Raw genomic sequence first — 144,179 nt, forward strand, 5'->3', positions numbered from 1 at the left:
CTGCACATTCTCAATGATGTTAGAAAAGTTGGTCAGGAAACCAACAGTCAAATCAATATCAGTAGCATAACTATAAAAGGAAATTGTGTGGTGACACCACAAACTATTCTCCTAAGGCCATTAAATTGTTCAGAAACACTCTTTTATGGTACATGGTTTACAGGCAAATGTACCCAAATGAGCTCCAGAGCGCTTTCATATCTCAGAACTTTTACTTTCATCTATCTACCAGTGAATGTGAAAGGGACTTTTCTCTGTTAAATTTCTTCTTTGGAATCCTAAAGCATTTCCCTAAAGTGCTTTTGATCCTCAAATGCTTCTTTGAAATTTATTTTTTTCCTTTTTAACTAGATGTTTCCTTTTAACTACTTATAAAAAACATTTATTTAAAAATACGCAGTATTATGGTTTCCAGAGTATTGGAGCATTGATGGTTCCAGAAAGAAGATGATATTACATGTCATTACGGCAAAATGGATAAAACACTAAAGTAAAAGCCCAGAGACCCAGGGTCCAGTCTGGTCCATCCGCTAAAAACATGCACGTGAATCCTGAGTCTCAGTTTGGTGCGGTGCCTGGTGCATTGTTGCGTGTTATATGAAGACACAAGGGATGAATCTGCAAAATGAATGTAGTCTTAAACCTGAGAAATTCTAAGTAACAATTTGCTGGTAAGAATCTCTCTTTAGACTGTACCTTAGCCTCTTTCTAAGAGTTTTCATCATTAAAATCTTATTCATTAGGGCCTTTTCTAGATAATGAGTAAACTATTAGTCTTCTGCAAAACTGATTGGAAGAGGAGCAAATCTATTCCATACATTTTCACATCTATTTTATAGGTATAAAAACAGAAGTAAATAATTTTTTTTTATAATAGCACCAAATTTCACTAATTAGGTATCTCCAAGAAGTTCATGCTTTAAAGTAGGAAAGAAAATTCAGAATAATTCACTTACACAGAGTAATTAATGTGAGTGACATCTCTCTGCTTTTAGTGTCAAACATTTGACATTTTGTCTTTCTTAGATATATTGAAATTCTTTTAGTCATGTTCATTTTAGAATGCTTTATTGATCATGCATAGACCTTAAACACAGAATTAGACCTGAAAAATGTAAAATTTCTGGTGCTTTTCCATTATTAAGAAATTGATTACTCAATTTCACATGTAAATTATACCTTTAATTGTGAAGAAACATATTTATAGAACAGCATTTAAAATCCCACTGGAGGAAACTTAATGACTTAAAAGTTAATATATGTCCAAATTGAGATAAATTATTTTCTTTATACTGGCAGCTTTCATTCTTAGGAAGACTACCTTAAATTATCAGCTTGAATCTTGGGTAACACATTGTCTTAATCACTTGTGCGTGGAGTTACTTAATTTCATATCGCAGAAATTTGGTGAAATCTGCAGGCCTGTATTTATTACATATGGCATCCATGACTTTAAATTCATTTTGGAAATTCATAAATTTCTTCTGAAATATAAAGGGTGGAAATCACTGTAACTGTTCCAGTTCATTGTTTTGTTTATTTGTTTATAGGAATGGCTATCTGAATATGTGTCTAGTCTCTACCCTAAGTGTCAAGTTAGGAGATTGTCGATGAGATATAATTTGGAATAGATGAACAACTGTGTCTCCTGTATTAGGGAGGTTATCACTAATAATCTCATAAACAAATTTTAGGAAAATTCTCATCTAGTCTTCAAATCATTTATTTATAAATTTTCCTAGTGACAAGACCTTACTCCATCTTTCTTTCTTTCTTTCTTTTTTTACTCCTCACCCGAGGATATTTTTTCCATTTATCTTCAGATAGAGTAGAAAAGGGAGAGAGAGAGAGAGAGAGAGAGAGAGAGAGAGAGAGAGAGAGAGAAACAATGATATGAGAGAGACATATTGACTGGTTGCCTCCCACATGACCCCGACCAGGGCCAGGGACCAAACTGCAACCAAGGTACACACCCCTGTCCGGAATCAAACCCAAGACTCTTTGGTCTCAGGGCCAAGGCTCTAACTGCTGAGCCACACTAGCCAGGGCTCCATCTTTCTTTTTTTGGAGCAACTTTGAACAAAGATGTAAATATTGTTTCCACTAAAATTGAGTATACAAAGAAATATAAAAGTTTCCATTCACACATTTAAACTATGTTTAGCACACATCTGCTGTATCCCAGACACCATGCCAGCAGGTGGGAAAATAATGATGAAGAAACTCAAACTGGCTCTGGCCTCATGGAGCTTACCTGAACAACCAACATGAATTATTCACAAAAATTATAATGGCACTAAAATTTTTATAAAGATGCTCAACGGAAGACTTTCCTATGGACGGGCAAGATCTAAAGGAAAAGAAGGAAGAGATGATCAGTTAGAATGTGCAAAGACTCTTTGGTGGAAGAAAACTTGGAAGATTTTGGGAACCAAAAAAGTTTCCTCCAGAGAGGAGCAAATTATTGAGAGTGTTATATTATGAGAACAGACAGCCAGATAAGGAGTCAAGAAACCATGTAGGGCCTTACTGGCTAAGTAGGAATTTTAGCTTTACCCTGACAGCAAGGGAAAACTAAGAATTTTAAGGTGGGGGCATTGTATTTACATTTTGGGAAAAAACAGTCCATATTCAATGCAAAGTATGGATTTAAGAACATTAAAAGTGGATAAGGAGGACCCAGTTAGGCTATTGTTTAATTCCAGACAAGGACTGTGGGCAGAAGTGACCATGAACATGGAGAGAGGACTATGGGATCAGCTATGTTTAGGAGGTAAACCTGACAGGGGCTGGTAACACCTATTTCCTGGCAGATGTGGATGAATGTGGCCATGTGTGCAGTTTAGGCTGTGAGCAAAAGGAATGTGTGCTGATTCTGGGCACACTCTATAATTACCTATGTGAAATTTATCAGACTCTCTACCAGGACAACAGGCAATGTTCCGAATAGAGGTTTACCTGAAGGCCCAAACCCTTAGTGATTAAGATGAGCAAATCTCTCCTGCTAGCCCTCAATGGACAAGCAGAGAGAGCTGGACAAGCATAATGAGCAAGAAAGAAACCTTCGTTATGGTGAGCCTGAGGTTTTGGAGTTGTTGTTTCTGTTGTTGTTGTTCTTTATACAGCATAATCTAGGCCATTCAGACTGGATTTAAGTGTTAAAATCTGCTGAGAAATCAAGAAAGATGAAGATTGAAAAAAATCCATTGGTGATAAGAAGAGCTTGATGGAAGCAGAAGTCAAAGTACAGAGGACTAAGGACTGAGAAGAAGATAAGGAAACCGACAGCAGGTGTATATAGTCTGTCAAAAGCTTATCGATGATGGGGAGCAAAGATTATCATGACCACTTAAGAAGGATGTGAAAGTTTGTTGTTTTTACAAAATGGAGGAGACTTGAGGGATGTGAGAGAGTAAAGGGATTCCAGTGAGAGAAGAGGCTAGGCTAGAAAAGAAGATAAGAAATGATTGATGTTGAGTGTTTCTTCTTTTTTATTATTTCTTGAATTTTTGAGAGAGAGAGAGGGAGAGAGATTGATTTGTTGTTCCACTTTTTTATGCATTCATTGATTGATTCTTATATGTGCCCTGACGGGAGATCGAACCCACAACCTTGGCCTATTGGATGACAGTCTAACCAGCTGTGCTACCCAGGGGATGTTGAGTGTTTTCTTGAAAAGGCAGAAGGGATGTGCCATGAGAACTGCTAACAGAGTTAGGCAGATTTCGACTAACAGATAATTCTTGGTTCCTTTGAAACAGAATCATTTATTGGAACAAAAATAAATTACTTAAAAATATAAATGAATAAATAAATTAGTATCCTATAAATGAGTAAACCAGAAACCATTATGAAACATTTATCATATTTAATTTACCTCATTCTCTGTTTTTGTGCCCAAAGCTGTCTGCAAGAAGGGACATCACCTGTTCATCCCTTCAGAATGAGTGTTTTGTGCATTTGGAACCAGCCCTAGGTAAAACTTTAAGTCATCATCTTTTAATTTGGGCCACATTAATTAGTCTCTTTCATGTTGCAAGAAATACAACGATGAGGGTGTTGAAAGGACAGAGAACAAAGTAAGGGAGCACAGGAAATCACTATGACATTTACACAATCAGAAAGAACTCCAGCATAGTTTAGAGTATACCTCAGTAGAATACAGACACTGTGAAGGCATGGATTTGAGGGTTTTCTTCAGCACAGTGTTCCCAGCTCTTAGAACAGTCTCTGGTGCATAGTGAGCACTCAGTAAGTGTTTGTTGAGCACGAGAATGACTAACAGCTCACCTTGCCTTGCCTGTATATATGGGTGTGTAATACTTCTGAGCTCTGTGCTTCTGCCATTTCTGTGACTAGCCTTTCTCCTACTCTGCTGCTTTCTGTCTATTTCTACTGTCACCAGCAATCACCAGCCCTCCATCCTGCTGCTCTCTCCTCCCACGGGCTCTGCATATTACTCAGGTTTTTTACTAGTTTGTGGTTTCTATTTTCCGTCTTGTCAAGGCGTTTATCTTGGTTTTGCAGCACTCCAGAGCCTGTAACTCTATTTGAAGTTTTTCATTTGCCTGTCATAAGAGAGATGATTTGATTAGTTAGTTAGTTACTATTCAATATTAAAAAATAAATAAAAAACGCCTGATAGCACATAGCTCTCATGCCAGAATACTGCATAAGACCCTCATTTAGCTCTGTAGCTTTCAAATTTGCCCAGAAACAAAAACATTTTGTAGTTGAATTTTGTACTCAAAATTTGAATTTTGTACAGACACAAACGTACAGGCACACACACACACACACTCACATACACACTGAAATAAACACTTCATGAAACAACACTGACCCTTTTTATTCAAACACACTCAGATTTATTCTAATGTATTTTACTCATTTTGTTCCATTTGTCCCTTCTATTCCATTTTCATATATTCTGTTTCACCTAGAAATTCTGACAAACTGATTCATGAACAACAAACAGGTCCAACATATGGTTTTAAAAAATTCTGGTCTAGATTGCATTTGGCCAACTTTGGTTTGGACCTTAATTTTTTATCCAGGCACCTGTGATTAGTCATATTGTGTCATTCAGGTCAGTAGAGTCCTGTTTAAGGCATGAGAAATTATATCTGCTGCAGTTTCATGAGATGGGAAGACACTCCTTTCTCATGGAGGTGTGAGAGGCACTTCATACGGTCTTTCTGATACCAGCAAATTCCTACTCCTCGATTTAATGCTGCCTTTATCCTCCCCGACTCTGTCCATTTCACAAACACCCCTGAAATGCTGGTTGATGAATCCTTGCAATGAGAACCCTTCTACGGTGTATTTCTGTTTTAATATCATCTTATCTAATTAATTTTATTGACTTGCTCTTGAGAGCACATCACTTTTAGAACTGAATGACGGGCTTCTCATAATGAAATCATGGGAGACAGTGCAGAAGCAGGTGATGTTGGGAGGGCCCAGGGCCGTTCCTGGGTCTCTTCAGTTATATATATTCTCCTAATACGGGTTCTGTGTGCAAGTGGAAGTATATTCTTTCAACTCCAATGGTAAGTTTGTTCAGGACCCAACTCCACCCCTAGAATACTATGTAGAGAATTTCCGGAGGTAGAAACTCAGTGTGGTCGACAGGACAATGGCCCTTCAAAGATATCCACATCCTAGTCCCTGGAACCTGTGAACACGTTACCTGGCATGGCAGAAAAGGACTTTGCAGATGTGACTGAAGGTCTGTATCTTTTGTTGCTATTAATCCTCACCTGAGGATATTTTTTCTATTGCTTTTTTTTTTTTTTCTTTTTTAAGGAGAGTAGAAGGGAGGGAAGGGGAGAGAGAGAGAGAGAAGTATTGACGGGAGAGAGACACATTGATTGGTTGCCTTCGGCACACACCCTGACTAGGGCCAGGGATGGGACCTGCATCCGAGGTCTGTGCCCCTGACCAGGAATCAAACCCAAAACCCTTCTGCGAGGGCCGACACTCTAAGCACTGAGCCACACTGGCCGAGTCTAAAGTTCTGTATTTTAAGATGGGTCGGCAGTATCCTGGGTTGCCAGGTGGTCCCAATAGAGTCAGTGAGTCCTTTGCATAGCAGCTCTTTCCGCTGTTGTTAGGGAAGGAAGAGGGAGAAAGAGTCAGAGGAGAGAGAGGTGGGGAGACAGTTGACTGGAGGACAGGCTCAGAATGTGACTTGAGAGGTCTCAACCTACTGCTGCTGGAGGAAGGGATTCAAGGTGAGGAGTGTGGGCAACCTAAGCAAAAACTGCACAGAGGGTGCTCTGTTGTTGGTTAGTAGCAAAAGTGCAGCTTGGAAACATCTATGATCATGCAGAGTTGGCACATATTTCCTTGTGTTATTCTGAAAGCAACGAATGAAAAAAAAAACCAGCCATGAACTTATAAACTACAACTTGGTAGAGGTCAGTTAATGGATGACTCATCTTATGGTTGAGTAAAGAGCCAGAAAGATGTAATGAAGGAAAAGGTGAAATTATAAAAACGACTTGGCTCACTTCCTTAATCTAGGGAAACAAGATCAATCTGACCCAAATTAACTTTGGCCCTAACATTTTACTACGATTTGAGCTATTCGCTGGTAAATGGCACAGCTATTAACTATTTTTGGAAAGTTGCAGTGTGATCATGACTCAGAGACAAAGTGAACCAGAAAACGGATGTCATAGACAGACAGCCCAGGGGTCTGGGAGTCAATACATACCGAAACAGGACAGAGAAAAACTCCAGGGGAACTTTCTTATAAGCTTGCAATGTGGCCTTTCTCTTTCCAAGATAACCTCATAGTGGGAAAAGTCTGAGCATATGGGGAATATGGCTGTTTCCTATTACTCTTTCTGGTATATTTGTCCTACGGGGACTGAACACGAGTGATATTTAACATAGGTCATTGAAGGATACCAGGAAAATCCCCTTTTGATTATTAATACCCTGGGCATATTTAAAACACTTTTTGTGTGTTTGATTTCCCTTTTGGGTGCAAATAGTCACATGCTCTGCTCCCTGCTTGATGCAGATAGGGGGTAAAGTCTAAATTTTCAACACAGCTGTGGCATTAAGAGAAAAAAATTACCTCTGCATTAATAAGCAACTGAGAGCTTCCGTGTGGTCAGAGAATTTTTACGCTAGAAGGAACTTTATGCAAGACTTCCTCATTTTACTAGTCATTCCAGTTTAGATCAACAAATATGTGCCATGGCCAGGTACTGTGGAGCTTTTGTGTAGAGATTAAATAAGATCCAGTCCTCGATCGGATAGTGTCTAAAATAGGGGGGAGGTTGAGGTGATACCCATTACAATGAGGCAAGAGCTGCGTTAGATGTATCAGAGTTTTTAACTCCAGGAAATAGTAAGAGACTTTGGTTAATATAAATTGAAGAACAACATACCAAACTCCAGTTCCACAGTTGCTAGGAAGGCTGGAGAATCAGGCACTAGGTTCTTAAAGCCAGAGCAGCTGCAAAAATACAGTAGTGCTGCTGGATAAATGAGCTGTTTCTGCTAAGCCTAGAAACCACGGTTTGTATGGCCATCCCCAAGAGCCTTGGGCTGTGCTCTCCTTGGCCGGTGTGTATGGTCATCCCCGAGAGCCTTGGGCTGTGCTCTCCATGGCCGGTGTGTGTGGCCATCCCCGAAAGCCTTGGGCTGTGCTCTCCATGGCCGGTGTGTATGGCTATCCCCGAAAGCCTTGGGCTGTGCTCTCTATGGCTGGTGTGTGTGGCCATCCCCAAAAGCCTTGGGCTGTGCTCTCCTTGGCTGGTGTGTGTGGCCATCCCCAAAAGCCTTGGGCTGTGCTCTCCATTGCTGGTGTGTATGGCCATCCCCGAAAGCCTTGGGCTGTGCTCTCCTTGGCTGGTGTGTATGGCCATCCCCGAGAGCCTTGGGCTGTGCTCTCCTTGGCCGGTGTGTATGGCCATCCCCGAGAGCCTTGGGCTGTGCTCTCCTTGGCCTGTGTGTGTGGCCATCCCCGAGAGCCTTGGGCTGTGCTCTCCTTGGCCGGTGTGTATGGCCATCCCCGAGAGCCTTGGGCTGTGCTCTCCTTGGCCGGTGTGTATGGCCATCCCCGAGAGCCTTGGGCTGTGCTCTCCTTGGCCGGTGTGTATGGCCATCCCCGAGAGCCTTGGGCTGTGCTCTCCATTGCCGGTGTGTGTGGCCATCCCCAAGAGCCTTGGGCTGTGCTCTCCATGGCCGGTGTGTATGGCCATCCCCGAAAGCCTTGGGCTGTGCTCTCCTTGGCTGGTGTGTATGGCCATCCCCGAGAGCCTTGGGCTGTGCTCTCCTTGGCCGGTGTGTATGGCCATCCCCGAAAGCCTTGGGCTGTGCTCTCCTTGGCCGGTGTGTATGGCCATCCCCGAGAGCCTTGGGCTGTGCTCTCCTTGGCCGGTGTGTGTGGCCATCCCCGAAAGCCTTGGGCTGTGCTCTCCTTGGCCATGGCAGCACGTCAGAGGAGGGTATGGTTCGCACAGCTGCCTCTGTTCACTGCGACAGTGGATTCTGTTCTGTCTCTGCTGCTTTGTGTCACCAGTTCCTAATTGCAGGTCCCAGATAGCTGTGTCTGATTAGCCATTCTAAGTGCTTTGCTTCTCCCTTATCTATCAGGCTGGCCTGACAGCGAGTCACTGGCATTTCAGCTTCATGCTGATTGTCAACATTAGAGTGAGTTTGGATGAAGCAGATTTCAAACTCACAACTGTTAGTCTCCTTTACCTTACATGGTTTTTGGGTGACTCCTTTATAATTCTCATTCTTTCAGTTCCTCTCCTCCTTATCTGGTTTCTCTCCAAGATGGTACCTGAGTGTATGGTAAGAGCATAGACATAACATTATGTGCGTGGAAAAGAAGGGGGTCTGAGCCCACATGATGCCATCTGGGTCCTGGCTGGTCACCTGCTGTGGAGGAATCTGGTTTGATTCAGGTGCTTGACCAACAGGCCTTTTTGGAACATGGTGCAAGCATGCCCTCCGCTGATGGGTGATTCTTACCACTTTTCTGGAGCCTTGAAGGCAGAGTGTAGCTCTTCGTCCTGACCATTGACATCTGCAGGTCCACTGGGCCGCATGGCCCCTTCACATTCCCACACTGGTTGGGGTGGAACTAGTCCCTGATCAGCTCTCCCAGCCGGGCAAAGAATACAATGGTGTAGTCTGTGTTGCTGAACACAGAGGCCCTACTCCCAATATATTTCACTCCAGAACCTATAGTGTGTTTCTAATGAAGCCCCCTTAGAGCTCCACTCAGCCCCTGGCTTTCTTCTTTCCAAGTACTGGGGTAGATGGGGCCGGCTCTCCATACCCTCTTCCTACCTGTCAGGAAATAACCGATGTTTATATTTTAGTTATTATTTAGGTACAATTATTCTCATGGCTGTAAATGATCATGCTTTCACAGGAGAAATGAACAGGGTGCATCAACCTAGTCAGACAACTGTATAAATCAGTACAAGAAACAAGTAAGGGGCAAGGAAAGGGTAAGGGGTCAAAGAAGACTTTCTTAAGGAAGCCACCCTGAACTCTGTTGAGGATAAATCCTGGCCCAATTGTAGATCACTGAGCTTATACTCACACGGGCAGGGTAAGGGGCCAGCTGTCCTTATGCCCTAATAAAGGGCTGGGATGACTTGCCAGACAACAGTCGCCTACCCCAGCCTGTCTTTGAGTCTGATGGTCCACAGAAATCTCATTGTGTGTCAGCAGTATCTAGAAGGTTCTCTTCTTCCCAAGTGGCTGACAGCTAAAAGGCAGAGCTGAGTGTGCGAGGACCCGGAGAATCCCACAGAAGCAGAGGTGATCACATCAGTGATTAAGAACTATTTAAAGGAGCACATAGGGCAGAGTTTCTACGTCAGAGACAGATTAGATTAAAGGGGAAGGAAACCAGAAATGCTGGAGCCGATGATCAGAAAATCATAGATGGAGGCAAGGCCAGCTCTCCGAGATGCAGTGATGGTACCGAGGGCGTCATTGGGAAGCTCTTAGAAAGCGAAGTGCACAGCAGGAGGCAGAGCTGGTGAACCAGTTAGCGCTGGTCCACGAGAGCCTTCATTTCCGGGGCTGTCTGGGGTGAGTGGATAGATGCAGTACCTTACCTACATGCAAATAAGGTTGTGGAGGCTGCCCCAGAGGACACCACAGGGGAATTCTGATAACAGTATGTAGAGTTTTTAAAGTGCAAATGTTCTCTGCGATAAAGATGGCATTAGGTATTCAAATCCAGCTCAGAATTAATATCTCAGTTATTTCATTCATTGATTGCTTATCAGAAACATCTACATGTAAATTACTGACTATGGGAATAAAATAAGGCCTTGCCTTCAAATAGGAAGGTAACATTGCCTGTGTGTACACACATATACATACAACAATGAAACAAGGTATGAGATCTGTTATGAGAGGACTAGGTAAAATATGGAATTTATTAAGAGGGAGAGAGTAATTCAGATTAAGGAAGACAGAGGAGGGCTTCTTAGAGAAGAGTGTTTTGTTTGTTTGTTTGTTTTTTCACTAAGCTTTGAAAGAAAGGAAAGATCTGAATATTTAAAGGTGGGCAAAATATTTCGGGGAGAAACAGCATGGAGAACAAAATCTGTAGGATTTGTGGAAATAGGGAACCATTTGTTTTGAAAGGAATATCAGTGACATAAGGAAGCATTAGGTTCTAGTCAGGAGATTGAGGGACCTGTGACAACGGAAAATAGAATGGTTCAGTTTGGATTGTGGGGTGACCCAAGGGCAAACATTCCCAGAGCTCTGGGTGGATCAAGTAGGTTGGGCAGCAGGAAGCCCCCGTGTTCCTGAGGGAGGTGGCACGTAGATAGGTAGCAGAGAAAGTTCTGGTATCTCCTTACTTTAGCTGAATCCTCCCATTATATTTTTGGGCCCAGCCCAAGCCAAGACCTTGTCTGTATCCATTTTCTGGTCTGTGTATAACAGAAAATAAAGGCTGAGACAGATCCTGTACGAAGAAATGGAGGAAAGATTTTGTTAGTTTTTGTTTGTTTTACACACTCTGTGTTCCTGATGTTGCAAAGAAGTGAAACAATTATTGCAACTTTAATTTTATCTCCCCCCGCCCCCGGAGTTTTAAAATTTGTTTTTGCCTCCAAATTTCTTGTTCCTGAATTTTGAACAATCAGAAATAATGCTGGATTACACAGAAGGAAAACACAAAATGAGGAAATGGAAAGGAAAATGGAAGGGAATGTCACCAAGAGTTCTATTTTGTTCACATTTTTAATAATCAGGGGCATTTTGGAGGATGAAGGTAAAAGGTCTTCATTATGTCTGTAGCTCCTCTGAGGGACAGTAACAGTGCTGACGCAGGAGACCTTCAGTCCTCACCTGGGAAGCCCTCATTCACCTGCTCCATGGGCTGGGAGGCCTCCTTAGCTCTGAATCACTGAAGGAGAATCTGGTGGGGCCGGTTTCACAGCTGCATGAGGATTTGTTGGCATGACATGCTTTAGTTCTTGCCAACACTGAGGGCGCCTTCTTACTTCTTGGCAAACATCAGTCTATTTCTGTTTTCTTTTATAGGAATAGGTCCATATTTATAAGTTGTACTTAGAGATACCCACCCAATATATATATTTACTTATTGCTTTGCGTTTCCATCTGTGTACTCTTTCTTCCTAGGGTGAAACTGTAGCCATCCACCCTCTTCTCCCGGTTTCAGGTGAGGAGTGTGAATTGTGGGTGTTGTAGTTCTTCTGCCTTTTAGGGTTTCTGGTTGGGCAGCCTGGAGCCACAGTGGGAGGACTTCTAGTCCCAGGTGGCTCTGTAAGCTACAGTTCAGGTGCCGCACACAGAGAAGGACACGTTTGAAGAGAGCCCTTGGTTTCCATAGAGTGACCTCCATCACTAACATAATGTTCCTGAACTGAAGAGGCTTGGTTCATTCCTACAACTGTAAGTGTTGTTTTCCAAATTTAATATTCTTTTACTATTGATATATAGTACACATAAGAAACTGTGTTTTTTCCAGCACAATTAAAGAAACTAAATGCTTTTTCCTTCTCAAGCCCTGCTTGGAAAGGAAAAGGGAAGGTAATTGATGTTGTGTGAGTTTATGGGACATGGCTTAGGATAAACTTTGGCACATGGAATAGAATAATACCTTGAGACCTGATATAAAGTAAAATAATTTATAAAAAGAGGAGGAAGACATGCAACATTCAAAATCAAATGTAAAAACATACCACTTTGATATGCTTCAAATATATGGATGGTTGAAATTCTCTGAAAATTTTAAATATTTCAAAAGACAGCCAGGTGTGTTGTAAAGACTGTGGGCATTGAAGTCAGAGAAAGTTGGGTTCAGTAACCCCACTGCTTTAATTAAGCGACCTTTGACAAGGCGTTTCACCTGTTGAGCCTCCGTTTACTCATTTGTAAAGTTGATATAAAACCTGCTTCATTGGGTTACTAAGTGGAATTAGCATAATGCATTGTACGAAGTGGATGGTTAGACAATAACTGATGGAAGATAAACTTGGCTTCTTCCTCATTAAGTTTCAATTGAACTTTAAAAGCAGATTAAAGAGAAACAATATGATTTGACTATGTGAGCTATCTAGAGTAGTCAAATTCATAGAAACTCAAAGTAGAATGATGGTTGCCAGTGAGTGGGGGAGAGGAGAAAATAGAAAATGTTTAATGGGTGTAGTTTCAGTTTTGCAATTTAAAAACACTTTGGAGATTATAAATATACTTAACGCTATTGAACTCTACACTTATAAATGGTTGAGATGGTAAATTTTATGTTATGTATTTTTCACTACAATTTTTAAAAAGAAGACAAAAAGAGTGCTGTGAAAATTCTGGTGCCTCCCATTCATTAAGGTGTTCCTGTCTACTTAAAAATTGTCCACGTCCATTTTCAGTGGGTCTACTTTTAGGGTTGATATTCGATCACATATGTCCATGTCTAGTTTTTACATAACAATAATTAGTAGTGATTATAATGTGTTTCTGATATATTCTTAAAGTTGTCTTGACCTTTGTGTGATCCTTTTTATACCTTCCTTATCTTAATTATCTCTAATTCATAATAGTTATTTTTAATATGATTTCATGGGTACTATACAGATATAGCAATTATGAAGTCATAATTATTAGTTACAACTTACTTGAAAACTTTAGATACAACCAAATGTATTATTTATTGCAGTTTTCTCATATTCCCTGTAGCTTATTTATAAACAGATTATTTTTGTCTGTGTCTTCAAGATAATAAAGACTATTGGACAGGATCTGTTAAACACCATCTTATCTCAAAAAGTATTAGCTAATTTGGAGGACAAAAGACAATTTAGTGTTTTATTTATTTTAAACATTTAAGCATGTCATTATTGACCTTTGGAAAACCTTTACTTGAAAAGCCACTCATATGCCTAACTGTCTACTAAAACTAAGTACCCTCTATGGTATTTGGTGACAGCAACCAGTATTTGTGATGAGTGTGCAAAGTTTTGCATGTGATATATTTAAATGAAAACTCTCAGAGGAGCTATGTCAGCAAGTCCAGGGTAGCATTGAATGAAAAACAAAGGAGAAGGCAAGCTGCAGAGGCACTTGATAAATATAGTATACTATCTAAAGGGCAACACTGGTTTTCTGTTGAATGCCCTGAATGGTCTACTCTTTCTAGGAAATGTCACTTATTCATATAACAATTACTTTTAGCAATCCTAAAATGTTCTTCCACTGGACTTGGGGTTAAGGAGTGACTGAGGCATGGTCCTTAAGGGGAGTCTGGTCCATTAGAGGAGATATGTACTTATAAAAAAACATAGAGAGAGGAAGTGTTAATCCATCAATCACTCATGCCATTAGGTATCACTGTTGTTTAATTCCCACTCCTTAAAAGATATGATGCTCAGTATCATGGGATTAAAAAGAAGCCTTCATAAATCTTTGCTTGAACTGTAATCATTGGACACCAGAAAAAAACAAATTTGAAAAGTTGTGTATGAGTCACTCAACAGCAGAGTGGAGTGACTTCCCAAAACATGGAAGAATGTATACCCAGCATGCCTGATGAATGGGGGTCATGATGTATAAAAACTGTGAGGATGCTCTGAGAAGTGGTAGATCTTAGACCAGGCCTGGAAGAGTGTGCAGAGTTGAAATCAGCAGAAAAGATGTAGAGAATTTCTCATCGAAAGCAGTGCTTCCCCAAGTTTTTACAGATGAAATGACTTTAGGCAGTATCAATAACAGTTAATGACTTTGAGTTACATCTAAGTTCTCAACGTTATTAAATTACTTTTAATTCTTCAAGGGCATAGTTTTTTGTTGCTGTTGTTGTTGTTATGACTTTAAGATTCTTTAACACTTGTTTAATCCTCCTTTTTTTAAAAAAAGTATCTTCATTGTTGAAAGTATTACAGATGTCCCTCCTTTATTCCCCCATTGACCTCCTCCTCCCCACGCCCACACCTCCTGCCTTCACCACACTACTGTCTGTGTCCATTGGTTATGCCTATAAGTCTTTGGTTTATCTCTTCCCGCTCTGTTCCCCTCCTTCCCTCTGCAGTTTGTCAATCTCTTCCCTACACCATGTCTCTGGATCAGTTGTGTTCGTCAGTTTATTTTGTTCACCCTCCTTTTAACAACAATAGAGTAATAGCAGGCTCAGTGATTTTAGAAGGCAAAATGTATTTAATTACAACACATTTTTTAAAAAGACATTTGTTTTTATAGTTATAGACTATTTATTTCAGTAGATACTGGTTTTTTCATTTATGTTATGGATAGAAATTTGCAATTAAAAGATTTATCTGAGCTAAAATGAGAGTGGGTTTTATAGAAAATAGTAAATGAAAAATAGTTTAGATGGTACTTGGTAATGGAAATATCATGAAGAGGTACCAGAAGGCTTGAAGTTTGGGAAACATTGAAGTGGAGGCAATGTGAAGGGCAGAAATTAGGAAGTGAAACTGAATAGGCTGTTTTTATGTATGATTGGAAAGGAAGGACATTGGGTATTCTATGGAGGGTATCCTGGGGGCTTTGGGTGATGATGCTGGAATAAGGTTAAAGTTTGTGGAAGTTTAAAGGGATTTGGACTTCAGCTTCCACATGGTGGAGTTTCAAAAGGGTCCTGACCCCAGGACAGCCTGTGGAAAGCTGTGCTTTAAAGATCATCCAAGGAATGCCATATAGGTGGGTTGTATAGCACTAGGAAAATGAATGTAGAAAGAGCACTTTGGAAATAGGTTTTAATGCTCTGAGCATGAATAAATGGGTGCTGGGGATGAAAATGGAAGAGAGGAATGAGGAAGATATTCCATACGAATAAAAATTAGCCCTGGACAATGTGGCTTACTTGTTGGCTCATGCACTGAAGGGTCATGGGTCCAATTCCCAGTCAAGGGCATGTACCTGGGTTGCAGGTTTGATCCCAGGCCCTGTCTGGGCACATGTAGGAGGCAACCAATCAATATGTCTCTCTCACATCGGTGTTTCTCTCTCTTCTCCTCCTCCTCCTCCCTCCCTTCTACCCTCTCTAAAAATCAATGGAAAAAATATCCTTCAGGGAGGATTAACAAGAAAGAAAGAAAGAAAGAAAGAAAGAAAGAAAGAAAGAAAGAAAGAAAGAAAGAAAGAAAGAAAGAAAGAAAGAAAGAAAGGAAGGGAGGGAGGGAGGGAGGGAGGGAGGGAGGGAGGGAGGGAGGGAGGGAAAGAAGGGAGGGAGGGAGGGAAAGAAGGGAGGGAGGGAGGGAGGGAGGGAAAGAAAGAAAGAAAGAAAGAAAGAAAGAAAGAAAGAAAGAAAGAAAGAAAGAAAGAAAGAAAGAAAGAAAGAGATGGGGAGAAAGGGATGGGGAGAAAGAGAAAAAGAAAGAGAGAGAAAAGGAAGGAAGGAAGGAAGGAAGGAAGGAAGGAAGGAAGGAAGGAAGGAAGGAAGGAAGGAAGGAAGGAAGGAAATTATAATAATGATGATGATGATGAAAAAAAGCAGCAATCAAGATGATGAAAAAAAAAGCAACAGGCAAGATGCTCTTGAGTTTCTAATCTTAGTGGGCTGGCCGAATGACAATGATACTGAAGCAAAAGAGAGGGAGCTAGTTCTTGTGGGGGAAGTGTTCCTTTTACGCCAAGCAACTCCAGATTGCCTGATGGGTTGACCTTCCCATCAGTGGAAAGGGGAACTGCATTGTTAATCGGGAGGGGTGGGAATTCTAGAGGGCCACCAGAGTTAGCCAGAGAAATGGAGATAGCAAGCACCTCCCCCGTTAGAATGCTACTAGTTCTGCTCGTGCTCTGCCCTCTTCTGGGAGGGATGCTGAAGAAAGAGAGTCTCCAGGCATCCAGGGATAGGAAGGGGAAGGAAGAAAGGCTGACTGTTCCTCTCAAGATGTTACTTGTTCTTGGGGGTTCTCTCTTGATTACTGTAGCTACCACCTTGCTCAGGGATGAGACTTTGTTACAGTGTCCTTCTTCAGAGGGGGAATTTGTGTGCCTTCTATTTTCATTGGGAAAGCACTGAATTTAGATGTTTTCCTAAAAAATACAGTATGTAGTAGGTAGATATTTAAAGATAGACAGACATCACAAAGACTGTCTCACCTTCCAACTTGAAAAGTAAAATATTAGAAGATTCAAATGAAGGGCTCCCCTAATCTTATTCTTCTCTTTCGACTTCAGTGGTTACTGCTCTCCTGTCTTTGCAGATTTCCCTCCATTGTGTGGTTTTATTCTCTTATCTGTTTTTATTTTTATGTTTTAGTCTCTCCACTGCTGTGTGAATATATTCGTAAATAGTATATAACATTGTTTTGAATGTTGAAAATATTATATAAACATTACCGTGTACATTATCCATCTGCCACTTGCTCTTTCTCTCTCAATATTGTACTTTTGAAATTAATTCATGTTGATTCTCGTAGCATAAGTTATTCATATTTATATCTGTATGATATTTTGCTATTATATGTAACACTAATAAATATTTTAATGCATGCCATTTGTGTACAGATGTAAGGATTATTCCAGTGACTATTTCTAGGAATAGATTTGCTGAGCCACGAGCATAAGCATCTCAACTCTATGTGATACTGATAAATTTCTCTTCAAAATATTTACACAAGGTTATATTTCTAGCCTAGATGAATAAGAGTTTCTGTTTCTTTCCCATTCTAACACATTTATTTATGTTCTAGTTAAATAATCTTTATAGATGTAATTGAAAACCAGATGCTTGTGGCATCTGGGAGACTCAGATATGTTTGGAACACTGCAATTTCTAAAATATAGTACAAAATTTTATCTCAAATCAACTTCCTTGTCTCTCAACCTATGATGTGAGAGATTTACTGACATGTCCATTTAACAAACATTTACTTTGTAATTATATTAATAATAATAATAATATGGAAAACAGCTGTAACATCATTTGAATGCTTACCATATGTAAAGAACTGTTCTGACCACTTTAATTACATTATCTTATTTAGTTAACTTTTGGGGGAATATAATTATATCCAAACCTTTGGAGATGAAGAAACCGATTCACAGAAATATTATGTCCATAGTTAGTAAGTAGGGGTGGTAGATTTCATATCTATTCAATCTATTATAATTTAGATAGGTAAGAAAGGATAGGTGGGAATAGACTGGGGAGAGAGACATCAAAGTATCATAGTCCTTAACTTTCAAAAGGTTAGACTCTAGTTAATATTTAAATAACATCAAAAGAGCATAATTAAGTAATGAGAAGTGTCGAGTAAGTGCTATATTTGTACTGGGGATAATTTAATTTCTCTAGGAAGATTGAAAAATGATTCTTACAGGTGATCAAACTTTATTGAGCCTTAGAGATAAGAGAAGGAAGATAAAGAGGCAAAAAATGAAGAGAGTAGTTTTAAAGAAAATATGGGAAATTGAAAAAGTACAAGATATATTTGGTAAAGGTAATGTATCCAATCATTAACTCAACAGCTACTTTCTGAACATCTGCTGAGTGAGATGCTGAGCTAAGTTGTGGGGTACAACGTGAACGACAGAGACACCATCCCCACAGATGGGTGTGCTGGAACATGCAGATTTTAGGAAATGGGAAAATATGAAGGGAAAAATAGGATGTCTGTAATTACAAAGGATTTTCAAATAGCAGCTTAAGGAGTATGCACTTTATTCTGAAGGCAGTGAGGAATCAGTGTGTCACTGTGAGGTGAGTGGCAATATTAATTTGTTTATTTAGTAAACATTTATTTTACCTGTGCTTTGCTTAGTGCTGCCAATATAGGGATGGAGGAGCTCATATACAGAGGAAGTGAAAATATCTATACAAATTGATGATACCACTTGAGAAATAGGCAGGGGTTGCACAGGATAGAGATGCCTAACACAGGCTGGACAAGTGTGGTGAGAAGAGGGATGATCATGGTGGGAGATACTTCAAGATTTTGGGGGGATAAAAAAAATTGCTTGAAGCAATTTGACAACTGAGTTTAGTCTTTTATAAAATAGCAATTATTTGTTATTTATTTATGTATTTATTTTTCTTTATTGATTTTAGAGAGAGAGAGGAAGGGAGAGGAACAGAGAGATAGAAACATCTATGAGAGAGAATATCAATTGGCCGCCTCCTGCATGCCCCCCACTGGGATCTGGCCCACAACCTGGGCATGTGCCCTGACCAGGAATCAAACTGGTGACCACTTGGTGCATGGGTCGACGCTCAACCACTGAGCCACACCAACCAGATGCAATTATTTGTTTTTTTATTCTGGGTTCAAAAATGTTGCATGTTCACTCTAGAAAACTTGGGAACCACAATCAGAATTACAAAGGATGTGTATCTTTATGTTTTGTGTGTATATCCTGATAGTCTTTTTATATCTATAGTAGATGTTAATAATGAATAATTTATAGAAAATATTATGTGCCCAGCTGGTGTGGCTCAGTGGATTGAGCGTCATCCCAGGGACTGAGAGGTCCTGGTTCCATTCCCAGTCAGGGCACATGCCCGGGTTGCTGGCTTGATCCCCAGTAGCACTCAAGAGGCAGCTGATCGATGTTGATGCTTCTCTCTCATTGATGTTTTTATCTCTCTCTCCCTTCCTTTCTCTCTAAAAAATCAATAGAAACATATTTTTTAAATCACATTATGTGATAATTGATTTACAAATTATTATATAGTCTTCTATAACATAATTTTAAATTGCTCATTGTATATGATATCATACCAATTATTTAACCAATCCTCCACTGTTAATCCTTTCCTGATACTAGTGTTTGCTATTGTGAATAGTGCCACACTGACCATTATTGTACAAACATCTTAGACATATCTAATTACTTTTAAAGGTAAGTTTCTAGAATTTGAATTATATGCCATATTACCCACTAAAACACCTGATCATATCATACAAGAGAAGGAAAGCCCTTTTGGAATATTAGTAAGAGACTGAGTTGATGAAACCTGCATTTTAAAAATACCATCCTTAATATATTGTGAAGGGAGAATAGAACACATGGAGGCAGCAAGCTAGGTAGGATTTATTATTGAAATCTAGGTGAGATAAAATAGAACCTGCGCAAACAAAGTCACATTATTGATGGAATGTTGTCGAAGATTTTAGAGAAAATTCTGTAGAAATTGGTGGATTAGAGACAGTGACTCAGGGGCAAGATGAGGGTAAATTGTGCATTACCTCTCAGTTTCTGACATAGGGAACTAACTAGGTGATGGCAGTGACCTTGCTCCCTTAGGGAAGATAGGAGAAACAGGATCAGTTCAAATGAATGGACTTTGACATACCTATGACCATCCACATGGAGAAATTGCTTAAGCAATTAGACAAGTCTGTGAGTCAGGAGTGCATATGGGCTAGAAATAGATGGAGTCAGCAGCACCCAGGCATAGCTACAGTCATGGGTGTGGATGGGATCTCCCAGAAGTATTAAGAAGTGCTTCATGAGAAGAGTAGAGAGCTCATGACAGTGCCTCATGACATAATAACATTAAAGTTTGATCGATTTAAGAAATAGCCATGCTGGAGACTGAGAAGGATTGGCCAGAGACATAGGAGTACAGCCAATGAAATCTAGTGCGAAGGAAGACAAAAGAGTACTTTCCAAGATGGGAGAAGTTAACAATGCCCCATGTCACAGAGAGACCTAATAAGAATGAAAGGTGTCTTTTAAATTTCACTGGAGGTCTTGTCCAGAACAGTTTCAGTAGTGTCAGGGACAGACAGCAGAAGGCCATGGCTACAGCTGTGTTCCAACATGATGACCTGGGAGGCAGTGGGTAAATCAGTAGTGAAGGAGGAGATGAGAAAGTGGAAAACTTTGGGACAAACGGGGACTGGGGCTCCAGAGGAGATAATAAGGACTAACCCAGGGCACTGCATGGCATGAGATACAAAGGCCGACATGGCAGTAGGCTTATCAAGTAGAGAGATATAAAGTGTGAGGGGGAGGATGAAGTTCAAGAGGGATCCAAGACTTTAATCTGATATACCTGAGAAGATTGTAAAACCATCAGCAAAGGCAGATGTGAAGAAAAGAAATAGGCATTTTTGTTGATAGAGAAAAGGAAGGAGAGATGAGTTCTACCTTGGAGATGCTGACTTGAGGTGTATATGGATACGTATAGGATATGACAGCATTCACATGGAGACATTCTGAAGGGGGCTGTTACGGTCTTGTAGCTCAGGGCAGAGATCTAGTTAGAGACCAAGACCACTGAGCCTTTCCCATAAAATATGGGGTTTGGAATCTTGGGGAAGGCTGCAATAGCTCAAAAAGATCGCTGAAAGTGAGAACAATAAAACCATAGGGGATGTTTAAATAAACAGAGGTGGAACCACTGAAGAAAACAGGGAAGAAATGATCAAAGCAATAGCAGGAAAACCACTGGGACAATTCAAAAAGCAGAGGAGGGGCAGTTCTAGGAGGCGGAGATCTTGGCCAATTCAGCTGCGGCAGGACAAGCAGGAAGATCACCAAGGAAGACCCTTGGCATCTGGGTTAATTTCAGCTCTTGCTTTGTCCTGAAAATACACTTTTAAGATATTTATCGTAATACTGTAATTTATATTCTATTTTTTTTCCTTCTCGGTTTCTTCTTCCTTCTGTATGGAACAAAATAACTTTAAAAATTTTTATAACATAGCTTTAAATTTCTATTTCTGACTGAATTTACAAGAAATATTTTATGACCAAACTTACACTTCTAAGGAAACTAGCCAGATTTGACCTCATGAAAATTTATCAGAGGTACAAGTTGATGCAGGTTTTTCTTCCCTTTCTTGCCATTCTAAAGAAAATAAATTGTGTTAACCTACATATCAAGCTTTTTGATTCCTAAAATACCTGTATAAACTTAATTCTAGACCTTCACACTGAGGTACTAGGAGGAACCTTTTTATCTTTTACTAATTAAAAAAATAGCCAGTCTCCAACAAAGTGAGCATTCTCTTCATGGGTGATTTTGATAAACTGAAAATTCAGTGAAAAAAATATTACTTGTTTTTGAATATCAAGAATCAGGCATCATTTTTCAGATGTAAAGGGTATAAATGTAATTTTATGTTATATCTGTAATCCAACCTATATTTCTGTATTCTCCTAGGAAATGTATGTTACAGCTCACCTGTTTACTGAAAAATTTAGACACATGTATTCTGTGTTTGGTGTTTCATTCAAGTTTCCGAAGGTTGATGTAATAAATGAGGTAGATAATGATTTGAAAAGTGCATTTCACTTGGACTAGGATTTAGACACACCTGTGTCAGAATGTTAGGGCTGAAAAAAAGATGTTGGAGACTGTACCCAATAAAAAGACTTGAAAATAATATGTTTAAAAATTGAACTGTAACTGGAGGTAGTTAGATACATACTTAAATATGTATCTAAATATATTTACAAAGATATTAAATAGAACACTTAAAGTAATTCTTACATTTAATTTTAAAAATCCAAATAATATAAAAGCATATAGAATGAGTCTGGCCAGTGTGGCTCAATGGTTGAGCATCGACCCAGGCACCAAGAGGTTGCCAGTTCCAGTCCCAGTCAGGGCACATGCCCAAGTTGTGGGCCCGATCCCCAGTGAGGGGCATGCAGGAGGCTGCCAATTGATGTTCTCTCTCATCCATGTTTCTATCTCTCTCTCCCTTGCTCGCTCTCTAAAACCAATAAAGGAAAAAAAAAATTTCTTAAAGTATATAGAATGAAGAGTGAGCTGAAATGCCAGGCTTCAGATTCCCATCTGTGAGTCCTCGCCTCGGGAGCACAGCATGGCAGCGGTCCAAGTGTTTGGAATGCTTCCGGTAGTACATATTATAAGCCTATGGAGTATCTAGTGCCTTTTCCTTATTTTCTTCTTTTGGTAATTAACCCATGGCATTGCATATACAGAGACTACATTATTCTTTACCACCTGGTTATGGATGTGCCCGAGTTTATTTATTGGTCTCATGGTGATGCTTTCTAAGTATAATTTCTGGTCTTTAGCTGCTATTAACACAGTTGCAGTGATCAAAGATGTTAAATTAGAAAACTTGGCTAGGATTCTAAGCCAATAGCTTTCAGATACCAAAAAAATATCTGACTAAAATCCCAACTGGGGATATTAGCACCCCTGGAAAGTTTGGTATGTTTTCTGATAGAAAACCAGAGCTGAGGGAGGCATGGCTGGCAGAAGGATTAGATGCACTGCCTAGTCCACAGGCAGTTGTAAGCTTCTGAGGATACCCCAAAGCACACTCACTCATGTACATGTGCACACGCACACACAGGCACATACCCTACATGCATTATCAGCAGTAAACATTGCAGAGGCAAAGCCAGCTTACAATCAGAGCAGTAGATTAAAAACGTTCTGTTTTATTTCTTCCTTTTTTTCCTCATTCTCCAGCTTTAGAGGCTTCAGTAACAGAAGCTTGCAAGTTGGATGATGGAGGAGGTGAGGAAGAAAAAGATGTGCTGTACCCTCCCGAGAGCTGTAGACTCTTAGGACATGGGGGCATGGGAATCTGTCTTACACTGGAAGATTGCTATGCAGATGAAAATATTGGATGGGGCATTCTGATTTATGAATCAAAACTGCATTTTGCAACTTAAAGCAACCACAGGATTTTCTTTAAATCTAAGGGTGACCAGAAGCTACATGAGGCCAACTGGGGAATTTTCATCAGTGGTATTGGAGAAAACTTCCCCCAGTGAGTACATTTTTAAAAGGAAAGTGGTACAGACTGACAAACCTCAGAAGAGGAGTGGGGGGGAGGGAAGAGATAAACCACAGAGCTTATGAGCATGTATGCGTAACCAATGGACATAGACAACAATGCTGGGGACGGGGGGGGGGGGGGGGGGGCGGGGCAGGGCATGGATTGGGAGGAGGGTGTCAGTGGGGGGAAAAGGAGAAACATCTGTAACAAAATAAAATTAATAAAAAATAATTTTAAAATATGAAAGGAAAGTAGTGGCTGAAAATATAGTTGCATTCTGATTTGTCTCATGAATTGTGTTTAAAATGGTTACATGCCTAGCCCTGGCCGGTTTGGTTCAGCGGTTAGAGCGTCAGCCTGCGGTCCAGAGAGACCCGGGTTCGGTTCCCGCTAAGGGCACGTACCTTGGCTGCAGTTTGTCCCCGGCCCTGGTTGGGTCGTGTGGGTGGCGGCCACTTGATGTGTCCCTTTCACATCAATGTTTCTCTCTCTTCCTCTCTCTCCTTCCCACTCTATCTGAGTAAAAAATGGAAAAATGTCCTCGGATGAGGATAAAAAATAAAATAAAATGGTTACATGCCTATCTTTGCCCACATATCAGGGAAGTACTCATTCTTAAACAAGGACAATATGATAATCAAAGGATTTCCAGAGCAGCATAAAGTTGATTAACTTGGAGTAGGAATAATTTTAACCCAAACCATACTCTAGGGCTGCATTTGCAGTTTGGTAATCAGTAGCTACATGTGTCTTTTACAATTTATATTAATTTAAAGTACCTAATAAAAATTCAGTTCCATATTTCAGTTGTTCAGTAGCTACATGTAGCTACTGATTATGTGATTTGACAAAGCAAATATAGAATACTCCCCAAACCACAGAACTTTGGGTTCCTATCACAGACATTAAACCATTTAATTCTCACAAAACATGGTGGAAAAGGTATAATTATTATTCCCACTTAATAGATGTCAAAATCAAAGTCCAGAGAGGTTTAGAAACTTGATCAAGTTCTCTGATTCCAGGTCCCATGTTCTTTATTCCAAACCACATTGGTTGACCCTCAAGACAAGTATAAATATAAAACTGACTTTACTTTCAAAATATATCAAGGACTATTCTGAATTCTAGAAATCCCCAAGGAAGAAGGTTTTGCTCATCTCTATAACATTACTGGGTTGGTGGGAAACACAATCTCGTGTCTAGTTTCTAACACCTCCTGTTTTACAATCCATAAAATTTATTCACTGACGTAGATTCAACTAAGACTTTTAGTGAGTGTGAAAGGTTTAGTAGTGACAGTGAAGTACTAAATAACATCATTTATCTATAGTATCCCTTCACTTTGGTCTATGGTTCTCTCAGAAAGTAATCACTGACTTGGTTATGCAGAGATTGTTTTGAGACCAGATTTACTTTCTGATGTCATTTACAAATGAAGAGAAATGAAATTCACAATAAAACTATCGTTTCACACTAAACATCTAGTAGTGTATGGGGATAACTCTTTTATTGGACAGAGAAAATACAGGAGGAATTGAAAAAAGTGAAGATGATTAGTAGTCAATGAGTTATGAACACCTTCCTTAATAGGAGGTCAGAGAGATCCAACTGGTGCATGGACTAAGGGTGTTACCTCCAAGTTGTGTGTCCCTAGAGGCTGAAGCTCAAAAATGGAATCATACAAGACCTCAAGGGATGACTTGTGATCCTTAGGAAGCTCAGGAGTGGAAGATGAGGAATGAGTTGGGCTCTGACTCCATTCTCACCACCCTAGTTCAGGCCAATGCCACCTCTCCTTGTCTCTTGTTCTGCTCCACATTTTGCTTTCCATATTTCTAAAAGGTAAATCATAGGATCATATTATTCCTTTAATAAAAACTCCTCTGTGTCTTCTTTTTTAGAGACTAAAGTTCAAGCTCCTGGGGATATCTCACAAGGGCATTCAGGACCAGTCCCTGCTGGCCTCTGCACTTGTTCCCCTTGCCACTTCCCCAGGCCTCCTACCTCTGTTCCTACCCTGCTGCTATGGCCCAGCCTTCCTCAACTACTTCCTGTTTCCTGAATGAGTCATGTCCACTCTTGCTTCCATGTCCTGTGTATCACATTGCTTTTGCTTGAAGCACTCTTTACCCATCTTCTCCCTACAAACCCCAGTGTGGAGCTGGCACTTGAACCCAGAGAGCTTACCCTCCAGAACCCATTATATAAATACTACACAATACCATGTGGCAGACAGGCTGAAGGGCCTCTCCTATCCTCTTGTATGCCATGGTCCCACCTGCTACTTTTATCTCTATTTTTTGTTATAACTGCAGGTTGTGTCCACCTTCCTCTAGGTATGACCAGCACCCATCGAGGTCATCTTTATATTTGATTTATCAATTTAGATGACATAGTGCCACTTCTCTCCCTTTACAATATATATGTCTAATAAAGAAATATAAAAATAGAAATTCATCCTAACAAATAATACCCAGTCATTTCTGAAGACTTTAAAAAAGACAGATGAGCCCGGCCGGTGTGGCTCAGTGACTGAACATCAACCCATGCACCAAGAGGTCAGCAGTTCGATTCCTGGTCAGGGCACATGCCCAGGTTGTGGGCCAAATTGGCATGCAGGAGGCGGCCAATCGATGTTCTCTCTCATCGATATTTATATCTCTCTCTCCCTTCTCCTTCCTCTCTCCCTAAAAATTAATAAAGAAAAAATAATTTTAAAAAATAAAAAAGACATGAACAACTTAGGTTGACAGTTTCCTGGTTGTAAAGTGAAATTTCAAATATTAAGAAATGGATATAGCACAGCCACTGACCTATCAGAATGGAAGCTGGCCAGTTTATGGTACCTGGGTATTCCCCCTGAATATCCACTCTGCCTGGAAGCAGGGGATAGGCATGAAAACGTGAGCTAGACCCATGTTTCTAGCCTAGCATGATGAGGGATGTCTTTTAACTATGCACCAATGGGAATTTCTCCTGGCTCAAGCAAAGAGGAAATGGGACAGATTGTTGAGTGCATTGCTTTGCTCCCCTTTTATGTAATTGCTTGATCTCTCCCATCTTGAGTTAAGCTAGGCCATTTCCTTGAGTTGAAATTCCCTGTAATTAACCTATGCACTTTTGCCTGTTGCAATTTGACAAAATTTACTTTCTCTTCCAGGATTTGTTATGATCAGTAAATTGATTGAGAATGTTGATACCAGAGGTCTCTCGGTAACCTCTTTTTTCTTCTTGAATGTCATCATATTTCTTCAATTTTTATTATTATTATAATTTTAAAATATAACTTAATGTTTGTTAGCAAGAGAGATAGTTTTGTTTATCTGTAGCTCTCCATTTCTAGTAATCTTTTAAATGAGTGTAGGAGTGTGAATGCATGTATGAGTGTGTGCATGTATGTACATGCAAAATGGTATAGTCACTTGTTTTTCCTTCATTCTCTATCTTGCTAATAATTGCATAAGATGTAGTTAAATGAAAACTGGTTCAGACAACTCTGTTTGAAAAGCCCTTTTCCTTTATGAGAATATGTATAATTCACAACCTTTTTATTGATTCATTTTATAGAACATTTAGTTTTATTTCTAAATTTATTTTAAACATTGTCTTAATAAATAAGAATTATTTATTTTAAAACAAAGTCTATTTTATTATTAAAAGATGGTGGTAAGGATTGAAAGTAGATTCTGTAGCAGTATTTTTGAGTGGCATTTCATGTGCTCTTGACTCACCTCTGTGAGTTCCTCTTCATTCATTTTGTTGTTTAATTCTCGTGTTAATAAATGCTCTGTTGTTGCTGTGTGCTTCCTATTTAATTTGAGCAATTTCATTTATCCCTCATTCCAATCCTCATTTCAGAGCATAATTCTGAAGTGATTGCTTCCTGATGATCTCCTAGTGTTGGAGGGTGTGGTGGGAGAGCAAGAGGTTGTCTTTAAGCCAAGAAGATGCCAGAAGGCCCATTATGCTGAGCAAGGCAAGCCAAGGCCTTCACCTGCATATTTACTGGTATCTCCTGCCTTGAGCTGCTGCCTCCAACACTGCACACTCTTGGGTCCCTTCACTGTGTAATCCACATATGCCTCAGGTATCTTTAGCTGGGGTGGTGCCTACTTTCTTCACGAGTCTGAACAGGAGAAGGTCAAATCTGCCAACTCTTTATCTGCGGGCCCCATTCCCACCCTCATAGCTAACGATTTTTCCTTCTCCTGGTTTCCTTGCGCAAGCCTTGTATGAGCTATGTAATCTGTCTGTGTCAGTTTCTTAACTGCAAAAGGAGTGAACAACGTTGGCTTCTTTTCTCGTAAGATAGTCCTAAAGATTGATAAGCCGGCATTCAAAAGCACGAGTGTCTAAGATGATAGGCCGTCCATAAATTCAGATTACTATTATTACCATCCTCCCTTTTTACTGCTAGCAGAATAATAACTCACATAGGATCTAGTATCTATAGAGGGATTTGCATTTTTAAAAGTATTTTATAATGCTTAATAATTTAGAAAAGCTTCTCTCTGCATAGTCTCATAGAACTTGCATAGAAGTTGAGCATCATACTTCTATGGACAAAGGATTCACTAAGAGTTCTCTGTAGATCTGTCTTTTTCAAGAGCTCTTTGTTGTTTTGCCAATTCAGATTATTATTTTTATTCCTAGTTTGTCTCTCATTTGAAGGATTTGTTCTATATTAAGACTGCTTAGGGTGTATGGGATGAATTGGATTTATTCTGATTGAATTAGTTGGATAATCTATATGTAATTTGACTTCTCAGTGGGTGATCCTTATAAAAATCGTGCTTCATTAGAGGGAACTGTGGTGCTTAAAGATGAAGCTGAGATTGGAATGGAGATCTCCAGAATAGAGGCTAGGACCAGGGGCAGACTTCTGGAGCTTATCAAGACATGATTGCATAATCAAAGGGTGGAGCCTGGCCAACATATTTACTTGTCTGGAGAGGCCTGAGGTGTTTACATTGGCTGATTGATCCTTTTCATCCCCTCCTATCCACTAGGAGACCAACATCCAATAAACTTGAATCCTTGGCAGTCCTGCTTTGCTCATTGTTTATACCCTGAACTAGTCTGATAGTCTTGGGTTCTTTATTCCTTTTGATCTCCCATCCAACACCTAATAGTGATTCAGAAAAGCCCCTGGGACTTTACCCAGGCACTAGGCTAACGAGTGCCAGGTTTTTCCCAGCACTCGTGAAAGGGGACCAGACATTGCTTCGATCAATATATTTTTGGCAATGGTTTGCTTCTTTCCCCACCTCTCTCCTCCATGCCACAGGTATCCTGTGCTCTCGGGGACATCCATGAACATGTAGTCTTCTTGAGGTTTCTTTGCTGATATCCAGCTTCAGACCTTCTTATTTCTTCCTCTACCTGGATGAGTCAGTGTGGTAACTGGAAGGCAGTCTGTCCTGATGACTTCGCTATTTCAGGGTTTTACCGCTAGAGAGTGGTGTTATCTTCTTTTGATACTTGAAATTTTTAATGTTGAAATTATTTTTATTATATAAATATTTTTATAAATGGAATCACCTATATATTCTAGTGGACAAAATAAGCCTATATATTGTAAGATATAAAAAAGAAAATAAACAATAAATAGATTTGCAAACATTTCTCCTAAAAGCCATGATATTAAGTCTACAAAATTTGATTCTAATTTTTCTGTACTTTTACATTTCATCTGAAACATTGAGTGTGAAGAATTTTGACTTTGAAATTTACAGCTCAAATGTGGTTTTTAAAATTATATATGACATATCCAAAGTTTAGTCTGAAATCTTTGTGCATCATATAATTAATTATATTCTACTTTTCTAGTTTTTATCTGGAGATATTTGTAAAATAAACCATGCTCTCGAGTTTATTCAGTCCTCAGTTGGTTGATAGTTGGTACACAAGGATATGTACAGCTTTTACTCACAGACAAAAGAATTTGGTATGTATAATGTTAAAACATCAAAGTCAGGTCAACATTTTAAAATGGCCAAGGAAGCCTGGCCTATGTGGCTCAGGGTTGAGCCCATGCATCAAGAGGTCACCAGTTCCATTCCCAGTCAGGGCACATGTCCAGGTTGTGGGCCCAATTCCCAGTGGGGTCATGCAGGAGGCAGCCAATTGATGTTCTCTCTCATCGATGTTTCTATCTCTCTCTCCCTTCCTATCTCTATAAATCAATAAAGAAAAAAAAGGCCAAGAAACAAAAACAAGTTATCACTAAGATTCCACAGAATCTTTATCTTAGCTGTGCTTATTAAATATAAAAATGCAGGCCCACATATTCTTTACTCAGAGGGTCAAAAATGTGGATACATTAGTTTTGCATAGGGAATAGGCAAGGGGCAGAATGAGTTGAAAGCAAACCTGAAAGTAAGACAGGACAGCCCCTTACTGGATAGACCTGGGAGGAGGAAGAAAAGGAAAATAATGTTTGCATCCTTGTTGAATTTAAGAAACTCATATACTGTCTTTCATTTTTAACAAAATCCCAAATCATTTACCCGTTTTCAAACACCACAATTTTAACTTGAAATGAATATGGGAATTGACCTCTCAATTGTGACAAGAAACATCTGGCCATCAGGGAACCTGAGATCTGGTGTTGACATGATCGCCAATGAGGGAAGTATTTTTAGATCCGTTGCCCCATTTTTCATATATATATTTATATTTGCTTTTATTATATAGATATATTTGCATTTATTCTCAGACAGAGTGGGAGGAAGAGAGAGATAGAGAGAAACATCGATATGAGAGAGACACATTGAGTGGCTGCCACCCACACAACCCCAACCAGGGCCGGGGACAAACTGCAACCGAGGTACGTGCTCTCAGCAGGAACCGAACCCGGGCCTCCCTAGTCCGCGGGATGACACTCCAACCACTGAGCCAAACCGGTCAGGGCCCATTTTTCATATTTATAAAAGGAGACACTGAAGTTGATCAGTGGTATTCAAATGTACCGTGGGAAGGTATGGGCTCTGTGGGGTGACCCCCGAGCGCCTCATCGCAGGGAGAGCAATGGCTCGCAAGGTGAAGGGTTGGGCTATCATCGCCTTACCTTTCAACCAGGCGAGTGTTGCTTTGATTTATTTATTTATTCTCCGTGTACAGTTCTTTAAGTTTTGAAGAAATTGTTTCTCCATTTATGAGAGTTATATTTGCAACCATTCAATTAAGTTATCGCTAAGGTCTTTTCAGTTCTAAAGGTATATTTTCTATGATTATTAATGATAACATACATTGCACACAACACACATTGTTATATATTTATATACTACCTTTCCTCAATATACCTTGAAGTACCTGATCATAAAAATACGTATACAATAAAATTGAAAACCATTAATAATAAGAGCTAAGCCTCACATAATAATGGTAAGGTAGGGTGGGTTGGGGAGGAAATGAAATATTAAACAAACAACTGGGACATGGAAAGTCACTGGAAACGCACAAAATCCCAGCCTAAGCGTCCATAGTAGCCAAGGTAAAACCCAAAGCATGAGAGGGTACTAGTCTTTTATAAGAGAAAACATTAACATTGAGAGGAATACACTTTTCTTATCCCCAAACTCTGAGAATAATTTGCCATACGTGGCTTCATATGATAACATAATGGGCAGATTCCCTGAATAAGCTTTTCCAAAAATATAGAGGAATTTTATTATAGTTACATCTCATCTTTATCATAGTAGAAACCAAGGAGGTAGGGCTCAGCCATCACTCTGTGAGGACCACTTTGATAGGAGGCGGGAATAACATGCTTTACTTTCAAAGCTGCCTTTTGATTGGAATTGGAGATAAGACTACAAGAACTGGATGCTGTGGAGGGTTCACACATCCCCTTTCATATGGGCCTGACTTTTAATAGAAACTACATGGTAAATAATGTTAAATTCACTTTGTGAAGACATTTCTGAAAGGCAGATTGTCCTTAATGTTCTCAAATACAGCACAGGAAATAAAGTTCCTGACATGGTCTTGCTTTTCTGGTTGCCCCCTGGACCTTAGCAGAGGAGCCCAGAGGTTGCACAGGTTCTCAGGCAGTCCCGTGTGATTCAGGGCTAAGCTTTCGGGTGCAACGAAAGGAGCGAGGGCTACTCAAGAGGCTCGTTCCACCTCTGCCTGGAGCCCGCTTAAAATGTCTCTCCAGGTGTTCTCGCTAATAAAAACTGAGAAGACAGAAGATGGAAGGGGCTACAGCTCTGTTGCACTTTTTTATCATTGTTTGAAGGAGAAAAGAAAAGTTGGGTTCCCTGCCTTTGTCACTACTGAGCTCTGTGTCGGAACTTGGCAATTATTTTCAATTTCATTAGTAACATAGAAGCATACTTTATTCCCGAAGCTTCAAGAGCACTGTGGTTTGTGACTTAATTGCTTTTAGCTACTTTAACTAGCATGGCCAGGTTACATTTTGCATGGGTGATTTGTGTTAGTGTGCATTTCTTTGCTTCTTAAAAAGACTATATTCTGTTACCTCTTGCTACATAGCAAACTACCCCCAAACAGTGTCTCAAAACAAACATTCTGTTATATCTCACAATTTGGTAACTGAGAGATTTAGGTAGGGATTGGCTGGGTGGTTTTCTGCTCAGTATAGTGTGGGCTGTGGCTCTGAGCTTGCAGATGGGCTGTGCGGGAGGGTTCAAGGTGGCTTCACAATCACATCCGGCACTCTGTCGGGGATGGCTGGCAGTCGGGGCTCAGCTGAGACTCCTCACTAGAGCACTTATATGTAGTCTCTCCAGTATGGTGGCCTCAGCCGGAATTTCTAAATGGCAGCCAATTTCACCTAGAGCAAGTTTTCCAAGAAAGTGAGACAGAGGCTACAGGGCTTTTGATAATAGACAGAAATCCCAGCACATTGCTTTCCTGCGTTCTATTAGTCAAGCAAATCACTAAGGCCAGTCTAGATTTACGGGCGATCTCAGTGAGAGGATAACTGAGAATTGAATTAGAGGACATCTTTAATATGCTACAGGCTAATAACATTTTCTTACTTGTATACTTCTTGCATAAATTATCTGCTTAACAACATCATCTAGTGGTTTAAGTAGATCATCAACATGGCTTTATGACAGTACAATAAAAATAGATATCATTTAGTAACTTGCATAAAATTACTAAATGTCCCTATTAAAGTTGAAAAATTATGATTTCTTTATAGTGAGCTTAAATAAAAATATTATAGTTATATATTATATATACATATTATGTATCATATATATTATATCCTCATCTTCTATCAGTATTTTTATTTTTTATTCTTTTTATTGTATTTCTTTACTAAAGTGACGAAAATGAGATGCCAAATTCTCATTAGCAAATTTAGGTGCAGTCATGTTGAATAACACTGCAAACAAACACTGCAGGAAACACTGCAGGAAAACTGACATTGATGGTATGAGATGTGCCAGCCATGTGCCCCTTTGCCCTCAGCCTCCATTTCTTCCGCTGCTGCTTGTGTGTGTGTGTTATAGATTTTGCATGCCCCACAGATTACCTTCTCAGGTTACTATTGTCAGCAAGATTCCAGTTTGGTCTTGCAAAGGGGAGGTGCTGGCAGGAGACTGAGAAATGAAGGGGCGGGGGAAAGTGACTCACTTGCTGTTTTCAGCTCTGGGCCTCTATCCACAGCAGCAAAAAGCTGTGAGCTCCAGCATCTTGGCCATTCCAGTCAGAACTCTGCCTTGGATCCAGCACCAGCGCCTCTTCAGGTACCTCAGCACCTGCCAAGTGGAGGTCCCCTCGGCTACACCAGCACGTGTCAGCAGAGCCCCTGGTAGGCTCGGCTCCAGCTGAGCAGTACCTCCTCACCAGTTTCAGCACAGTTCCATAGGTCCCATTGTATTTCTCGACCAGTGTGTGCACACACCTCGTCCCAGCTGTCCAAGCACCTGCCGCTTGGCACCTCATCCATGGTCCAAGTCTGACACAGTGCCTGGTGTTTCGTACCTCTTGAGGCACCCCAGAAATGCAGTGACAAGCGGGCCCTGGGTTCTATCACCTCCTCCTCCCTTTTGTTCCCTGGCCCTGGGGGTAGTAGCTGCTTCCTGCAGGATTCCATACCTAGGTTAATTCACATCCACTTTTTGTTCTTTCGGCCTTCCACTTCGCTCTGATAGAAAGACCACATATGGTTTTCATGTTTCCTAATGGACCCTGAGTGATACAGTAGATGCTGTGTTGCTGCTGGTCATTTGCAGAAATGGATAAAATGTCCAGTAAGGAATAAGGTTCAGATTAGGGAAGCTGGTGTGGCAGAAAGGTGAGCAGCCACTCATTAAATATTGGCTCTTTCTCTTCTGAGTTTTTAATATTCTCTCCTGTTTACAGGCTTTGTCTACATAGTAGCAGCTGTGTCTTCCAAGGAAAGACTGTATTTTCATAGAACAGAAAGCAAACATTATTGGGAGGAATACTTGGGTCTTTTTGTCAGTGTCAAATTGAATTTTGTAACAGCAGAAATCATAGGAATACATCTACTGACCATTTTGTCATTAACAGTTCACAGACAGGCTCTCAAAAAAAAGAAAAAAGAAAAAGTGCTTATTATTAGGAAAAGAACTTGTGATAAAAATTCTTTCTTTCTTCTTGGTTTGACAAAAACTAACAGATTTTGGTTTTGTTGCTGTTTTGAAGCCATGAACTTTGCCAGAGTGTTTATGCTTTAGAATTATCTGTGCAGACTGTGTGAGTGGAAAAAGGCACTGCCCATTCCTTTGTGAACAAAAGAATCAACAAAGAGGAATGTTTATTTGTTATGCCTTGACTCTTACATTCATCAGCTCTGCAAAGTTTGTCCTAAGGAAAAACGTTTTTTAAAAATATTAAGATCCAGTAACAATTTGTTAGTTAATTTTTGGCTTTAAATATACAAATGCTAAGTGATAACTAAAATATTAGGATAAAAATATTTTGAATTAAGGAGGCTAAGAGGAAAACTTTAAAATCAAACATTTAGTTTGGCATCTTTGATATGCACCAGACAAAAATGATATGGTTTGCATGTATTTGAAAAAACATATAAAATGGCCCTAATTAATTTTTTTAGCACCATAAGCCTGATCAATTGGATAATTATTTTTCTATCTTTAGAGTACAGCTTATTTATAGTTAGTCCATATCCTGGATGTCCTTCTTTTATTATTAAGTCAGTTTGGGATATAAAAGACTAGCCTCGATCAAGCTAAGAGTTTATTTATTAAAGCCAGTTTATTTATTTAGAGTATCACTTTATGTAACTGTTTCTGTGAGCTTGGAAAACAAATAAATGCTTGAAATTAATAACCAAGCTAGATTATCAGTGAGCTATTAAAATAGTCACAGTATGAGGTATGAGGATGTATGTAAACTAAAGAATCTAAACATTTGCTGACTCTCAAATGTATGAATCTGAAGATAATTTAGGAAAGTGAAAATATTTATAATTATCTGGTCTACTCACTTACAATGAGAAACTTTAATCTTCTAATATAGCATTGATTATAATATAGATTAGAAGGTAGAAGGATAGAAATCAGAGTCTCATACACTTTCCCAGATCTCTGTCTGTCTGCCTGTCTCTGTTTCTTTCCCTACCTTATATTTGCAAGCAACCTCCTTCACTTTGGTGATAGAACTAATAGATGGTGGAATTTAAAAAAAAAAAAAATTTTTTTTTATTGATTTTAAAGAGAGAGGAAGGGAGAGAGAGAGAGAGAGAGAGAGAGAGAGAGAGAGAGAGACATCGATGAAAGAGAACATCGATTGGCTGTCTCCTGCATGCCCCCCACTAGAGATTTGGCCCACAGCCTGGGCATGTGCCCTGATCGGGAATCCAACAGGTAACCTCTTGGTGCATGGGTCAACGCTCAACCACTGAGCCACAATGGCCAGGCTAGATGGTGGAATTGAAATAAGTCACTTCTTAGTTAGTCTTTCCAGAGCTTTTGCACTGTGGTTGGCATTTTAAAAAAGAAAGCCAGCCATTTATGTAAACTACCTGTATGGCAGATTTGTAACAGATTTGCAAACTATTTAGGAAACTTTCACAGACTTCTGTTGACTTGTTGCACATTAATTTTGTCTGTTAATACAGTTTGTTCTTTCTCAATTTTCAAAGGGAAATAAAACGTATTCAACATTTACTCTGTAATTATATATTGAGCAGCTACTATGTGCTAGAAACTGTTCTAGGATCTAGGGATACACGAGTGAACAAAATAGACAAAGAAATAAATCTTCACCCTTACGGAGATTGCATTCTAGTATGGGAAAAAAGGAACATGACCAAGTAAATTAATTATATATATTATATAACATATATCATATTTGGCTGTTATAAGTGGTACAGAGAAAAATAAGGCAGAGGTATACAACAAGAAATGTGTTGAGTTATTAATTTTAAATAGAAGGCCAGAGAACTCATTAATGAGGTGATATTTTAGAAAATACCTCAGATGCTGAGGAAGTCACCATAAATATCTAGAGAAAGGGAAAACAGGAAATGTAAAAGCCCTGGGGCAGTAATGTGCCCCTTGTATTGTCCAAGGAACAGCAAGTAACCAGAGTGGCTGGAGTTATATGAAGGAGAGACAGACCCTAGGTAATGCGGCCAGATGCTATGGAATAGAGCCATATAGGTCAAACAACTTCGGCTTCTACTTGGTTGTGAAGTCACTGCAAGGTTTTGAACATGGATGAATGGTATGACCTGGGGGGTATGATCTGACTGTTTGTAGAAGAGAGTGACAAGCTCTACTGTGTGATGTTGATAAGTTAAGTAAGATTAGAAATAATAATTTACCATTGAATTTGACAATAGGCAGTCATGACCTCAACAAAAGCATTTCTGGTGGAGTGGGGGATGGGCAAAAATGATTCCATGGTGTAAGAGAGAGAGGAAGAAAATATTCATAGATAAGGAGAGAATATTTTCTGTGTGTCTGTTTTGGCTGCAAAAGGAAGAGTACAAGGGGGCAAAGCCAGGTTAAGACAGGTTTAGTTTACATTTTGTTTGAGATGTCAGAAGTATCAGCATGTTTTTATGTGTATGGGAAAGATGTAACAGAGGGGGATACACTTGTCACGCAGGAGAGATGGAGGAGAGGTTTGGATGCATTTTCTCTGAACAGGGCAGCAGGAATGGGAGCTGCATACATGTGGAGGGGGACTCGGCTGTCAGCGCCAACAGCTCATCCACAGTAACAGGAAAGAAATCCAAATATATGGGTTCGAATAGTTCAAGGTATGTGTTGGTAGGAATAGATGGGAGTCCTCTCTGATTTATTCTTTTGAAAATTGTTAATAAAATATGAAGCAAGATCATCTGCTAAAAAATGAAACCAGGAATGTTGTTCCACATTCGACAAGAAAGGAGAGAAAGGTGTATGTGCGAGGGACATTAAGTAAGATTGCCTGCTAACATGAAGAACCTACCTGGGGTAAGTTTGTGTTTTTCATCAGCTACAAGCAGCTTTCTGGATTAGGACAAGTAGGTGGAGTATTGGATTTCTCCAAGGTATGACTCTACTCATTAGTAGGAGAAGGTTGTATAGTATTTAGAGAGTTAAGTGGTCATGCAGGCAGGTGATTATGACTTCTTGTCATTTAAGCTGTGAATAGAGGAAGAGACATCATTATAAAAATTATTACTTAGATTCTTTAAGTAATCTTTATAAGTTTATTCTTCCCTATTTCAAACAGAATAATCCAAATATTGTAAACCAATTCTTGGACAATTTTGTTTTCTGTATGTGAATCCTCTCAAAGATTTCACATAGTATTTTAATTACTTTCATAGTAGATTTAAATATAACAGACTAATCTTATATTTTCAATATTTGGGCTCCTGTGTATTTATTTTATTGTTTTATCCTTTTTTCAATATGATGCAACATTTTTTATGGTGCTCCATCATGAACACAGCCATAAATTTACTCAGTGTACCTATTGTTTTATTGATTAAGATAATACTTTATTTTAATTTTAAGTACTTAGTTTGTGAATAAATATTTTATATTCATGGACCAATATTTTCTTTTGAGAGTTTCCAGAACCATTTAGAATGTTGTTTGTAAATGCTTCATCTTATTTATATTGAAAATTTCAAAAAACATATTAGTTTGCCCTGGCCCGTTTGGCTCAGCATTTAGAGCATCAGCCAGCAGACCAGAGAGTCCCAGGTTCAGTTCCCACTAAGGGCATGTACCTCAGTTGTGGTTCATTTCAGCCCCCATTGGTGTTGTGCGGGTGGCAACCAGTCGATGTGTCTCGCTCACATTGATGTTTCTCTCTCTCTCTCTTCCTCCTTCTGTCCCTCCTGCTCTATCTGAAGATAAATGCAAAAGTGTCCTTGGGTGAGGATTGAAAAAAACAAAACATACTAGTTAGTAGATCCCTTTGAGCTTATAAGGATCAAAGATGGTTTTAGATTATAGGGGTTATGGAGAGGCAACATGAGGAAGTCAGAAAGAAAAGCAAGCCGAGCAACCAGCAAGCAAGACTTTAATGAACTGGAACCTCATATGGAGGTAACGGGAGCTCTGGCCATGTGGTAGTCATTCTTGTAGTTGTTCCCTCAGAGGAGCTACTCAATGCCTTCGACTTAGTGTCTTCAGGGACACTGCCCACAGATTACTCTGCGTGTAGTCATGGCCAGTGTGAGCATCAGGGTAAGATTCTTGGGCTTGGGCTTCTGACTGACTTCCAGCTGTGTGATATTGGGAGAATTCATTCGTCTCTCTGTGTCTCAGTTTCCTTAACTACACAATGGAGACAATAATATCATCTACCCCAAAGCATGGTTGTGCCGGTGAGAAGAGATAACAGACGTGAAGTGCTTAGAACACTGCCCGGCACAGATTATGTCCAATAATTGTTAGCTATTATTAGTTACTGCAAATCTAAATTAATCTACAGGAGACAGCATCTTTCCTACTTCTGCCAGATTTCTCTTGTTTCAAATCTCTTTGTCTTCCCTTATCTTATTTTAGTCACAATGATTTTACAATATTTTAAAAATGTTTTTTTTTCACTTTGTTCTCTATTTTTATCCTCTTCCCTTTGTAACCAGACAATATTCTGATTTCTTTTCTTTTCTTAGATGAAAGTCTATTTAAAGGAATGCTCTTATTTCCTCCCATAGGTTCTGTAAATGCCCTCTCATTTTACCTTGGTCATCCAACTCAGTCCAAGAGACTTTCTCATTTCTTGTCTCTCTTCTATGACTGCATCTCACTTGCACTCAGTTTGTGGTTTTCTGGTTGAGTTTAACTGAATGTTCATTTTGGTTACTGTTTTAACATTGGAAGATAGAGCTGGGAAAAATATGTTAATATAATCTTATAAAAGCTTATGATAGATAAGTAGATTGAATGCTGATAGAATTTTATTTTAATCTTCACCTGAGGGTATGTTTTTATTGACTTTTAGAGAGAGGAAGGGACAGAGAGAGAGAAACATTGATGTGAGAAACAGCCACCGGCTGCCCCTGTATGTGTTCCAACCAGGGATCAAACCCACAACCCAGATATGTGTCCTGACTGGGAATCGAACCCACAACCTTTTTTTGTGTACATGACAATGCTCCAACCAATTGAGCCATCCAGCCAAAGCTTTTTATGCAAAGCTTACAAATGCAAATTGTAGGCCTCTGTACAAACAATAATTTCTTGGTGATTCAGATTCGGGTTTTCTACCTTTTCGAGTGGACCGGTACTGTTTGCCCTTTGTAGTCTCACCAGGAGGCTGAAGAGAAATATCCTGTATGTTTAGAAACCTGAAATAGGGAACAAAGGGAATATTAAAAAATGTATCAATCCAAAGGAAGGAAGAAAAAAAATAAAAGCAAGTAAGTAAAATATAACACAACATAATGTGTTACAAAGTAAAACTGATGAGTTTTTAAGCAAATGTAAAAAGAGAACTCAGATGTTTAGAGATAGATGAACAATCAGTATAAATTTTTTTAAATTCCAGCTATTTTCTGTTGTTTATAGTGGCCTACTTAATAACCAGCCAAAAGGATTGAAATAAAAAGATGGAAAAAGACGGTGGTAAAATACTGTATTTCTTTGAATTTAAGACACTGTCCATTTTAAGACGCATTCTTATTTTAAGAAATACAAAAAAAAAAAAAAAATCAAACTCCTAACATCAATTGCATAATACATCTTGATTTCAGAGATAGTAAACTGTTTAAAAATGTGTTTTAAATTATAAAATACAATCATAATAAGGAACTTGGAATGGTGATATAACATACAATATATAATTTAAGTCAGAAAACATTTATGGGAATAAAGAGAAACACTACAGAAAATAAAGAGAAAATCCAGTAAGAAAGCATATTCTTTACATACTTACATGGTCTTAGCAGCAAAGCCCTGAGCCCTTATGAAGCAAAAATAGAGCAAATTACAAGAAAAGTTGATTACAATTTTAAAATCATGGTTGGAAATTTTGTCACATCTCCAAGTGAAACTTATAACCAAATATATAAAGTAATTATAGAGTATACTTGAACAATGTAGTTTAAAAACTTCATCTAATAGATGCAAAGGGGCTCAATTTCATACATAAAGTTAGAATGTACTCTTTAATTTCAGATTCTCCATTTTATAAATGAGAAAAAATTGAAAATGCATTCTATATCACCCAAAACCCTCAGACATACACTAACTACCATGCAGTTAATATAGTTGTATAAGAAAATATATTGCTTAGTTTCAGTAGCTTCAAAATTCATATAAAATTTGTGTATTAAAAAATAAGAGATTTTTACTAGGAAAATGTTAACCAAGGAGATATTCTTTGGGATATACATACGTGTGCATGCACGTGGTTTTGTTTGTTTGTTTGTTTATTTGGTGAGCTAGAAAATACCACCTGGAGCATAAAAAAACTTCTTTTGGCCTAAGCTACATTCAGAACCAAGGCTTATGCTAAAAGCAGGTTTTTACATTATCTTAATGTCCTAAAGTGTCTTCATCTAGATCTTATAATTCTAAGAAAAAGAAAAGACAACGAAACAATGAACCCCAATAAAGCACACTGAGGGAAATAGCATTTGTCCCTAAACCCTAGAGCACAACTGGTCCTAGATGTGATCCCTAGGCTGTACCAGGAAGGGCCATGCCACCCACAGGAAGAGGTTTTCCCTTTATCACCCTGAATTCCCATTTCTAGCACAGTGTCCCAAAAAATGTTTGCCCCTGGAAGGGTTGCCTTGTAGGGATGGGCATCTGAAGCTGACATGTATTTTATTATGTCTCGTAGTAATATGTCTGTCTAAAACAGAACAAAATAAAACAAACCTATTCTCATCAGTTTGTAATTATTATTTGGTGACTTTCTGTCTTTGTTATGCATCAAGATTTCCTGGGTATTTTATTTTATTTTATTATTATTATTATTATTTTTTGGTACATGCCCCTAGTGGGAACTGAACCCAGGACTCTCTGGTCTGCAGGCTGATGCTCCAACCGCTGAGCCAAACCGGCCAGAGCTTTCCTGGGCATTTTAATAAAAATAATGACATCTGGGTTCCACACCAGAGTCTATGGATAAGACTGGATATCTGTTGTGTGTGTGTGTGTGTGTGTGTGTGTGTGTGTGTGTGTGTGTGTTTTAAGTTCTGTAGTGGATTTTGATGCAGAATAGTTGAGAACCAATGCTTTACACTAAACTCGTTAGAGCAACCAGTTAGAGGGCCCAATGCAAGACCAGCCCAAGAGGTTCTGACCTGGCACCAGGTGGTGCTGTGGGTACAACTCTGAGCCTCCAAGTTTCTCCAGCTGAACACAAGGAACCCACCAGCTCCCATGGAGTGACACTGGTTTCAGCAGAGGGACACCTACTCCCAGTTTGAACCTTTCACCTGCTTTACCGAGAAGGGGAGATGGAGAGGAAGGGGGCGGAAGCCCTCCTTCCGGAGAGGTTGGAAGTTCCTTCAGGTCGCCAAGTAAGAGGTTCCATTTTCAGACTGATTTAATAAAATAAAAGGGACAGTGATAGACATTTTTATTTATTCCATTCTGGGTAGTTTCCTTTGTAGTTAATTTGCTGTTTTTATTAGCATTTAGCACTTGAAATAAATGACAAAATGTAATTTAAACATTAAAATTAGTCATTTCTGTACAGCTCAGTTTTATATATATTTTGTTTTCCTCATAATGGTTCTAAATATTTTAAAAATTTGATCAAATAGAAGGAATTTACATGGAATATTTCACATCCTTAATGTGGGTCCATGTATTTATATCCCAATATGTAAATTACAATGACCAATTATCCTGGTTTTCCCTGGACTGAGAGATTTTACAGTTTTAAAATTGGGCCATCCTGGGCAAACCCCACTTGATGGATGGTCCCCCTACTTGTTATGTATCTGCTCACTTGAGCAGCTGTGTTTTCCTGTTATTTATGCCTTTGAGTAGGACTCAACACCTCTTAATATTCTCTATAATGTTTTTTGTCAGTATTATGAATGTTTCTGAAGATGGTATGGGGCAAGTAGTTGGTACAGTTGACAAGGTGTACCCACAATGTTCCACAGAGAATATTCTCCTTAGTTATGCCTTCTTATTGCCCAGTCCCTTTAGGCTGCAATCACCCTCAGTCCAAACCCTCAGGCCCCTCAGTCGGTTTCCTTTCTTACACAGGAGAATTGGTCTCTCTTAGTTTCCTTCCTCAGGCTTATTTTACACTTCATCCATAGTTGATATTGTCTTCAAGTAAGTGAAATTTTGAAGACTTATTTATCTTTCAGAAAGGAAATGATCTTCCAGTTCCCAGTTTCCAGAACAGTGAAGCAGTACTACTAATGAAATATTATTGTTTAGCTAAGTTATATATGTATATACATTTATAACTATGTCTATCTACCTATCTGAATGTGTATTCACATATAAACACATATTTTTCAAGTTTGTGCTTTGATAAAGAGTCCATAATTTGTACACAACTCTGTTTACAAAAATTGACCCCCCAAAAACCACTGTGATTCCCTGAAACATTAAAAATTAGATGTGATAAATTGTTGAGAATTTAAGGGAAACTCCTGTTTTACGCATTGGATGATGTGGCATAATGTGTATTATCTTTAATCTTTTAAGTTCCACCACACTTTTCCCATGTGGTCCTTCCCACAGTCATTATTGGTGCATGAACACTCTGTTCTCATTTAACAGCGACTCATCACTCATATTTATCCTCTGTCAAGAAGTTAAATTTGCCAGATGATATATAAATGATTCATTCACACCAGTGTTCTAAGTTCAAACCAAGGAAGACCGTGGGTGTGCACAAAATGTTTGTCAGAGGGTTTTTTCTCTTGGCAAAGAATATTGGGAATCATAATTAATTCTATCCAGTAGCAGTGGGGCAAGTGTTGGCTGAAAAAAAGTTAGGTTTTATTGCAAAAGAGCTGATAAAATCTAGCTACCAAATAATATAGTAATTTTTCAATTATCCTCTTTAGAGAGGTGAAAAGAATTGTATCAGGTTGAACAACCAATTAAGCTAAAATGGCAATTAAAGTTTCACAGAGATTGTTCTTCTTCCTCTTTTACAATATTCCTTAAGAATCTTTGTCAGTAGCTACTCATAGACTCTTACTAAAACCAACAGACTTGGCAGAGATGTGAAAAATAAAATAGACAAGAACTATCATTTTAAGCAGCTATTTGGTGTTAGCTGGGGATTTATGGTATTTGATTTAATCTTTACAACATATTTTTTTAAAAGCTTCATTGAGATGTAATTTACATGCCATTACAACTATTTTGAGTGGATATTTTATGCTTTGTTGATGAGAAAAGTGATGCTCACATCAGTGAATTCACTTGTGAGCTTTGCTTTGAACCCATGTCTGTCTAATTTCAAAGCCTGCATATTTCTTACTGCGCCTCGGGGCCTCTGTTGCCACCTGTCCAGCACTCTTTCTAGCAGGAATAATGCAAATAGCTGCTAATGTGTTCTGTGAAGAGTGGCTAAGAAGAGGTAGTCCTTGTTTGGTAAGAGGTATGATTCTAGGGGAGCGTGAGGCTGGGGACCACTTTATTTCACTCTCAGTGAGTTAAATATTTTATTATTTTTGCTTCAAGTTCTTAAATTCTAAGTCATTATAACTTCTGATGTGAAATAGCATCAGCATTTTAAAGGATCTCACATTTTACTCTCATAGAATCTGTGTAATGGGTAGAACAAGTTATTCTCATACCCTCCTTATGGGGTTCAAATCAGGAGATGACAGTTTGCTTTCTGAACCTGCTGCCTCGGCTAATTCATTTAACCTCATTCCCAGCTCACTTTTTTATCATCTGTAAGTGAGCACTCTTTATCTTTATCATAATTCTTTTCTAATTTCTTTATGATCACTTATACATGCAGTCATTTCCCTTGGGTCTGAAGGCCAAAGGGTTTCCAACTTCATGAACCAGGACTGGCTACGTAGGGGAAAACATGGGACTTCTTGTTCAAAACATATTAAGTATTCAAGATAGAAACAGCAGAACGTTACACCAAGCATCAGGCCTGTCGGAGACTGGGACCCTGTGTGACTGTGAACAGGTCACATGTTCATGTATTGGGGCCCTGCTATGGACTTGGTGATGATCTCTTGGGATCAAGAATGAGGCTTGATGCTGTCCGGCCACAAGCCCAGCGCATAGTCCCAAATCTTACTTCCTTTGGAAGGGAAGGTCTGACCCATGGGTAGGAAGCAGAGTATAGACTTCAAAATCTTACTCTCTAGAGCCTGGTATCTCTAAACTGAAACAGTGGCTCTGCTGCTTAACACCTAGATAATCTTGGGAAATAAATTCCTTAAACCTGATTGCCTTACCTTTAAAATGGAAATAATGACAGAACCAACTTTCTAGAATTGTTGAAGTTATAAATGAGAAAAGTCATGCACAGTACTGGGAATGTAGGAAGCACTCAATAAGTAATAATTCTTATGATAGATAATTGTTATTATTTTATAGCTCTGAAATACTCCTTTTGGGAGTCTGGTTAGAGTCCTTACATTTTCCCTTCCAGAATGAGGTTTCTGGGAAGGTTTTTTGATTGCATCATTAAGCTGAACATGGAACAATTTCTGATCTACTGTTTCTCTATTTCTGATTTGTGCTTACTAATATGATGTTATCCTGCACAATTATTATAATTTTCCCAAATTTTAGTTCTGCCAGTGATGGAAAAGTCATAAGTATAAAGGAAGTGATAGTTTAACATGTTGATATTAACAAGGTAATATATTGATGGAATGCTTTGTGTTACCACGATTGGAGGCATCATTGAAATTATTGTACGTTACTAATACTGTTTAATGCTCCAAGGTGCCTGGAGAATCATCTAAAGCCATTTTTTAAAAAAAGAGAAGTGACTTCTCCCATTTTCCCTGTTAGGTCTTCTAAATCTTTAGTCATAGTGAGCAGAGATAACTATTTAACAATTGGTGGTAGGCTATATACACTACCAGTCGGAGAGTGCCACTAGCCCATCAGAAGATTCCCTGGAGTAACATCCACTGAGACTATACACACCATAATAACATCCAGTAAAATCACACTGGGTGAGTGAGCAACCTCAGTTATAGTTCCTCTGTGATTCACTCAGGCATTTTATAGTATTTACATATATACAGAGTTGTTTGGTTAGATTTGGACTTTGGAAGATGGAGTCTACCTATCCAATAAGTGCTCTTCTGGTCTTTTAGCATTTGCTGTCACCTATAAGAGTTACGTCCTGCCCTGGCCAGTTTGGCTCAGCGGTTAGAGCGTCGACCTGCGGTCCTGAGAGACCCGGGTTCGGTTCCCGCTAGGGGCGCGTACCTCAGTTGCAGTTTGTCCCCTTCCCTGGTCTGTCGTGCGGGTGGCAGCCACTCGATGTGTCCCTTTCACATCGATGTTTCTCTCTCTCTCTCTGTTCCTCTCTCTCCTCCCACTCTACCTGAACAAAAAAATGGGAAAATGTCCTCGGGTGAGGATAAAAAAAAAAAAAGAGTTACGTCCTGCATGGAAGTATGTTTAATATCACATAAGTTAAGAGTTAAAACAGTACATATCATAGAAACATGAATAAGATCTGAGATATTCAAAGACTAGTTGGAAAATACTTTGAACCTATTGGATGGCTAAAAATAGCAATTTTCACCATATAATGACCACCATAAATATAATGACTTCAAACAAACACATTTAAATAATTCTATTAAATGACATTGCTTCCTTAGTTATTCTTTTGTAAACTCACCCCCTCTCCCCAACAAATCTGAGATCTTTTGCTAAGTTGTACAGTTAGTAAATGTTCAAAGTTTCTTAAGGTCTAGTTTAAACAGTAAACTAAATGAAGAGTAAAACTTTATTCATCTTTTTTTAAGCAAAAAAGTTAATGAATCATGTAGAATGAGAATAAGTTTGTTGTAAAAGGCATGTTGACAAGAATGTGTCCCCAATTAAGTGGGTAGTAGAGTGTTCTTTTCCCACTGACTCACGCTTCTCTAGACAAAGTTTTAAAAATTCCTATTAAGGATAGCACTTGCCACTGAGCATGACGTATAATTGGAAGAAAACACAGGGAAATGATAAATGGGGTTGGCTCTTTGCACCTATGTAAACAAGCACTGCCCTCCACAGGTCAGCATCATGGTCCTTTCAGTCAAGGGCTTTTCTCTTATACCAACTCTCAAAATCCAGATTTAGAATGAAGTGTGTGTGTGTGTGTGTGTGTGTGTGTGTATACATAAAAAGATTGGGAGAAAGAGGATTTGTTGGGGGATAGTGGGAGCAGCCAGAGAATAGGGAGAAATCCATTTGGCCCCAGAAAGAAATTAACATGATGGTTTTCAGAATGTGGTTCTCAAAACATCCCCCCCCCCAGAACCACAGCGTCTCATCACTTGGTCACTTTGTTACAAATGCAAACTCTTGGGTGCAAGCTCAGAAACACTGCAGTGGTCCAGCAAACAGTGCATGATCAAGCCCTCCAGGTGATTTTGGTGCAGCTGGAATTTAGAACCACTGCCTTACGGGACAGTGAAGATCCCCTTGGGTGACTGGACAAGAAGGTTATTCCATAAAGAATTGTAGATAATTGCCAACTTGTGCCTTTGTTTCTGAGATGTTATAATTCTCCAGGATCGTAGCTGCATAAGGCGTCATTCCTGGTTCTTATGTGGATGAGGACTTCTAACTGTATTTGACTATTTTTTTACAGCAAAGGTTGGTTGCCTCAAAGGAATGCTGGATATAAATTGTTTGTTTCTGCTCTTTTCTCTACAAGACAGTAGAGTTTAGGTAGATCTGTCTAAGTTGGTTTTCAATTAAAAATGTACTTTCTCTTTAAAAATACCTTTTCATCTAATTTTTTTTCTTACTTTATTTTGATTTGTTTAATTCTTTTGAAGGATGTGAACTTAGTTTTCCTATCTCAAAAATTTAGCTACCTATATGGTGTGCTAAGGACTCTTAGTTTTGGACATTGATTTTGATAAAATCAACCACAGGATTTTGAATACCTGTCAGGAAACTTGAGATTTCAGTGCAAATTGATATTGTATAATTTAGCTTTTTTCCCAGCCTTTCTATGTAGTTTCAATTTTCAAAGGAAAAAAACTGCTATGCACTGTTTGATATTTTAAAGTATGGCACCTTATGAGATATGTTTTGCATTTGTTTGTTTATCATGTTTGGAAAATATGCCTTTCTCTCTCCTTTTCTTCCCTTCCTTTTCCATCTCACCTCATTTCCCTTGTTCTTTATACCAGAAAAGGCTTTTAATTTCTTTTAACATGAAATAGTTTCTTTGAAATAAAATGTCAAAAACCTGAAAGATCAATATGACAAGAAAGAAGAGTCCAAGTTGAGAGACATGTGGTTAACACATGAAGGAGAACAAGAAGTGAGGGTTAGCATGACTGGAAATTTGAACTAGAAGGTGGGATAGTCTCAGAATATACTATTGGGAACCTTGATTCTCACAAGGGATTTACAGCATCCTGAGTTCTAGCTCTGTGGGATAGCTGTAATGCACATGAGTAATTCTTTCTCATTGGTGAGCCACTCACCAGCTGTTTGATCTTATAGGTTACTTATGTCTCATTGCTACTATTCATTTTTTTACTCTGTAAAATATGATTTAAAATAACTTTTTAGTAGGGTACAAAATTAATATACAGAAATTTGTTGCATTCTTATACACTAATAGTGAACAACCAGAAGTAGAAATTGAGAAAACAATCCCATTTACAATTGCATCAAAAAATAAAATACCTAGGCTAAGTTTCACCAATGGAATACCTACATTTTGATGCTTCTAGATGTAATTCATCTGTATTCATAGTTACATGGTACTTCGTTGTATTAAAACACAATTTATTTATGTATTTGTATGACAAAGGATATTTTGGTTGATTTTACCTTTTTGTTAATACAGTATAATGACCATTTATGTGTATGTCTTCTGATGAACATGTGCAATGTTTTACTAGAAGAAAGATAACTGGGATTGGAATTGCTTGGTACTAGGCTACATGCATCTTTCCTAGACAATGCCAGAATGATTTCTAAGCAGTTGTACCTATTGATGCTTCCACTAGAAGCGTATAAGATTTCCTTTTGCCAGACATCTTTGCCCATAATTGGTGCTGCCACATTTTTAAATTTTGGCATATTTGATGCGTGGTAATTGCATCTCATGTGGTTTCATTTAACATTTTTCTTATTACCAATAAATAGAGAACATTTTTATATATTTAGGGGTCACTTGTGTTTATTTTTTGTGAGAAATGCTTGTTCAGATCCTGTTTTCCCAAAATTTTCTATAATGTTTTTATTTTGCTTAGTGATTTGTAGAAATCTATGATATATTTTGGAATTCAGTTATTTTTTTCTTTTTTAGTCATATGTAATGGCTATATCTTCTCCCAGTTTTTGCCTTGTGAGGATGAGTCTGCTTCTGGGAGTATTTGGTGTCCTTAGTCTATTTCTTTTCAGTTTCACATTGTCTTACTCAGCACTTTATAATAAATGCTGGTATCTGATGGTCCACATTACTTTCGTGATCTTCTTCTGGATTATCTTGAATGTCAGCCCTTTGCTTTCCTTTTTCTCCTTTTTTGTTTTTTGTGATCTTTATTTTTATCTTTTATTTAATTTATTGGGATGACATTGGTTAATAGGATCATATAGGTTTCAAGTGTACAGTACTATGATACGTGATCTGTATATTGTATTATGTGCCCACCACCCAAAGTCAAATCATCTTCTGTCACCATATGTTTGGCCCCCTTTACCCTTTACTCCCTCATCACCCCCTTCCCTCTGATAACCACCATGTTGTCTGTGTCTATGAGTTTCAGTTTTGTATCCCACGTATGAGTGAAATCATATGGCTCTCGGTTTTTCCTGACTGACTTATTTCATTTACCATAATGTTCTTCAGGTATAATATATAAATTTTAAAATAGCTTAGGAACTTACAAATATACACAGAAACACATATGTATGTCATATGTTATATATACATAACATGTAATTTTTCTTGGAACTGAATTGAATGTATAGAAGGATTTGGGGAAGAATTCCAGTTTTGTGATTTTTTTTAGTCTTCTAGTCACCAAACAGGGAATGTCTCTTTATTGAAGTTTCAACTTACTATTTTTTGAAATTATCCTTGGGATTTATTACTTTTTTGTTGGATTACAAATACATTTCTAGGTTGTCTTGTTTATAGTGATACAGGATCTGTGTATTTGTCAGCGGAGTGCTAATACATATCTAGTTCAGCATCCTACCAGAAGGAGAGGACCTATGAAGAGTATTTTTATGTGTAATATACTTTTCTGTTTAAATATGTGTGATTACTTTGAGTTTGGTTTCTCTGCCAACCTATACATGCTTACATGTTGGTCTGTTTTTCACTTTGTAGGTGAAAAAATGTTAACCAGTGAAAGAGCCTATTTTTGTTCAGAAAGAATTTCACAAAGCATATCTGAAGGAAATTTGATTGACATGGAAGCCCGAAAATCCTCAAAAAATTGCAATATCACAGGTATAGAAATGTATAACTGTTGTGATTTTTTTTCATCCATCAGTAGTATCTATTACAGGTCTACCTCTGAAAAGTGCTACAAAAGATTAAAAGAATTATAAAATCCCAACAGTATCATAGAAATATTTACACTGTCATTAGAAAGATGAGCAAAATAGCAGAGCCAACAGATTATGATAAATATTATGAGGAGGCAAAAACTCATTATTAAATGAGTTGTATATGCAGTAATATATAATGAATTTGGGGTTTAACGACATCTCTAGAGGTTGGAGTAGGCTACAAAATCTTTATGGGGCGTAAAAGAATTAAATTGATCCTTAGAAAAAAGGAGTTCTAAGAGTTAGATGGAACTGGTTTGACGAGAAGTATGGAAATTGGAGAAATACAGCTTTCACTTTTCTTTTTCAAAAGGCATCTTCTAATTTTTAATATATGCCACTGAGAACTTATTTCAATAAAGATAATAGTTCTATATGTATTAAATGAAAGCAAGTCTGACAGTTGACTCAAGTTCGTTTTCCTCTGTTGACTGGCCTCATGGCGTTCGTTTCTCTACAGCAGCAGCAGCAGCTTCACGAAGCTCACAGAACTGTTGGCAATATTTACTGAGAAATAACCAAGTCTGAATAGCTCTCAACATAAAAAAGACTTCAGTATTTGTGAGATATGTAGAAATTCCTTACAGTTTAATATGCAAATATTTTAATGTGTTACTGGTTCTTAAAATACTCTTCAAAGTAATAGCATGCTTTTATTTCATAGTGGTAGACTTTTTCTTTGTCATTTTAAACTTGAAAAAGCTCAATAAAGTCTTAATCTGATGTTTATTGTATATGCACAAAATTTTTAATGTGATTAAAATGTATAAATACCAAGTTATCAGGAAATACTCTAAAAATGCATTGTCTATTTGGATTATTATTATTTTTAAATTGTTTTAGCTTTTAACAGATTTATTTGATATTTTTCACATATTGAATATTATCAGAAAAGAAAGAAACCTAAATGAATAATCTAGATATATTGAGACCAACTATTTAATGTTTAGAAAATAATCTGGATAATTAACTGATTTATTCTGCTTGTTCAGAGTGTTATTTTGTGAAAATGAAACACAAAACTATAAAGCATAAGTACATGTAGTCTGGGTCATTTTGAAGGAAATGTGTTAAATTGATTATTATCTAAATTGTTAAACATTTATTTATTTATAAATCATGTCTTAAGTAAAATAACATTACATATGGTCAAAATACACTGGTAGAACATGTTCCCTTTCCTCACAGCATGAAAATTTGACCAAATTTAACATTAATTTTGCAGCACCCATTAGACTAGAGGTAAAAAGTCTTGAATTTAAGCTATCATACAAATTAATCCTCGTCGTATCTCAGAATGACACTCACCTTTGTTTTTGCTTTGTTTTTGTCTAAATGCCAAGAATGTCCAGACCCCAATGTGCTTCTCGAGTGGCCAGATGCTTTCACACTTCATGGCAATCATGTTTCCAAAGGTACAAATCCATTCTGGAACGAACTGTCTGCTTCTAACCCATTTTTGGATGATATAACTCAGCTAAGAAATAACCAGAAGAAAGATAATATTTCCATCTTGAAGGAAGATCCTTTTCTTCTCTTTAGAGAAATAGAAACTGGAAATTCTCTTGATTCCTCTGGTGATGAACTTGATGTGCATCAATTGCTTAGGCAGCCTTCTTTAAGGAAATCAGCAAGATCTAAAAGTGTTTCAGAACTTTTGGACGTTTTAGATGACACAGCACATGCCCATCAGAATATACGTAACTCTGACCAGATCCTAGAACAAGATTTGGAATGGCTTCGAAATGATCGAGAGGCCTATAAAATGGCTTGGTTAAGTCAACGCCAGCTGGCCCGCTCCTGCCTGGATTTGAATACAATTAATCAGAGTCCTGGATGGGCGCAAACGCAAGCTATGGAGACTGTGATCGTTTGTAAATTAAACCACCAAGGAGGGTCAGTACAATTACCTGAATCAGATATTACTGTGCATGTGCCCAAAGGTCATGTAGCTGAGGGAGAATTCCAAGAGGTATCTCTAAGGGTTTTTCTTGATCCTCCACAAACACTTAATCATGATCTTTCATGCACTGTAAGCCCACTGCTGGAAATCATGTTAGGCAACCTTAACACAATGGAAGCCATCTTGCTGGAGATGAAGATTGGGGCTGAAGTGAGAAAGGATCCTTTCAGCCAAGTCATGACAGAAATGGTGTGTTTACACAGCCTGAGTAAAGAAGGCCCTTTCAACGTGTTAAACAACTGCTACATTTATGAAGACACCATCCAAGTCAAGCTAATAGATTTGAGTCAGGTGATGTATCTAGTGGTTGCTGCACAAGCTAAAGCTACTCAGTCACCAGCTGCCACCGTCTGGGATTATATCCACAAAACCACCTCGATTGGAATCTATGGGCCCAAATATATCCATCCCAGGTTCACTACTGTTTTCACAGTTTGTGGACACAGTTATATGCCAGGAAAGCTTACAATCTCTGATATTAAGAAGGGCGGAAAAAACACATCTCCAGTTGTGTTTCAGCTCTGGGGGAAGCATTCATTCTTACTTGACAAGCCACAAGATTTAAGTATTTCTGTTTTTTCATGTGATCCTGATTTTGAAGTAAAGGCAGAAGGAGAAAGAAAAGAAATTAAACTAAAGCAGTTGCAAGCAAGTCAAGTAGTTCATCAACAATTTCTATTTTCTTTAGTTGCTTCCAGAGAAATGCATTTGTTTGTTTTCCGTGTTCAGTTGCAGCCTCCCAGTGGTAAACCAGTTACACAGTTCTTTATTACAACACCTGATTCAGCCCCAAACCTTAAAAGACACTCAAATCTGCCAGGTGATTTGCAGGAGAAGGACATGAAGTCTGCTCCTTCATTACCAATAGTGCATGTTAAATATCCCACATTTCAAGACAAAAAATTGAACTTTACCAATTATGGAGTAACTCTGAAGACAGTGCTAAGACAAAACAAAATTGACTACTTACTTGAATATTTCAAAGGGGACACAATAGCTCTTCTTGGAGAAGGTAAGGTAAAAGCCATTGGGCATTCCAAAGTAAAAGAATGGTACGTGGGAATCCTGAGAGGTAAGATTGGACTTGTACATTGCAAAAATGTCAAGATGATTTCAAATGAACAAGTAATATCAATGGCAGATAGTGTCTTCACAACCAGGAACCTTCTTGAGCAAATTGTCCTGCCCTTTAAAAAATTGACTTATATCTACTCAGTTGTATTGACCTTGGTGACAGAAAAAGTTTACGATTGGAAAGTTTTAGCTGATGTTCTGGGTTACTCACATCTGACACTGCAAGATTTTGATCAAAAACAAGCAGATAAAGAATCAGAAAAAGTTTCTTATGTTTTAAAGAAGTTAAAGGAAGATTGTCATGCAGACAGGAATACCAGAAAGTTTCTTTATGAACTTGTGGTGGTGAGTATTGTTTGATCACAATAATTTATTTATCACAGAAAACCTTGTTAACTTGCTGATGTTTATAACCAAATATGTGAGAGAAGAAGCCAAAATTTTTCAGCAGTCTCAAATAAATTGAGACTTTACAGCAAATACATAGCTTTTTCTATAAGACCACATTAGTTTCTTAGATTCAGTTGTGATTTCCCAGAAACTAGGCCCATGAGGATCATCTTTTAAAGGAAGATTACTGTCTCTCTTTGTGCTAGAATATAATAGTTAAGAGATTCTCTTTTTCTCTCAAATATTTGGATAACTCTTAAAATATCATAGAAATTCCAATAGCATGAATAAGAGGAAACAGAAACAAAACTAATTAATTTGGCTTTTGCTATAGTTCCACTTTTTAGTGCTTTTTTAAAAAACATATGATTAATGCCCTTTACTTTAGCAATTTAATATTTTTATTCTGTAAGCTATTCAAAATAATATTGCTTATTCTCTTTTTAATCCTCATGTTTTAATAGGACTCACAGGGTCGTTTTTTTCCAGATAACATTCAACCCAGTGTAAAGCTCAGTGGAGAGTTATAAAGAATGTGAACAACTGTTTTCCTTTAAAGTAGAAATTCGGTTTTTTATCAAAGTAAAAAAACAACAACAACAAAAGCATATTTCTAAATATTACTAAAATGTTAATGTATAAATAACAATAATGATAGCTAACACTTCTCTGAGGTGTTTGGCACTGTGCTGAACACTCTGTCCACACTATCTAATTTAGCTATTATAACAACTCTATGGGGTAAGTATAGCTTGTCTTTATCTTACAGATAGAAGAAACTGAGCCTTGGGTGGTTTGGTTTCACAGTTGGTTAGTATCAGATATGAGATTTATAACTCTTTTGGTTCCAAAGCCATGCTTAAAACCACTATAACTTTCTGAATCAAAGTTGTGTGTGTGTAAAATGTTTAAGTATATGTGTTGGTGTGTGTAGTAAATACCATTATAACTGTGCACAGCTGGTGCCCTATAAGAGATGAGTGGGTTCATGTAGATGAGTCAGGTTCATGTAGAGGAGCAAAGTGTTAATTAAGGTGCAAAAAGAGGAGAGAAGTTTTTGGAGAGGAATCTACTCGATGACATTGACAATAGTTTATATAATAAAGAAATAAATACATATAAAATATTTCTTCTTCAATTATTTTTATGATTCTACAGTGATACTGACAGGGGTTGAATTTTAAAAGACCCATATGCAGTTGTTAAGTGGATAGTTTTATGATGGTGTGCTGCATTATCACTTAATCGGGGCCATGTAGAGTCGTTAGCGGAGCTACAAGATCAAAGCTGCACATGCGTTTTGCAATGGCTCATTACCGCTCATAGCCCATGTTCAGCATGGACTCGAAGCTTTGAATTGAAAATTGCTTTGTTTATTTTAGTGGCAAAAAAGAAAGTAAGGGTCTGAAAGTTAAGCTGATCAGACTTGCATGGTGTGAAGTATGATGATGAGTAGCTTTGGTGACTAACGGGACAGTGCTGATGGAGAGCTTATTCAAGGGTGTAGTTCCTAAAACTTACAGTGTGCCCAGGGGAGGCTTCAGGATTTCTGAATGGAAGGGGCTTAGACCTGGTTGTCCGACCAGAAGATGATGGAGCATATGGTATAGAGGCCACTCTTGAAACTTTCTTTGCACAGTAAGTATACATTTTTCTTGGATTGTATCCTAATTAGGGGTAGCTGGAATGGAGCAGATAAAGCTTGTGGGTTCTAAACCCCTTAGTCATCTGTAGACATTGAGACTGACTGTCCTTATATACTTGAAACTTGACGCGCTACAAAGTCCTTGAGCATCTGATTCAACTTTCATAATGATTATAGGAAAGTAGATGAGGCATTATTAATGCTGTATTTATTTAAAAATCATTATATAGAAATATTTTGTGATTTACCTAAAATCTTGTATCACGTGGAGCTGGACTTTAAACTCAGGTTTTTTAATTCCAAGTGAAGCTTTCCCCCCCCCTTAAAACAAAGAACTGGGAGAAGCGTTGCTAATTCCACTCCACAGTTTAGTGAAAGAAACTCAGGGGCCTGCTGGCTCAGTACTGCTTCTTCCCGAGTCATACATCTCACTGTAAAGTTATGGGTCAATATATAGTATATGTATAAAGACCATGGGTCGTCCTTCTAATGGTTCCATGGGAATGAACTCTCTATGGACTTTAATAGTTGCTCTACATGGTCTTTCATTTTTACTTATTGTTTCATAATGATAGATAAAGTTTTTAAGTGCCATTAAATGATGACTGACTACCAAACATGTTTATTTGCTTATTTGAACAAAAAAAGATTATACACACACACATATATACATACATACATACATACATATATATGTGTGTGTGTGTGTGTGTGTATTTAATTCCATAAATATATTCAAGGCAAAAGAGAAACTCTTAGACTCGTTTAAAACATGTGGTGATTGACAAAGCTCAGATGCCTAATTAAGGAGGAAAGAGAAAAGAATCCAGCCTGTGTAGCTCATGGTGAGTGTCGACCCATGCACCAAGAGGTCGCTGGTTCGATTCCTGGTCAGGACACATGCCCAGGTTGTGGGCTGATCCCCAGTGGGGGGCATGTAGGAGGTGGCCAGTTGATGTTCTCTCTCATCCATGTTTCTATTTCTCTCTCTCTCCTTTCCTCTCTCTAACATCAATAAAGAAAAAATATTTTTAAAAAAGAAAGGAGGAAAGAGTCTGGTGATTTTCCATTTTGCATTGTAGAAAATTAGTGTTTTATCTTTAATATCTTGTGGTTTACATTAGGCACAATTACACTGGTGATGAAGGGAGAGGGTTAATTCTTTTAAAAGTTGTAATTATCAGTAGCTTTGTTCAGCATTGTAGGAGTGTCTCATTTTCATGCAATGACATGATTCTGGGAAGTTTTAAATCACAGTTTGATGAAAAAATAGAATAATGTTTACCAGCAGCAGGGTACTCCTCAAGAAATCCTGTAGCCAATCCTCTGGTAAGAAAATGAATTATTTTTCTAAGAGTGAATTATCATCCCTGGGTTGATAAGTTATAGACCATTAGAACCTCAGGGCGTCTTTAGAAGTGTCTGGTTCAACATCCTCCTTTTGCAATTAAAGATATTAAGAAATATATTAGTTAAGTGGTTTACCTGAGGTCTTATAATTAACCACTAAATTAGTCCTAAATCTTCTCTAATTTTTTTCCAGCTGTGTCATCTCTACTTTGCTGGTTGGATTTGCTTATAAGTACATCAACTTTTAAAATTTTAGGAAACTCAAAAATACAGGTGCTGAAACATAGGATGCCAGTTTCTAGAATATGTAAAGAAAAATTAAATTTCTAGGAAAAATCCCAAATTAGTTGCTTTTAAATTGTGATATGTAATTGTTGCTGCAGGCTCTGCTGAAGATGGATTGCCAAGGGTTAGTAGTGCGTATCATCCAAGAGGCTGCTATTCTGACCTCAGCTGTCAAACTGGGAAAAGGCTGGAGGGATCTAGCTCAAAAGCTAGTCCGACTCACAAAGCATCAGATGGAGGCATATGAAATTCCTCACCGCGGGAAAGCTGGAAATGTTGCTGTTGAGGTAATATTTCTGTTTGTCTAATTCAATAGTGAATAATTGCAGACCAACTAGGTCAGATGTAAGCAAGCCTAAACCACTTACATGGGTTAACTGGGGGAGTGTTCTACAGGATCCACTTACTGAAGTTACTGCCCCTATAATCTTAGGTATTATCTGAAACATACACGTATCACTCTTTAAAGCCTTTAAAGTATGTATCAAGGGCCTTTAAGATATATTGATATTTCTCTTATTAGACTGCATATTATTACGGTGTTTGATCAAATGAATTGACCAAATTGGATAGCTAGTCAGTTAGGAGGCAGGGCTAGAAGAACTTCAGGCAGATAACATATAACTTTGAAGGGAGGAGATTGGACCTAGTCAGGGCAAGGGAAAATTATATAATAATAAGTATTTGTCAACTTTAGACATAGACTTATTCATGTGTGATAAATAATATTTGGTGACAATAAGTATTAAGAGGGTGGGTGGTAATGAGAAACAGACTTCTAAGAGCTTCATTTTCTCTGATGATTTTGTGTATGATAAGAACTATGGACAGCCAATGCTTTCCTTGCAAATACTCAGTTGAATACGTTAATTTTTATGAGTATTAAAACAAATGTATACTATTAGACATAAGTTATATACATATTTTCTCTGTTTACCATAAAAATGGGAGTCCATTTTTATGACTTAAAAATATTCCAGTGATGAGCACCTATAAAATGTTTTGGACCTTTCTGTCACATAAGTATAAGCATTTTTGAGACATTTCAGTTAAGGAAAGATTCTCTCTCTGATTAACGATGACTTGGTAGGAGGCAAAAGCTATGTTCTCCGCTTTCGTTTTGGGCATAGAACCGGAAATTAGTAAAAATGGAGGCAGTTTTCTTACTTTGAAGCAACTATGCCAGTTGAGTGTGCAGAACAAAACAACCTTCCCATGAAGAGATGGGCATCGACTAAGGTCAGCAGAATCCCAGCAGGTGCGGCGGGCGTCTCAGCAGGCCAGCTTCTGGGTACCTAGAGCCTCGCTCTCCTTTAAACAAGACTTTTTAGCCAAGAGCAGCCAGAAGCTGAGGACGTATTTCCTCCTCATTGACTACATTTATCTCTGTACCCTAAGAAGTGCATTACCACCTATAAATCACTTTTTACTGAATGAGCTAAAAGGTAAGAAATGTATAGGAAAGAAAAAACAATAATATTGTGAGGGACATGCTCCTCTGATATTTCAGTTAACTGATTACCACTACACACCTATTTGAACTGACAGAACACTGACAACACCAAATGCTGTTGAAGATGTGAAGCAACAGGAATCCTCATTCACTGCTACTGGGAATGCAAAATGGTACCTTCATTTTGGAAGGAACTTTGGCTGTCTCTAACAAATGAAACATACTCTTAGCATATGCTCCATCAATTGTGCTCCTTGTTATTTACCTAAAGGAATTGAAAACTTTTGTCAACACAAAAACCACATTAATGTTTATAACAACTTTATTTATAATTACCGAAACTTAGCAGCAACCAAGGTGCCTTCAGTAGGTGAATGGATAAATAAACTTGGGTGCATCTATATAATGGAACATTATTCATCACTTAAAAGAAACAAGGCATCAATCTATGAAAAGATACGGAGGAACCTTGAATGTATATTACTAAGAAAAATACGCTAATCTGAAAAGGCTACATACTGTATTATTCCAAATATATGACATTCTGGAACAGGCAAAACTATGGAGACAGTAAAAAAGATCAGTGCTTTCCAGGGATTGGGAGGGAGGGATGAATAGGAAAAGCCCAAAGGATTTTCAGGGCAGGGAAACTATAACGATGGATATATATCACTATACATTTGTCCAAACCCATAGAATGTACGACACCAAGAGTAAACCCTATAGACTTTGGGTGGTCATGCTGTATCAATATAGATTCATCATTTGTAACAAATATACCACTTTGGTGAAAAGTGCTGATAATAGGGAGGCTATGCATATAAGGGGGTAGGAGGTGTATGGGAAATCTCATACCTCTTTCTCAACTTTTCTGTGAACTTAAGATGTTTCTTAAAAAATCTTAAAAATTGTCTAATTGAAATCAGGACTTTTTTTTCTTAATAAGTCTCTTTTTAAAAAGGTTTTGTTGAGAGTTATTTATCAAAGAGTTATGTATTCTCCCAGCTTTGTTAAACATCTGACTTCTCTCTAATAATGGTTGTTTATAGTTTGTCTTTCCCCAAATCTTAATGAAAGCCAAACAGCCTACTTTTCCATTATTTACTTTTGTGCAACCCAAATCACAAATAACCAAGTCTATGCCAGATGCTAATAATTACTCAGAAGCAGAAAGGAAAGCCCCTAGGTGTCTTTCTAGAGGCTAATGTTTAATTTATTGTGATTAATACTAACAGTCATCATTCTGATCCATGTTATTAAATTCTTAAAAAGAAGCCATGGTATATTGGCCTAAAACCATCCCAAATAATCGGTGGAAATCTTTACCTGTTAGGCCACTTGAATTAAAGATTAAATGAATGCTAATTTCCATCCCCCTGGGGGAAAAATAGCCATTTAATTTTTTATCTTTGGAAGGAGATGATTTTATTATTATTATTGTTATTATTTATCTTTATTGTTGAATGTCTTACAGATGTTCCTCATTTTTCCCCCATTGACCCCCTCTTCCCCACTTCCTCCCCCTCCTGCCTTTTCCTACACTGTTGTCTGTGTCCATTGGTTATGTATATATGCATATAAGTTATTTGGTTTATTTCTTCCCACCCCCCAACCCCCCTTCCCTTTGAGGTTTGTCAGTCTAGCAACCAATTTGTACTTCTTAATCCCTTCACCTTTGTCACCCATTCACCCCAAACCCCTCCCATCTGGCAACCAACAAAATGTTCTCTGCATCTATGAGAATGTTTCTGTTCTGCTTGTTCATTTTGTTTGTAGATTCAATTGTCGATAGATATATATTCATTGCCATTTTGTTTGTTCATATTTTTTATCTTTTTCTTCAAGAAGACCCTTCAACAGTTCATATAATAATGGCTTGGTGGTGATGAGCTCCTTTAGCTTTTCCTTGTCTGGGAAACTCTTTATATGGCAATCAATTCTAAATGACAGGTTTGCCGGATAGAGTAATCTTGGTTGTAGGTTCTTGCGTTTCATCACTCTGAATATTTCTTGCCACCCCCTTCTGGCCTGCAAAGTTTCTTTTGAGAAATCAACTGACAGCCTTATAGAAACTCCCTTGTAGGTAACGAACTGCTTTTCTCTTGCTGCTTTTAAGATTCTCTCCTTGTCTTGAACCTTTTGCATTTTGATGATGATGTGTCTTGGTGTGGGCCTCTTGGAGTTCATCTTGTTTGGGACTCTCTGTGCTTCCTGGTCTTGTATGTCTGTTTCCTTCACCAAGTTAGGGAAGTTTTCTGCCATTATTGTTTCAAATAGGTTTTTGATTTCTTGTTCTCTCTCTTCTCCTTCTGACACCCCCAAGATGCAAATGTTGGCACGCTTGAAGTTGTCCCAGAGGCTCCTTACACTATCCTCATTTTTTGGATTCTTTTTTCTTATTGCTGTTCTGATAGAGTGTTTTTTGCTTCCTTATATTCCAAATTGATGGTTTGCTTCTTGGCTTTACCTGCTCTACTATTGAATCTGTGTAAATTATTATTTATTTCAGTTGGTGCCTCCTTCATTTCTGACTGGTTCGATTTTATGCTCTTGAGCTCCTCACTCAGTTTGCTGAGGTTCTCACTAAGTCCATTGAGCATCCTTATAAGCAGTGTTTTAACTCAGCATCTGTTAGGTTGCTTATCTCCATTTCGCTTAGTTCTTTTCCTGGGGTTTTGTTATGTTCTTTCATTTGAGACCTGTTTTTTTGTCTCCTCATTTTGGCTGCCTCCCTGTGTTTGTTTCCATGTATTACTTAACAAGAGTTATGGGGCTCGCTAAGACCAGATGCTGCCTGTTTGAAAGAATTTAGGAAAACCTGAAACAGGATCCCAGACAGGCCAATCCTATAGTCAACCAACTGGCAACAGCTTGGGTGGGCCTGAAAGTTGGGTGGGGCGGGGCCTCAGGGATCATCAGGGCGGGGCTACCAGTGTGAGCCAGGTTGCTGGAGTCCCAGATATGGTGACTGTCTGCCGTCCCCGGGAAGGGCTCACCAAAGGAACAAAGGCCTCTGACAGCACGTCTGTTCCGGAGAAAGCCCCCTCTCCAGCCCTCGCTCCAATGCCAAACAGCACAGTTCTTCCCTGTTTGTCTCTGGCGCCCCTCGAGCTGCCTCCCCTCCGAGCTTAGAGGGAGAGAGTCCGATAAGTCTGTGCGCGGGCCCTTTAAGGAGCTCCCTGGGGCTCCAGCCCCTCAGCCTCCCTGAGCCTCAGTTCCCGCTGGTTTTCCAGCCAGAAGTTATGGGGACTCTCTTCCTGGTGCTGGAACCCTGAGCGGGGCACCTAGTGAGAGACGAGAACCCCTCAGTCCTCAGGAAGGACCTTCCCAGCCGAGGTGTCCTCCTGATTTGTATCCGCCACATGTGGGTGTGGGACCAGCCTGTCTGCCTCCGCCCTCCTACCGGTCTATGTGGCTGCTGCTTTAATTCCATAGTTGTAGGACTTCCATTCAGCTTGATGTCAGGCGGTTCTGAATGATGGTTGTTCTGTAGTTTAGTTGTAACTGTGATGTGGCTGTGGGAGGACTGATACCCGGTTTACCTACCTGGCATCATGACCGGAAGTCGGAAGGAGATGATTTTTAAATATGGGCAATTTACAAGTCAAGTAGTTGCTTTGAAAACACCCTGATTTTAGTTCTGGGGAGAGGGTGCGGAGGAAGGGAACGGGGATTGTGGCAGGGAGGTAACAAGGTCTCCGGGTTCCCAAGCTGCGTTTATTCTCTTTATCTCACCACCATGGAGGGCACACATTCCGAAACTCTCCTGCCGTGACGCCAGTGCCTACGCTCAGGCTCCTTTACTCGCTTTCTCTTCAACTTCTCTCTTCCCCTTTGTTCTATTTGTAGTGTATCTAACATTTATCTGGCACTTACTCTATGCCAGGCACTGAACTGGTAATGTTTCAAATACTAAATTAATCCTTGCAACAAAACCTTGTGGGTCAGGCACTAACATTAGCTAAAATGTAGGAAGGCTGTTATTGGCTTAAACACGCATAGCTAGAAAGTCGTGGAACTAGGTTGAGGGTGCGGGCCTCTGACTTTGGGGTCCTTGTGCTTTCCACGGGGCCCGCCCACTCCCCCTCCAGTGCAGTGGCTGAAGGCAGAGCTGGTCAGGACTGGGGGGTTTAAGCATCTCATTTCACTTCCCCCCCCTTCTTTCAAGTTATGATACTATTAAAATTTGCCTCATATCTTCATCAAGCCTCAAGCCAGTTAAAGAATGGAGATGATTAATAGTATATCTGTCAGATTTTTGTTGAGTTTTTTGGCCATTTCTTACTCTTTTATAAGATGAACGAAGACTTCTGAGAACGTCACTTTTTAAATTAACCTTCTCCCTAAATTAAATTTTAAGAACTATTACTAAATTTTTGTAATGATTTTGCAATTCCTACATATAAATAAAACTATAAAATTTGAAATATGACTATGTTTCTTAGAGTATTTGTTTTGAAATAAATACACTTATGCTATACAAATGTGTTTAACTGTTGCCGAGGTGTTCTTGTGAAAATTAATAAAAATTGGAGTTTTTCTGAAAATATTTAGATCTTTAATTTAAACAAAATAGGAATCAATAAAATGTTAGGAAAATAGCCTATTTAAAAAAAAAACAAAAAACAGTCGGATTTTACAAGGGACAACGCTGGGGATTTCAGGGATAAGATATTCACAGGCCTAAATTAGGTACTCTTCATTTAGCCCACTGGGAAATATGACCATATATAACAATAATTTCCCTTGTGATGCTCTCCCATTGACCCCCTGCCTAACAATAAAGATTGTGCTCTTTCCATCATATTCAGTATGAACACTTATTCACCAACAACACTAAAGGTTCACTTCCCCTTTTAAGATACCTTTTACCAAAGTCACCTCAACCACGGGCACCGATCAGTAGGCCTGTTGAGGCTGATTTCTTATCTGACCTGCCAGAATGTGCCACCCTCCTATGGAAGCCCAACAAAGTCAATTATTTCTAATTGTAATAGTTTTTTTTTTCTTCTCAGAAACCACTCACCTATAGAGAGTTAGAACTGGCAAAGTATATTTATGTCTTTTTGTAGTCAACACTTAACGGTGAGATCTAATTCTGTTTTCTCTTCTACCTGGAACCTGTCCTTCTCACTCATGACCGGCTGCTATAGTTATTCTAAGTCTAGATTAGAAATGGGAAAGATTATCCTCAAATAGCTAATTTTATTCATTGTTTAATAAGTGAAAATTCTATATGGAATTCTTCCTACTTGCTTAGTATTTTTTTCCTCTCTGTATATTTGCTTTCAGTATTTAATTCCTCCACACTCAACACATTCTCTGGGACTTCAGTTCTCAGCATTGGAGCACTAAGAGCTACAAAAATCCCAAACAGAATGAAAACTGTGATTCTTCTCTCTGTTTGGCCTGGGGATTGGGATAAACTGTTAATATTTGAATTGTTCTATTTTAACGAAGTATCTGATTAGATACTAAAAAAAAAATGAAAATAACTAACAATGAGAATGATAATAGTTGTGCAATTTATTGTGTGAACTGAGTGTCAGCTAATCATATGAACATTTTCTTTACAATATCTCATTTATCTCAACAAACTTTGTAAGGAAGACATTGTACCATCTGCTTTTTACAGGAATGCAAACTAAGAGTGAATGAATTTGTATAAGATATTCGAAGTAACATGATTCTTAAGTGACAGAATTATGATTAGAATTCAGGTATTTTATGCACAGGCCTTTCCACTGTGTCCTACTGATAAGCCCTATCAGAATTAAAAATGAAAAAGATCAAGGCTGGGAGGAAACATCAGGCAACACAAGCTGTCCTGAAGAATTGGAAACATTTGAATAATTGGAGAGGACTAGATGGGGATTTCAGAGGTTATGGATACCAGTGACTTCTAGAGACCACTAAGGAGACTGTGTGGGCTAGAGCGTAGAGTCTATATATATATCTATATATATCTCTCTCCACACATCCCAAATATATGTATTTGCTGTTGATGGAGAGAGGAGGCCCTAATGATTGCCAGAGCATAGAGGTTAGAATTTCTTGTCTGGATTCAAGTTCCAGCTCTACCATCTATTAGTTCTAGGACCTTGGGAAATTTACTTGACTTTTTTAGAAATAAAAAATTTTTTAATTGAGGCACATAATACTCTCTTACTCGTCAGGTGTTTGGAACATTAAAATACATAATATATGTGGCCCTGGCCAGATAGCTCAGTTGGTTAGAGTATAAAATCAACCAATGAATGCATAAATAAGTGGAATAACAAATTGAAGAGTGTCTCTCTCTCTCTCTCCCCCCCCCTTTCTGTAAAGTTAATAAAGAAAATTTAAAAAGATAATATATGTGAAATATTTGGAACAACGCTTTGCAGATTGTAATAGCTAAATACGTATTATCTATTATTTAAACTAAGAGGCAGAGGTGAGTGTGGTAACTGTGTGACACTGAGTGATTCTGGAAAGAGAATAAGGTACCGTATAGTAGAGAGTAACAATAGAAAGAGTGCAGGTAAGGGAAAGTCAGCAGTTATTTCAAGGCTTCTCTTCTGAGAAACTGGCAGAATGGTAATACATGGGAAAAACTGAGAAGAAGTCTTGGCAGATCAGCTTTTTCTTACTGGCTTAACAGCATTTCATTTTCCTTGGAAAATATCTCTTGCAAAAGGTAAAAGGAATGTCCTTGGACTCGTACAGTTTTCTGGCTCACATGGCAACTCCTGGACTGTGCTTAGAGACGTGGCGTTGTCTGCTTCTGCACCTGGAACTGGTTCAGTTCTTGCCTTGGGACTTAAATCTATAGTTTGCTGTCCTTTTGCAGTAAGAAATATATTTGCAATTTCTTTAAAAAGAGAAGAGCATTATGTGAAAACATATCTACCAGTGGTACAGTGTGTATAATAATTTCTCAAATCTTTGTTGTTTGTAGTACAGATTTGGCATAGTGACATAATATTTAGATTACCATTGTCTAATTTTTGCAGTACTTTAGGGCTTGATGCTACAGTCTTGAATTCCAGAAAGACTCCATTATTTGAAATGATGGGATAAAGAAAAGAGACATCACAGTAAGATCAATGTGGTAACACACTGTATTTCTACAATCTTTGATTTAATTTTAGAATGTCTCATTAGCACTCTGAATATAAAATAGAAATAATGATTACATTAGGTTGAATATTATGAAGATATTTAAAAATAGATTTCAAGACATTAATATTTTATTTATATTTTCTTTATCAAGCTTTATTATTAAGGATCACAAACAACAAGGAATTTTAGAAAACCAAAATCCACCTAAGTCAGCAGTTCTCAACCTGTGGGTCACGACCCCTTTGGGGGTTGAACAACCCCTTCACAGCAGTCATCTAAGCAGTGGCAAAATTACAGTTATGAAGTAGCAACAAAAATAATTTTATGGTTGGGGGTCACTACAACATGAGGAACTGTATTAAAGGGTCGCGGCATTGGGAAGGTTGAGAACCACTGACCTAAGTGTAAGACATAAATCAGCGCTTAATATTGAGATAGATTCATGGAGATACCTCAGTGAAATGGCCCTAGATTTATGGCTAGGTGGCCTGGGTTCTTTTTCTAGATGTTTGACCATGGTTTTGTTATTTAACTTCATTTCAAGTACAAACTCCAGTCAGCATTAATCAAGCACCTAGTGTGTGTCAGGACCACTCATACTGGTTTATTTTTATACTTGGCAGTGCTTTTATGGTAATGGGTACACTTCCCCTCCACCCCCTATTGTACAGAAAGAGGATATAAGGTTGCAGAAAAGTTGTGTAATTTACCCAAGACCCTGGAACTAGTAAGTAGATTGTAGATTCAAACCCATGATGTGGTTCTCTAAATCCAGAGCTCTTACTACTATCCAGGGTAGGGAAAAAGTAGGTTTACAGTTGTTCATATAGAAAATAATACAATCATTAAAAAAAAAATTCACATAAAAAAGTCCTCTCCCCTCTCTTCTCCTTTCCCTTACTCCCCTCCGCTCTCTCTAGAATCAATACATTTAAAAACAATTTACAAATACAATCATTAATAAATAATAATACAAGAATGAACTGTGGTTCAGGTACTCACAACTGTAAACCTACTTTTGCCACACCTTGTTTTCTCCCTCATTTACCTCCATAATGAAAGATCGGATTGGAGAAGCCCCATTTCTTTAAACTCTGAAGTTCAGATGTTTCTACTAATACATCGTTGTGCTGGAGGTTGAGGGTTGGATGACAAGAAGGCAGCCTGGAATCTTCCTAACTAGGAATTTGTGAGGTTTGACCAGCAGATTTTCTTATGATGTTAGACTGTTTTGAGTAGATGTGCTAACAAGGAATGGATCCTGCATGTTTCTCTGGCTCATTCTTAACCCCTGACATTCTAAGTGGTTGATTATTCCTAGAACAAAGCTTGAATGTCCTAGAGTCTTTTCCAAGAGAATCTATGTGAGGTTTTAACCAAGTATCATCTCCCTTCTGAGGAAATAGGGAGCCCTAGTATGTTCTCTTCTAAAGATAATGGAGACTTCATCTTCAACAATATTTATGTACTTACCAATTACAGGTGCAGGAAGGACCGCCTGGAAATTACAAATGATAAATAATCATTAATAAGGCAAATTACCTTAACATTTCTGCAACTAATTGTACTAAAAATGAAACATTGCTTTTATAGTTTTATGAGGAAAGTAAATGTGGCAAAATGTACTTTTCCAAAGGTAGTTAAAACCAATTGCATTCTTTATGCTATTCATATTTTAAAAGCTAGAAAAAGACATAGCTGCTATGCTCCGATCTGAATTGCTTTTATTCATGTTGCAGCTCATTATCTAGTCTATTATCTAAAGTTTTATTGGCTTCTGGAACTAAGCACTCAATTTGGATAACTTTATTTTTTAAATCTCTGTCCCTGTTTCATTTCTTTTGCCAATCCACTTCTTTTTCATTGCTCCTTCACCCTTGTCCTCTAGTACCTGGAAGATAAACTAAAGCAACACATATTCCTTCCACACAAATGCTGGAACTTTGGAAAACTGCTCAAGATTCAGTGCTTACTGATGCTGTTGCCCTCTCTCTAAAGAGATCAAAACACGCAGATGAGAAATTAACAACTCTGCATTTTGACCAGCCTCAGGCTTCCTGTTCAAAGATGAACCCATAACATCATGAAGATACTGTTAAAAAAAAACATTGAGTAGAGGGGTAACAGTGATGCCTGTGGAGCCAATATTTATGGTAGAGGTAAGAAGGCTGAGGGAAATTTTTTTGTGGTTAAGAATAATTCAACAAAACAGACCCTCAGGAGCATGCTTTCCTTTTGATTTGTCAAAATATTAGTGCAGAGTTTCTGCATGTTTTCTCTTAAATCATAACATTGAGCAAGAGTGGAAGAACTATTTTAAAACCACTGAAGAGAGAGTCGATAACACAAACCTGGAAGAGGTCTTGGCAGTCCACAACTCGTTTCCAGCATTGGGAGGACTTCACTTAGGTTATCCCGGAAAGGATATTATTTATTCTACTCATTTTATTCATTCAAACATTTCCAGTGAAAAGGATTTCATTTCCTCTTTAATTTAGCACACAGTTTAGAATCCTTTGTGGGCTTAATGTGTATGTATTTTTTAACATAATTTTATAAAATCTACAGTTAATTAATGCATGCAAGTTACCTCTTGTGTCTTTGCCTTTAATAATATATATTCACTTGCTGAGTCTAGAATGACATAAGATGTTAAGAAATGCTGAAAGAAAGAAAAGTGTAAGTATTTAAGGACTTGAGTTCCAATGTCATATATCACAAAAGATAACAAACAACTGATTAGATTATTTATTGAAGCAAAGACAGCCTCTTTAATAAATGGTGTTGGGAAAATTGGACAGCTACATGCAAAAAAATGAAAGTAGACCATCAACTTACACCATACACAAAAATAAACTCAAAATGGATAAAAGACTTAAATGTGACTTGTGAATCGATAAAAATTCTAGAAGAAAATGTAGGCATCAAAATTTTGGACATCATACGCAGCAGAATTTTCACCTAAGGTAACAGAAACAAAGGAAAAATGAACACATGGGACTACATCAAACTAAAAAGCTTCTTCACAGCAAAAGAAACAATCATCAAAATGGAAAGGCAACCCACTGTATGGGAGAAAATCTTTGCCAATGATACATCAGATAAGGGGTTAATTTCCAAAATATATAGAGTACTCATACAACTCAACAAAAGGAAGACAAAGAACCCAATTAAAAAATGGGCAGAGGAACTAAATAGACACCTCTCCAAACAGGACATACAGATGGCCAAGAGACATATGAAGAAATGCTAAACATCACTAATCATCAGAGAGATGCAAATTCAAACAACAATGAGGTATCACTTCACACCTGTCAGAATGGCCGCCATCAACAAATCAAACAACAAGTGTTGGTGAGGGTGTGGAAAAAAGGGGACTCTAGTACACTGCTGGTGGGAATGCAGACTGGTGCAGCCACTATGGAAAACACTATGGTGTTACCTCAAAAAATTAAAAATTGAACTTCCATTTGACCCAGTGATCCCACATCTAGGAATATACCCTAAGAAGCCTGAAACACCAATCAGGAAGAATATATGTACCCTCATGTTCATAGCAGCACTATTTACAATAGCTAAGATCTGGAAACAGCCCAAGTGTCCACCAGTAGACGAATGGATACAAAAGCTGTGGTACATATACACAATGGAGTACTATGCAGCGGTAAGAAAGAAAGATCTCTTATCCTTTGAGATGACATGGAGGGACCTGGAAAGTATTATCCTAAGTGAAACAAGCCAAGCAGAGAAAGACAAATACCACATGATCACACTTATGTACAGAATATAATGAACATCATAACAGTCTGAGGAATATGGTAGATCCAGAAACATGGAAGTAGGGTACAGACTGACAACCCCCAGAAGAGGGGATGGTGGGGGTGGGAAGAGATAAACCGCAGAACTTATATGCAGGTATGCATAACCAATGGACATGGACAACAAAGCCAGGGACGGGGTGCGGGGAATGGGGAGGGGGTGCCCATGGGATAAAAAAGGAGAAACATCTGTAACAAAAATAATATTAAAAATAAATAAATTTAAACAATAAAAATAAATAAATAAAAAACAAACAACTGATTAGATTATTTATTGCATTGATGAAAGCTGGACTTTTGTCAGGCGTTGTTCGCAGGTCCCGAGGTTTAACATTTTTCATCAGTGTGTCAAGGTACGTAACTACATTTACTTGTGATTCCATTCCCTTTCAAAGTTTCTTGATACTTTCCCCCTAATTACCTCCTCTTACTTCATAATACTTTTAATATTTGCCTGTGGTATATGTTTTCTGCTTAAAGGAATTTAACTCTTTTTTTCTTGAGTGTTTTAGATATGCTAACGCTTTAATTATCAACATCACTGAATTCTCCATCTAGGAAAATTAGGATTCAAAACAGACCCTCTTTCCATTGTAGAACATTACTTTTAACATATCTTTCCTTTTAAAAATACTTCTATGTCTCACTGCTTCTCCTTCTAGCTTTGTCTCTCTTCCTTGAACTTTCAAATTCTGAATGTGACCCATTTGTTGAGTGCCTTTCATTTCCTTGACACTTGTTCATTCCCGAAGCTGTCCCTCACCACTCTCTTAAACTCCTTCACCAAGGTTTCCAAATTTGGCCTACTAATTGCCAGTATCTTGGCTTTTTTTTTTTTTTTTTTTTTTAGTTTTCCTTCATGCTTCCGCTTTACTTGATATTAGAGATAGCAGAGGGAATAACAGAAAAGGAATGTCCCAAGTAAGTATCTTGTTAGTAGATATTTAACAACCAGCTCTTCAATTGTAGCTTTTGCCAATTTCCATGGTGTAAATACTCCAACATGGATGATTTTAATCTCCCAATGTGATGTCACTGAACATGGAGTTGGGAGGCTATGTGAACTGGCTCTGGGGGCTGGTGTGAGCTGACTCCAGGGAACCACTGCATATCCTTTGTGGAATGCCATTAGGCCTTGGCTTTTGTAACTGAAGCACCCTGTTTCATTTCCTACCGCTCTGACTCCAATTTCTCTCCATTGTTTCCAGCCCATTGCTATTGTATCCATTCTAGGCAGCTTGTGCTTTAGACCCCAGGGGATCTCCAGTGAGCTTAGGGCAGTATTCCTCCTTGCATTTCAGAGTAATTGAGGGGACTCCTGGGAAGTCTTTTTACCCTTTCAGAGGTCTTAATGAGGGTCCAGAATTCAGCCATCTATCTGCATTTCTCTAAATTGCAAGAGCTGGCCACATTCTTCTGCTGTGAGTACTAACTGCCAAATGTGTGAGGGTGATCTCGCCCTCTGCCAAAGTGAGTAGGTAGATGTATCAGTGGATTTCTGAATTTGAAGTTTCCGACTCCTGCTTCACCTAGGTGTTTTTCCTGCAACTGCAGCACCGAGGGGCTGCTTCGTGGGTAAGTGTGCCTCAGGCTTTTCTATACACAGCAGCCCTCGTGTTTCAGCAGGACACGTGATGCATAACTTTTCTACCCGAGAAGTCAGTGGGCCGTTTTGACTCAGGAGGTACTTTGAATCTGTAGAGTAGTGAACGACCTGAAAATTACCTGTTCATGAGTCTTAAGAGACATCTGTTCTCTATGATACTGTGCTATCACCTTAGTACTGAAATGCGTTCAGTTCCTATTTATCATAAAATATCCTCAAATACATCTTTTATCAGATTCATTCACTAAGGCACTTAGATTTAAGTCTTAGATGCCTTTACCTGTAAACATCATTATTTTACACAGTACATGACAAGTTGAAAAATATTGTACCAGTTAGTTGAGCATCAGGGAAAGTTAAGTGAATGCAACATAGAATACAGGTCTCAGAGCTTTTACAGGGGCTTGCCAACTACAGAATAATCTACTTTTTTAGTGCTTCTTTGCATCTGAGCAGTAACAGGCGAGACTGAGTCTGGCAGAAAGGCTTTATTAGTACACCTCAAGTCATCTTCCACTGCTGAGCTGTTAGTGGTGACCTGCGCTTTCAGGAGGTTTGCTTTCACTGAGTACTCAGAGAAATAGAAAAATAGGTGTGATGACGTCTCATTCACATTCTAGCAGAGTGGTAGGTTGGTGAGTGTAACACTCATGTACAAAAATTAGGGCGGATTTCTGTTGCAGCATGACCACCTTGATATGATATAATTTTTGAAATCGTCTTCCCTTCTCTACTTTGCAGAATTAAACTTTGTCAAGAGAGGTAAAGATATGAGTGTTCATGGCACCCAAGGAATTCCATTTTGGACAAACATCAAGTTATCTTTTGAGCCTGTTGCCTGGCCTTTTATAGAGATTGGATTGAAACACAATGATACTCCTTATTTAGGTCTTTCATTCTGTTAACTTAAATTGTAGTGTAATTGGGGATATCGGGGTGGGTGAAAAATTATATCCCAAGGACCTACTTCATCTGATATTACTGCTAATGGAGGCCCTATTTTAAGAAGGCAACTCTGCATAATATTTAGCTCAGTCTGTGTTCCTGCAGTTTGCAAGTGATAAAATTACAAATGAATTAGTTTAGTGAGTCCAAATAAGGAGCAAGTAATATAGTTTATATTCTAAATATTCCAATTATAACTGCATGGTTCATTTTGTCGTTTTCTAGAGAAAATTTTAAGCTGTCTGTGTGTGCGTGAATATTATACAATTTGTCCCATTTGGTTTGCCTTTGTCTATATTCTCTCTCAGCCTGGTTACCCTGGTTACGATTACATACACTCTTGTACACAAAGATCCTCTTTGACGTACATTTATTTCTATGGAAACAATGATGTCATTGGTATGGGTGTGTACTTAGGGAAAGCATAATGAAGTGTTGAATATTGATCTTTCTTCTGGTCATAAAATGTATTATTAAATTACTTTTTTAATTAGAGAACTATATTTTTGCTTTCCCTTTGACTTGGTCATGAAGCTACATTTTTCCTTGTTTATAGACCTACTTGAATAAATGTTAAATATACTGTACATCTCCTTATGATATGTGGTGCCATAAAGCTCAATGCTCATACATAAAACAAAAAAGGGGTTATTACTTTAACCTTAAAAGTGTCTTAGAGAGCTCTGATGAGTTTAGCTCAGCAGTTAGAGCATTAGCTTGAGGACCTAAGAGTGTCGGGTTCGATTCCAGTCAAGGGCACATACCTTGGTTGCAGTTCTGTCCCCAGCCCTGGTCCGGGTTGTACAGGAGGCAACCAATCCAAGTGTCTCTCTCACATCAATGTTCCTCTCTCTCTCTCTCTCTCTCTCTCTCTCTCTCCCCCCCTCCCACTTTGACTGAAGATAAGTGGAAACATATTCTCACGTGAGGATTTTAAAAAAAAAGTGTCTCAGAGAGTAAAAAGTTTATCTCACTATCACATTTTTTATTATCAAAAAATTGTATAAGTAATTTTATATCCCCATCAACACAAGGAGCAATGTATAGATGGTAGATCAAGAGGAAAATAAACCCCTGCTTGTAGTCATTATTTTTAAAGTCTCTTGGTTTAGAGACTCAAGGATATAACAGGGAACTGATAGTTATTAAAATGTGTTCTATGATATTACATAAGGTCATGTATAATTAGCATTTCATTTTCTTTTAAGTCTTAAGAGGCTTTTAAACCTTTTTAAAGCATCGATTTTACTCCATTTTACTTCCACACTAATCCAGTCTAATATTTTTTTTCTTTATAGATGATGTGGAAACCTGCTTATGATTTTCTCTATACTTGGGGTGCTCACTACGGAAATAGCTACAGAGATGTGTTACAAGACCTTCAGTCAGCTTTGGACACAATGAAAAACCCTGTGACCAAGCAGTGGCGAGACTTAACTGGAGTTTTATTGCTGGTGCATTCTTTAGAGGCGCTGAGAGAGGCTGCCTTCCCCACTTCCGAGGAAGTGTAGACCAGGGAGGGCATGTTTGCTGGAGGAGGGAGAACGGTAGGGGCAGCATGTGTGTGCAAGAAAGTGCTGAGGAAAACATTACCTACTTCTTTCATATTTTCCACGTGAAAGCACAGCAGAATCCAAAATCCAAAATGGGCTTTATAATCAGACATGTATTTCTGTAAATATTTCAGTGCCAACATTGGGCTGCTTTATTGTTGAGAATGGAAAGAAAAACGTTCTCTTCCTTACAAAGTTACTTTTAACATTTTTAAGTTAAATCAAATGACTATTCACATCATTACATCACACAGATACCCAGATAAACTAGAAGCTCTCGGTGTGAACAGTGGAGTTTTGCTAGGAGCCAGACAGGGAGAGAGGAGCCGCAAACTCACACCTTGTGCGCAGGGCTGCAGGCTTCCCGTATTGATCTCATCTCTGTGCACTTTGCCAGCATTGTTCCCCTTTGCGCGTGAAGACACTAGGAACCGGAGAAGATGCTCAGGGTCATAACAGCTAGTGTGAAGCAGGTGTCCTCTCTGCAAAACCTGGTTCTATTTCTTAAAAGTCCAGAGTGCATAGTAAAATAGTAAAAATATAAAAATGCGTATTAAAACGTACAGGGAAATGGTAGCTATTTCATTTCATTGAAGCTCACTGCTTTTGTCCGCCATCGCTTGAAAGACTGCCAAATGGAATGTGTGACTTACCAGAGATCCGTTGCCTGACAAACACGGACTGGAGTTTTCACCATCTTCCTCTGGCATCTTGGGACCCAGCTAACCCTGGACGTTTCCTCGGGATCATAATGTGGAATAGTTCGTTAACTCTCAGGGAATTTTAATAACAAGGGTTATTTTAAAAACAACTTCATTTATCACTGTTGGATGCAGTAGTCTTAACGACCAAAAACACTGATTGATATCTGCACGTGTGCATGCTCTCATGCTCATGTTATCATACGTGTGTGCGCGCGCGTGTGTGTGTACACCAGAGCATTTTATAAAGCTTTTGGAAGACAAAGATTATAGGCATTTAGGCCAGTATAAAGACTTTCTGCCGGCAGAGACTTCAGAAAGAGATGGTCTGTGCTTACTGAAGTGTTCAGTCCTCTGCCACCTGCCAGTATTTATGTGTTTTGGCTAGTCATTCACTTATTGTCATTCAATCCATAGATGGAGTGAGTGCTCCTACTCTGTGGCAGGCACACAGATTCTTGAGGTTAATAATGGGGAAATAAAGCCAGCACGATCTCCGACTCAGCATTGCCAAGTGATGGATACAGACAATAATAAAAAAATTATATAGTTCAACGTGAAATGGCATCTGTAATAACAGCTGTAATGGAGAGGCTGGGGTGCCAAGAGATACAGATACAGGGCCATCGTCTGAATCTGGGGGGGAGGGGGTCAAGTACATTTTCCCCGGGAAAAAAGTGATGAGCCTGAAGGAGGAGCAGCCATTGCTTCCAGTCCGGGGCTGGTGGAAGCCAGAGCTCCCAGGGCACTGCCTCCCTCAGGCGGGAGGGGCGCTCAGGCCACGCAGGGCACTGGGGCGAAGGGCCTGAAGGGTGGAGGCGTGAAGGAAAGAAAGACATGCCTTCAAAGGTAACGTGGATGAGCTGAATAAGGATTTTGTGCAGGGGTCCTGAATAAAACATGCCCATTTGACTGAAAAGTAAAAGCAGAATATTTTTAGAGCTTTTAATACATCCACCCTTGGGGATTTGGTATGCTGGCAAAGGTAACCTGAATTAGGGTTTAAGAACAATCTTTATATTTATATTTCAATATTTATATTTGATGATAAGAGAACAAAGCGTGCCCAAGGAGTTATATACACATATTCAAGGATGGAATTTATTTTAGTTGAAAATAAATTCTGGGAGAGGAAAAAAAGAAGGACACAATCATTTAGTGGTAATTTTGCTTTCTTTAGAACATTCTTGGAATCTTATTAACATGTCAGCAAATCAGAGGATTTTGGGAAGGGATAGTGAAGAATTAATAACTGGGCTTCTCCAGGCTCCAGGATCTGAGAAGGCAGAGATCTTGTTAGCCGATTAGTGAAGTTAGATTAAACAAATCACTTCAGGTGGACATTGCACCATGTGTTGTGACTATGGCTGGGAAGTTTAAGGAGAGTTTAAAAACTGCAAAACATGATCTTTGTAATTTAAGGATGAAGCAATGGTTTAAATATCAATACACACAGTTATTTTATAATGTAATAAGTCCTTTCAAGTGTTAAACCCCATGTCCAAACATTCTGTAAATATATTCTAATATTTTGTAAATCATTTCTAGTTTTCTGAATTGTTTTGTTAATTCGTCACCTGAGGATATTTTTCCATTGATTTTTACAGAGTGGAAGAGAGGGAGGGAGGGGGAGAGAGAGAGAAATATTGATGTGAGAGAGATATTGATGGGTTGCCTCACGCATGACCACAGCCAGGGCTCAGGATCAAACCCAGACCCCTTGTTCTACGGGCCGGTGCTCTCATCACGGACCCAAACAGGCCAGGGCTAGTTTGGGGGATTTTATTGTTTCCTTTCCATAATGGATTTTCATAATCAGAAAAGATTAACTCAGTGATCATGAATTGCTTTTAATATTTGGCATCAAATCAAGGGAATTAATAAAGCATTTAAATCCCATCCTTAACAACATTAAAAGCATCAAAAACGATTCATCTAAAACTTCTTTAAGCATTTTGGAAATGAAAAAACATGGGCAGTTCTTCCATTTGCTCAGGCTTTCCCTCTAACGCTGCCTGGGCTGAGATTTCAGCTCGGTCTCCGCTGGCAGCACAACCATTTTTCTGTGTGAGCCTCAGTCCGCTACTTCCTTCTGTCAAAGTCTTCACTGAAGGCCAGTGAAGGGGGTGCCTGCAGTAGTGGCTCACCAACTGTTCCTATCAATAATGGATGCAGCACATTTTATGTAGAAAATGCCATATGAAGTTTTGAACCTGGGCATTAGACTAGTTTCCAGGAAGGAACAGAACACACCACACTGCTGGATGGGGTTGGTCTAAGAAATGTCACGGCTAGTAAACAGCTAGTGATATGCAATATGAAAATATACTTGAGAAAGTAGTCAAAATCATACACTACTATAATTGGAAATTTCAAAACTTAAATTTTTATACTGTGCTCATGTAAATTATATTTTCTGTCATTTTCTGTAATGCCTGAGGAGTATTTAAAGCAATTCAAACGAAAAGGAGAATAATGAAAAATTATCTTGCTGGAGGCTTTTGTAATAAAAACAAATCTTTTTCCTTCGTATACATGGACATTCTTCCCTGTTCTTCCATATGGAGTGTTTTCCCATGTGCAGCTAGGTAGCTTGGGAGTGGAGCTCCAAAGATCATATGTTGCCATTATATAGGTGGGTTAATCCGAAGACATTGTTTAGGATAAAAAAATCACCTGGAGAGCTCGTTGGAACTCAGACTGCTGGGTCCCACCCCCCGAAGTTATTCTGGCAGGTCTGGAGTGGGGCCTGAGAGTTTGCATTAATGACAAGTTCCCAGATGATGCAAATGCCTCAAGTCAGGGACCCCAATTTGAGAAGCACTTCATTAATGTCGTTCATTTCTATAGAAATGAGAGATTTTTTTGTTAACCTGGAAAAACTTATTTTTAGATAAACAAATTTTTGACATTCCATCAGAGAAATAGTTTTTAAATTGTAAAAAAAAACAAAACACCAAAATCATTAAGCTTAATTTATTTATATAAAGTAAATTTTTTTGAAATGAGCCCCAAAATAGTAATTTTGATTATAAAACTAATTAAAATAATTAAGACCTGCCTCTCACTTGAAATGTAAAAATATTTGAATAAAAATAGATTAAGAATTTGAAACATTTATTCAGTGTGTTCAGATGATTTTTGCAAATATATGCAATGATGCTCTTGTTTCTGTAAAATAGCTTTGGAGAAAGCATTTTTTTACTGATTTGTCACTTGTTAAACTTGCTGTTGAATTAATTTTTCCCCATTGAAACATATGTTTATAACTAATGTGATCAGTTTCACTATCTGTATGCCTTACTTTCACTGTAGAATTACAACGCGATGGCAGGCACTTGCTAAAAAGACAGCCAGGTGTTGTCTTTTCAGTGAGTCGTTCTATATTTAAAAGGACAGTGACTCTCAGGAGGGATGGGAGCTGAACAACCTCACTTTGACATTAATATCTTATCTAATTTTTCTGCTATGGTTCTCATTTTAGTTATTCTTCTGTGGCTGACCAGAAGGAAATACGACTTTTTTCTTTCTGTTCTGAGATATTTGAGACTGCCTTTTTGTGTCAGGAAGCAGATTTTAAATGTTCCTAGTATTTAAATCCAGACTTGTACCTTTGGAATGTACTGAAACATGTAATATAGTCATATAAATATATGATTAGTAGTTGAAAATCAAAACTTTGTCATAATGAAGCTACTGTTTTACTTACACTGATTCTACCAAGTTCAGTGTTGTAAGAAGTATTCGGGATTGGCAAATTCGGTGTAATGTTGACCATACACGTTAAGTTTAATGGTAATACAATTAGCTACTACACTCCTTGACACAGTATATAAATCCACTTTGTTCTTTTCCTCTCAGGAAATCTCTACTCAGTGCTCACCCAGTCCCCTTAAATCACATTAGAAAGTAAGGCACGTGTGAGGGGGTAGAGAGAGGAAATCTGATTATGGGCTAAGGAAAGATGACTGCTCAGGGACAATGGAAACATTATCTTCCTCTCTTTTTTCCGGTCTTCTTAAAAAATGAAATATATATTTTTTATTCTTTTTTTTTTTTTATCTAAACAATAACAAGATACAAAATAACTGTTGCTTGGTTTTCTCCAGGATTGATTTAATACAACTGAAGACTGCTCTTGAAAACTACTAAGAAACTTCAGCTAGAGCAAACTCAGCAACCCTATGTTGAGACGGTCATTTATCAGTCCTTGGGAGCTGGTGTCAGAAAACCTGTTCAAACCAGCTTAAGCACAAAGAATATATTGTCTATGACAACTGGAAACTCCAGGGGGTAGTTTCAGGCATCCCAGGATTCAGGACTCGAAGGTGTAAGCAAATTACTTGTTTGGTTCACCCCCCCCCCCCCACTCCGCCCTTTTCTCTGCCTTTGATTGTGTAAGTTTCCTCCTGGGGCTCTGCCAAGCAGCTGGGTGCTCTCCTCATGGGGCATGATGTCTGCAGCAGCTCCACCTCACGTTCCCCACGTTCCAGTTTCAGGCTGTCATGGCTTTGTAATGGGTCAACTTAGCTCAACTAAACTGTTTCCAGAGTTCTCTCTATTCTCCACTAAATCGTTCTGATTAGGTTTGGCCTCAAGAGAAATCTGTGGAAGATCCGGACGGTCACAGTGGAGCAGTAGCCATTGCGACTCTTGGAAGGTAGATGTGGGTCAGGCCCCACTGCAGCCCTGACTCAGCCTGTCTGTGGGGGAGGCAGCTGCCTGGCCTGCAGCTCCAGTTGCCCTTGGTTCTCCACCTTTCCCTCCTCCAGATCCCCGCCTGGTGTGAGTGTGAGTCTGTAGCAAGAGTACCACATCTCCTGTGGGTTATCCACAGCAGCTGGGTTGCGGGCTTGGCGTCAAGGAGGGACCAACATGGGTCCGGTGACTGACGGATACAGATTCTAGCTGCCCCTGCTCTTCCCCAGTCCATGTACATTTTTGCTTTCACTCAGCCTGACCTATGACTTCCGGCTCAGCACCAGAGACAAAAGAAAAAGCCAGGTAAGACCATGGCCAGCTCTCACAAGTGTGTCTGGTTAAATCACTGTGGTAAATCCTTGTTACCCATCATTGCGGGTGGCTCACCTTTTCTTAGTGAACCCTGATTGATAGGTAGGTAGGGCAAGAGAGTATGTCCTGACAACTCCACAACAAGAGTCTCTGATTGGACCGAGTTAGGTTTTGTGCTCACCCCTCAGCCAATCACTGAGGGCTGTAACCAGTGGTCCTTTGGTTGGTCAGACTGGGCCATGTTTCCTTTCCTTGCCCTCCCCCCATCAGCCCCGCGGGTCTTGGAGTCATTGGTTACCAGGTGAAATCAAGAGCTGCTCCTGGAAGTGGGAAGAGTTGGATGTTGGGGAGGCCAACAGCAATTTTCCACTAAAAATGTGAGTGGCATTAACCTCAGCTCTATTTACTGACCAGTAAACCTTTATCCTTTACATGTAATTCAAGAAACTAGTCACATCAGCCCTTATGAGACTGGGCAATGGGCCTGCTTCTATCAACGTCTGCAGTAAATCAAGCGCTAAGTGAACGGAACTTCCCCAGCAACAGAACCTTACAGACCATGGTGACACGACAGCCATTTAAAACCCCATCAGGACTACTCGAGTTCACCCGGCCCAGAAGGTGCAGGGGCAGATCTCAAGTAGGACCCATAACCTGGGTGACGCACCCCCCTGCTGCCAGAAAGAACTGGGAGAGAGGGAGCGAGCAGGAGCTGCAGGAGGGCGGGTGGGGAACATGCAGTCAGGACCTGCCAGGGAACAATAGCATGGAAACTCCTTTGAGCGTTCTCTGAACGAAAGCACAGCAGCAGGCCCAAGGTCGGTGGTATTGCTTTCTTTCTCAGACATCTGACCTTTCATTGGAGACCTTTATCTCCCCTTTCGAATCAGTAATTACTTCTAAATACTGTGCAAGGGGGAAGTGGAACGGAAATATGAGCTAAGAGAATTAGATGATTCTAACGCAGGGCAAAATAGGGGGAAATGAAAGGGACATACAAGGATAGTGTGTGTGTCTGCTTCATATCGTAATAACTGCACTAAGATACAGTTCACACACCACACCGTTCACCCTGTCCACTTTTAAGAACCCATAAACACTTTTTCTTGAAACATAGTTTCTGTTTAATATGTGTTGCGTTAAATTCACAATGGACTTTGTGTGGAGAAATGCTGTTCAGGGGGGAGTATCATACTGTTCTGTGTTTCAGGGTTGAGTGGGGTGCTGGGGGTTGTGACAAAATAAAAGATTAGTGGTCAAGGTTATTCCTGGGAAAAGTGAGAGAGCACTGGTGTTACATTCCTAGAGCTGTTTTCAAGAGTCTCACTGATAGTTTAGGAAAAAAAAATCTGAAATCCTCCTTTCACACAGAGAACTTTTGTATCTTTTCCCCATTTTTATCACTGAGAAGATGACCGTGTGCTTAGGGGTAAGAGTCCAAGTTCTGCCCTGGCCGGTTTGGCTCAGCAGATAGAGCATCTGCCTGGGGACCACTGAGTCGTGGGTTCGATTTCGATTCCAGTCAAGGGCACGTACCTCTGTTTCAGTTTGTCTGAGGCCCTGGTTTGGGTTGTGCAGGAGGCAACCAGTCGATGTGTATGTTTCTCTCTTTTTCTCTCTCACTCTCAACAAAAATGGGGGAAAAAAAGAGTCCAAGTTCCGATGTGAGAGCTGCAAACCAACTGCAAGAAATCAAGCCGCCTCTTCTGGGTTCCTGCCTGGAGCAAGGTTCCAAATCTATCCTTAATGAGAGAGTCAAAAGCCACTTTCTTATACCCTGTGCTCGTCTACTAGAACAGTGTATTGATTTTCTAGGACAGCCATGATAAAGTACCACAGACTGGGTGGCTTATACAGCAGAAACGAACTTGCTTACAAGTCCAAGATCCAAGTTTTGTCACGGGTGGTTTTGTCACGGGTGGTTTGTCCTGAGGGCTGTGAGGGAAGGCTGTTCCAGGCCTCTTTGGCATGTACTATGGCATGTAGATCATAGTCTGCTCCCTGTGTCTTCACGTGTTTTACCTCGCATGAGTCTGTGTCCCAATCTCCTCTTCTTTTAAGGACATTTGTCACTGGATTAATGTCCACGCTAGTGATCTCATTTTAACTTAATTACCTCTTGAAAGACGCTGTTTCCAAGGTACAGTCACGTTCCTAGCTACAGGGGGTTAGGATGAAAATGTACAAATTGGGGGGAGGCATAATTCAGCCCATAACAAACATGATGTGGTCAATTTTTGTTTTGTTTGTTTTTATTTACTGAAATGAACTACTTTGTTCAAGTGCCTTTTGAACAACCTTGCAATGAGCCTTTTTAAGTTTTACTTCCTTCTCTATCACAGGCAACTCATAGACGCCTGAAAAGAGACAGGTGTTTCAGACCGCAGAACTGTAGAGCGATGGTAGGCCTAGACAGCTGGAACTCTGTCACTACACTGTCCTCTTACCTCAGGCAAGATGTATCATTAAACTTTGCTTATTACAACTAATGAAAACTACTGGTGTAGAAAATACACGCTTGTAGATAATTTCCCTTGGGCTTTCTTTGTTGTCACTATGGGATCTCAGTGCTGCAGATAAAGAATGCTTATCTCCACAGGTGGGACACTATGAAGACAGTCAAGGAACAGACTAGGTGTCCTGGGCGGGGACTGTGACATGTATCTGGACCCCTTTATTAATATGTTTATATTTGAGTGACCACTGAGATGCCTGGGATCGTCATCTGTTACTGAGAAAACTAAAGTCACGGAAGGCTTAGATCACACAGACAGACAACACACTGAGGAAATCTAGGAAATTCGTCCTGTCGAGTGTGGTGGGTGGGGAAGAAACAGGGTTTGCTGGATCGGGGGCTGAGCGGATCATCCAGAACAGGGATATGAGAGAAGCAGAAAAATCTCCAACTGGGAACTGCAATTTGAGAGAGGAGGCTAAAGAGGCTTCCCCAATTGTCGTTTTTTAGAGTTCTTTCAGTGCAGTTCGGGTAAGCAGCCTTCCCCATGTGCCCAGACTGAGGGGTTTCCTGAGGCCTGGGAACTTCATTGCTGAAACCAAGACAGTCACAGGCAAACTGAAACGGTGGTTCCCTCCAGGCACAGAACACTGAAGGCCACTGTTAAAAATACAGGTGGCAACTGGGAAGGATAACACTGTCAGCCATTATCAGGCGTTTCACACCGCAGCTCAAATAATCACAATAGTTAAACCTGTGTTGTTGAAGGGACATGGGACATGTTTATAGGTAAAGGGAGTCATGAAAAGTACCAAGAACGTATCACTAACTTGGAGACAGACAATTTTGAGAAAAGGTCAAAACTTAAAGTAAATACAAGGTGCAAAAGTTGATAGAGAGAGAAACAAAGAGCAAACCTTGCTAATTAAAATTTTGGCCGGGGGCCACACCACTCCATGTGGATAATCTTTGCAAGGATATCTATCTGTAAATGTGTTATTCGGTTACCAGGGTCTCTGATTACAAAACACTCAGTTATTAGCTTAGTTCAGTAAAAAAGAAATACAGTTGTCAAAATCAATTTGCAACTTTACTGGCCAGTATATAGAAAAAAGATCTGTCAAATATTATTTTGGTTTTCAAAGACCAGTATTAGGCACATTTCACTGCACAGTACATTTAAAATATGGGGAAGGAGTGAAAAAGTTTTCAGTGTCCAACTTCGCGATCTTGGTAAAGTGTCTTTGGACATTCTTCTCAGGATACCCTAGAACATGACAGTGACTTAACCACTGGATTATGCCAAGTCAAGCACGATGTGTGTGAGCAATGATCCAAATAAATGGAAATGGAAACCTATTGTTTTAATTATGGTAAATCAGTCGATGTCAGTCTCTTCTTTTTTGTTTCCCCTTCCTCTCTCTCCTCACCTTTTTCCTCCTCCTCCTTTTCCTCCTCTTCTCATTGGCAGAAAGAACAGAAGTAGACCTGTGGCTCTCAGAACTGCACTGTATGTGCAGTAACTGCTTCTGAGAACACTGTTCACTGTCTTTCGCGTCTAAAGCACTATGCACAGCGTGAGACATAAAGAAAATCCATTCTTCCTTTGTTTCTCTCCAGCGGGGGAGGTAGGCATGTAAACACATAATTACAGAGAAGGCAGGAAAAAAAGTCGGTCAGAAGTTCAATTTACATGTGGAAAGGCCTTGAATGAATGCGCACGATCTTAAAGGATTTACAAGGCATTGAACACGAGAAATAGAGCCGATGTCCTCATTACTGTGATTCATTCTTGCTGTTTTCCCTGGGGTTCTGTGGCCCAAGAACAGACATGCTTGTGTGCACCGTTAAGTTCTTCTTTTTTTTTTGTTTACACTTAGCCAGAGTCAGAGCTCATCTGACAGTTAATTTCAACTGTGCACATAGTAAAAACGGTGGACTTGAAGACTTAGAAGTCTTCTTGAAGAATAGAAGACTATTCTTCTCTCTGGACTATGGACTTCTTAAATTCCATCCTCCAGTGGACTGGGAATGTGGGGTAAGCATGATCGACCAGCTTTTCTGCCTTCTCAGCCCTATTTGTATATTGATAGCTTCTGTATTATTTAGGAGCAAAAAACACCTTCAAATGGAAAGTTTCTAAAGCCTTACACAAGGTTGCTTATTAAATATTACAGTGACAAGCACATTAATGCACTCCTTGGTTCCTTGGGGGCAAAGGGCACTTGGAGCACATCATTTAAAGCTCTGAGTAAATTCAGGAATCTATCAGTAATTCCTGACTCAACAGAATTAACTCAAGTTTACGGGCAAGGCTCTTACATTAATAAAGGAGACTGTGTTTCCAAAATATTCCACTGTTTAAAAAAGTCTTAGAAAAACTACAACCCTGACAAAACAGTGCTTAAGTAGAAATAATTCTGTGTGACTAAGTACTTTGTACAGGAAAAGACCTTGGGAGAGGCCCAGTTATAACTAACTGTGAAGATGCTACTTTGACAGTTGTTCCTGTCTTTTGAAAAGAAAAGGTAAACATTTGGGGATATAAAAAATAAATATTTCCTGGATATTGGATAGAAAGAATTCCTGGAGCAAGGGGGTTGATATATCTCCCTGAAACACTCTAACAAATAAAACTGTAGATGATCAAAGCCATCTGTACAAGGATTATCTACAATTATATATTATATAGGATTATGTAGGGTGACCCATCCCAATCAGTAAACATACTAAAGCAATGTTTAAAAATGTAATACAGTTGATGCTTCTATTTGTCTACTTTTATAAAACCAATTTATTTTCCATACGAAAACATCTTTTCAGTTGAAGTGCTTTATGAACAAGGAGTCTAGGAGAACACCTGCTTGAAGGTTTCGTTATCTCATTGTGTCTTCCTTTGGCAGTAATGATGGTTTGAATTCCCGTCTCTGCTGCTTCGCTGGTGTCTCCTGGGTCAACACCATGCTTTCCAAGATGGTGAATAAACTCACTGGTGAAGCAATTTGGGTGAATATCAGTCACATGCCTATTGAGTATAGTTATCAGAACCAATTGACCCAGAAAATAAAGGGTAATTCAATGGAAGTCCAGTGAATAGATCAGAAAATCTCACAATTGAACCCCAATACAGTCATCCAGATTGTATTTTAACAGCCTAAATACCGCAAAACTCCCTACTCAGAAAGGCAGGTCATTTCCGTTTTGAGCCCTGATCTACCTTTGAACCTCACTGATGAATGCATTCCTTTATCACTTAACAATACCGATTGCGTACCTGATCTGTGCTGGGCATAAGTGCTGGGGACAGACCGGTGAAAGAACCTGCTCCCTGCTCTCGTGCCCCTGGCGGCCAGTGAGGGGCAGGAACCCCTTTCACCAACACCATTCTACATTCTCTGCCTCAGACGTGTGCGACAACTATTATTTCCTCAACTTGAATGTGTCTTCTTGTTGGGCCACGTACCCCAACTCCCTTCATTTCAAAGATTTCCAGATTCTTCCCTGCATTTGTCACTTTCTCTGCGGGTTGCTCCTCGCCTCTTCAGATGTCGGCCCAGTACTGAAGCCAGTGATCTTGGTGAGATCTGTCTAGAGCATGCTAATCCCTTTAGTCATTCATACAGAACACTTATTTAGGGCCTGTTGGGAAAATGTAAACATGATCATAATTCCTGTTTCAAGAAGTTCGTGTTCTTTTTTTTTATCCTCATTCGAGGACATTTTTTTTTTTTTCCATTTTTTGTACAGAGAGTGGGAGGGAGAGAGAGGGAGAGAGAGGAAGAGAGAGAGAGGGAAACATCGACGTGAAAGGGACACATCGAGTGGCTGCCACCCGCACGACCAACCAGGGCCGGGGACAAACTGCAACCGAGGTACATGCCCTTAGCGGGAACCGAACCCGGGTCTCTCCGGACTGCAGGCGAACGCTCTAACCGCTGAGCCAAACCGGCCAGGGCAAGAAGTTCGTGTTCTAAAGGAAGTTCCAGAACAAGTAAACAAGGCAACTTCTCTAATTGTGGGAACACATCCCATTAATTCAGTGTGGACCCTGCAGATAAAGAAATGGGTCTTCATAGACCTATGACTTAACCCTTCTTGTGTTAAATTAAGGAGTAATTGAGGAGTTGTGGCCCAAGACCCAGGCCCAAATACAGCAAAATTCACTGAGCTAAGCCAATAATCTGCAACTGAACAACCTGAGAAATAACACAAATTACAAAGTAATCATTTTTTAATATATAAAATGGAATCACTGTGACATAAACCTCTTTAGGATTGTGGTAAATTATTACAAACCAATAGATTTCTAATGAGTATTTATTAAAAGAGTATATGCAAATATTTATGATAAAGCTAAGTAGCTGTACGTGTTGCCACCATTATGAATTAATAACCTTTTGGTTTTGTTTCCTCCTCTTCCTCCCAAGTAGTGACAGCTTCTGAGACTGTACTGAAGTCTTATCAATGACATCTTAGATATAAGTGTCTCTTCTTTGTTCTCCTAGTGTCTGTAAATGAAAGGAGGTTTCCTGCCCACTTTGTGCTCTACATTAAGGCTTTTTTTTTTTGGTACATGCCCCTAGCGGGAACTGAACCCAGGACTCTCTGGTCTATAGGCCAACGCTCCAACCGCTAAACCAAACCAGCCAGGGCTGACTTTTTTTTTTTTTTTTTTTTTTTTTTTAAGTATAGTTCAGACCTGTGCTACAAAGAGAATTTGTGAACACAGTGGCTTTAGTCATTCTTTCATTCATACACCTATTCACATTATTTTATTTATTTGTTAAATTTTTAAATAAATTCAGTGCCCAGTCTATATTTGGAACCCAGTTAACTTTAGTAGAATGGGCAACTGAATGGATGAGGACCCAGTTAACCAACCCTTTGTCTCAGGATGTCAGGATTCGTCTGCTTAGTAGGCAGGAACGAGACCAGGGTTTCTTACAGTCTCAGGAAACTGTAAATCTGTGATGGAGAAATGATACCCACAGTGTCAGGGATATCACCAACGGTGGCAGTCCAGTGGGGGACAAGGTGGCTATAGCTCTGTCATGATTCTGCGCTTCTCGTGTGACCAGCAGGTGTCATGATGTGATGTCCTCTACCAAAGCCCGGGCCCACAGGGAGATATTTGGTGAACTTCAGTATTCCTTTGGCCTTTCTTAGGATCATTTTGAAGATGATTCATTATCGCTACATAATTTGTTATTAAATACTATAAATAATCAGCCCTGCCACTGTGAGTTCCATTCAGACACTATTTGGAAATGGCTCTTTACTTGAGGGGTTACATTGATCTTCCAGTCCTCCTAATAGGATGGAGAAAAGGCACAGGTGCTCAGGTTGGTGAGCGGTGTTGCCGACTTGAGAAAACAGGCAGGTATCACTTCCAGGGAAATACAAAGGTAGTCACGGTTTTACAGAACGAAAGCTCTTACAGACATCTATTGCTAGACGTTGCTCTTGCATTCATTTTGAGACCTGTATATACAGATTGAGAAGTGAGGGTTCAGACACAAGTGATAATTCCCCCGGAGAACACAACAGCATGGAAAACAGGAACTAGGTGAGGAGGAATCCAGGCAGGATGATGATAGAAACCTCCCTTGGTTGGTGATTATCACTAGTACCTGAAGAAGAAGAAACTGGAAACTGCAAAGTAATTTCAGAAACCAGATTTAAGCAGTCATCAGGATATATTTTAATGCCAAATTTAACTGTATAGTACTGTGTGTGTGGTAGGATGAATTTTCTGAACCTCCCCAAATCCAATCAAGAAACTTCTTGGAATGTGCTGTATTTGAACAGCAAAAGGGGGTCAGTTAGAGACCAGCACCCTCATCGGTGTCTCTAATCTTCAGACTGCCTTACTAATCTCTTTACCTCTTTATAAAGCCGGCACCATCTCTTCTGTATGCTAAGACATAGAGAGTCCTGGAGAAATATCACTCAAGAAGCCGCTGAGTCATTAAAATTACTTGTATATGCGTATGCTTTAGTCACACAACAACAGTTGTGGGAAATGAGCAATTCGTGTCAAATGCCTTGAGGAGTTTTCTCTGACTAAAAGCATGAATAATGCAACGAGTAAGAAGTGCAAAACAATTTGTCAAAGAGAGGACGTTTGCAAGAGAGCTCCTGGGGCAGGTGAGGGGCTTGGCTAGGAGATTTTGTTGGGTGGCAGATTTCAAAGGAAAGGACGAGGAGTTTCCACTGGCATTTCCTGCCAGGGCTAAAACTCAGAACTGGGTGGAGAGGATGAGGAGATGATGGCAGGTGTGGACAGGAGTTTTGGAAAGGCAGTGAATGGGCAGAAAGCCTAGAGTCCTCTACCCTTATCCTTGATTCTCATATGATGTCTTGCAGCTTGGGTCTCTGTGTGTAATACTTGGTAGTTTTGTATCTCCACTCAAGTTTTTTTAAAAAAACATTTTTAATTGATTTTTAGAGAGAGGGGGAGAAGGAGGGAGAGAGAAATATTGATGTGAATGAAACATCAATTATCTGCCTCCTGGAGGCCCCACCACCACCCCCACCGGGGATCACACCTACAACCTGGGCACGTACCCTGACAGAATTGAATCAGTGATCCTTTGGTGTATGGGGCGAAGCCCAACCAACAGCCACACTAGCCAGGGCTCCACTCCAGCTTTATTACGTCTGTTTTTCACCTTTAAGAAGTATATCACCTACATTCAAGATTCAAGATACATACTTCAAGATATACGATATTCTTTGCCTTAATGAGATTTGCTATTTAAATATGGGTTTTTCTGTCATAATATCTTATGTTCACACTTGTCATATGCCTTAACACCTAAGTTTATAATTTATATGCCTAAAGGCAACACTTTCTAATTAAAGGTTAAACAAAAACATATGTTGAATGAAAGAAGTAAGGTAAAAAAAGGACTTATACAATATGTAACACCACATATACATTTTTTCCCTAAAATAATGAAATTAAGTTATCTTCATAAGGTTCATAAACAGTTAAAATCCCTAACCAGTTCTGATGCAAGTGCCAAAAATTATATCATTTAGAATAACTAAGAAAAGACGTACTGTCCACCATATTTCATAATTGTTTATTAATTAAGAAAAATGATTCCTTAGCTCAAATATTCATGTTTCATTGTTCAGGGACATAGGTCAGACAAACTTCCATGGAATTCAACCCAAAGAAATTCTTTACATTCCAAGATCGCTTTGCACTCTGAAAGATACCAGCCTTCCTCATGTCCTCAAAATCTTTCATGGAATCGTAATTTCTATAGAAATCTGCATATGCTTTCTTTCTCGGTTCAGCCACAGAAAACTTACAGGAAGCCGCAACCCCCAGGGATACAGTGATGGCCCCCACAGTACGAAATCACAAATGCTTGGCCATAAGGCCACACAGCTGAGGTTTCATCAAAGCGCTGAAGACATGGTCGTTATATTCTCCTCAACACTGTTCTTCCCAGTGGAGAAAAGGACCCTTCATCTACATTTTCAGTATACAAATTGTTATATGTTATCTATGATTCCATGCATTTACATGTAGCAAAAGTAAAAAAGACATGCATAGGGGAAATGCATGGCAAGAAGGGGGATCACATTTAGAGAAGAAGCAGATGAGGTCATTGGCTGTTTTTGTTATATTTTTGTTTTTCTAATTGGAGCTTTGAACCATATGCAGCAAGATATTAACATACCTTTAACCTAGTTGTTTTCACCTGTAGATGTTTGTATGGGCAATATGTTCTCTACTGGTATGTTTGAGTTACGTGGTAACCAAAAACAAATTAAAAATTAAAATAGATAAATAACAACAACAACAAAAAAAAGCCTAAACCCCTGATTTTCTGCTAGGAAAAATTCTAGTAGAATTTCTCTTCAAGGAGAAATCACTCAGGACTCTTAGCTATCCTCTCCACTTAGTAGTTAAGAAATATACTTTGATCCAACATTAAGTGGTAGAGGATGCTACCTTTAAAACATGTATTATTATTTTATAAAGGTCACTCATATGCCTTGAACTGAGTATGCAAGGGATGGAGAACCTTTGTGATTACTCCAATTTCCTCTAAAACGTTAAAACGGCACACAAATTACATATATGCAGTGCTTCCCAAACAGTGGTATACTGTAACGAAAGAAGTCTGGGCTTAGGACCAGAACACTGGGGTCCGGCTGAGTTGTACCATTTAATAGTAGTTTAACCATAGGCAGACCCATTATCCTCTCTGGGTCTTCAGCTCTTCACCTGTAGACGGAAGATCTGACATTTTGTCCAGCTCAGTGGGTGGCAAAGTAGTCGAGTGTTAAGGAAGCAGGTTCTGAGGCGAGAGTGAGGAGGACTGTTATCCCTTCCTGATCGGATGCTCGTGAGGACTAAAGTAAGTCACAGAGCATAGCTGTAGAACTATACTGGATTTGCAGTTCTACACTTGCAGTGCCCAGCAAATATCAAAGGGCTCGGCTCTTTTCGTTGCTGTGACTCTGTATGCCCAGAACCACGCTGGGCCTGTGAAAGCTTATGATGCTAAATGCTTTGTTCTGGTTCGCTGCGTATAAAGTATTTTCACACTATCTCTAGCATCCCAGGATTGAAATAACATGTATGCTCTGGTCCTGGGCCTTGAGGAGTTAATGTAGTTGAGATATAAAAAGTAAAGTATATGAGATAATTACTAACCCATAGGAGGCTCTATGACGTGAAGAACCTCGTGGTGAGGTTCACATTCAGTCTAAAGGAGGAGATCAGGGACAAGACACAGCAGTGACGGAGGTTGAGCTGGAGCGAAACATGATTCATTGAATAGCATGGGAACCGAGCTAAGTTGCAGGGTCCATTGTTATCTTAGTCTCTTCTCGACCACTGTCAGTGCTAATTAATAAAGTGGAATAACAAAGTCCTGAGCGCTTTCATCACTAACAAGGAGCACGCTGTCTTCTGGGAAGAATCTGGCTTAATTATTTACAACTTGGGGCACAGATTTGATAACTTCTTTCGTAAGCGAGAAGTTGTGTGCCAACATTTCCTTTCCTCCACTTAGAAGAATTAATTCCATTCCATTCTGAAGCTCAAATGCTCTCTCCAAACAAGCTATTTACTTTTTAATCCTCTCTGCCAGGAATCCGGCTGCATTGCTGATATCCTGCTCAATGAGGCAGTGCATTTGGTTTTGTGCTTCTTAGGTTGAACCCAGAGAATAATTTACTGTCACAAAAGGAGGAATTGAGCCTTGACCAGAGCCTTACTGCCCAGCACTGTTTGCTAGAATGGCCAGTGCCTTCCCCCAGAAGGAAGGCAGCCCCCTTCAAGAGCTACTAGTTCCCTGTGGGAATCAAACACGAAGGTTTTTTATCTCAAGCTCCTGGAATGTGGTGAACAGCACTAAGCGTCCAGAGCAGATGGATCTGGGTTGACCTCTACATTCTACAACCTACTGAGTTTATTTTGGCAAATTACCTAGCTACTCAGATTATTTCCTAATTTGTGAAACGGGAAGAGGGGCGCAATTGATCTATCTTATTGGATTATTGTGAGAAGAAACAAGGTAGTCCCTGTAAAATACGTAGAAAAAATAACTTTGTGTGGCACATAAAATTTAAAATATCCATTAGTTCCTATCACCTTTCTCTTTTCTCTCTCTCAATAAAGTACACGACAGCACTTCAGAATAGTGATATTGAGTGGTTTCCTTTTATTCTCTAGAAAATGTAAAGAAGACATTCAAATCTCAAATAATTGAAATAAAAACTCAAGACTTTTGTTAGTTAAAAGAGAGGAGGCAGCTATGCTCAGAATAGAGTACACTTTTTTTGAGAGAGAGAGAGAGAGAGGAGAGAGGAAGGGAGAGGGCGATGAGGTAACATCCATCCCTCGGCTGCCTCCTGCACGCCCCCTACTGGAGGTCAAGCCTGCAACCAAGGCTTGTGCCCTGACGAATCAAACCAACAACACATTTTTTAATACCACCCCAACCACGTAAAGAAGTATGGTCTGCTGTGCCCATTTATTAACATTTTGTTTCTATGAGGAATATAGCTTTCCTTTGTTAATACCCTTGAACGTGACCTCCCAACATCTATGTTTTTGTTTTGCTTGGTTTTTTTAGTTACTTGAATTTCTCATATTATTTATTTATTTATTTTTATCCTCACCCGAGGACATTTTTGCATTTATCTTCAGATAGAGCAGGAGGGAGGGAGGGAGGCAGAGAGAGAGAAACATCGATGTAAGAGAAACACATTGATTGGTCGCCACCCAATTGGGGCCAGGGACAACTGCAACCGAGGTATGTGCCTTTAGTGGGAACCGAACCTGGGACTCTCATGGTCCGTGGGCCAGTGCTCCAACCACTAAGCCAAACTGGCCAGGGCTCATGTTATTTGAGGTAAATGTTTTTGAGCAAAGAGGGTTTTTATTGAACTGAGTCAGGTGATCTCAGAAAGCCTAGTGAGAACCTAGCCTCAGTGAATGTGTTCCTTTTTGTCCTCTACTCATCCTTTCATTCACTTCATCTGGCTCTTCAGAGTTTCACGTCTTTGAAAGTCTTCCTCCCCTCTCTTGTGTTGCCTCTGACAAGGAAGAACAAGCAGAGTCCCATGTATTTGAGTGGACAGAGCCACAGAGAATGATAACCGGCTTCTGTCTCCACCTCGTGGGGCTCCTGGGCTCTTAGTGTGGCCAGAAAGCATCTCTCAGAGAGTGGCCCCAAGCCTGTGACAGCCTTCCATTAGTGACAGATTGCTGGGGCTAAGGTGTCTTCTCTGTTATTCTTACTCGGCTTAAAAAAACACCACATTTCCAGACCACTTCCTGCAGTGACCCTGGTGACACCATATATGGCTGAGTGAGGATATCATTGTTGATCTCCGATGTCATTACCTGAAGGCACTGACAAGGGGTTTTGCGAGGGATTTTCAGTTTTACCAGTGCCTTCTTTTCTACATAACTACTTACCTTAGTGATATAAATTACTGAAGGGTATGAAGCATTAGCTGTATGCCAGGCCTTTCTACTAAGTGCCTTAACGTGCATAGGGCCCACCTGTGAGTTGGAGGTGCTGCTATCATGTGTGGCTTTACCAAGGAGAAGTTAAGAAATCAGCTCCTGGTCACACAGCTGTAGGTTAAGTGCTGGGCCCCAGAATCTAACTTGAGTCTTTGGACTCTAACTCCAGCAGAGTGTTCTTTAAAAAGGCTGCAATTTGTCCAAGGGAGTTGTTGCTGCCAGATGCCACTTGCATTGTATGAACAAGATAGTTCTGGAAAGGAAACTTCTCCAGATTCAGGATCCATTGTGAGTAGCCTTGCCCCAGCGACAGTCAGTTCAGTGTTTCCCCGATGCAATGAGGCGCCCAACTCTTTTTTTAATCCTCACCTGAGGACATGCTTATTGATTTTAGAGAGAGGAGAGAGGGCGAGAGAGAGAGACATCAATCACTTGGTTGCCTTCTGGTATGGGCCCCTGACCTGGGTTCAAACCTACAACTTAGGTATGTACCCTGACCAGGAATTGAACCCACAACCTTTTGGTGTATGGGACAGCACTCCAACCCACTGAGACACATCGACCAGGGCCCAAATCTCTTTCAACAGCAGATGGCTGTAGGGGTTATTAGTAAAGTCATTAGATATCAGACTATTGACTGAAGACCTATTATAAGATGATTATTTCTTGTATTTATTATAAATTTACTAAGCATGTTCTAGATATTTATACTATTTTAATGTCCAGTTAACTTTTTAAAAGATATATACCCTTTTAGAAAGGGAAATAGTAATTTGCTACAGAGTATATATATACTCACTCTTTTTCAATGAGTTTATTACATCATGTATAAAAAAAGACAGACAAAATGGTATTTTGGGGGATTGCTAAAAAATCTACAAGAAGAATCTTAAGTCACAAAAATGTGTAATGTGTAAGCAGGTCACAGTGGAGAAATGGAAAAAGAGAGCATGAATTAGAAACATTTAGAGGAAACTCACTTTTCATTCCTACTTAGGAATAGGCAATGAAATAAAGTTTTTATCTAGTTGTAGCTCAGAAGAAAATGAGTAGTGATATCATTCAACCTGTAAGGAAATATCTAGTTACTGCCAGGAGAGGTTACCCTTCATCACTGAGAATACTTTCTCCTTTTACTGTGACACAATGCAAAACACCCTGTGGAGTTATTTATTTATTTTTTTACAGAAATGTGCATTCATGAAAATAAACACGTCTTTTCCCAAATTTTGTGTGGGAACTATTCCAGGGCATAGAATATTCTTCCGGGCTACCGTTTCCTTCCATCAAGTTATTATTTATTCTTACAACTGCATGGATTCCAGTATCTACCAGGATACCTGGGAAGTCATTTTTTTCTGACTTTCTTGCCTCGATAGCCTTATAGGAATTTATATTATAAAACATCTATGCTAAGATTTTAGAATCATTCCTTATCTTATATGGAGACCTGTCCTTAGGACTCTCTTTAAATAAAATATCAAGAATTGATATAACTGAGGGTAAAAACCTATGAATGACATATAAATATTTCTTTTTGTTATGAAAAAGTTTTGTCAAAAGTCAATACAATCAAGAAAGAGCCCTGGCCAGTTTGGCTCAGCAATTAGAGCATCAGCCCGAGTCATGGATTTGATGCTGGTCAAGGGCATGTACCTCAATTGTGGTTTGGTCCCCGGCCCTGGTCAGAGTCATGTGGGAGGCAACCAATCTATGTGTCTCTTTCACACTGATGTCTTGCTTAAGAAATATGCAGCAAAGATAAATATGTGAATGGTCTTCACATACAGTGAAGGTGAATTTTTTTCTTTTATGCTGTTCAAATACTCCCAGGTATACCAGATTGCCTTCTCTAAGAAACTGAAAAGGAAACTCTGAGAAAAATTTTGCTATGTTGTCATGGACTTGATAATAATAACAACATTATCACAATAACAACATGATGATGGTGGTGGTGGTGGTGGTGGTGGTGCTGATAAAGATGATGATTATTTCATTTTCCTAACTGGTAGTTGTGTCCCTTTGTCTTCAGGTATGGAAAAAGCCTTAAAAAAAAAAAAAAAAAAAAACTATAGGAGGAACTAAATATATAAAGTTGATTTTCGTCTGCTTATTATTTAGAGAGCTAGATAAAATCATTAAATTCCATCCTTTAATCGACGGACTAGGAAACAACCTCAGAAGAGATAAAAAGCCTCTTAGTTGGACACAGCTTCAAAGAATCCTGCTTCATATACTTCAGAACTCAGTACATATTTTTCATGTATTGAATATCCCTTAAAATAATTGGCCCTTGGGGGCTCAGTCCCTAAATCATTTGGGATGTGAGGGGAAACAGACAGAAGTGGTTTAACACCCATTCCTGGGTTGACGGTTGCCTTGGCTCTACTTGGCAGCTAGATAGACATCCTGAGGTAGGCATGCGTCACTTCTCTTCAGAAAGGCGGGGAATGTAGACTTCAGCTATCAACTCCCCAGAGGGATGAAAAGGCTTAATTAAAACACCCACTGCCTACAGGCCTGTTCCTCATATTTTCTTGCTTTTGTGTTTCTTTAGATGACTTCAGAATTTTACTGGCTATCATTAAATCCAATCAAATGTCATGTAAGTTTGATCACCCAGTGCTGCTAATGTCTTATGGCAATGTCCTAGGCTTAGATATTGTGAGATTGGTGTTGCAATCAACATAGAAATACCTATGTTTGCTCTTTGGGTGTATATTTTATTAGTCTGCATATTTTCAATCTAAAATGAGAGCTTTTCTTTTGATTTATTATTAAACTATTCCAGTACAATTGAATTAGTTTGCTTTATTTTAATAAGTTTATAGTAGTCTCTTTGCTTAACCAGGAACAATTCTAAGAAAATACCCAGATAGTCAAAAAGTATGACTGATGCTCTAAAATTTCTATGAATGCGTAGGGGTTTCTGGGATTCTGCTGAAAATGACTTGTAGAGAAATTGTTCGGCTATCCATGTATGCTTCTCAGAACAACTCTGATAGAAAATTTTCCCTTATCCAAGATGTGTGCTCCATACTGTGAGTTGTAAAATACAAATATGCTTATTGCAAGTATAAAAGCTTAATAGTTTCTTAGGGATATAGTTCCATGAAGAGCATGGTGTGTATCGAATCACCTGTCTAGATGAGACTGGGAAAGTTGAATCAGCTTTATTCTAAACCATCAGCATCTGTGACCTTGGAACAAATCAATAGAATCTATTCTGCTTATCTTTGGGAAATGGAGTTAATTCAACTCTAATTCAAGTCCATTAATATCTGTGGATCCCTTATAATGTTCCTGGCTCTAGGGATACAGTAAATGGTTATCTTTCTTGTTCCCCAGTAGCCCACCTTCTAGCTAGGAGACAGATTTGTACTCATTGAACCAAAATACAAATTTAAGCTATGACCTTTAATGCGTTGGATGTGTGATGGTCATAATCCAAATCTGTGAAGGGTGAAGGAAGCTGGGGGAGGGGAAACTTCACAGAGGAGGTGAAATTTAAGTTAGATATTTACTAAAAAATGCCCTTTTCATTTATTCTTACAAAATGCTCAAGATTTCTGTACAATCACTTATCCTTTTTTCCTGATGGACAGATACTTCCAACATCCCTGTATGTGAGCTACTGTTATTGCTAAAGAATTGATAACTCTATTGACTTTTCTTTTAAATGTATTTGTGAAGACTAGAGTTGGGAAGAAGTAGCTAGTCTCATTTCTCAAATGGGAAATTTGGGTCAGAAAACATAGTTCAATGGAAAACCAGAAGAGAATCAGCATTCTGTCTCTATAAAGATAAAACATTTGTATTATCAAAACAAACGGTAACAACAACAAGCAAAGCAAGCATTCACTTTGAGTCCTTAAAAGATTGTATGTTTATGTAAGGGAGGGGCATTAGACTGATTCTGCTTAGCCTCAGATATTTGGCCAGCACCAATGAATTTTTTCAGATGTCACACTAGGACCAGTGGTTTGAGCTTCATAAAGGCAACCTTTTAGCAATAGGAGGGGCTCAAAATGCAAACAGAGTGTCCTTGGGGAATAATGAGCTATCCATTTTTATGTGGAAAGAAGATCACCACCCTTTTAAATAAAGTTAGGCTCAGGGATTGTAGAAAAACAAATATTTCCTCAAGAAGTGATTTGGATTGATTCAAATAATCAAGGCAAGAGAGTTCCACTCTACAGAGTAAGACTAAAATGACCAGCTCAAAGATTGAAAAATGAGCAGCTGAGAGATAAAAAGAGCAAAGAATACTATTTCTTTTGCTGAACCATTTAGAAACGTTATATAGCCACAAGATATATAAAAAGATAGGTTGCAAAGAAAACTGACAAATCTTTTTTTTCCCCTTTCCATTATGGATTAAGAACCATCTGTACAGCAAAATGCCTGAACAAATACAAAATGTTCTGTCATGCAATAGGTGAAATGAGTTGTCTAAGGAGCTAGATATCTAGTGTGTACAGATTTCTTTGGCAAATACTTATGAAATACATTTTAAAATGTTCATTTAAAGTATCAGGAGTAGAGGTGGGTTAGCCTCTTCAGTGCTTTAATTATAATTTTGTTTGATGTCACAAGACAGTTTTTCAATCTAGAGACAAGCAAAGAAGCTGAACTCTTATACAGCCAGAGGTTCTAGGCATCACTTTTCAGGCCAATGAAACTGCAACACTGAGTTGGACTTTTCTATTAATGGTGATTGATTTAATATTAAATGACATTGGATGACTTCTAAGTTTCTTCCTATCAACCAAAGGGAAAAGAGGATTTGTGTCATTCGGAATGTTATTTCCTGGGATCTGGTGACCCTCAGGATCAGACTCCTCGTATTTCCACACAAGGCTCTGGCAGCCTTTGTTTGGCTATCACCTCATTTTTGTTTTTTTTCTGAGCTTCAGCAGTAATAGAGTTGGTGGTAGAAGGAGCTTTATGAGTGTGGACACTTTTCAGTTCTAGATATTTGGTCTTGAGGGAACCTATGGGCCCCTGTTACCTTTGCTATAATGACTGTCGTATGATATCTTACAAATCAAAGAAGAATGAGCTCAGTGATAGGGTGGTAGCTTAATGAACTAATTAATTAGACACTCTGTCTTTGATTAAAGACAGATGGTCAGTGGAAGACCATTTTGTGAGAGACCTTGCAGGAATGCCATTTTGAAACTTCTCTACTGGAGTTACACAAATTAGAACAGCATTCTAGAGGCTGGTCTGTATCATCATTTTAAAGCACCCAGTAATATACTATTTAAATAGAGAATCCAAAGGATCTCTCCACACACACTTTTATATCTTCCTATATTCATGTGAAATAAAAAAGCATTTTATAAGACCCTTTTCTTTAAGTTACAGTGAAATTGCTTCTCTCTGCTGGGTTACACATTCAGCCTATTTCATAGACACTGCTGGAAAAATAATAGAAGAAGTGAAGATAACAGTAAAACTGTGGGCTCAGTATTTATGAATTCGGGACATTGCTATCGCTGAAATGGTAACCCTGCCTCCACTCATGGCTCTTGGTATACAGTGATGGCTAGTGAAAGAGGGAACCCGCCCTGGCCCGTTCTGCTCAGTCTCTGGAGCATCTGTCCACCGGAACAAAGGGTCATGGGTTCACTTCCTGGTCAAGGGCACATGCCTGGGTTGCAGGTTCAATCCCTGGCCCTGGTCAGGGTTGTGCAAGAGGCAACCAATTGATGTGTCTCTCTCACTCTCACATCGATATTTCTCTCTTCTCCCTCTCTCTCCCCTTGCCTCCCTTCCATTCTATCTAAAAATCAATGGAAAAATATTCTTGGGTGAAGATCAAAAAAAAAAAAAAAGAGGGAACCAGTCAGAAAAAAACTAATATATGCTTTCTTTTCCATGTGACCCTTTTCTTTCATTGTCTTATTCTTAATAGATAATTAAGTTGAACTATATTATAGAAAACTAATCTAGGGTAATACAAAACAAAAAATAATTATTTCTAATGATGTTGATAACTGGAAAGGCAGATGAGGTAGTCTTGCAGGGTATTAAAAATACCTTGTACCCTGGTGTGGTTGGTGAAAACATGTGTTTACATGTTTTGGGTAAAAACTGAGTGGTTTGGGCACTGAACTATACTTACTTTACTCCTCTTTTTTAAAATAGAAGAATATAATGATTAAAGACCTTAGGCAGTAATAAGCAACTAACCAGACATCAAATCATTTTCACTGAAGTGGATGGATGTATATTGTACGTAAGTGGAAGAAAGAGTTGAGAACGTTGTTTCATGCTAAGTTCTTAGAGTCTTAAATGTCATGATAAGAAAACCAAATTTATTCCTTATATCTGAGTAACTTTTGGGGATGCCATTCTTGAACACTCAATCTTGAACATCACTGGGGTGAACTGATAACTAGTTTAGAATTGTTTGGGGATCTTCTGGAAAGCATGTGGTTATTCCTACGGAAGGACACCCTATTAAATAGGTCGTGATTCCTGAGTGGAGAGTCAGAATCGGTGACCTCCATCTCAGCCTAGGCAGGAATGGGTCAAGAGCATCCTCGAAGAGATTCCGTGGTTTTAGAATAAATCCTGTGTGGAGAACTAAAGGCCTGGAGGAGAAACGAGAGGCAATGCAAAGAAGTGCCTATGGGGCGAGTTCCCTGGTGCACGGCAGAGGTAATCCAGGGCTTCTGGGAAAAATAGCCTATCTGCATAGCTGTCTTCCTGACCTCCTCCTCCAAGGGCCTATCAAACTCTTACTCTGGGGTAGAGCCAGCGTGTAGTAGGTAGTGACTGAAGTTTTTCAACTGAAGAAAGAAGATGGGTAATCCACTCCAGAACAATATAATTTTTGCAAAAGTATTATTTGTTGTTTTGTTTTTTATTGGCAAGAGTATTAAAAATTGTGATCACTTTAAGTTAATATATTAAATATTGTCTTTCCTTGTTAAAATATGTTTTCAATGCCAGATGAAGACAGGTTAACAATTGAAGATTTCATTGGTGGGGAGGCTTATGTGTGCAAGAAATACTGCACTAAATACACTCATAATTATAAGCTGTATCCCAATTTCAGAAATATTAAACACTGGAAAGTAATGAATTTAAGAAATGATTGCAGGAACGTGCTTGAGTCTCCTTCCCCCAGCCTTGCTTGATGACTACACGGCACATCCATGACACACCCATCTTTCTTCCCCTCACATCTTCTAAGGCTCCCAGCATCAGCTGTTGACATCTTTATTACTGCAGCATCCGTGACACTATCCAGTAGATTAAATCTGAAGGGGGAAAAGGTGACCACATACTTACTCTGGGACAATTTACAGGAAATTGTATGCTGTGCCAGACCCCACACCTTTTAAAAACAAACAACAATTGGGAAAGAAAGAAAAATTTGGAAGTCCCCTCCTCTAAGATTTTATTCTTGGCAATATAATTCCGTGATTATTGTTATTTGCTTGAAAGTTCAGTTTTCCTGCGCATGAACTTCCAGTAAAACCTCCCCAAACATAAACAGTCTTGATTTCACCTTACTTGTCCTTGCGTAGATTTCCCACCGAGAATTTATCCTGCTCTTCATCCTGGAGGCTCATCTGTTCATTCCTTCCGCTTCTTCTGGGCCTGGGCTGTGTGCTTCTGAGATTTAATCATTACACTTAATAGTGAAAATATAATATTTTATAATGATTGATATATGTAACTACCATATATAAATATAAAACTGCTTCACAATTTTCAAGTGCCTTCATATCCTATTTTATTTAATGTGGGCAGCTATTGTTAATTATATTTAAAGATGAATAAATTAATATTTACTGAATAAACACAAATTGAATAAATAAGCAACTTGTCCAAGACCACACATGCCAGCTAAGGATCCAGAACCGAGTTACTACACAGCTATGACAAGTGTTTGGGGAGCCCTCCTGCTGTTTCTGGTGCTCATAGCTATTCCTTTCCTTGTGATTAATTTTTATTTATTTTTAAAAATATGTTTTTATTGATTTTTAGAGAGGGGAAGAGAGAGGGAGAAATAGAAACATCGATGAGAAAAACAAAACAAAACATCGATTGGCTGCCTCCTACATGCCCCCTCCTGGGGACTGAGCCTGTAACCTGGGCATGTACCCTGACCAGGAATTGAACTGCTGACCTCTTGGTCCATGGGTCAATACTTAACCTCTGAGTCACACCAGCGGGTTATTGTGATTAATTTTTATTTTATTTTTTTTATTTATCCTCACCCGAGGACATTTTTTTTCCATTTTTTGCACAGATAGAGTGGGAGGGAGAGAGAGGAAAAGAGAGAGAGAGAGAGAAACATTAATGTGAAAGGGACACATCGAGTGGCTGCCACCCGCACGACCAACCAGGGCCGGGGACAAACTGCAACCGAGGTACGTGCCCTTAGCGGGAACCGAACCCGGGTCTCTCCGGACCGCAGGCCGATGCTCTAACCGCTGAGCCAAACCGGCCAGGGCTGTGATTAATTTTTAAAAGAACCATCTATTTATATAAAAACAAGTGCATCTGACTGCCCCTTTTAATGTTTAATATCTCACAACATCAATTTTAGCAAAAATTTCTATTTTCTCCCTCCCCCTCTCTGCTTCCATCATCCCACGCCCAGTTCCTCCTTCCCTTCAGCTGTTTGAAGAGACGAAATGAACGATGCAACAATGATGCTGCAATTACCCTTTTGCTGTTTAATTTCTCTCACATTTGGGCATTTGGGTGCTGTTCTCAAAATTGCCCTTCCACTCTTGTATACTTTTTGTTTACAATGCTGTCATAATCTGCATCCCGGAGGAGCCTTCTGGACGACCTCACCCATGTCTAGACCGTGCTTGAGTGCTGAGGTCAAGAATCTGCTCCTTTGGTTCTGAGTTCTTTCCCACAGTGGCCCGGACCTTTCTGCTTCCCGCGATTCCTGTCGTGGGAAATGGTGTCACCTGGTTTGCAAATCCTGGCGTTGTCATCGACACCTCTCTGTTCCGCGCTCTTCTCGTACAATCCACCACCAATTCAGTCACTTTTCCTCCAAATCGTCTTTTGCATAAAAACACCTCTCTCTCCATGACAGGATCCTAATCCAGGCCCTCTCCTCTCTCCTAAGAGGCCTGCAGTCGTTCTCTAACCCGGCTCCGTATTTCCAGTGGCTCCTCACCTCCAGGGCTCGGTCATTCCCCGCGGAAACCACCGCATGTTTCTCTTCGCTCCAGCGGTGAACATCACTAATCACCTTGCCCAGCCCATGGGTTTTCCCCTTCAGATCTCAGAAATCACTCTACCCCGTGGTCTCTCATGCTCCTCATAGTCTAGTCTCAACTCACATGCTGTTTCCTTCGCCTGGAGAAATCTCTCTCCCTGTCACCTTCAATTCTCGGTTGAAACGCCACTTTTTCACACAAACCTCTGGTTCCTTGACCTGTCAGTTCTCCCCATCATAAGAGTTTGAGCTCTCCCTGTGGGGCACTGATCGTGCGGTAGGTTACTTTTGTTTGGCTGATTGTTTGATCAGGTGACGCAAAGGGCGATGTTGACAGTGGGTCTGTGACATTCTTTCCACCTTGGAAACGCTTGAGACCGTTTTTCTTTTAACCCCAAGCACACGCCTTCTTGCAAATATTGACTGGTGACATTGACTAGCTCCCGATCGCTGGTCTAGGAATGCTTTGAACAAATGTACCTGATCTGTGTGGACTGTTGCTTGAAATATCTGGAAGTTGCGGATTTATGAGCTGCAGCTGTGCTGATGAATGCCGGTTACTCACATGGCTAGGACTGCGAGATGCCGAGATGCATACACTGTGAGGCCACAGGCCACAACACTAAGAGGCTTCTCTTTGCCAATTCAAGCCAGAGTGAGCACCGTTCCCTCCAGAACCAACACACATCCTAGTGCAGAAAGGAGGAGGCTGCATCTGATGAGTTGAGGTCTGCCTGATACCATTGTACATCTTGTTGATACTTCTTTCTTAAAACCTTTGCTAATCGTTTGTTAAGCTTGATGCTGGGTAAGTTTGTATTTCATGTGAGTCTTGTGGAAAACTCGGGCTTTTGTTATGCTATAGGTAGAACACCTGCATCTCCTCCTCATTATCGCATGAGCTCCATGAAAGCAGGAAGATGACTCTTTCATCTGACAGTTATATTCCCATTGGCCCAGGATTTAGCACATATGAGGTGCATAGTAAATATTTGTGTAGCAGAGATAACTGGAGCTCATCACATCTAATTTTTCTTTCCTTCCTGCACACATGGGCAAACTATCCAGCCTCCCAGACAAATAGGTTGGGAGCATGTGTGACTGTGGCCAGCGGACTTTGGGAGAAACCACACACTTACCTTCAGGGTGGATGTGGGTATGATTAGATGTAAATGGCCCACCCTGTTGCCCCTTCTCTAGCAAGTGCTCAACCCGGTGTCGAGAAGGTTGGATGGAAAGATGGCAGAGTTTCTGTTATTTCTGGGCTCCTGACCAACGTGTAGAGAACAACCATCCTTCTACCTGTGTTAGATATACACCGAGAGCCAGACATGCCGACTGATGTTGTGAAGCTCCTGAGATTTTGTATGTGACTTAGGCTGCGCTGCCTCCTGCCTGAACACGCAGTGGGCAGGCAGGACTTTGTGTAAAGGCACTCTGGGGCGCACCTGCCTTCTCTCCCCTTGGTTCTTCACAGGGGATCCGACCGCATCTCTTACTGTGGTTCTCAAAACCTTTTCTTAGGCATAAGATTCATCTCAGTAGAGGGCAAAAAAGGACAATGTTAAAGTCTCTACCCAAGAACTCATTAGGTTTATGTGTGGCCCAGGGTATGCATTTTAAATAGCACCTCAGGTACTATCATTTACATGGTTATCAAATCACAGTTTGTAAACACTGCTATATATTATAGTTGTAAAAGATTTATAATATGGTTCTTTTCCTTTATATTAGCGGTTCTCCATCCTGGCTATATATCAGAACCACATGGAGCATTTTTTTAAAGCAATATCAATACATAGGCCATACCACAGAACAACTGCATTTGATTATCTGGAAGGAAATGGATATAAATACACTTATGTTCCACAAGCTATGGAAAATTATTGCTTAGGTCTCCCACTTACTGTGGCCATTACAAGAAATTGGTCAACAGGTCCTATACCTGTCAACCGCCCCTTAACTGAGAACCATGGTGCAGAGTATTCTAGGATGAGGCCAAACAAGCCAAAGTTTCTTAAAAGTTTGGAACATGGAGATCAGGGCTCTTTGGTAAGATACTGACTTCATGGATCTTGGCTCCTCCACTTCTAACTCCAGCCCCAGCCAGGCTGTTGACGCGATGAGCAGGCGGGGGGAATGAGGAGTGTGAGCCCCAGGCTGTCCGAGCCTCAACAGAACAATGGAGCTCCCTGTTGACGAAAAAGGCAGAAATCAGAGGCAGAGAAGCCGTGATGACTACCTGATGTCTGTGATTCCTCTACTGAGCTTACAGTGACCTTGTTTTTGTGAAAAGGTATGTGCGAGCATGAGTATAAAGAGGCCAAGATAAGCCCACCTGAGTGTACTTGGTCACTTTGGCTTTTCCTGGGTGGAGGAGAAGTTGGAAAGTAGGCTGAGTCTTCTATCCCCGAAGACTGGAGGCCTGTAGACACCAGGGAACAAAAACTCACTGCCACAGGGATGGACGACCTGGTGGCGGCAGCACTGCCCGCCCACAAGGGCAGAGGCACCTCCGTCAGGACTGCTGCCATTTAGTGTTCCCCAGCAGCTAGACTGTGGCTGTAAGGAGCAGAGCTCAGGAATTCGCAACTCGGATGTGGGCACCCAGCAAAAAGAGAAAGGACCGATCAACACTCAAACCGGATGCCTGCTGTGGCGCACCTGCTAGACATCTGAGGATATAGGTGATGAAAAGCATTTAGTAAAATTTAAGGACAATCCAAAGCAACTTATGGAACTTATATAACATCATCTTCAAGATTAAAAGTTCAGCATGCTAATAGAAAGAGGTGTTTACTGTTGATTATGAATTAGTAGCATGGAAGAAAAAGTAGAGGACATGCCACAGGATAAAATGCACAGGGCTAGACAGCATAAGGGAAGAGTTCAGTGACAGTAAGGAGACTGTCAGAAAACGAGAATTCCAAAAGAAGAAAAAGGGGGGGAAGATTGTGTTTAAACACTAATTAATTAAATAATAGAGAAAAAGGTCTCTGCCTGGCCAGTGTGGCTCGGTGGATTGAGCATCGTTACATGAACAGAGAGGTCCCTGTTTGATTCCCATTCAGGGCAAGTGCCCAAGTTGTGGGCTTGATGCCCAGTAGAGGGCGTACTGTAGGCAGGTGATGGATGTTTCTCTCTCTCATCTATGTTTCTCTCTCTCTCTAAAAAATCAAACATATTTTTTTTAAAAAACTTCTCTGAATTGAAGAAAGTCCAATTAAAAGGACTTTCCAAGTTCTAGTTAGAATTTATAAGAAAAAATCTCACACCTAAGCAAAATTTTACACATGAAGAGAAAAGATTAAGATTTTCGTTTAGAAAGAATAAATGACAGAGGCAGACGTATGAGGCTGGAATTGGGCTTCTCCTCCCCCATGCTGGACCCAGCACTGTACTGTCAACAGCAGAATAGCCTCTCAGATCTCAGCCCTTGCGGCACCTTAGCATTGGGGGGGCAGCTTCAGAAAATGCAGCACCGGGCTCCACCTTTGATGAATGAAGTCAGACTCTCTGGAGGTGAGCAAAGCATTGTTTTGTTTTCTTTAGCCATCCGAGTGTTTTTACTAAATGGCTAACATTATGAACTGATCTGTAGACCACTGGGAGAAAAAGGAACACAACCTCAAAATCCTACTTCAGCCAATCCTATTTCCTATCCACGTGCCCAGGCAAAGGAATGATTATGAACAGATAAACATATTTTTTAGAAAATTTATTTCTGTTTACCTAATCTTAGGAAATGGAAAAGCTGTTGACCCAAATAGCAGATAAATTAGAATAGTCAAAAAAGGAGAAAGACAAGGCGTACAGGAACAGTGGTTAGCAAGGAGCCATACAGTATCTGGTTACATGGTTACATCTGAATGGACAATGACAGAGAGAGTGATTGGAGGCCTGGGAGACTGTCATAAAGTTCCCTGAAATAGAAGAGATAACTTGGGGGCGGAGATTCTAATAATAGCTTGAAATTGAAAATGTCAAGTTACTTCAGTAAAATTTAAAAGTTGGGTTAGATTTCTGATGAGAAAAGAGAAGTAAAAGGGTTCCAAAGATTTCCCCTAAGGGTGGAAGAAAAGAGTGTGTGGGACATGGGGTGAGTGTGTGGGACATGGGGTGAGCAGAAGAAGCGAAAGAGTGGGGACAGTCACAGTATTCTAAAGGGTTCATTTCATGGGTAGCACATCAAAGAGAAATAGAAAATGTTGGTGAAGGAAGTAGTTGACATATTTTTTTCATTATATTGGCAGGGTATTTTTTGTAGGCATCATGAAATGGAAAGGTTATCAATAAATGACATGGAAAAATAATATCTAAATCCTAACATAGGGAATAAAGACCACTTTGTCCAAGAGAGCAAAACGTATAATTAAGGGCATGTGTAGTCTCATAATTTGCCATCCTGCCTCTTACTGTAGATGACATATTTAAGGTGGTCTTTCTACTTGTGCATGAGGATCATGCCCCCTAGTCTATTCATTGATGCATCTCCAGAAATGTTCCCCTCTCTCCTACATCATTCCTATTTCACTGTCTACTGGATCATTCACATCAGCATCCAAACCTGCTGTTATTTTTTCCATTTTAAAAACTAGTGTCTTCATTCACTTTCCCTGTGAGCCGTACTAGCTCTGTTTATATATTCTATTCAAAATTCCTTCTCTTCTAAATTCTTTTTAATTCAGCAAATGTTCTGCACCCCACCACTGCACCAGGATTTAGGGTCAGATCTCCATGTTGCTAAATGAAGCATTCAGTTCTCAGTCCACATCTTCACCTTTCAGCAACACTCAGCACAGAGAACCACCTCCTTCCCCTGATAGTCTTTCTCCACATGCCTTACAGAATTCCATACTATCTTAGTTGTCCTCCTCGCTTACTGGTCATTTCCTAACCATCTCATTTGCTGATTCTTTGTCTTTTCCCCAGGTTTATCCTGAAGTGCCCCAGGCTCAGTTCTCCCACCTCTTCTCCACTTCCCCCCAGACTCTTGATGATCTCATTCTATCTAATCCCTACGGAATTCCAAATTCCCACCTCCCGCTAAATCTGGAGTTGATATCCAAATGCCTGCTTAACATCACCACTAGGATGTGTAGCACACATCACAAATCAACATGAACAAAACTAAACTGATAATATCCCAGTCTCTACATGCAACCTTCTCCACCTGATGGGATGTCAACTCATGTTCTCTGTGGCTCCTGCCAATGAGCCCTTTTGACCTTATCTCTTTATACTCTTCCGCTTGCTCAGTTTCTCAATGACACTAGCTCCTCATAATTCCTTGCATTTGTTATTCATGTTTTCTTAGAGTCTTTTGCCTGGCCATTTTCTCCTCTAGGACCACAATTCCCTCAAATACCTACAAGGCTATTTTGATCACCAATTTTGAGACTTTGCTCAGATATCTCCTATATCCTAAATATCCTATTTAAGAATGAATCCTCCACCTTACATCCTAACATTCTCAATCTCCCTGTCCTTCACTATATTTTTACAGCAATTTTACCATGTCACATATCATCGTGTAAAATATTATATAATTTACAATTTTATAATGTTGACCGTGTTCCTACTCCCTTCCATGTGCATTTCTCAAGGCCAGGAATCTTTTTATTTATTTATTTTTATTCTACAAATTTGCTTATCCTAATAGCTTAAAACAGTGCCTATTATTAATAGGACTCACTAAATATTTATTAAATGAGTCAGATATATATATTTATATCTAAGTATAATATATGAGTGATTCATTGGATATAATCAAAACCTAATTTTGTTTTAATTTCTTAATGTCTTCTTAAATTAATGAATTCTGGGAAGTTTAATGACACACCTGCCCATAAGATCATTCACTTTAGTTGGTCTTAAAAATGACTATTTAATCTATGTTGGAATTTGTTCTCTTGAGAACAAATTAATCACTTTCTAAAATATGCTGATACTTTTGGTACCAAGATGTCATTATTTAATAAAGGCACCTGAAATGAAGAACAAATTGAAGATGAAGGGACATGTTTAATACGTCTGACATAATGACGATTATTTTCCTCTAAATCCATGTCATGATTACTTTGGGTTTTTGTTAGAGATGCTTCAGCATGAATCATTTAATTCTAGAGAACAATGAAAAGCTTTTTTTTTCTTTTTTGGAATTCAAATCCTACTTTATAAGGCTGACTGGCCAGCATTGGCTTCTCTACTGAGATATGAGGTGCCAGCCAGGCCGGCTAGGGACAGAGGGTGAACCTTCCTCACTTCCCCATCCTCACCACCCCTCCAGCCCTCCAGATGCCCATCTCTGCAGATCACCCTCATCAAAAAATACTCTGAGGAGGGTCAAGGTGGATGGGGTGGGGGCTCAGGCTGGCTGCTGGCTCGTTCCTACCCTCAGCTAAGTGTTCCCTCATCGGGTACAAACTTCCTTGCCTTTCTAATTGGTGTATGTGTCAGGATGGCCGAGCAAGTTCTTGCACATCTGCGTGGTGGAAGCAGAGCAGCACGGGGCAGAAAGGGAGCCACCTGTGGGCAGCGGAGATGCGATGCCATTGAGTTACGGTTGCTGGCAGTTGATTGATTAGAAATTGCTGGAGTAAAACACTGGCAGAACCTTTGGTCAAGTGCCCAGTTTTGCAACTTCTTTGCTATAAAATGGGTCCCTTGCCCTTCAGTGATTGAGCATTGATGCACCAAGAGGTCACTGGTTTGATTCCCAGTCAGGGCATGTGCCCAGGCTGTGGGCTCGATCCCCAGTGGGGGGCGTGCAGGAGGCAGCCGATTGATGTTGATGCTTCTCTCTCTCATCGATGTTTCTCTCTCTCTCACCCTCTCTCTAAAAATATCAATAAAAAACATTAAATAAATAAATAAGTTTTTTAAAATGGGTCCCTTGGTCTGAGGCAATGTTACGTGGGAACCCATACCCGTGCATCAAGCATTCTGTGAGCTTCTCAAGTTGATGATGGCAGCTAGCACCAGGGAAGAAAAAGCTATGTCCAGCTATGATGTCATCTCCACGAAGGATGGATTACTGCTCCTCCTGGGGCTAGCACAGTTCAACAATACTTTATTCTTCGCATCAGCATAAGAATTTGTGGTGTGCCTCAGGCTTCCCTTGATTATTTTGTTACAAAGTAACTAAGTAATCCAAAGAACTCCCCGGCCTCATTCGTGCCATAGCCAATCCCGAGCCAGTGTGGCATTTCCATCTCTTCAGTGCCGGATGCATTCATCATCGAGCAGCTGGACAGCTGCGGAGCTTGTGGAATCAAGTTCTGCAAAGCTGGTGGTGTTTATTTGTTTATTTTTGTGACTAAATTGCCTGACCTCACCATAGGCATTAAGTGAAGGAAATAGTAATTATGTAATTAACTGCAGCTGCTGAAGTTGAGTCACCTTTAATTTCTCTCTCTCTCTCTCTCTCTCTCTCTCTCTATATATATATATATATATGAAAAACATATCCCTTTACTGTATATGGGCTTATGGAAATTCACTCAATGTTTATTCGGAATTTTAGAAGGTACTGACTGTGCCCAGAGTTACAAGCTTCTATGTGGGGACAGCGGTGAATCAGAGGGGCGGGGCCCCTGCTCTCAGATCACATGATCTGGTTACGGAGGAGGGAGCTCCATGTGTGTGACAGGTAATGGTTTGCAGAATGAATGGTTTTGCTTCTGTAAGTGGATGTGTTGTGTGTAAAAATTTGGGTTCTATAGAAGATCAGCTCATTAGGCTGCTACTCTTCCAAACGGATTATTGCTACCCAAAGCAACATACGCCTTTCAAAGACTCTTCACAAGAGAGTGTGTCATTTCATGTGAAAGAGTTGCAGAACAGGAAAGGGGATATAAAAAGCTATCAGATGTTGGGCAGCTTAGTCTGCTAATTTCTTATTTATTATCTCTGTCTCTTTGTTGTACTTTTGGGAAGATTTTCTTAGTTATTTCCTCCAACTCTCCACCGTCTTTTGAATTTTTCATTTTTACCATTAAAGTTGTTAACCCCTAAGTATTCTTGTCTATTTTATTTAAGCTACTCAAAGCAACATAAATAATATCTTCTCTTATCTCTGTACGGATTTGTGATATCAATGCTTCCTTGTGCCTCATAGTCTGTGTTTCTTCCAGTTTGTTTCTGTCCCCTTGTTGATTGCTTATATCACTGCGGCCGTGCTTGGCTCACTCCCAGGGATATGTCCTGAGACACGCGTCCTTGGGCAGTTGCATCCGTGTGGGATCACAGACCTGGATGGCACAGCCTGTTGCTCGCAGGCTGACAAGCCTCTACAGCATGTAACTGTTAATACTGTAGGCAACTGTAACCCCACTGGCAGTGCAGTAGGTGTACTTACTCCATCATCACCACAAACACGTGTATATTGAATACATTTTGCTACTGTGACCAGGTTCCCAAAAAGGGGTCTAAGGCCCTGGGGGTGTGCCTTCCAGCCTTTGGGCTCCAGGCCCCTCGTGGAGTGTGCCCTGGTGCAGTGGGGCGGATGGAGAAGGAAAGCAGGGAAGAGGAGGAGGAGGAGGAGGAAGGTGGGAGGGATGACTTTTAGGCAGAAGTCAGGTAAGAAGCACCAGGTGCCTGAGGGGCCACACGACAGGCCCCAGCCAGCAGTGCTAGGACATCACCTCAGCCACGCCCCCACTGGGCACTAGGAGTTGTCAGCTCCATGACGACCCTGTGGCACCACCGTCGTATATGCGGTCCCTTGGTGACCAAAGCATCGTTCTACAGGACTCTAGTCCACTTAAAGACATCTCTTCTCTCAGAGGCCGGGTAAGACCTGGCACTGTGCTCGTGCCACGTGAGACACAGCTGACTGCGGTCCCTGTGTGGTTTCGGTTGCTCCAGGCTCAGCTGAGTGGTGTGTTCCTGAGGACACTCTAGGCTCAACACCTTGAAGCAGCGACATTGCTCAGGGTTCTCAGTTCCAGAATCCCGGCAGCCAAGCGCAGAAGGGCCGGGGGTCTGCAGTCAGTGTGTGGTGGAATATCAATGGTCATCCAATCCTCGTTTCAGAAACGTAACTGAAATTCCTGTGTGGTCCCCCAAACAGAGACCCTTTTTTTCTCTTGCTCAACGACTCAACCTGCAGATTTCTGCTGGGGGTGGGAGTCCATTCCCCCGACATGTGGGGTGGGAGAGGGACCCAGCTTCTCAACAGTGTTCACTCTGGTCCTGCGACTCAGCATCGCTTCCCCACCCCGTGCTCCTCCCTGGCTTCTCAAACACGGGTGGTGTGGGTTCTTGGTTGGCCCTGCTCCCAACTTTAACGTTGGCCTTCTTGGGCGTGCTAAGCCAGTTATTCTTGTGAATTAAGAAAAAAGTGTTCCCTCCAGAGACATAGTTCTTGCTTGGTGACAACAGAGTGAAGAGCTGCACTGATATCCCCCTGAACCCCTTCCCAGCCTGTGTCATACACAGTGGTCACCGCAGGCCCATCTGCTGTGTACACCATGTTTGTGAGTTTTTGTTTTGCTTTTTTAAAAATTCCCTTTGCCAAAGCTCAAATGAGCGTTTTTTCTTTTTCTGGAGGAAGCTAAATTACATTTATTTATTTGGTCTATTATCATAACCTAGAAAAGATATTTAGTGATTTTTAAAGTCAGATGAATATCATATTCTGGAATCATTATCTCACCAGATCTATTCAGAGACTTGTAGTCTATCTCTGTGGCTAAATAGAATTATCTGGTCAAAATTCTTAAGACAGATCATGTGGCGTCTGAGATCAGAATATTGCTGCATAAGCAACCCTGAAGAACATACTATTTGCAAAGCAAATTCAAAACCACATACTTGGCTAGAATCGGATAATATTAAAGCTTAGATGTCATCTAGGATAAGGCTGATCTTTAAAACTAATTAAGAAGTTGTGCAAATTGCACATAAATGTATGACTCAGCATATCCTGTGTGGTTCAGTAATTGCAGAACATTATTCATCTCACTTAGTGACCTCGGGTTCAGGGGTGAAAACAGAAATTCCTTTGTTCTCAATGATGGAAGCCGGGGGCTATTTACTCTGCAGCTAAGAGTTCTCACACTCCAGCTTTTCTAAGGGGTTGGAAATTAGTAAAATCACAAGGGACTCTGTAATTTCTTTCTCTTTGCCACAAAGCTGTGGGCAGGAATGCATAACGTGATAACATGGATTATACTTTTCAGAATCTAAGAATGTGTTTTATACATTAGACCTACAGACGACATCTTTTTTTTATTTAAGTTAAAGAATAATTTGGTGTTTGGTGACTGCTCCCTCTGCCCTTGACCAGTGAGTGGCATTACCTGTGCGGTCTCTGCGGTGGCTGGCTCCCTCACACAAGCTGTGGGAACAAGCTGCGGTCCTGCAGCGGTGGCTCTCGAGTCACAGTGCTCCACGTGTCCGTCTGTTTCTATGAGCCCCGTCCTGAGTGCAGACAGATCTTCACCCAAATACAGTTTTCTCAAGTACAGGGTAGATTTGCATCATGTTCCCTTAAGACATTTTGCAGTTCCTTGTCCCCGTCCACTAGGCCATTAGCATGGCTTCTAAAACACTCAGAATTTGCCATCAGTATACCTTTACCCTCTGCAAATTTTCACCAAGTTAAATGACTGTCATTTCTCTAAAAATCTGCAGTCCCTCATTCCATACATTTGCCCTGGCCACTCTCCATCTGGAGACCCTTCCTCCTTCCTGTCTACATCTGTTAAGTTGTATCTGCCCTTAAGTCCTAGCTCCAGAGTAACTTCTTACTCAAATGATACAAACTCGATGGCATTCAGTTTGAGCTCATGTGATATATATTTATATAATTCCCCTTACTCAATTTTTGTCACATTAGAAAATTTTTTCTTCTTTTTTTTAAATTCTCTCCAGCTCTGAGCCAGGAGCCTAGCCAATTGTAGATACTGAATAATTTTTCTCTGAATGAGTGATATACTGAGTCGTTTGGATATTTTTTGGAAGTTAAATTGATAATAGATTCTGTTCAGACAGAGAGCAGATGTTTCTTTCATAAAGGAAATTGTGTTGCTTTGTAACTTTAAGTTTGAACTGGGCATCTCTATGGCTGTTTCCTACTGAGTATGAAATACACTGTGGTCAATGGGTCAGGCTTTCTTTGTGCCCCAGGATCAGGCAGATTTTTATAAATATTCTGCATGTGTTTGAAAACATTCCATAGCCAGCTGGTGTGGCTCAGTGGTTGAGCGTTGACCCATGCACTAAGAGGTTACCGGTTCGATTCCTGGTCAGGGCACAGGCCCAGGTTGTGGGCCTGATCCCCAGTGGGGGGCATGCAGGAGGCGGCTAATCGATGCTCTCTCTCATCGATGTTTCTCTCAGTCCCTCTCCTTTCCTCTCTCTCGAATATCAATAAAGAAAAAAAATTTTTTAAAAATAAAAAACATTTCATATTCTTTCTCTTTGCTGGATGAGGCAGTAAGGTCTCTAGCACCGAGTATCACATGAGTCTTATCACACCTTCAGTGGAGTCCAGTTCTGGCCCAGCCTCTGTAACATGCCCATCAATCCAATACCTTGAAGAAGCATCACAGTGCGCGTTCAATGGCCTCTCCCACTGGCGTGCAACACACTCCTTGCACACAGGCACATCTTTTTCTCGAGTGTCCAGTTCAGATAGATGTTCGTATCATTTAATTATTGATGTTTGTAGTCCAATATTTCAAGTATTTTTGGTAAGAAGAGATTCATTTCTTGCCAGATTAGACCACTGTTGCCAAAATTCAGAAACAGATCTGTGAGGTCCAGGTATCAGACACAATATTCAGGGGGACTCCTCTTTTCCAAACCCTAAAACACTAGAAAATATACGTTAATCCTCAGACCTTAGAAAAAAAACAAAGTTAACACTTCTTGGCATCAAAAGTCTGTAGCCGAAGTGAAGGCAAGGGAAGATTCAGCCTCGTCTTACTGTTATAGCTTCATCCAACACAGCATCAGGAACAAAGCATTCTCCTAAAGCTCAGGCTGGTTCTTAAAAACAGAAATCATTATTCGTAATTCAAAAAAGGGTAGGTTGTTTGGTTCTAAGCCTCAACTTATGTGTCCTTCAAAAATTTTAAAAGGAAGCAAGTTGTCTTCTCTCAGTTTTATGTGACTAACTGGATTGTAAGAAACTGTTTGAAGTTGTATATATTAGTTTTCAGTGCTATCCCCATTCCTATCCAAAATTCTACTAAAGAAATAGTATTTAAATGGTTAAAAGAATACTTTCTGTACTCTCCTTTCTAGGATCACATGGGACCACTTTAGAAAAATGAGATACTCCTTGTTTCTCGGAATTAAAAAGTCAGGCTTTTCTGGTCTCTTGAGTTCACAAATACTCTATTTCCCTTCACTGAGTGGGAGGGAAGGACACTCAGATTTCTCAACCTCCACTATGAGTTGGGCACTTCACAAACATTATTTCATTTAATCTTCACAACCACCAAACACATAGTTAGCATGACTCATTTTGGGCACAAGTGAGGAAATGAGATTCACAAAGATTCAACAACCTTACTAACGTCTACGAATGATTTATCAGGTACGCAGAGTTCAGACGTAAGCCCCAATACTGATACCTTGGCTTCATGAACTCGAAAATAAGAGAAATTCAAGCTCATTTCTGAAATCTGACTAGTGACTGCAGGCCATTGCTAGACACGAATGGAGCAAGAGCCAGAATTTAAACATCTTAACCTGCAGTACACCATGCTTCATTCCCTTAGCTTTTAACTTCTGCCGAATGACAGCCTTTTGAAGTGCTTTTCGCTTATGTGAACTGCTACAGAAGGATCAAATCCATAAAATATTTTTCTTAGATATGCTAATCCCAAATCCAAGTAGAGAAATAGTCATTTTTCTCCTACATGGTCCTTCTTTTGTCCACATTTCAAAGCAAGAGTTTTATAGGGCTAGAATAGGTGACTATTTTAGCTATATCAATATTTTATTGGTTTAATACTTGCCTCAATATCTTCAGATACAATAATAATAAAATAACTTTCCATATTATAGTAACAACTTCCAGTTACTTTGCAATATCATGAACATTTCTTTAGGTGCTGTACATACAGTCTCAGCACATCAGTGGTACGTTGACCATCACCCACCCTTCAGCCCACATCCTGTAGTTAGAAAATGTTGCAGTCGCCCAGCTAGTCAGCGGGACTGTGACAATCTGATCTGTCTGACTAAAGCCTACGTTATTGCTACTGTAGTTCGTTTTATAGAAGCCCCTTGGTGAGAACACTTCTCTTTTAACAAGGTTCAGCTTCTGAACTGAAAGTGGTTATTCTCCTCCTGTGGGTTTCTGTGAACCTGAAACAAAGCACGGATGCAATGCCCATGACTATGTAATACAAACGCGCAGGGGAGGGCAGGTGGTCACTGCTGCACCTGTGTGTTGCCAGTTACGTGTAGTCGACGTCACCCTCGGGGTGTCTTTGCAGAGCAGACAGTCTTCCTCCGATCCTGGAAGCCATGACTGGGGATTACGTGATGTGCTGTATAAAATTAATAGAAAACCACCCCTTTAAGGGGCAACGCTTAATACTTGACAGTGCTTATTCAGTGGTATGCTCTTTGCTTATGCCTTTGTTTTACTGAGTTGATATTTGCCACCTGACATCCCATTGCTACACACAATGAGACTTTGAAAATTGTGCAGTCACGTGAGTTTGATGGAACCCAGAATTCCAACTTGCCCTGCCCTTTAATTTCGTTTTGGACCTTTTCCTTTTTACCATTGTGAAGGCCTCATGCTAAATTAATTGGATTAGAGGGTTTTCTGCATATCCTCTCTCTAATTATCTATTTTACAATGTCCAAAGACAATAAATCCCTTAAGGGTTTGTTTCTGTATAACACTTTGGTCATTGCGATTTGCTTTCCTTCGCAGACTTTTATTTAGGGGTATATTCTGGACAAGTTTATCTTAGTGGGTTTTCTTTTCCCTAAATCCAATGGAAGTCACATACTTGAATGCTTAACAAAAGTATTTTATTTAAAAGAGGAGAGCCCGGCCCTGGCCGGTTCGGGTCAGCGGTTGGAGCGTCGGCCCGCAGACCAGAGAGACCGGGGTTCGGTTCCCAGTAAGGGTGTGTGCCTTGGTTGCAGTTTGTCCCCAGCCCCTGTTGGGGTCCTGTGGGTGGCAACCACTCGATGTGTCTCTCTCACACTGATGTTTTTCTCTCTCTCTTTCTTCCTCTCTCCCTCCCACTCTATCTGAAGATAAATGCAAAAATGTCCTCGGGTGAGGATAAACATAAGTAAGTAAGTAAGTAAGTAACTAAATAAATAACTAAATAATAAATAAATAAATAAATAAATAAAATAGTATAGGCAGGCTGGTGTGGCTCAGTGGTTGAATGTTGACCCATGCACCAAGAGGTCACCGGTTTGATTCCCGGTCAGGGCACATGCCCAGGCTGTGGACCAAATCCCCAGTGGGGGGCATGCAGGAGGGGACCAATTGATGTCCTCTCTCATCAATATTTCTATCTCTTTCTCCCTCTCCCTTCTGCACTCTCTGAAGTCAATAAAGAAAAAAATTTTTTTAAAATAAAAGAGGATAGAGATACCTGCTTTTCTACAGTTAAAAGTAATATAATGACTAATTAAGCCAACAGAGAAAAGATGGATTATTTTTATCTCTGTGTGGCATTAAAATACAATTTAAAAGCACCGTGTGTTTCTCTCCAGGACTATGGAGATTTTCTTCCTTAGTGATATATTATTTTCTTTCCTTTTACTGATACCATTAATATTCAACACACCCTAAACTCGACCTGACACTTTCTTCTTTTTAAGCTTCCTCTTTTACATGTGATTTTTTTTGGACTTTATTGGCATTCTAAGGGCAGAGGAATATGCAAGCTGTTCTATGTAGGCTACCTGTAACAACCCCCAGACTCTGGATACTTCAATATTCTTGGTCTCTGAACAAAGCTAGTGAAATATAATAATGTGTTCAAGGAACTCCTGTGCTTTTGTTATTTCCTTGGTGACTGAAGTCTTGTTTTCATGTTCTGGATAGCTTTCATTGAAAATTATCTTATTGAAAAAGTATTTTCTCTTGTTCTGTCGACGGTAAGTGTTATCGGAAAACTGTGTGGACTGTCCTTCTCTGTTACTAGTGGGAGTAGGGTTCTTGGGGTGCCACTGAAATAGCATTTCCAGAGGCCCCCACTGGAGAATGAGATGTGGTTAAAAGCTTTATTTGTGTGAAACTATACCCCTCAGTTTGTAAAGTCCCATTCCCCTTAAGCCAGTCCTGGAAAATATGCAGCTGGGGCTTCAGTAGAGCCAGGAGCAAAGCCAGTGTCCAGAGTTTCTGTTCCATGGTAAAGATCAGTCTGGCACAGCATCAGACTAATTCCAGTCCATCAGTCCATGGGGGGGGGGCACATTACTGAGGGCCACATGGGTGAATGCAGGGGCATGAGAGCCCCAGAAGCCAGGAGTCAGGCAAGCAACAAGAGAGCAAGAAGGGGAAAACTCCCTTGTCTAGGAGTTAAGTATCTTAGATTGCACACCTTTAAAGTGGCCGTGCCCATTCTGGCCAATGAATTGTTCCCAGGTGTGATTGACAGGAAAACACATTCCCACATCACCCAGACCTTACTGGGCATGCGCCTATTGTCCAGTTCCTTCTTCCAGCAAGCTGCAAAGAACGACATGGAGGAGGTTAATCTGCAGCTTCCTGGCACAGATGGCATGCTTCTATTCTCTAGGTTCCCTTTGCTCCTTTCCTATTAATTAATAACTGGGTTATTACAACGGTATCATAAGTACTCAATAAATACTCAGCTTAGTAACTAAGAAGTCTCAGAAATACCTTTCTTGTTTATGAGGAAAGTGGAACCACATGTTCTGATTTAAATTGCCACGTGCAAATGGCAATTTAGAATCTGAATCCCCAGCAAGAAATTAGATGTGTTAAAATTCAGACACTTCTCTGAGAGAAAGTGTACAAGGGTACATCTCTTTCAACAGCAACAAATTTGCTACTGTTACACAGCTTATAAAGCACAAAGCAGAGAGAGTGACTTTATGTTGTTATTTATGTAATTTGTATAAAATAATACTTAATAAACTATACTTATTATGCTCTGATGCACATTCTAGACATGGTGAGTTCCTAGATTTATTTATTTTAAAAATAAATAGGGTTTGTTTGACAAAGTAAGTTTATTTATTTTTTTAAATGTGTTGTATTCAGAACTATTCCTGACCCAGACTTGTTTTGAAGGGTAAGAAGTGACGCATTTTGATCCCATGCTGTCACTGTTAGCAGGTCACAGATTGTACAAGATGGCATGCACTTCCCCATTGTTATCAAAGCAAGATATTCTGAGGGTTTTGGATGAAGACTCCTCTCTGAGAGCTAAAGTAGTAAAATCAGCACATGCCTGGTGGTGTTAGCAATGAACAGAAGTCATTTAAGAATCAGTCCATCTCAAGAAATGACATTATTAGAACCTTAATAGGATAATCGAAAAAAGTCATGTAGGGTTTGTAGATTGTATTATATTATCATGACTTTCATAATTGTATTTGAATATGTTTGAGAATGTCCTTGTATTTTTAGGAAACACTGTAGAATTTAGGAATAAATGGGCATATTGTCAGCAATTTACTCTAAAATAGCTGAATATATATGTATATTATATGCATATATACATATATATGTGTGTGTATATATATATATGAGAAAGAATGATAACAAATGATTTAAAATTTTAACATTTGGAGAATCTGGGTGAAGGGTATATAATAATTCTTTTAATATTCTTGTAACTTTTATAAAATCTAAAGTTTTCTCCAAATAAAATTAAAGGAAAGAAAAATTAGTTCATTTAATGAAGACAAGGGGGCATTTTAGTCACTATTTTTGTTTCTAAGAGATCTGCTGCTAGAGAGGGTGCTTTATAAAGCAGACTTGAATATTGTAGTGATCAAAAATAGAAATCCCTTCTGTTATCAATTAATAATTTGCCATGTATTTAGTACAAGAAAGAGGGACTTACATCAACATCTCCATAATGAACACTTTTGAATAGAATCGAAAATGGAAATTCCTTGTATGAGTTTCTCTTTGCAGTAAACAACATTGTATCTTATAAAATCTTAACATAAGTTTCTTTTTTAGTTGTAACATATGTTACATATTGTAAATCACATGGCTAACTTGGGAGATGATAATGTTGGCAAAAGCAACAATTTGGAATGAATCAGGAGGGACACAACAAGTAAAGCTTCATCAGTCTGGAGGCGTGTAGGAAATAAACAACCCGGACTAATTCCCTTTTTCTGGTTCCCATGTTTCACCTGAAAGGGAAGAGCGGTCCTGAGCTGCATTCCAGTGAGTGGCAGCAGACGTGAGAGGCAGTGCAAGAAAAGTGACATAGACAGGGAAGAAATGGCACCAGGGGGGTTAGAAACAGTGAGAGAATACCCGGCCGGTGTGGCGCAGTGGATTGAGTGTTGTCCCATGGACTTAGAGGTGTGGGTTCGATTCCCGGTCAGGGCACATGACCGGGTTTGGGGCTCCATCCCCAGTAGGGGGCGGGCAGGAGCCAGCCGATTGATGTTTCTATCTATCTCCCTTCCTTTCTCTCTATCAACAAAAACATATTTACAAAAAAACAAAAAACAGTGATAGAAGAAAGCTGCTTTCGAAGAAGGCCATAAAAACACAGCACTGGGCTATATAAAGGAATAAATAGTTCCACATAGTTCACCAGCCCTTGAGGGGAAAATTGAGTACCACCCAAAGCACAGAGAAAATGAAATGTCGCTATGTCCTCCGGGGCGTTTATTGAAAAGAAAAGCTAATAGTCCCTAAAATATTTTGTAATTATAGTACAATAGTGTTTAACCTGAACATGTAAACAAAAGTTCAAATAATGTTTGGCATACACTGTGCACAAGATAAGGAAATATGTAGCATACTTTAGAATTATCTAAACATCCTATTTCAGTAAAAGTTATTTTAAAACTCCGTCATGTTAAGTATTAAATTGTATGTTTATAATTAGGTAAATGTTCACATGTATACCAGACAAATGTCTTCTAACCCACAAACATAGAATAAGGATATGTAATTTGCCAAAATTATGGAGCTAGGAGTAATAATGATAATGATAGTGAAAATAATGACTAACGTATTTCAGCATGACTTGGTACCAGTCATAATTTTATGGTACTTGAAATATATTTTATTAATGTTCATCATATTTTTTCTGAATTAATAATTATAAGTAATCTATGAGGTAGGTAATGTTACTATCCCTATTTTATAGATGAGCAATTTGAAGTACAAAGATGCTAAGTAATTTCCCAAGGTCACACAGATACTAAGTAGCAGAATTATGATAAAAACCCAACCAGTCTGCTCCAGGGATCATGACCACAAAAACTATGCTTTATTATCTCTCTCAGTAGTGGAGCTGAGAAAATGAAATGTTGCTATGTTACAGATAGCTCGTCCCCTGTCTGTAAATCACAGAGATCAGAGAACACACACATCACAGAAAAGTAATAATAAATAAGTGTCAATCTATGTGATAACTCGATTTGGCAGGCAAAAACTGTCTGAAGCTGTACTGAAAAAGATCATGAAACCATATTTGGACTTGTAGAAAATAGCACCATGGTCAATTAGTGAATTCTATCATAGATACGGGAGAGCAAAGGAGTCAAAGGAGTGTCATGAATTGCCATTCTTACAGTGGAATGAAGCAAAGTTGAAATTGTTTAGATCATGGTGAATTAAATGAGTAGGTTTTTATTTTTTTTAATTATGAAAGCTTTCCCAAATGAAAATTGTTATATTGAGTTCCATGGTGGCAGGGTGACGGTGATGGAGGACTTATTTTCTTTTTTAAATTTTTTTATTCTCACCCGAGGACATTTTTTTTTTTTTTTCCATTTTTTGTTCAGATAGAGTGGGAGGGAGAGAGAGAGAAATATCGATGTGAAAGGGACACATCGAGTGGCTGCCACCTGCACGACCAACCAGGGCTGGGGACAAACTGCAACCGAGGTACGTGCCCTTAGCGGGAACCGAACCCGGGTCTCTCTGGACCGCAGGCCAACACTCTAACCACTGAGCCAAACCGGCCAGGGCCGGAGGACTTATTTTCTTACACCATAGGTAATTTAATTTACAGAAGTGTAGCCTGTGTAGACTTGTCATGATTTAGTCAGTAACATGTTAATTTCTAGACACTTCAGAGAAGTGGCAACATGGAATTGACTTTCCAACGGTCCACCTAAAGTGAGACTCAGGTCATGTAGTTCAGGTACATGTCGGACTAGTGCCCGCTTATCACTGAATCAGAGACTTGCTCACTTTACAGATGAGTTAAGTGAAATCTGGAGGTTAATTTGCCTATGCTGATAACTTGATTTGCTAATGATTCAGATATCATTATGTATCCTATGTATGTATGTACAGATCCATCTATCTATCTGTCTGGATATCTTTACCGTTATCTGCAGATACAGCACTCACTGTTCCATAGAAATTCTGAAGTCCAGGTGGGCACATGTTGCCAGGCTCTGGTTAGGGCCCAGACCTCCTACATGGTAATAGTTTCCAGACCCTCCCGCCTGTGCTGTCAAGGCGCCCACCCTCTGAGGCATTCTTCCTTCTCCAGAGGAAATGGTATGGGTTTGCAATTAAGTAGGGTAGGCTCTTTCTTACCCTGTGTGGTTGAGTTCTCTACAAAATGCTTTCATTTTGAATGGTCTCTATCCCTCTTGGTCCATGCTCACACTGCTTCTAGTACTGTTCTTTGTAAAGTCTGTGGATCTCCTGTGAATCTCTTTGGAGTTTTAAATCCATAAGACAAAGGCTGAATCCAATTCTTTGAGAGGGGCCTCTCTCTACCCTTGGAAAATAAAGGTATTGTGGGACAGCACCCTTAAGATTTTTAGAAGCTGTATTGAGTAGTTGTGAGGGTCTGTGAGGTATCTGGAGTATTTCTGAGGTCTCACCAAAGAGTCTCATGTTCGATGTGAACTTTATCCTGGTTTTAATTACATTGTTCTTGCTTTAATCTTTGCCCCGAGGCCATTTCTTACCTTGAGTGTCTTTTGCTGTATAGGGAGAAACAGTTTTATTTATGAACCCTTCCCACTGTTTTATTTTATTTATTTATTTTTAAAGAGAGAGGAAGGGAGAGGGAGAGAGAGATAGAAACATCGATGAGAAAGAACATCGATTGGCCACCTCCTGCATACCCCTCACTGGGAATCTGGCCCACAACCTGGTCATGTGCCCTGACCAGGAATCGTACTGGTGACCTCCTGGTGCATGGGTCAACGCTCAACCACTGAACCACACCGGCTGGGTCCTTCCCACTGTTTTAAAACTTATTTTGCCATTCTCTCTTTTATCACAAGCCTCTAGAAGAAGCCTTTACCTCTCTGACTTAAAACTTCTTGGCCCAAAGTGTCAGTTTACTATGGAATCTTTCTATAGTCCATGGTGTTCCAGGTGATGCTCATGAATTGTTCTGCCAACATCATGTTCTTTTCCTCTTTTCAGCCTGTATAATGATTCATTCATTGTGCTCAGAGCATTCACTAACAGCCTCTGCTGTCTGGGCCCACAGTCAATGTACACATTTTAATTTGGGCTCTGTAGCATCATTCTTTTAGGCCCAAGATGGAGAGTAAGAGAAGAAAATAGAAGTATGAAAGCACAAAAAAAATTACTATGAAAAACCTGTATAGACTCCACTCTATCAAATATTTGCAGCCTCATTTTATCCACCCCTCTCACCATAAATAAATTTAAAGACAAATAATGAACTGAAATTATTTGAACCATATATGATGAGAATATAATTAGATTTAAATAAAAAATGGAAAATGATCTTAACAGAAATTCAACAGAATGTATCAGAGATTAAAAAATGTCTATCATTTTGCCACAATAACTTTTCTTTGAAATGTATATTAAGAAAAAGTCAGAAACATATTAAATGTATTACTGTGGGGTATGCATTACAACATTATACATACTACAAAAAGATTAAAAAGAGAAATAAAAAATATAGATTTTCAATAATAAGAGGTTGGTTAAATAAATCACAATGTATCTGCAGTTAAAACAATTAAGAGGCATTAAAATCATGTTTTCTGAGAATGTTTCAGCATGTGTAGAAAAGCTCACAAAATGTCTAATAAGAAATCAGGTTCAAAATATCTGGCATAATATAAATATATGTGCACTGAAAAAAAGGAAGGGTATATATCCAAATGTTGAGTGGTTATATTTTGTCTAATTATTATTATTATTATTATTATTATTATTATCATCATCATCATCATCATTTGTTAATTCTCACCTGAGGTTATTTTTTCCATTGATTTTTTAGGGAGAGTGGAAGGGAGGGAAGGAAAGACACATCAACTGGTTGCCTCATGCACTTGCCCCGACTGGGCCAGGGATCAAACCTGCAACCCAAGTAAGTGCCCTTGACTGAGAATCAAACCTATAACTCTTTGGTGTGTGGGCCAATGCTCTAACCACTGAGACATGCTGACCAGGTCTTGTCTAATTATTTTTTATTTTTTTAATCCTCACCGGAGGACTTTTTTCCATTGGTTTTCAGATAGAGTGGGAGGGACGGAAGGAGAGAGAAAGAGAGAGAGAAACATCAATGCAAGAGAGACACATCAGTTGGTTGCCTACCTCATGACCCCAACCATGGGTGGATGCTCTAACGGCTAAGTCAAACTGGCTTATTTAATTATTTTTGCAAAAAATATGTAATACTTTCATGCTCTGGCCAGTTGTGCTAAGTGTTTAGAACATTGACCTTTGCACCAAAGAGTCTCAGACTTGATTCCTGGTCAAGGGCATGTACCTGAGTTGCAGGTTCAAACCCAGCCCCGGTTGGGGTTGTGTGGTAGGCAACCAATCGATGTCTCTCTCTCTCACATTGGTCTCTCTCTCTCCCTCACTTCCTCCTCCCACTCTATCTAAAAATCAATGGAAAAATATCCTCTGGTGAGGATTATAAAAAAAAGAAGAAATATGTAATACCTTCATAATGAAAAAATTCAACAAATATTATATACAATATCTAGCATTTTGTGGCCCCTCATTTAAAGTGTTCAATTAATGTGATTTTCAACATTTTTCTGTTCATGGAACACATAAACTAATTATTAAAATTCTGTGGCATACCAAAAAATATAATAAATTTTTTGCTGATTCAACAACAACAAAAAAAGGTATAATTTTGATTCAGTCACACCAGAAGGCTATTGTGTTAGCTGTTGTCACATTTTTATTTGACAGTCCAGGAAAAGAGATCAGTGCCCCTGACTAAATAATCACGTATTGTATGTTTTATATTCATTTATTTATTTTTAAAATATGTTTTTATTGATTTTAGGTAGAAGAAAAGAGAGAGAGATAGAAATATCGATGAGAAAAATATCAACATCAAATGGCTGCCTCCTGCACACCCCCTGATGGGGATCGAGACCACAACCCTGGCATGTGCCCTGACCGGGAATCGAACGGTGACCTCTTGGTTCATGGGCTGATGCTCGACCACTGAGCCACATCAACCGAGCAAGTCTTGCATGTTTTAAAAATGATTGTTGTATATATAATTTTGAAAAGATTGTTTATTGATTTTTAGACAGAGAGGAAGGGAGAGGGAGAGAGAGAGAGAAACATCAATGTGAGGGTGATACATCCATCAGCTGTCTCCTGCACACCCTCTACGCAGGATCAAGCCCCAAACATGAAACCTGGGCATGAACCCTGACCTGACCAGGAATCGAAGCAGCCAACTAACTGAGCTACACCAGCCAGGGCAATTGATTATATTTTTAAAAAGAACAGAAATTGTGACTCTGAATTCCCTAACACTGGATGCAGATTCAGAGGAGAAGTGTCCAGTGAGCTAGTCTGATGTTAGGAGGTTCCGATGGATGAGGTGAGGCTGGGCAGGGGCTGGCAACACGGGTTGTAGGAAAGCAGGAACAGAAGGAGAGCTGGTGCCTGCTTGGAAACCGTCGTAAGTCAATAAAAACAGGAGGATTTTTCACTTACTCTAGAAACATGAAGTCTGTGAAAGAGCCTTTGTACTTACTAGAAAGTCTAGGGCTTAGAAATTAAAAGTAGAAAAGATAACAGAATTACAAGAAAAAGGATTTTTTTTTTTTACTTATTTCCGTGGCACATTGGGCTAAAAAATTACGATTGCTTATGAAGTGCTTTGAAAATGCAGCTGTATTTTATAAGATCGGCCTTGGTGCTGACCTTTAGTAGGGTTCACAGCAAATCAGTTTGCTCTCGGTCATGCTGGCAAAGCTGCCAAGTGTCATGAGTGCTGGAAGCCCTAGGCAGCCACCCAGGACCTGGCCTTGAGTACTTCCTGGAAGTCTTCGGTTTCGTCTGTGAAATGGAGCAGGCCCGTCTGCACGTGATAGCACAAGTGATCATTCATCAAAACGTGTCTCTCTGCAAGGAGGTGGCTGCTCTGTCCGCAGGGGCCCCAGCCGGCAGCAGCAGCAGGTGTGAGCTAAGACCAGCAGCTAGCAGCAGGCAGGCGGCCTGTGACACTGCACTCGGGTGTGTTCATAGCCTCTGCTCCTGAGCCCTCTCTCCAGAAGGCTCCGTACAGGAGTCCTGGTGGCCGAATGCTGGCTTCTTCTCTCTCGTGTGTCAGTCTTTCGAAACAGAAAGCACGTTTCTTGTGAATAAACTCTCGTTTTTGCCGAATTGAAAATTCTTTCTCTCTCCTTGTATTCATTGACTGTTCCTCGTTCACTGTGTGTTCTCTCCTTTTCCCACAGCTGGGGTGGGGAAGCCCGTTTTCCGACTGACCCCACTTCCTGTGATGACACAGCCCAGGCTCAAAACCACACCGTCACTGTCCTGTTCTGCGCACATGCGCACGAGGCCTTGTGATGGAGAAACATGTAACCCTTGTCCCCTGTCACATCAGCCTTAGGAAGTTCAGGCATTAAAACAAGAACTAGAGAAGCATTTGACTCCAATCCTTGGTTTTACTAATGTGATTTTAATATCTGGTCCCTTCACCCTGTTTGGTTTTAACTGCCTTCTAATGTGAAGGTCTCATGCCGTGGTCTTCAACCTGTGGGCCACGGAACTCTGGTGTGCCACGGAACACTGGTGTGCCACGGAACTCTGGTGTGCCACGGAACTCTGGTGTGCCACGGAACTCTGGTGTGCCACGGAACTCTGGTGTGCCACGGAACTCTGGTGTGCCACAAGAATTCTTAAAACATGAAATACCTGGAGCACTGAACTCTTTTCCCTGAGTCTGTCAAATTAAGAAAAGACAACAGCCAATATAACAATAGCCATCGAGTGTGAATGAATCAAAATTATAACTATTTTTTTGGTCAAAAATATATATTTTTTGATATGACAGAGAATTTTAGTAGTTAGTTTATGTGTGCCATAAGATTTTAAAAAAGGTTAAAAATCACTGGTCTAGTCGATGAAATCCTGATTTAAGCACTCCATCTACATCATCCACGTGAAATCCTGCTGACACAGTCTAATACCATCTTTTTCAGACACCTCTTTGTCTCATTGATCCAGGGAGCTGATCATCTTGGCTCAAATGCCACTGTGTCATTACTCCAAAGTGGCTGGATTTCCTTATGCTGATAGAACCACCACAGATCCGAGTTCTTAAGATGCTTAGACTGGTTAAGCTCAACTGGAATCCTCAGAAAGGAAGATGATGGACAGATGTGGTCTCTGCCCTCAAGGAATTTATACTCTGACCGCCCATGCTGGTTCTGGTTATAAATACAGCATCTCGTGCTATTCTTTTGTTTTTTAGAGGTTTAACACTAGACACTTTATTTATTTATTTATTTATTTATTTATTTATTTATTTTTCTTTCTTCACCCGAGGACACTTTTCAATATTTTGTTCGGATAGAGTGGGAGGGGGAACGAGAGAGAGAAACATCGACGTGAAAAGGACACATCGAGTGGTTGCCACCCACACGACCCAACCAGGGCCGGGGACAAACTGCAACCGAGGTACGTGCCCTTAGCAGGAACCGAACTCGGGTCTCTCTGGACCGCAGGCTGACGCTCTAACCGCTGAGCCAAACGGCCAGGGCTAGACACTATTTATATCGTCTTTCAGTGTCCATGATGAGTGTATAAAATAGTAATTGTTCTCCCCACCTCCAGCTTTATTGAAATCTAATTGACACAGAACGTTGTATGACTTTAAGGTGCACATTGTAGTGATTTGATACATATATGGATATACCGAGAAATAGTTACTATGATAAGGTTAGTTAACATATCCTTCACATCACATATTATCCATTTTGTTTTTGTTGTTATGGTGAGAACATTTCCATCTCATGTAATTCCATTGTCAGATTTTTGGTGGATTCATGAGCAGTAAGATGAACCCTAAGTTCTAGTCAGATCAATAATGAAACATGATCTCTACCTGGTGGTTCTGCTTATGCACCTTTAAAAAACAATATTAATAATTAACTCTTTTCAACACTTACTATGTAGCAGGCACTGTTCTAAATGCTTTACATGTTTAGTTGCTTTATTGTCACAAAAACCATATTTTTGTCACCTCCTTTGGAGGGATATGTTCAGAATTCAAGGTCACACAGCAAAAATAGTAGCAGAAGCAGGTTCAAACCCAGATGGTCTAATTTGACAGCACACATTTGAACAATAATAGTAAACAACCACAGTTGGTATTGCGATGTATATTTATTGAAATACTAATCCTTTAGAATGCTGTTTGACAAAGGAGGTTCTGTAAATATTAAATTTGGAAAACATTGCATATACCTTGTGTGGGGTTCATGGCACATTTTAACATGTTAAAAACATATAAAAATATATATATAACGTATATATTTCACAAAGGAGTATTTGCTATAATGTAACTTTCCCAAACATTTTGCCCATGGCATTAATGCTTTTCACTGTATAATTCTTGAACACACTGCTAAAAAAAAAGACTTCTGAAAAATTAACTTTGAGAAATAATGACCTAAAGAGAAAGAGTATAACCAAAAAATTGAAGTTTCTGCAAAAGACTTTTAGTGATAAAATGAGGTAAAGGTTCCTATGATGTCAGGAATTGGAGAAGAGTCTCTGTGTTGTGTTTCAGTAAAGCATGACTCACATATTCGCTGACTGTGCTTTTTATTTCTCTCTACCTCTGTTCCCATCTGTAATTCATCTTGTGTTTTTAAAAGTTTACTTGGCATGTCTCAGTCCTGTCTACACTGAGAAGGCAAAACTTTCTATATTTATGTGGATGTAAAATGCTTAAAGAAGAAAACCATACGTCTGGGAAGATAGACATATCATACGTGTCCGCCAGATTAATTTCAGAAAGTGAACACATGTGCCATCAGCATCCAGATCAAAACAAAGCACAGCCGGCAGCCCAGAAGCCTCTCCCCCTTCCAGTGACCACCCCCTCGCACTGAGGGCAACGGCTACCCTGACTTCTATCTCCATGGACTTGTGGGGTTTTTGTTTTGTTTTCTCTTTATAGTTTCTTGCAATATTATTGATGCAATCTATTAAACTGTACATAATTAAAGTATATTTTTTATGAGTTTTGACATATATAACCATCAAGACAATGAATATATTCACCATCTCTAAAATTTTCCTTCTGACTTTTGTAACTATTCCCAAGCAACTACTGATCTGCTTTCTGTCACTATACATTAGTTTGCATCTTCTAGAATTTTGGGTAAATGGAATCATACATGTGTATCTTCTATTTTGGGGGTTATCTGGCTTGTTTCACTCACCATAATTATTCTGAGATCCTTTCATTTGGTTCTGTGCATTTGTAGTTTGTTCCTTTTTTATTGCTGAGTAGTATTCCATTGCATGGCTGTATCACAATTTGTTTATCCATTCACCAATTGATGGACAGTTAGGTGGTTTTGAGTTTTGCAGCATTACAAATAAAACTTCTGTGAACATTTATAAACAAGTTTTTGTACAGACATATATTTTATTTCTCTCATAAATATCTAGGAATAATATGGTTGTATCATATGGTCAATGTACGTTTAACTTTTCAGGAAACTGCCAACATGCTTTTTGAAGTGAATATAACAAATTATATTTCCACCAGTAATATATAGCCTTCCAGGTGTTCCATATCCTCACCAACACTTATATTGATCGGTTTATCATTTTTGCCACTCTGGAGAGTGTGTAGTGATGTCGTCTTAAAAATTTTAATTTGTTTTTCCTTAACAGCATCTTTCTCATGTGCTAATTTGCCATCTGTACATCTTTGGTGAAATGTCTGTTCAAATATTTTGCCCTTTTTTAATTGGGTTGTTCATTTTCTTAGTATTGTGGCTTGAAGTTCTCTATTTTGGATATAAACCCTTAGTTGGGAATCAGTTTTGCAAATATTTTCTCCCAATCTATGGATGGCCTTTTTATTCTTTAACAGTGTCTTTTGAAGAGCAAATGGTTTTAATTTCAATATAGTATAATTTAGGGTCTATAATACAATTTTGATTAATTTATGTTTATGGTGAGGTAGGGTCAAGTTGTTCTGTTTGTTTATTTTTGGTATAAAGCTGTCCAATTGTGCTACTACAATTTGTTGAAAAAACTTTCTCCCATTGAAATGCCCTGGCTTCTGGGTCAAAAGTCAAACGGCCATATATATGGGTCTATTTCTGGGTTTTCTATTCTATTCCACTGATCTATTTGTCAGTCTTGACACTAACAAAGAATTGTCTTAGTTACTGTAGCTTTACAATAATTCTTGAAATCAGGTAGTGTATCTTCTTAAATAATGTGGTTTTGGCTGTTTGAGGTCCTGTACATTTACACATAGATTTTATCATCAACTTATCAATTTTTAAAAAGAAATGCCTTCTGGGATTTTACTGAATCTATAGATCAATTGGGAGGAGAATATACACCTTAAAAATATTGAGTTTTCTGCCTGGCCAGTGTGACTCGGTAGATTGAGTGTCATCATGGACTAAGAGGTCCCAGTTCCATTCCTAGTCAGGGTTTCAGGCTCGATCCCCAGTCGGGAGCATGCAGGAGGTGGCTGATCCATGTTTCTCTCTTACAGCAATGTTTCTCCCTCTCTAAAATATCAATAAAAACATATTTTAGAAAATGTTGAGTCTTCCGATCCATGTACTCAGTATGTTTCTTTCTTTATTTAAATCTTTACTTTATTGCAGCAAATTTTCATAGTTTTCAGTGTTTAGGTTTTATACTTCTATTTTTAGAGTAATCTTAATTATTTTGTGTTTTTGATGCTATTGCAAATGGTATTTTAATTTCAAATTCTTATTATTCATCGCTAGTATAATGTAAGTTAGTTTAGAAGTATTAGAGAACTTGTTGCCAGTATCTGGGTTGTCATTTGTAATGTTATAATGTTTGAAAAATATATGTTGCAGAGAAAAAATACAAAAGAGTTCCGTGTTTTTGAGACAAACTGTACATCATTGTTGAATTTATTCATTCATATTTTTGCCCATTGAAGTTGACAGTGAAGGAAAAGTTTTAAATGTTCTTAGACAGATTTTAGAAAACTTAAGGTCATGGGTGAAGAGAATTTCTGTGAAAAGAAAAAAAAAGCTCTAAGACAAAGACTCTTGCTTTGGCTTTAGATCTAAGTTTGCCCTTGACACACAGATGGCTCAGACCCTACTGTTTATACCATGAGTTTTAGAGTTCGTGAGTCCACTAACTGACAGAAAACCTTACCAATGGGCATTGTGAACATCCTAGTAAAATCTCAACGTTTTCATCTATTCTAGATTGTCCTCCTATAGCTATTTTAGCAATGCTAGGCCTTTAAATACTTCGTCAATCCTACCTTCCCCAACACACACACACACACACCCCAAACAAGATTTCATGGGCTAAATTGTGACACCACCCCCCAACAATTTATATGTTGAAGACTTAAGCCCCAATGGGACTGTATTTAAAGAAAGGGGTCTTTTGGAGGTAACTAAATTTTAGTGAGGTCATAAGGTTGGGCCCTAATCCAGTGGGAGTGATGGCCTTGTAGGTAAGGGAAGAGAGGGATCTCTTTATTTTGAGTGCAAACATTGTAGAAAGGCCGGCGAGCACACAGGTAGAAGGTGGCCATCTGCAAGCCAAGGAGAGAGCTCACCAGAACCAACCAGGCTGGGGGCATGATCTCAGATCCAGCCTCCAGAACTATGAGAAAATAAATCTCTGTTCATCAAGCCACACAGTCGGTGGTATTTTGATGTGGCAGCCTGAGTAGACCAATATATAAGTTAACTGTTTCAGTTTGACAATATATAAGTCAAACTGTTTCTTTGTTATATAATTGCTTACTTTGCTGTACGCAGTGAATTGCTGATTACCCTAGCAGATTTAGGAATCATTTATAGGTAGCCTGTTCTGACTACATCCTGGTGTTTCCTCATTGATGTACTCCTGGATATATTACTCTTATTACCACAGGATCATCAAACTGCAACACATTAAGCAGCTTATTAAATGACATCACAGAGTGTGAAAATATACAACGCCTTTTAAGACTAGGCAGTATTTTGCCAAAAATTACTTAGTATAGTGAATGGTTAATAGCTGTTGACTTAAGAAGAACTAATTAGGTAAAAGATAGAAAAATATGTCAATACTATTTGTTAATATGATTTGATTGAGTCTTTAGACATCTGAATTTCTGGTAGTCCTTCTTCAGGTGTTTCTATTTTTCTGTGCTTTTTTTAAAAACAATTTCCAAATGCATTGAGAACCACAATTCATTTTTATGAGAGCAATAAACAATCAAGACGGTCTCATGGGAATTCTTTTAAGTACCACATGCTGACTGCACAGCTGGAGCTGCTCAGGACAATTCTTCAGTTGCCTTAAGAACATCTTCTCCTGTGAAGTTCCTGGGCATCTTGTCCATGTGGTACTCGGAGAGTCTGGTGCCCCTGAAGATGCTCCGTGAGAACATCTGCCTTACACTGCTTACCTGGTGAAATACCAGCCGTGCACTCTACGTACCAGAGCTGCCAGGTGCTCGGATCCCCGGGGCATGGTCCTCCTCACAGGAACCGTGTTGCTAAGGTGTCCTCGCTGGAATACGAAGCTGAAAAGAGGAGCTTTTTCCCCCTGAAAAATAAACTAATACGTGTTTGTGATCAGCTAACAGAGAACATTAACTTCTTACAAAATTAATCTCACAAAAATTGAGAAAATAAAATGAAAAAACCCTCCCAAGTTCTGAATATTCTAATAGAAAGTTACATTGAATTAATTCCCTCCTAGTATTTTTAAGGTACCTGTTCTGTGTATACCACTGTGACTAGATTAAGGATGGATTAATTCAAGTTGAACAAGAAGAAAATATTTATTATGCAATTACAGCTATTCAGTTCTCTTTATGTTTCTCATTTTCGTATATATAAATATAAATGTAAAAAGGAATAAATATGTATTTAAAGGCAAACCTAAAGGTTCGTGGTTTAGGATTGTACTATGTGAAATACAGACAAACTTACAAAATATCTTTGACTAGACCCAATCTCTTTAAAGAAATAAAAACGATATCTTAAATAGTTCTTTGGGGAAAAAACAGGTTTTTTCTTGGACTCTAACACTCTCCCCACCCTTACTTGCTCACAATGTGCCAAATTAGGTTGAAGCCGCAGGAAAATAAACATTCAGATAAGAGATGAAATATTTAGGTAATTGTAAAGTTCTCCTAACCCCCAGATGTTTGGCACTTGGTTAGAAACTGTCACATGGCTGAATTTTTCACTATCCATCTGGATGTTTTGCTGCCACAGACACATTCTCTTGGCTGTTTATATGAAACCTTCATTCCTTGTCATGATTCTTTAAAATAGAGTATATTTTAAAATGACAGCAACGGAACAAATTATATATCTTCCGTGTATCTCTCAAGCCACAGTTAAAATGATGTTTGAAAGTAAATATTTGAAGAGATGTATTCTAAGTGTATACTTAGTATGCTTTTGTCCTCTAAAACTATGCAAGATATGAACAGCATTAGTTTATGCTTGGATAGACCCTTGGAAATCATGAGTCCACTATCAATTTCTATTCGTGTTTATTATTGTGGGGGTCACTTCCCACAGACAGCACACCGTGGCTGGAAAGGGAGGCAGCGCCATGAATTTGAGCTCAGAGGTCACCAAATCAAATGCCCTCCGGGGCCGGGGTGAGAAATAATACGTTAACTAGGCTGGATGAAAAACAAAAGGAACTCCTTGGGACAATCTGGGAGTAAACAAAATTCCTAAATTTCCTACCACAGAAAATTTTTGGAAAAGATAGAACCTAAGGAAACATTTCTGGGAACTACATTTCTTCAAGAACTATTCAGATTTGAACCTTTACTTTTAGTCTAATTTCCCTCTTTTATAGAAACAGAGACTGATGTCCCGTTCATAGTACAACACAGCAGCCTCCATGAAACGGGGCCGGTTATTCTGACCCGACGCAGTGATGTCACTACCCACGCCTTTCTCTGAGCTGTTTGCAGTACATTCATAGGATTGTTTAGGTTCTTTCACAGAATTACGAGCTGTCAGTACCTTCAAGTAATGTAGACATGAGTTCGGATGGTCTAGCTTTACAACAATTACACAATATTTTTTGTATAATTATTGCGATCATGGTCTTTGGAGTATGAATTAATTCAAGATCCAACTTCAGCCCGGCTGGTGTGGCTCAGTGGTTGAGCATTGACCCATGTACCAAGAGTCTGCCAGTTTAACTCTCCGTCAGGGCACATGCCCAGGCTGTGGGCCAAATCCCCAGTGGGGGGCATGCAGGAGGCGGCCAATCGATGTTCTCTCTCGTCGATGTTTCCCTCTCTCTCTCTCTCTCTCTCTCTCTCTCCCCTCCTCTATCTCTCAAATCAATAAAGAAAAAAAACTCAGACCCAACTTCATCATTTAAAAGTTGTGTGTCCATGGGAAATAAGTCACTGAGCTTCTGTGAAAGTCAGGGTGCTCATTTATACTATTGAAAACCTAAGAGCATTTCTTCGGAGGGTTGTTGTGAGAAATAAATGAAATGATGTCTGTGAAGTGCTTAGCTCAATGCCCAGAAGAATTTAAATATTCTTGTGGTTACATTATAGGAACATAGAATTGTTGTTTTAGGAATTAATTGTCTATATACTTATTCCTTTACATATCTAATTTTCTCTATAGTTTCAGATATGAAAAGATAGATGTACTCATTTAACACTTATTTATTCAACATTTAGTATGTGCCAGGCATTTTTCTGGACACTGGGTTATAATGTAGGAAGATATACAAAGCCCATGCCACGATGATGTATTGAGTTTACTGGAATAAATACAATAAATGTCATTGAAGGAGGGTGGGGGAGGGGAAAAGGAGAAAGGGAAGGAATGTAGGGAGTGAGGAAGGAAGGCAGGAAGGAAGACAAGAAGGAAGGAAGGCTTCAAGTAGTGATGTTGTTTTTTCTTTATTGATTTTTTTTTTTTAAGAGGGAGAGATAAAAACATCGATGAGAGAGAACATCGATTGGCTGCCTACCGCATGCCCACTACTGGGGATCTGGGCCACAACCTGGGCATGTGCCCTGACTGGGAATCGAACCAGCGGCTTCTTGGTGCATGGTTCTGAACCACACCGGCCGGACAGTGATGTTGGTTTTAATGAAAATAAGTGATTTGGGAAGTTTATAGTAGGTAGATCAAAGGTTCGGGGTCAGAAAGTCTCAAGTAGGAACAAGTTAGAATATTCAGTGAATTACAAGAAGCTTAGTGAGGCTGGAGCTGAGGAAGACAGATGAAAGATCAAAGTTGAGGTCAAAGAGGGCATCAGGGCCCTGGCCAGTTTGGCTCAGCGGTTAGAGCGTTGACCTGCGGTCCTGAGAGACCCGGGTTCGGTTCCCGCTAAGGGCACATACCTCGGTTGCAGTTTGTCCCCGGTTGCAGTTTGTGGGTGGCAGCCCCTCGATGTGTCCCTTTCACATTGATGTATCTCTCTCTCTCTCTCTCTCTCTCTCTCTCTCCCTCCCTCCCACTCTGTCTGAAAAAAAAAAAGGAAAAAATGTCCTCGGTTGAGGATGGAAAAAAAAAAAAGGCATCAGGGCTAGACTGTAGAGCCACAGGCCACAGTCAAGCATTTCTACATTATTCAAAATGTGAGAAAGAAAGCATTAGAGGGTTTTGAATAGGAAAGTGTCTTGATGTGACAATTTTCCATGCTTGCTTTGACAGCAGAGGAAGACCAGAGGAGCAGTAAGGGGACAGCGATCGCTGGGGCAGGAGCTGGTGGCAGCCGGGCAGAGGGAGGCGGGGACTCAGGACCAAGGCCCAGTCAGTACAATTCGCGGATGAGTTGAAAGAACTCAAAAGCAAGGCATCGGCTTCATCTCGGGAATGGTAGCGACATACTGATTAGGAAGACTGGAGAGCCAGAGGCGTCTGCCTTGGCCATGCTCGCGTGAGGGTTGCTAGGCGCCGAGGGCTGGCAGAGCTCAGGGGCCGAAGGAGGCCCAGATTTCTTCGGAGAGGATCAGCCGTAGGAGGAGGTGACATCATCTCAGGAGAGAGTGTGGAGAGTCTTTTAACGCTGAGGACCTGACGCATTCCAACCACGTGAGGGTCAGAGGAAGAGAAGCTTCAGGAAGAAATGCTGGTTTCCTTCGTTCCAGCAAAATGAAACCACATTCTCTGTTGCTTGATTTCTTTGCCCTCCAGCCCTACTTTACCAGCTATTTCATACTAATGAGAACTTCTAATTACACCCTTTGATGTTGTTGAGTCACTATGTACCCTGGCTCTGTAATTATGAAACAGGAGTCAGTGAAATCCATTTTAGGCCATTATGTCCTCCAGTGTCCAGGAATCCGCTGGTGTAAGCCGATAGGACAATGGTCATACTCTGGCCAGCCAGTTTTATTCCCAGAGGCCCCTGAGTGGAAATCAAGGTAATTATGTTATAATTATGGAATACAATGTAATCAAAATCTACTTAGGGGGATAATTTAAGGCAAGACCTTACATGACATTTTTGCAGTGAAATGAAGATCTCCCATGAGAAGGCAAATATCTGCAGTAGCAGAGTGAAAATAAATATTAATATTAATAGCTGGCACCAGTGGAAACATTCTCTCTTGAGGGAAATACCCAGATAAGTTGCAGGGACTGGAAGATGAGACCCTGGGAAGGGCAGAGGAAGCCCAGGGGACACAAGGAGATAAAAATGCACAAACACAGGGATAAAAGGCCCCAGCCTGAGAAACATTGTGAAGTTGCCCAAGAAATTTGGAAGCAGTGATGTCTAAGGGTTATTTGCTCAAATATTATTACTGGAGCAATTCAAATTCCTTTTAGTTTAAACTCCAAGCCTTCATGACAGAGTGTGCTACACACACAATGCCTTCTGCAAAGGTTTTTGTATGCTGTGTCTGGATGTGTTCGTGATTTTTTTAGAATGTGCAAAACAAGGCGTAGTGCTGAGGTTAACTCCAGGACAGGTGATAATAAATTCAAAACTGAGAAAGGAGTCCGGCTGGTTGGATGTTGTCCCTGAGCACCAAAAGGTTGCGGGTTTGATTCCTGGTCAGGGCACGTGCCCAGGTTGCGGGCTCGATCCCCAGGAGGGGGCGTGTAGAAGGCAGCCAGTCAATGTTTCTCTCTTGTCAATGTTTCTATCTCTCCCTCTCCCTTCTTCTCTCTCAAAAATCAATAAAAACATATTTAAAAATAACTTAGCATGGAGAGTAAGAAATGGGAGCCAAAAATGGCCAGAAGGTATAACTCACGTCCTTCACCCCTTGTCTTTGGAAGCCAGAGGCATATCAGTGAGGATTTAACTATACATGGCGGGTGGAGATTTTAACTGAAAGAGCGAAACGTGTTATGGTTGCTGCTGTTGTCTGTGTGACTATTGCGCTGTCTTAACCCAGTTTTGAGGCCCTGGCTATGGGCAGGTCTGTTCCCCTTTCTGAGAAGCCAGTTAAGTCCACACCCCCCACCCCAAGAGTTTCCTTATCTGGCTCTCACACTCCAGGTTTCTATGCACGCTTCCTAATCACCCCGTGACCAGGTACCTCAACTGGGAGCAGCCCCTACCCCTACCCCAGGGCCTGTGGAATTACTCAAACTGACCAGTCCACAGGGGGCCCTGGAAACCTAGCGCGCCCACCCCGTTTATCACACAGAAGCTGCCCTGGAGCCCCAGCTTGCTGTTGGCCCGTCTTGTGCCCCTGGGTGTGGCCTCTCTCTCTTCTGCAGGTGTAAGCAGCCGTGTGCTGCCTTCCATCTAGCCTGTGTCCTGCCGTCAAAAGAATCTTTATGTTTTATAAAACACAAAGAATCTTGATATCTGGAAATGACTACAACAATTTAACAGTCTATTCTCATTCCCTACTATATGGAAGGCGTTACTATGGTGACTCTAAACAGCACCTCTTTCAAGTGGCCGTGATTTGTTAGAAATGTAGACTGACGTTCTGTCCCACACAACTGAGTCAGAACCTCCAGAGGATAGAATGTGTGAAGCTGTGGTTTTAAGTTTCTCAGGTGATTTCAATACACACACTGACATAGGAATTACTCACATGGAAGGTAACACAAAAGACACGTGCCACCTTCAAAGACTGTGATTCTGGGTTGAACTCCTAGGTCTACCTTTTACTACCATGTTATGTGGAGCAAGTCAATGAACCTTTTTTGAGAATAAGAACTTGCTGGATTAGTGTGATGATTAAATAAAAGATTGATTAAAACTATCCAGTAAAAATCACCAGAGCTTAAAATACAATAGTGATTATTATCATTATTCTGAGAGAACAAACACTAGAAAAGGATTAATATGTGACAAGGATTAGGAAGAGCAGAAGTTGAAAAAGTCTGAGAATAGAAGTTAGAAATTGTAAAAATCCGTCAATACTGAAAGATCTGTTTGGCCCAGATTTGTATACTCAACACATTTTGCCCTACAAAAAGGGTAGATATTAGCTCACTAATTAATCCTCAAAGTTTAATTCATGGACACAATGCCTCTGTGATGTAACTGTGTCTTTCTTTGTGAGTGTTCATGGAAGGGCCACCTCTGGGTGTCGTCCAGCTCCCAGGGGCAGCTTGGAGGTCCCCTCACCGGCTCTGTTGGTGCCCATGGTGTTGACCTAGATGGCCGTGATGTGTCCTCCACAAACCTGTCCTCACCCGCTCACACGTTTCTCTTGTTTGAAGTCTTATCTTAGTCATTTAAAAGAGCACATCGCACAACTCAGGAGCGCGAAGTCTCAAAGACTAAGTAATTACTGAGAAGACTTGGAAGCCATCGGAGTAATCGGTATTGAAAATGTTTCTAAATGCAGCCCTCGCTCAGTGTCTGAGGGGCGTTGGTTCCAGGATCTCCCGCGGGTACTGAAGTCAGCAGGCGCTCTGAGTGCCCTTTGGAAAGGGTGCAGAACAAGGCAGGCAGGCAGCCCTCCACACTGGGATGCCCAAACCTGGACCAGAAAGACTATTCCGGCCCTGGCCAGCGTGGCTCAGCTGGTTGGAGCATCGTCCCATGCACTGGAAGGTCACAGGTCGATTCCTGGTCAGGATGGTCATGAGTAAGTTCTTACCTTCTCTGAATCCATTGAGTCCTTTACAGAATTGGAAATGTCAGCATGTGCCACGTCGGAATGCTTGGAAGATTATATCAAATAAATCTGTGAGCCTTCAAATAGTCATTACTAATTTCTTTTACATGTATGCGGCTAGTATGAAACTTGGGGTGTATGGCTAGACTACCCTTCCTGACGTCTTTCATCCCTTCCTTTGGAAGCAATAAGCCGGTGTTCTCATCTTCGGCCCCTCTCACCACACCCCCGGAGACTTCATAGGTCACTATCGTTCATTCATTCTATAGGGATGGAGACTGTCCAAGGAAAAGCAGAGAGCCTTCTCTGCGTCCTGCGTCCTCTCAGGGACGCACATGCAGGGCCGGGCTCCTGGCACACCTGGCTGCTGGAGGGACGGCGAAGCTGACGAGCTGTTTTCTGTCACTGCGCTTGGATCCCCCCCAGGCCCAGAGCAGGCAGTCCAGCCTTGAACCCGAAGACCTACTGTGACTGTCACACCGACCACGGGCAAAGCGACGAGTCACGTTATTTAAATTATCCCGTCGTCCGTTTCAGCAGATTTCATGTCAAGGCGCTCATCCTAGACTCTCATTTTCTTTCTTTCTTCCTTTCTTCCTTCCTTCCTTCCTTCCTTCCTTCCTTCCTTCCTTCCTTCCTTCCTTCCTTCCTTCCTTCCTTCCTTCCTTCCTTTCTTTCTTTCTTTCTTTCTTTCTTGATTTTAGAGGAAGGGAAAGGGAGAGAGAGATAGAAACACGATGAGATGAGAGAGAACACCGATTGGCCGCCTCCTGCCTGCCCCCCACTGGGGATGGGGCCTACAACCTGGGCATGTGCCCTGACCAGGAATCGAACCGGAACCTCTTGGTGCACACCAGCAGGCCTAGCCTCTCATTTTCTATGAGGACATTTTCTCACGCACAGAGACTGCTGTAAAATCATCCGAGACAGATGTAGTTTCATTCTGTAGGCCCAGCTACTGCAGCTTAAGGCTCAGGACTGTGCTCGAACCTCAGAACATAATGTAGGGGTACAGAAAAGCAATGATCTGTTTTCTTCACATTGATACTTTCCTATGATCCCTTTACTATGCTAAGAAAATAAAAATAAAGTATCCAGAATTTGTAAATGATTTATTTTTCTACCATTTTTTTTCCCTCAAGCAAAAGAATTTATTTTGAAAGTCTCACCTTTTAAAAGAAGCTATCAGCTCACAAAGTGTTTTTCCTTCGGGTATGTACTCTGCTCCAGCATAAGCGACATGCTGGTGCAACCCCCTTCTCTTCAGGCAGACATCACAGGTCATCACACGCACTGGCCCCTGTCACCGAGGCGCTAACACTCGGAGGGAGGAGATAGAACAGGGTATTGCATTGCCCTCTGTTAAAATGGCATATTTATGTCTACTCATTGAGGGAACTGAAAATAGTCACTTTATTCATTCAAATACAAGCATTTATGGAGCCTTCTTTGGGTGCCAGAGATCTCAGAATGATTAAAACATGGCCCCTGTCCTGTCAGTTAACATTCAAAATAACTTCTGCTAATTATTACGTTGTGTCCCTGGCATCTGGATTGATGTTCTTAAAGAAACAGTAGCTTTTAAGAAATTAATTCAGTGCTGGTCTTAAATGCTATGGTGAGTAAAAATCAGGAGGAGAAAAGAAAAGACTGCAAATAGCACATTTTTGTGAATCTCAAATAGATCTCAGACTATAGAGGCTATAACAAGCTAAGAGACTTCAGTTTATAGACCAGGTCCATAAACAAAACGTAGACAATTTTGTTAATACAGTATCGTTTTCTCTTTTATGGACATTAATTCCCATTCAGTGTATAATGCCACACAGTGGATAAATAGACACAAGGGATTCATATACTTCTGAGGAAAAAAATAATTCAAAAGCAATAAAGCAGTAAGGTCAACAGATATATGGGACCAAATATTCAGAAAGGAAAGTGCATTTATCAAGATGAAGAACAAAGATTTGTTTTCCAGGAAGATACCACCAGCTCCTATTTCATTGTGAAGGATTCCGAAAGTGGATATGAATCAACCAGGCATTTAAACGATGAGCTGATAGCAGTAAATGAGCACTTTGGGTAAAGTATGGCACTTTGGTATAATCACTCATTTTGGATTCTTCTCCATCCTTCTTGAGATGATGGTAAAGAAATAAAGTATTATAAACTCACAAGGACAAAGGGAAAAGGAGGCGGATAATAACATTTTGTGAAATGGAAAACTCAGAAACAGAAAGCAGAAGCCTCCGGAGGAGAAGCCCAGCGGGGGCACGATTCATTCAGCTGTAACTGTAGTGTGGCCCTCGTATTAAAGGCTGCAGCACTCAGCCTGACCGGTGTGGCTCAGTGGCTGAGCGGCGACCCATGTACCCAGAGGTCACAACTGCTGGTCCGGGCACATGCCCAGGTTGTGGGCCAAATCCCCAGTGAGGGGCATGCAGGAGGCAGCCAATCGATGTTCTCTCTCATCCATGTTTCTGTCTGTCTCCCTCTCCTTTCCTCTCTCTCTAAAAATCAATAAAGAAAAAATTTTTTTAAAAAAGGCTGCAGCTCTCAGAAGTTAGGAGTAAAGGATAGGTCTGAGAATAGAAAAATTAAAAGATATGATGAACATATAATTTGTTGAATATATTAGGACACTCTCGAGAGCAAAAGGGTACTTTATTAACTATTAACTAGGATAAGTGACATATATTAGGATTGTCCTGGGTGATAACACGTCAATTCTACATTAAACCCTTCCTTTTTTTACATTTGAATTATACTCTTTTACAAATTGATTTGTGTTTTCACATACAGTGTTTCTGATACTAACCCTTGTTTAATATGTGATGTTGTCTTCTATTTTATAACTTGTCTTCTAATTCTTAGGGTATTTTTTAAGAAATCAAAATTCTTTTTTTTTTTTTATCCTCACCGGAGGGCATTTTTCCATTTTTTGTACAGATAGAGTGGGAGGGGGATAGAAGAAGAGAGAGAGAAACATCGATGTGAAAGGGACACATCGAGTGGCTGCCACCCGCACGACCAAGCAGGGCCGGGGACAAACTGCAACCGAGGTACATGCCCTTAGCGGGAACCGAACCCGGGTCTCTCCGGACCGCAGGCGGATGCTCTAATCGCTCAGCCAAACTGGCCAGGGCAAGAAATCAAAATTCTTAATTTTAATATGGTCAAATGTGTTTATTTTACCTCTTTCAAACACCTTTTGTGCCATCTTTAAGAAGTCTTTCTCTTAATAAGATCATGAAGATATAGGCTTATATCCTTTTCTAAAGCTATTAAGCTTAACTTTCACATTTAAATTTTAATCTACCTGGAATTAATTAATTTTGTTCAAGTTGTGAGATAAGGTATATATACATACATACATACACACACACACAGAGATATCTGTGTGTGTGTGTGTGTGTATATATATATATATATATATATGACAAAGAATTCTTGAACTTTTTATCAGTCTGAAAATTTCTTTATTTTCCTTTGGGAATGCAAAACAAAAATAGTAAATAACTTATGAATTTCAAAAAACTCAAACAATTGTAAAGAACGAAATGGAATGATTCCCAGTGCGTGGCTCACCTCTGAATACTATCTGCAGTGCTACAATAATTCTGAAGCTGAATATTGAGTTTTTAGACATTTGTATGCTCAGAGCATGTTGCCAGGGGAAGGATGTTGAGGCTAAATGTGTATTTTTTGTGATAGAGGGAGGATAACAGTATAACTAAAGCCTTATATTTCATTCCAGAACGTTGATAAAAATAGAATTTTAAATGAGAAAACTGAAACCGTGTATGGGTATACATTTGAAAGTCATAGGTATTAGAAAAAGAGAGAGACTGCTTTTGAATATCCTTGCCTCTGCAAAGAGGAATTTGGGTAGAAGTTGGGGAGGGAAACTTCTATTTTTAAATATAAGCCTGTTGGACAATCTGAATGTTTATATTACATCCATGTGTGATTTAATGAGAATAAAATAAAATTAATCCTACTTCCTTGGTAAGAGGTGGATTGAACAGATTTAGAGTATGACAAAATTCTAGTAGAGTAACACACACAGCGTCATCAGTTCAGGCATCTGGTAACTAGCATTTTAGGAAGTAAGGTTTTTTGTTTTTTTTTAATCCTCACCCGAGGACATTTTTCCATTTTTTGTTGTTGTTGTTGTTGTTGTTCAGTTAGAGTGGGAAGGAGAGAGAGAAAGAGAGAGAGAGAGAGAGAAACATCAATGTGAAAGGGACACATCGAGTGGCTGCCACCCACATGACCCAACCAGGGCCGGGGACAAACTGCAACCGAGGTACATGCCCTTAGCGGGAACCGAACCTGGGTCTCTCTGGACTGCAGGCCGACGCTCTAACCGCTGAGCCAAACCAGCCAGGGCAGAAGTAAGGTCTTATTCCCAGCATGTGTTTCAGTGGGAAGTGGTTACATGTGTCTGTAGACAGGCTGACAGAGTCAAAGTGGTAAGTGTGCAGTCAACGCCTGAGAACGTGCCACTCAACTGGGGACTTGACCTGAGGATGAGAGGCGGAGGGGACACTCCCCATCATGAACGAAATGGTGGAAAGTGAGCAGATACAAGGATGCGGGGTTAGGAACTTTTATGAACACAGGAGTTGGTTGGGAATCTGTCAGTACAAGTAGTCACAAATCAATAGGAGGCAGAAGGTGACCCCCTGCAGTGCGATAGCCGATGCGATGAAGAGGTGGGACCGAGGGGGACAGGAAAGCAGAGTGTCTCTTCCAGGCATGTGGCGCTGTGCTGCGCCTGGTCCAACATCGGGCCACGTCAGGGAAAGCCAGCCTGGTCACATCAGCACCCGACCAGGCACCAGTCCCTCCGCGGCCACAACAGACCGGACTTCTGGATCTGTGCCTACTTCTCTTTCTACTTATCCATAAACCCTGCAGAAAAAAATGAAATGGCATCACGTGCAAAAGTTCTTGAGGGAGAGGAAAAGGCATTACATATACTAAATATTACGATACGCACAAGCACAGAAGACAGAGACATTTTATTAGGTCATTGACTAGATGTGCACTTGAGACCTTGTTGGAGCATTAACAGATCTGTTGTGTGGAATTGTGGATAAAACACCTAGACACATATTTTGGGGAACTTAATTTCTCTAAACCTCAGTTTCTCATCTGTAGGAATAATGCTAAATGATTTAAGGATTTTTGAGGGTTTTAAAAAGTGCATACATTTGTAACAAGTGTATCATACTAATGGAACATATTAATATATTAATAGGGGAAATGTTTGGGGTGTACGGGAAACTCAATACTACCATCACAATTTTTCAGAAAATCTAAAACTGTTCTAAAAATAAAGTCTATTTCTTTTAAAAGCACATATATCATATTCAAAAGAACGATTAAATTATAGCATATGTAAAATACCTAACAGAATGTCTGGAACATAAAATAAGTTCAATAAATGTTATTTCCCCTTCTTTCGTCTTTAAGTTCTCAGGAAATTGGTTTGCCATCCGCCCATTAATCTCTTGTTTATTCAGCCTTCCTTCTTATTCTCTATTTTTTATCATTTGACTCACATTAATTCAGCCCAGCACACATCTCATGTGGATTCCTCATTTTGCACAACGTTCAGGTCGTGATTTCTTTAACAGGGCAGTCAGATCACTCTTCAAGTTTCATTTTTATATTTGTTAGAATCTTTAAATAAAACATTCCAAAAAGCCCATTTTTATCAAGTTCCTTGAACATTTACCCTCACGTTTCATGAATGTACTGAAAACAATAAATTATTAAAAATGCTCTGAAAATCCCATATAACCACGCCCCTTTCTCACTTACCTGGATGTTTGCTAAAGGCTTCTGAACATGTCTCTATCTCTACTATTTAGTTCATGAAAAATGCTAAGAACATGGCTTGATTTATACCACTTTGAACTAACTGGAAAATGTAATAGTGTTAAAAACTCAGTAAATGCACAATTCACAGGAGCAGATAGAAAAGAAAGGGTGAGAGGAAAATAGATATTTTACAGATTTTGAATAAATCATGTCCACTGGCATTTTCTTCTCTTATATAAATCTTTCTATGTATCTCCTCTTCATTCTGTTTCTCTGGAGAACCCTGACTCACACAGTTATTAAGCAGCAACTGATATCTGACATGGGTTCACGGTCCAGAGATATGAAATGCGAGTGTGTCTCTAGGATCTCTGTTACTTCATTCATTATCTCAAGTGCGATCCAGAGGGAGAATGTACAGCTGTACACTCTTCTATCATTCACCGTTTGTTTCAGAAACAGCTAATCTGTTCTTCTTTGTCATATATATGATAAATATATATCATCTTCCACAGCGTCGAAAAGAGTTCATAGGGAGATATGTTGATAATTCTCTCCTGAGTAATAACGATAATAATAATTTTATGCTTTTCAAATCTTTTGTATATATTATCTTAATTTATTCTCCTAAGACTCTAGGGAAATACTCATTTAGATATAATTATCCTCCTTGAGGTATAGAAAGATTATGCAACCTGCTCAAGTTGACCTGGATTGATAGAAAGATAGATTGTGTGGTATGAGAAAATACAAAAAA

The 144,179-nt window shown here is 39.6% G+C and overlaps 1 protein-coding gene across 1 annotated transcript; it reads left to right on the forward strand.

Moving 5' to 3' along the window:
* The first annotated feature begins 11,874 nt into the window (after nt 1-11,874).
* Nucleotides 11,875-73,305, forward strand: MACC1 (MET transcriptional regulator MACC1). Its single transcript, XM_036247101.1, has 5 exons — nt 11,875-11,922; nt 49,125-49,247; nt 50,692-52,730; nt 56,154-56,342; nt 72,280-73,305. The coding sequence occupies exons 2-5, from the start codon at nt 49,133-49,135 to the stop codon at nt 72,490-72,492; spliced, it is 2,556 nt and encodes an 851-aa protein (XP_036102994.1). The 5' UTR covers nt 11,875-11,922; nt 49,125-49,132; the 3' UTR covers nt 72,493-73,305.
* The last annotated feature ends 70,874 nt before the right edge of the window (nt 73,306-144,179 follow it).

This window comes from Molossus molossus, unplaced genomic scaffold (genome assembly GCF_014108415.1).
Source record: "Molossus molossus isolate mMolMol1 unplaced genomic scaffold, mMolMol1.p scaffold_m16_p_7, whole genome shotgun sequence".
NCBI lineage: Eukaryota > Metazoa > Chordata > Mammalia > Chiroptera > Molossidae > Molossus > Molossus molossus.

Bases quoted from the DNA above. Each gene is read 5' to 3' on its own strand.
- MACC1 (XM_036247101.1), top strand. From the start codon at position 49,133: ATGTTAACCAGTGAAAGAGCCTATTTTTGTTCAGAAAGAATTTCACAA. The intron at 52,731-56,153 runs GTGAGTATTGTT...TTGTTGCTGCAG, and splicing joins TTCTTTATGAACTTGTGGTG to GCTCTGCTGAAGATGGATTG. The intron at 56,343-72,279 runs GTAATATTTCTG...TTTTCTTTATAG, and splicing joins CTGGAAATGTTGCTGTTGAG to ATGATGTGGAAACCTGCTTA.